At 43.9% G+C, this 142,089-nt stretch overlaps 5 protein-coding genes and 1 pseudogene across 10 annotated transcripts; 4 read left to right on the top strand and 2 right to left on the bottom strand.

The window, feature by feature from the left end:
- Positions 1 to 1,488: 1,488 nt before the first annotated feature.
- CILP (cartilage intermediate layer protein) lies at positions 1,489 to 17,032 on the top strand. 4 transcript variants are annotated; one of them, XM_061430095.1, is made up of 9 exons: positions 1,489 to 1,660; positions 3,275 to 3,441; positions 6,060 to 6,152; positions 7,112 to 7,381; positions 8,836 to 9,018; positions 9,393 to 9,707; positions 10,477 to 10,585; positions 11,611 to 11,768; positions 13,959 to 17,032. In XM_061430095.1, the coding sequence occupies exons 2-9, from the start codon at positions 3,381 to 3,383 to the stop codon at positions 16,316 to 16,318; spliced, it is 3,549 nt and encodes a 1,182-aa protein (XP_061286079.1). In that variant the 5' UTR covers positions 1,489 to 1,660; positions 3,275 to 3,380; the 3' UTR covers positions 16,319 to 17,032. The 4 variants fall into 4 exon arrangements, with proteins under 4 accessions (XP_061286079.1, XP_061286078.1, XP_061286081.1 ...); XM_061430094.1 differs by having other exon boundaries at positions 1,490 to 1,660; positions 3,275 to 6,152; XM_061430097.1 differs by lacking the exons at positions 6,060 to 6,152; positions 7,112 to 7,381 and having other exon boundaries at positions 1,490 to 1,660.
- Positions 17,033 to 37,829: 20,797 nt separating this feature from the next.
- CLPX (caseinolytic mitochondrial matrix peptidase chaperone subunit X) lies at positions 37,830 to 74,534 on the top strand. 3 transcript variants are annotated; one of them, XM_061430092.1, is made up of 15 exons: positions 37,837 to 38,120; positions 44,557 to 44,717; positions 46,070 to 46,187; positions 51,022 to 51,176; positions 53,906 to 54,065; positions 55,440 to 55,481; positions 58,577 to 58,753; positions 58,893 to 59,057; positions 59,879 to 59,967; positions 60,925 to 61,089; positions 67,462 to 67,761; positions 69,546 to 69,638; positions 71,474 to 71,580; positions 72,798 to 72,917; positions 74,312 to 74,534. In XM_061430092.1, the coding sequence occupies exons 1-14, from the start codon at positions 38,042 to 38,044 to the stop codon at positions 72,886 to 72,888; spliced, it is 1,902 nt and encodes a 633-aa protein (XP_061286076.1). In that variant the 5' UTR covers positions 37,837 to 38,041; the 3' UTR covers positions 72,889 to 72,917; positions 74,312 to 74,534. The 3 variants fall into 3 exon arrangements, with proteins under 3 accessions (XP_061286075.1, XP_061286077.1, XP_061286076.1); XM_061430091.1 differs by having other exon boundaries at positions 37,830 to 38,120; positions 72,798 to 74,534; XM_061430093.1 differs by lacking the exon at positions 55,440 to 55,481 and having other exon boundaries at positions 37,831 to 38,120; positions 72,798 to 74,534.
- A 3,423-nt stretch (positions 74,535 to 77,957) lies between these two features.
- On the bottom strand, positions 77,958 to 80,233 carry LOC133255637 (zinc finger CCCH domain-containing protein 14-like; annotated as a pseudogene).
- Positions 80,234 to 84,368: 4,135 nt separating this feature from the next.
- PDCD7 (programmed cell death 7) lies at positions 84,369 to 96,047 on the top strand. Its single transcript, XM_061430090.1, has 5 exons — positions 84,369 to 85,306; positions 87,220 to 87,358; positions 92,631 to 92,867; positions 93,129 to 93,216; positions 94,890 to 96,047. The coding sequence occupies exons 1-5, from the start codon at positions 84,431 to 84,433 to the stop codon at positions 95,011 to 95,013; spliced, it is 1,464 nt and encodes a 487-aa protein (XP_061286074.1). The 5' UTR covers positions 84,369 to 84,430; the 3' UTR covers positions 95,014 to 96,047.
- A 7,912-nt stretch (positions 96,048 to 103,959) lies between these two features.
- Positions 103,960 to 123,748, top strand: UBAP1L (ubiquitin associated protein 1 like). Its single transcript, XM_061430089.1, has 5 exons — positions 103,960 to 104,257; positions 110,846 to 111,508; positions 114,286 to 114,492; positions 121,211 to 121,312; positions 122,459 to 123,748. Exons 1-5 carry the CDS (start codon positions 104,138 to 104,140, stop codon positions 122,591 to 122,593), a joined length of 1,227 nt encoding a protein of 408 aa, XP_061286073.1. The 5' UTR covers positions 103,960 to 104,137; the 3' UTR covers positions 122,594 to 123,748.
- Positions 118,581 to 119,059, bottom strand: LOC133255454 (large ribosomal subunit protein uL29-like; the record flags this gene model as incomplete). Its single annotated transcript, XM_061429874.1, has 1 exon — positions 118,581 to 119,059. A coding segment is annotated over one exon (429 nt), but the record flags the coding sequence as incomplete, so codon positions are not given.
- Positions 123,749 to 142,089: the final 18,341 nt, after the last annotated feature.

Below are 142,089 nucleotides of genomic sequence, written 5' to 3'. Positions count from 1 at the left end.
CTCTGTCCATGGAATTCTCCAGGCAAGAATACTGGAGTGGCTTGCTATTCCCTTCTCCAGGGGACCTTCCTGACCCAGGGATCGAAACCCAGGTCTCCTCTACTGCAGGCAGATTCTGTACCATCTGAGCCACCAGGGAAGCCCATATATATATACATACATATCGCATTCACACAGGCACATACCTATAGAGAAAGGCACAAACACACAAGCACACACGCACAACTGAAGAAGTGTGCACTGCAGCACTGTGGGATCATTTCCATACAGGCCTTTTTCCTCTGAAATCATGGAGATGTCTTCTCCCTATGTGCTCCCAGTACTGATCCTAGAGCCTGCTCCAAACAGGTGCTCGTCGATAGTGTGTGGAAAGAGGGAGCTGACGCTGGTGTGGAGGGCCACATGGGCCAGGCCTCTATCTCCAGGCCCCGCATAAGGCAGAAAGCCCAGCCTAGGCCCAATGAGCCTGGGTTGTAAGGCAAACCTTGGCAACTCTTGCTGTCTCCCTGGTTCACCCCCTTCCCATCTGGTGCCTCCACCCGGGACTCTCTCTTTGGGTGGTCCATTAACCAGCCCATCAAAATCACCTGGGAGCTTGTCAGAAATGCAAAGTCTCAAAAAAAAAAAAAAAAGCAGCAAAGTCTCCGGCCTGACTTCAGATCTACTGAACCAGAAAGCCTGGGTGTGGGGTCCAGCATCTGTGCTTTCACAAGCTCTTCAGGGGTTTCTAATGCATGCTACAATTATAGAACTGCTGCCTGTGAGGAGAGGCAAGCTCATGCCGCGGGGGAGGCGGCTAAAGTCTGGAAACACTAGCAGCTGCTTACGCCACCTGTGGGTAAGGTGGCTGCTCATTGCTGGTGGGTGCCCATACCCAAAGTACTCTCACATGCACACACACACACTTGCACATATATGAGCATCTGGCACGATCTCAGAGAATCCATATGCAGGGATTCCTCTCAGATCCATTCGGTATAGGCAGGCACCCAAATGAAGGCAGGAAGGGGTAGGAAAGAACCGTTCTCCTCCTGGCCCCACAATCGCTTTGCCCCTTGTCCCTTTGGAGGGTCCCTGAGTGCTCCCTCAGAGCCACAGAAGCCGAGTAGTTGCCCAATCAGACAAGGCAGCCCTAGATGAGAGGTCAGGTGATCTGTGTGCCTAAGAGAACTCGGGGTATGTGCTAAGGGCAGCAAAGTTCTTTCTCTCCATAGGTGGGCCGGGGCCAGGGGAATGTTGGGGATCAGCAGGCAAAGCTTAGGCAAGAGCATACCACCCCCTGAGCCATGAAGCGCTGCCCACACGTAGAATTCCCCTTGGCCCCTCCCCAGGGCTGCTCCCCAAGCCCCTGCCTCCCCACCCATCCCTCTGCTCTGGCCTATGGAGCCCCGGGCAGCTGCCCACCTGGCCCATCCCCAGGCCCTGCGGCATCTCCCCCTGAGGATCTGGAAGTGAAATCAGGCCTCTGGAAGCTGCTGGGGATGTGGGGAGGGGAGGAGAAGGCTGAGCTTCCTCAGGCTCAGATCTGGTTTCGCGGCTGCTTCCCCTGGCGCAGTGCCACAGGCTGAGCCTCCAGCTGTGCTATATAAGGCCTGGTGGCTGGCCTGCTGGAGAGAGGAAAACTCGGACCCCCCAGCTGAGGAGTCCCGCTCAAGACACGGTGAGCCCCTCTCTGTTCTCCTTGGCCCATCCCTGCACCGCTCAGCCTGGCTCAGCTACCCCGGGGCACCCCCCACCAGCCGCCTCACCTCCCGCAGACAAGACTTGCCTTTCTTCTTTGGAACTAGCCCCAGGTCTTCTCCCTCCCCGACGTGAGGATAGGGGCCCTCAGAGGGCCCAGTCAGGGTCTCTTACCTCTGGGTACTCTCCCTTTTTCCTGCGGTCAGCCAGCCTTCTTTGTCTGAGCGCTCTGAGACCTGCGGACTGGGGAGCCTCACCAGCACAGCCTATGCTGAGGAAACTTCCATGGGCTGCCAGATGGGAAATGGTTTTTCCACAAGGTGCCTCAAGCCACTTTGGCTCCAGACAGTCCCAGAGCAGTCCCATGCTGAGGGCCGTGCAGGCCCTGGGGAGTGCTCAGCCCTTGGCTCAGAGCCTGGGAGCTGGGGGTGAGACCCACAAGAGCTGGGGACCCTGGAGACCCTGCACTCTGTTCAGGTGGCGGAGTTAGTGGCCTTAGAGCTGGATGGTCTGCAGTGTGGGCTTGGTCTGTTCTTCTTCTGGGACAACTAAGTGCTTTTGAATCTTTTTTTCCAGAAAGGAGGAATCTCCCTTTTCTCACCACACCCTGGACTTCGGAGGTTGAAGTGAATCCCTCTTGAATTTCCAGGCACTGGTCAGAATTGGGGTTGGCCAGAGGTCTGGGGAAAGAGAAAATTGAGCGGGAGCCTGGGTCCTGGCCCTATTACCAGGCCTCTTGGAGAACAGGGGAGCTTCTCTTCCTGTTCCTGCAGCCCCTAACCCCCACTTAGCAGTTACTGGGGGGCCCCAGCCTCTCCCTGTGGGTCTGCTCTGCTCTCCTTCAGCAGGCTTCTGGCTGTGTGACTCCCAAGCAGGCCAGAAATGTGTTCCCTCTGCAGCCTGTGCACATCTGGGAATGTGTTCATGGAGCTGGTGTGTCTGAAGCATCTGCACCCTCCAGCTTGCCTGTCCTGTGAGAGGCTGCTGTAGTCGGGGCAGGGGCTGCCCAGCCTTAATATGTAGCCCTGCTGTGTAGGAACGTGAGTCCCACCAAGGGCAGCAAGACAGGCCCCCAAGCCTGGGTCTTGGAAGTGATTTACGAGTCACCCAGAGGCTGCTCGGGGTGAGCACAGGCACCCCCTCGCTGGCAAGGAAACATCTCACCCCAACTGTCCCTTATGTCCCATCTCAAGGTGGGGTCCTAGCACCTGGACCCGGGGTTTGAATCCAGGCCTGCCTCATGTGAACTGAGATTCTGATTCTCTGCCTCTCCCAAGCTGCCCACATTTGCAATGTGGGCAGGTATCATCCTCACAAGACTTCATTCTGTCCGCCTTTCACTTTTGATAGGTTAAGAAATAGAATAGTTCTGGGGACTTCCCTGGCAGTCCAGTGGTGAAGACTCCACGCTTCCATTGCAGGGGGTGCGGGTTCAATCCCTGGTTGGGTTACTAACACCCCACGTGTGGTGAGGTGCAGCCAAAAAAATAAATGAATAAAAATTTTTTTTTAAAGAAAGAAAAGAAATAGTTCTGCTCAAAACCTCAGAGTCAACTCAGAGATATGGAACCTGATAAGCTTTGTTTCTTTGCAGGTCACTGATCTGAGAAACTTCTCAGGGATTGCATTCCAGGGACGCCAACTCTGTGAAGGAACCCTTACTCAGCTCCTGCCACGTTCCCCACAGGACCGGGGAAAAGATGGCAGGGGCGAAGGCCTGCACGTTCTTCTTCCTAGTTCTGCAGATCACCTCAGCGTTGGGTACAGGCTAAGTATCTCCTGTCTCTCTAAGCTGCTACTTGCCATAGGAAAGTCACATTTGGTCTGGGACCCAACTCTGCACCTGCCTTAAACTATAGCTGTGGCACTAAGACCCGAGGCTGGTTTATCTTTTTATTCATAGTTTATACCCTGCTTGTTTTCCTAAAGGGTTTGAGATAGGTCCCAATATAAAAACTCACAGGACAGAATCTTCTAAATGAGGAGAGGGATAAGATGTCACTCAGAAGGAGGCAGAGGGTTACCACTGCCCCCTCAGTGCTGAATTTAGCTCTGAGCTTCCTGACAGCCAAAGCAAAAGGAGTCCCTGAGTTCTCACATCCGGATTTAGGGTGAGATCTGATTTTAGCTTCATGAAAATTCATTTCGACCCTGTAGCCGAATTTCACAGAGACACTAGAACCCCTTCTGGTCTCCTTGTCCTCAGACCCCATTCTCTGGTGACTCTGAGTTCACCAGGGAACAGGTGGAGAGAATTTGCCACGTGGGCTCCCCGAGGCATCTGAGCATCAGAGCTCACAGCACCAGGCTGCATACTCTCTCCCACCTCCCTTTCTTTTCCTGATTTCTAGCTGCATACTCAGGTAAAGCAAAAAATGCTCAGAATTCTCTCTCAGAGCTATGAGCACTGCGGGCTTTGTGACTGCAGATGCGGGAACAGAGGCTGTCCGAGCAGCTTGCCAAACCCTCTATGGGCCCATCTCCTGCCTTGCTCTTTCTGCCTCTCAGCTCTTGTTGATGAAGATAATTAACATTCAGCAATCTGAAGGGAAATCATATTAGTTTGAATAAAAGAGCTACTATCACCCCCAGTTAAGCAGCAAAGAGAATACTAATTTGACTCTCTCATGTGAGAGTTAATTGCCTTTTGAAGCTTTTGCAGGCCTCTGCTCTCCTCTCACCTTTCTGTTTTGGAGCCTCCAACTCAGCCTCAGGTGGGTTGGGCCTCGAGGCTCGCTGCCTGTGGCTCAAAGATCCCTATACCCTTCCTCAGGGAGACTTCGCCAGCTGCGGTCAGAAAACTAAAGGACTGAGACTTCCCTGGTGGCCAGTGGTTAAGACTTCATACTTCCAGTGCAGAGGGCACTGACTCAATCCCTGACTGGGGAACTAAGCTCCCACAGCTTGCATGATGTGGCCAAAAAAAAAAAAAATTAAAGGACCACTCCTCTAGCCAGATCCTGAGGGTGAGGGTGGATTCTCAAAGTCAAACTTTGCCAGGAGAAGGGAAATGGACATCTATTGTCCAGGTCTTGAGCTAAATGGAGTTGTTAATGCTTTACTCAGCAAACATTCTGTGCTAGGCATTATTCTAAGTGGATTTTATGAAGCTTATTTAATCCCTATAATCCTCTGAGATGGGGACTATTATTATCCTTACTTTATGATGAGGGGTCAGATGAGTTAAGTACCTGGCCCAAGGTCACACAGTCAGGAAGTGGCAGTGTCTGGGGCTCACAGTCTCAATCACCGTGTACTTCAGAGACTTTGTGTTTCCTTATGGAATCCTCATGCCAGCTGGACCACCACATGTGCAGTGGGAACTAATATCTCCATTTTACAAGATGAGGAAAGTAAGGTTCCCTTCTGCCAAGAAGGATGGGCTCAGATCTTACAGGAGGAGCCCCCGCTACCTTGCAGCATCCCGTGGTCCATTTCTAGAACAAAAGGGAAAAGAGAACCACACTGGTTGAGCATATACTGCATGCCAGGTCCCTTTACCTTCACCATCACCCTGAAAAGGCACCATGACCCTGTGATGCGGTGATTGTTGGCACAGCTCTATTAAAAAAAAATTATTTCTTTTCATTGGAGGCTAATTATTTTACAATATTGTGGTGCTTTTTGCCATACATTGACGTGAATCAGCCATGGATGTACATGTGTCCCCTCATCGTGAACCCCATTCCCTCTTCCTTCCCACCCCACCCCACCCCATCCCTCTGGGTTGTCCCAGAGCACTGGCTTTGAGTGCCCTGCTTCATTTATCGAAAACTTGCACTGTTCATTTATTTTACACATGGTAATATACATGTTTCAATGCTGTTCTCTCAAATCATCCCACCCTTGCTTTCTCTCACATACACTTGAAGTCTGTTCTTTATATCTGTGTCTCTTTTGCTGTCTTGCATATATGGTCGGTCATTACTGTTTTCTAAATTTCATATATATGTGTTAATATACTGTATTGGTGTTTCTCTTTCTGACTTAGTTCACTCTGTATAATAGTTTCCAGTTTCATACATCTCATTAGAACTGGCTCAAATGTGTTCCTTTTTGTAGCTGAGTAATATTCCATTGTATATAGGTACCACAACTTCCTTATCCATTCATCTGCCGATGGACATCTAGGTTGCTTCCATTTCCTAGCTATTGTAAACAGGGTAAAGTTCTATTTTATGAGGAAACAAATTTAAAAGAACAAAGCTTTTGAGGTCATTCAGGCAGTCAATGTCAGAGTGAGACTCTGAACTCACGCCCAGCGCTCATGTTACATTCCCCACATCACCCTGCTTCCCTACGTCCCGAGAGGCTAGTAGCAGGACCCTGCTGGGCCCCTGTAACTGTCTTGGCTTCTCATTTCTCCTCCTGGCCCTCAGGGAGGCAGATGATGCTCACTCAGTCAATAAGGAGAGTCCAGCCTGGGAAGAGGACCTCAGGCATCTTTGCCAAGCCTGCTAACCTCCTGGACAGTGAGTTGTGGCTGGAGCAGGGACTGATGGGGGTGAGGGGCTTTGTCTTTATTGAGCTTGTTAAGAGAATCTCTGCAGTCAGGGGACAATGTCAGGGTTCCATAGACAAAATGCTTTGCTCAGTTGTGTCCAATTCTTTGCGATCCTTTGGACTGTAGCCCACCAGGCTCCTCTATCCATGGGATTTTTCAGGCAAGAATAGTGGAGTGGGTTGCCATTCCCTTCTCCAGCGGATCTTCTTGACCCAGAGATTGAACCCCCATCTTCTGCATTGCAGGCAGATTCTTTTACCCACTGAGCCATTTGGGAACTTCCATAGAAATCCACTTTTAAAAGGCATTTGAGGACTTCCCTGGCAGTCCAGTGGTTAAGACTTGGTGCTTCCCTTGCAGGGAGTCTGGGTTCAATTCCTGGTCAGGGAACTTAAAAAAAAAAGAATATTTGGCCGACGTCTCTGTCCAAGCAGAGGGACCAAGTGTATAGGACAGCTCAGAAGCATGAGGCTGCCTGATAGATCCCAGGAATGCTGTAGGGCTTGCTGGGGCCAGAGCACAGACTGGCAGGGAGAGAGAAGAGAGAGGAGAGTGGACATACTATGTCATCAGCACCTAAATAGCTGGCTAAGGGAGTTAAAGCTGGGAGTGGTGTGGCCCAGGCTGCATGGAGAAAGCTCACCCTGACTGTAGTATTGAAGAGGGGTGGGGATGGTTTGGGGAAGCTGGAGGTAGAGACACCAGGCAGGAAGTTATTGACATGGTATAGTCAGGCTGCTGAGAATCTTTGGCAGTAGGGTGTGCAGAAGGGTAAGAGATTCTAGAAATGCTGCAGAGGGATGTGATGGGGCCTGAGACCAGTGAGGGGTGGGTGAGGGGTAGCGGGGATGACTCCCAGGGGTTGAGCTCACCGGGGGCTCTGGGGCCCGGTTGGCTCCCACCTGGCTCTCTCTGGCTCTCTCTCAGGTCCTGGGGAGTGGACGATCTGGTTCAACATTGACCACCCGGGTGGGCAGGGTGACTACGAACGGCTGGATGCCATTCAGTTCTACTATGGGGACCGGGTGTGCGCCCGGCCCCTGCGGCTAGAGGCTCGAACCACCAACTGGAAACCCGCAGGCAGCACTGGCCAAGTGGTCCATGGCAGCCCCCTCGAGGGTTTCTGGTGCCTCAACAGGGAGCAGCGACCCGGGCAGAACTGCTCCAATTACACCGTGCGCTTCCTCTGCCCTCCAGGTGAGCCTGGCCAGCCCCCACACAGAGGGAGGCCAGGGCCTGCATCTGGCCATGGAAACTCTGGACATCGCACACATACACGTACTTCAACTCCATAATAACCCGTTAGTTTCATGAGAGCCATGTTTCCAACAGTATTCTGGGTTGATGGAGAGTTTCCCTTCAATCCATTTTACTGATGGGGAAGACCACATGCTCTGGAGCTGGACTGCTTTGAATCTGGGCCCACTGTCTCTACTGTGTTCCTTAGGCAGATTTTCTGAAACTCTCTGAACCTCAGGTTTCTCGCATGTGGAAGAAAGGTATGAATATACCTTCATGCGGGATTTTGGGCTTCCCTGGTGGCTCAGACAGTGAAGAATCTGCCTGTAATTCAGGAGACCTGTGCTCAATCCCTGGGTCAGGAAGATCCCCTGGAGAAGGGAATGGCCACCCACTCCAGTATTCTCGCCTGGAGAATTCCATGGATAGAGGAGCCTGGCTGGGCTACAGTTCATGGGGTTGCAAAGAGTTGGATGTGACTGAGCGACTAACCTTTTCACTTTATGGGGGTTTTTACGAGGATTAAATTAGATAATAAGTGCAGAGGGCTTAATGCAGGTGAAAAGTGCAGTGGGCACTAAGTTTTCATTTCTATTTTAGTTCCTCTGTGCCAGACGCTGCTAGTTCTCTCCATTACTCAACTTTCACAACTGACTGAGGAATCTCTATTTTGACAAGTTATTCCAGGTTCGGAGAGGTTAGGGAACTTCTTGGAACGACACAGCTGGTCAGTGGAATGCTGGGATTTAAACCCTGGCCTGTGTTCGCAGAGTCCAGGAGTTCATGCTCTTTCTGTCCTCTCTGCCCATACTGGGTAATTCAGAGGCAGCTGCAGGCCTGTCCATTATGACTGTGCATCCTCCCTTCCTGGGGTTCTGCCAGTGCACACGGCCTGGCCCTGCAGGCTCAGGTGGCAGTGGCAGTCACTAGATCAGGAACCCAGGCTGGGCAATGTCTCAAGGTGAGGTTCGAGGCCCCCGTTTCCTTGCACAGAGGCCTCAGATCAAGGATGAGGCAGAGGGGGCTTGATGTTGCTGAGGCCCCAGGTCTTGACTTCCCAGGGCCGCTTCTACAGGAGCAGGGGCTGTTTTCACACTGGGAGAGAGTAAAGATGGTGCTGTCCTCCACATCCAAGGACAGCATATCAAAGTCCCAGCGCTTGGCCAGTAAGTCCCTTTCAAGGGCACCTATAGCCCATTTGGTGGTGTCATTGTGAAAATTAAGAGATATCACTTCCTCAAGTCTCTTGGTGTCCATATGTTGGAAAAATCCTTGCAGGAAATATAAATATCAAAGACATCTAGGATGTAAATGGAGGCCTGGATCTCTGAGAAAAAGCAGCCTCAGGGTCAGGCATCCTGATGGAGTCCCCTTGGGAGGGAAGTCAGACCGCCTGCTGGTCTTCTTTGTAGGATCCTTGCGCCGAGACACAGAGCACAGCCTCTGGAGTCCATGGTCTCCCTGGAGCAAGTGTTCTGCTGCTTGTGGTCACCCTGGGGTCCAGACCCGAACACGCACCTGCTTGGCGGAGTCAGTGTCACTGTGCAGTGAGGCCACTGAGGAGGGCCGGCACTGCATGGAACAGGCCTGTTCAGGTACCACCCCTGCTCCTGGTACCAGGTAGGGCATGGGGCTGGGGCTGAATAGAGGATCAGACTGAGACAGGTTCATTCATTCATTCATCCACTCATCAAGTAATTATGTGCACTGATGGGGGACGTAGAGGATAATGTGGGAGCACAGAGCAGGGTCAATTATTGTCACTTAGGGGAATCAATTAAGTCTTCCTAGAGGAGGTGTCCTGAGCTAAGTCATGAAGGATGAGTAGGAATTCGTTACGCAGGCTGCTGAGGGAGGGTAACAAAGACCTAAGGATGAGAGGGAGCATATGGGACTCCACAGGTGGGACATGGCTGAAGGAGGGCCAGAATCCATACATGCCCTCCTGATGTGGCCTCTTTTTCCACAGCCTGTGACCTTACCTGCCCCATGGGCAAGGCGAATGCTGAGTGTGATGCATGCATGTGTCAGGACTTCGTGCTGTATGGGGCTGTCTCCCTCCCTGGGGGTGCCCCAGCCTCAGGGGCTGCTGTCTACCTCCTGAGCAAGACACCTAAGCTACTGACCCAGACGGACAGCAGTGGAAGGTTCCGAGTCCCTGGGTTGTGCCCCGATGGCAAAAGCATCCTGAAGATCACAAAGACCAAGTTTGCGCCTATCCACCTCACGGTGCCTAAGACTAGACTGAAGGCAGCCACCATCAGGGCGGAGTTCGTGAGAGCAGGTACTTAAGTTCTCTGGGGGTAGGGCTGCGGAGGAAGGCTGGACTTTTAAATAAAAGGATTCTAGTACTCAGAGCTGGCTTCCCAGCTTGACCAGAGTGAAACTAAAAAGTCCACAAGTTCCAACATCATCTGGTTCCCTACCCTCCACCCATTACTTACCTTCTCTCCTCTTCTCTCCACTCCTATTACAGTCCCCACCACCCCCACTGAGTCACTCTACTACAGTTACAAAGGCTTCCTATCTATTCCTCAACTACACAGGCACACTCCTGCCTCAGGGCCTTTGCACTTGCTATATACTCTGCTTGGACTATTCTTCCCCCAGATAGTGGCATGGCTTGCTCCCTCAGATGTATAAGTTCTTTTCCTGCCTCCTAGTGTAAGGCTTGGAGGTCACAGAGAGAGAGGCTGGGGAAATTCAGAAACAGTGCAGAATGGCCAGAAAATTCTGCTGGAATCAGAAGAGAAGGTACTGCCCTATTCGAAACAGCCAGCTCTGTCTCAGTGGCAATGCTTGGGAATCTTGCCTGGTACAGGGTCCCCTTGGCTCGCCACTACCTCACCCAGATACTGCCTAAGAGGCTATGGGAGCGGGTCCCATCTGAGTGGATGGAGGGAGTGGACTCCATTAGGACCATTAGAAGGGGTCTAGGATGTGTGTGTGAAATTGTACGATTTTAACACATGTCAAAATACCTGAGGGAGCAAGGCTCTGGAGAACCTGTCACAGTGAAAAACCCCAAACACCATTTCTCATCCCTGTCTCAGAAACGCCGTACATTGTGATGAGCCCTGAGACAAAAGCACGAAGAGCTGGGCAGAGCGTGTCCCTGTGCTGTAAGGCCACAGGGAAGCCCAAACCAGACAAGTATTTCTGGTGAGTATTCTGCCACCTATCTGGCCTGATTCTCCTCTTGGAAACCCAGAGCTTTCTTGTACTGGGTCTGGAGCTGTTAATCATGACAATAACCAGCAGAATAAAGTTACAAGTAAGGCTCTGGTGTGGCTTCCCAGGCGATGCAGTGGTGAAGAACCTGCTGTCAGTGCAGGAAATGCAAGAGATGTGGGTTCCATCCCTGGGTCAGGAAGATCCCCTGGAGTAGGAGATGGCAACATACTCCAGTATTCTTGCTTGGAAAATTCCATGGACAGAAGAGCCTGGAAGGCTACAGTCCATGAGGTCACAGAGTTGGACATGACTGAGTGCATACACGGAAACACACACACACACACACACAGCCCTGGTGCATCATCAGGGAATGGGGACTTCTCTGGTGGTCCAGTGGTTAAGACTGCAAGGGGTGTAGTTTTGATCCCCTGTCAGGGAACTAAGATTCTAACATGCAAAAATGAGAAAAAATTAAACAAAAATTTTTTTAAAGTGGGGGCCAACAGGGTTGAGGCCACTCAGCAAGCCCTGTTGTCCTGTTGAAGCTGGGGTCCCTACAGAGCAGCTGTGGTCTTAGGGTCCTGACTCTATATCCTTGGGACACAGAACCAGGTTTCCCGTCCTAATTTCCCCAAGGCGAACAAGGTTAGAGTCCCCAGTGGCTGTCCTTTACCCTTCACAAACATTTTACAGCCATTATCTTATTTGACCCTCTCAACAATTCTACGGATCAGCTAGGAATCATGGCATCTACTTCAGATGAATGGAACAGGAAGTTGAAGCTCAGAGGTGAAAGGATTCGTCCAAGGGTCCATAGGCAGTCAGCGGTGGGGCTGAGACTGAGAAGCAAGTCCCCTGACTCCCAGGCCAGTCAGTGATCTTGAATGAGCCGAGTCAGTTGTAGAGTTGGCATCTGCAGGACATGTCCGTCACCTGCCTGGCTCCTGACACTGTCCTTAAGGATAGCAGCCCTTCCACTGTCCCCTCAGGCTGTCCCTCTCCATCCCTTGCAGGTACCATAACAACACACTGTTGGACCCCTCCCTCTACAAGCACGACAGCAAGCTGGTGCTGAGGAATCTGCGGCGGGACCAGGCCGGGGAGTACTTCTGCAAGGCCCAGAGCGATGCTGGGGCTGCAAAGTCCCGCATTGCCCAGCTGACTGTCATAGGTAAGCCTGGCAGGGCCCCTGGAAAACCCCTGTCAGAGTGGGCATAACTGAACAAAACTTGGGCTGTCCTGGGCTGTGCCCAGGGCTGTGCTTTCTGGGACACAAAGATGGCACAGACCTTGATCCTACCCTCACAGATCTGCCACTCCAGGGGGTGTGGAGAAATAAGAGACAAGTCAGTAGAGATAGAAAAAAATGCAGCTGAAACAGGAGATAAGGAGTTGTGGATGTTACTTACAGATGAGAAACAGAGAACTGGAATTCCAGGTGGGAATGATTGTTGTGGGTTGCTGGAGGCGTAAACAGTGGTTTTTAGCTTTGGCCACCCACTGGGATCAACTGTTTCATTTTTTTTTTTAACTTTTAATTTTGTATTGGGGTACAGCCGATTAGGGCCTCCCTGGTGGCTCAGTGGTAAAGAATCTACCTGCAACGCAGGAGTTGCAGGAGATGCAGTTTCGATCCCTGGGTCGGGAAGAACCCCTGGAGGAGGGCATGGCAACCCACTCAGTATTCTTGCCTGGAGAATCTCATGGACAGAGGAGCCTGGCAGGCTACGGTCCACAGGGTTGCAAAGAGTCAGACACGACTGAAGTGACTTAGCACGTGTGCACAGATAGCTGATTAACAATGTTGTGGTAGTTTCAGGTGAACAGTGAAGGGACTCGGCCACATATCTACATTTATCCATTCTCCCTCAAACTCCCTTCCCATCCCGGCTGCCACATAACATGGAGCAGAGTTTCCTGTGTTACCGTAGGTCCAACTGATGAGTTTTTAAAAAATATTGATGCCTGTGTTTTACCTCCAGGAAGCTTGATTTTATTGGTTTGGAATGTGGCCTGGGAACACTCAGGTTAAAAGCTCTCCCCGGTAATGCTAATTCGTGGCCAGTATTGTGAACCCCTGACGTTAAACAATGGCCAGGGTCTGTGTGTATGGAGGTGGGGACATTCCAGATCAAGGGCCACCGTGAGCAAAGTTATAGAAGTGGGAAACTGAGGGGGCTTTACAAGAGTGACCTGATTAAAGCTGGCTTCTAGAAGTGAGCTGAAGGAGGGGAGATCGGAGGCTGAGACCGGTCAGGAACCTGTACTTGCAAAGTGAGGGGGAAGGAGGGTATCTTAGTAATTGGCCTAAACAAAACCAAACAAAAGTCAGGAGGAAATTTGTTGGGAGGATTCTGGAATATTTCACAGACTCCAAGAAAGTTGAGCAACACAGCTCAGGACAGACAGGACACAGGGCACTTGGACCTTGGCAGATGAGATGTGGAACCCTGTCAACTGTGGTTCCCAGCTCGTTATACCAGTGCTCCCTGCTTGTCACAGTTATTCTTAATACTTTATATGTTTAATATTTTAAATTAAAAAGTAATTTACTATTCAAGTTAAATTTATAGATAATAACTACATGTGATTTTAAGATATATATATATGGAACATGCTCCTAATGACATAAAACGGAAATATAAAAAAATAATTTTAATGCAAAATCATATGTATTTAAATATGTAAGTGTTAATGACACAAGAACACCCACCGAGAAGTCAGACACTTGCACTTGAATCCAGTCACCATGAATGTGACAACAACAAGTACTGACCTTGGGCAGTTGTAGGGAGGTGATTTTTCTGAGACAAGAAGCAGTTCTCGGTATTTGACCAAGCTAAACAAAGTACAATCTTAGCTTGATTTATATGGTAGTGCATTCTTCAAAAATTCAATGCAAGGTAAAACCATGTATAAAACACCAGGTTCTGATCATTTAAACATGCTTTCCATGTACGTGAATGTCTATAGAATATGTGAAAGCAGAATGCAGAAAAATTCTTTATGTCACACAGTGCCAGGCACTGCAGAAAACAGAGCTGCAAGCCCGCCCCACCCACAAAAAGCCAGTAGCAGTCCCAGTTTTGGTGGTAACTCAGAACACCCTCACAAATTTTCAAGATCCCTCCAATGAGAACCATTACTGTAGTGGTCTCCACAAGGAACTCTGTTTCTCCAAGGATAAAATGGAATTAGTAATGGCTACCCATTCTCCCTCAGAGGAGTTCTGTGAGAGTTGGGACCATGCCAGTGCTTTGAAAACCCGAAAGCACACAGAGACGTCAGAGGTGTGAGGTTGAGGTGCCCTTCGTGTAGGAAAAGGACTTGCATTTAATGTCTGAACTATTTCCCTCCATAGCCTCTGATGAGATTCCTTGCAACCCAAACCCTGAGAGCTACCTTATCCGGCTGCCCCATGACTGTTTCCAGAATGCCACCAGCTCCTTCTACTATGATGTGGGTCGTTGCCCTGTCAAGACCTGTGCAGGGAAGCAGGATAATGGGATCAGGTGCCGAGATGCTGTGGAGCACTGCTGTGGGATCTCCAAAACAGAGGACAAGGAGATCCAGTGCAGCGGGTACACGCTGCCCACCAAGGTGGCCACGGAGTGCAGCTGCCAGCGGTGTACGGAGACTCGGAGAATCGTGCGGGGCCGAGTCAGCGCAGCCGACAATGGGGAACCCCTGCGCTTCGGCCACGTGTACATGGGGAACACCCGTGTGAGCATGACCGGCTACAAGGGCACATTCACTCTGCATGTCCCTCAGGACACAGAGAGGCTGGTGCTCACGTTTGTGGACAGGATGCAGAAGTTCGTCAACACCACCAAAGTGCTACCCTTCAATAAGAAGGGGAGTGCCGTGTTCCATGAGATCAAGATGCTTCGGCGGAAAGAGCCCATCACCTTGGAGGCCATGGAGACCAACATTATCCCCTTGGGGGATATGGCTGGTGAAGACCCTGTGGCTGAGCTGGAGATCCCATCCAAGAGTTTCTACCGGCAGAACGGGGAGCCCTACATGGGAAAAGTAAAGGCCAGTGTGACCTTCCTGGATCCCCGGAATATTTCCACAGCTACTGCTGCCCAGAGTGACCTGAACTTCATCAATGATGAAGGAGACACTTTCCCTCTTCGGACATATGGCATGTTCTCTGTGGACTTCAGAGATGAAGCCACCTCAGAGTCCCTTAATGTTGGCAAGGTGAAGGTTCATCTTGACTCGACCCAGGTCAAGATGCCAGAGCATGTGCCCATGATGAAACTCTGGTCGCTCAACCCAGACACAGGGCTCTGGGAGGAGGAAGGTGACTTCAAACCTGAAAGCCAAAGGCGGAACAGAAGGGAAGACAGAACCTTCCTGGTGGGCAACATGGAGATCCGTGAGAGGAGGCTTTTTAACCTGGATGTCCCGGAAAGCAGGAGGTGCTTCATCAAGGTGAGGGCCTACAGGAGTGAGAGGTTCTTGCCCAGTGAGCAGATCCAGGGGGTTGTGGTCTCTGTGATCAACCTGGAGCCCAGGACTGGCTTCTCTTCCAACCCCAGGGCCTGGGGCCGCTTTGACAGTGTCCTCACGGGTCCCAATGGGGCCTGCCTGCCTGCCTTCTGTGATGACCAGTCCCCCGATGCTTACTCTGCCTATGTCTTGGCCAGCCTGGCTGGGGAAGAACTGGAAGCAGTGGAGTCTTCTCCTAAATTCAACCCAAATGCAATTGGTGTCCCTCAGCCTTACCTCAACAAGCTCAAGTACCGCCGGACAGACCATGAGGACCCACGGGTCAAGAAGACGGCTTTCCAGATCAGCATGGCCAAGCCACGGCCCAACTCACCTGAGGAGGGCAATGGACCCATCTATGCATTTGAGAACCTTCGGGAATGCGAGGACGCACCACCCAGTGCGGCCCATTTCCGGTTCTACCAAATTGAGGGGGATCGGTATGACTATAACACAGTCCCTTTCAACGATGATGACCCCATGGGCTGGACTGAAGACTACCTGGCATGGTGGCCCAAGCCAATGGAGTTCAGGGCTTGCTACATCAAGGTGAAGATTGTGGGGCCACTGGAGATAAATGTGCGATCCCGTAACATGGGGGGCACCCACCGGCGGACAGTGGGAAAGCTGTACGGAATCCGGGATGTGAAGAGCACACGGGACAGGGACCAGCCCAACATCTCCTCTGCCTGTTTGGAGTTCAAGTGCAGTGGGATGCTCTATGACCAGGACCGTGTGGACCGCACGCTGGTGAAGGTCATCCCCCAGGGCAGTTGCCAACGAGCCAGTGTAAACTCTATGCTGCATGAGTACCTGGTCAACCACCTACCACTGGCGGTCAACAACAACACCAGTGAGTACACCATGCTGGCGCCCTTGGACCCACTGGGCCACAACTATGGCATCTACACCGTCACTGACCAGGACCCTCGCACAGCCAAGGAGATTGCGCTCGGCCGGTGCTTTGATGGCACATCCGATGGCTCCTCCAGAGTCATGAAGGCCAATGTGGGAGTGGCCCTCACCTTTAACTGCGTAGAGAGGCAGGTGGGCCGTCAGAGTGCCTTCCAGTACCTCCAGAACACCCCGGCCCAGCCCTCCCCTGCAAGCACTGTCAGGGGAAGAGTGCCTTCAAGGAGGCAGCGGGCAAGTCAGGGTAGCCAGCGTGGAGGGGTGGCCTCTCTGAGGTTTCCTGGGGCTGCTCAGCAGCCTCTGAGCGACTGAGGCTTGTGGTACTTCTCTTCTCCTGCCATCTCACATGACAGCCTTGTGGGACTGACGCCCAAACTGTCACTCGGTTAATTTAAGCCCATCTGTTCTGGTGCAACTTGCGTGTTTGTTTCTTCATTCCTTTACTTACTTATTGTCTTTGTCCTGTGATACTGATTGGCATGAAGCCCCTAAGATGTCAAAATAAAGCCCCACTGTCCTGTTCTCTCTCTACAAGAAACAAGAAATTGGCCATGGGCAAACTCTGTGGCTTCAAGCATTCTTCCTTTAGTGCTGTACCTGGAAATGTCTTTCATTTTCTTTTTTGCGTGGTTTTGCCCACCTCAAATGATAATCTGATGTTGAAGATCTGATAACCAATATAAAGCGTAATTCTTGGCCTGGCTCCATAGAATGTAAGCAAGGCCTGCATCACAGTTCATACATATAAAAGGTGGTGAAATAAAGAAATAAACTATATTGTTACTTGAAATGTTACTAACATTTCTTTGCTGAATCTGGAACTCTAGTGCATGTTCAGTGTTCAACTGTTGAATATAAGGTAATCATATTTCCTCTGCCAAATCTGGAAAAGACATCACCTGGTATCCACAGCTGCACTCGGTTGCTAACTATATTAATGTGTTTCCTTTTATATTTGCTATTGTTCTTGCTAGAAGCCCAGTGTGGCCCAGAACAGATGTCAATAAATGCGCATTTTGTACTTGATTTTGAGGTCACTGACCTGTCTTTAAACCATTAAAGTGAGCTAACTGCTCAGAGGGACAGAGGGGTCTCTGGAAAATGGTCACAAGTTGCCTCGAGGCATAGCGCCACCTAACCCCAAGTTACAGGGCTGGGTGACTAGGCACATATTCCAGTGGTCAAGTTTGTTCTCATGGATCATATTTTCCATTTGCAGAGGAGAGCAGAGATTCCTGGAGTTAAAAGCATGTTCTGGGCCCCTGAACAAAGCTGAAAACATGTCCTGATTTTTTTTTTCATCCCTTCCAATACTGGGGAGCTTATACAATGGTTTGGCCCAGGGTCTGGCAAGCTGGCCCAGTGGTCCTTTGGCAACCCCCCTCAGTGTGCTGCCTTCTCCAGCTGGGTTGGCTGGCCTCACTCAGAAGGATGGGCTTTTTATTTTTTTCATTCCAAGCTCTTTTAAAGATGCCCAGCTTTTCCAGACACCAGACCTCTGTTGTGTATAATAGCCTCTGTCCCTTGAGTAAAATGACTGGTCCAAATGGACAGGTTTTTTTTTTTTGGAAAAGGTGTTTGGTTTAAAATAGTATATCAGAGGCCCTAGATGGTGCCAGAGTGATCCTGGAGGCATCAACAGCCAGGGATGAGTAAGATGTACTGATTGCTTCTTTCCTAAACTCTCCAGAATCTATTACAAAAGAGGCCAAGGGGTGAGGAGAGGGCATCACTTACAATCAGGACAAAATGCTCTCCCTGATCCCCTGGCAGGCCTGGTACAGCTCATTTTGGCCACCTCCGGTCTGGCCTGGATTTGTAATCTTGGATCAGCCTCTGCCCAGTTCCCAGGGGTTTGGTTCATAATTGACTAGAAATTTCTCTGGCTAAGCACCCCACTTCCATGACCTCTGAGAGTGAGTGTACGCAGGGCTAGGTCCTCGCAGCTTTGTGACTGCTCCTTAACCTACTTCCAGGCTATACTTCCCAGGGAGTGGCTCCCACTGAGTACATTGGGTGGGATAACAGGGGGAGCGGTTTTGACTGCCCCTGCCAAGGAGTCAGTGCTCAGCTCTCTAAAGCACAGCTGCCTCACTGCTTCAACCTGATCGTCCAGTTTCCTGCAAACTCATCAGAAGAGGTTGCTGGGGAAAGTGGGATGACTGGGCTCCCAACCCTTGACCTTCCCTTTCTGTTCTCCATTGAGGACCTGAATAAATGGACTCCAGCAAGTGGCAGCTGCTGGAGTCCATTTTTTTTTTCTTGCTCATCAAATATTTATCGAGTGCCTATTCTATGCAAAGCCATGTGTGCAAGTAGACAGGTCTTCATGAACATATAAAGTATACTACGTGGACTTTCCAGGTGGTCCAGTGGTTAAGAATCTGCCTTGCAATGCAGGGGACGTGGGGTTTGATCCCTGGCCTAGGAACTGAGATCCCACATGCCACAGGGCAACTAAGTCTGCTCACCACAACTAGAGAATCCCGCTTGCTGCAACTAAGTCTCAATGCAGCCAAAAAGAAAAGAGAAAACAAGCAAACCTACACACAGCTGCACCAGCTTTGGAGGGGGTGGTGGCCAGAGGCTTCTTAGAGGAGGTGATGTCTACTCTGAGGTCTGAGTGATAGGACCTGGCATGCTGAAAGTGTGGTTTGTCGGGAGCAAGGGCCACAAGCAGAAACCGTTTGTGCAAAACCAGGAAGGTGGAGGTTGGGAGGGGAGGGCAGATACCTCTCCTTCAGACAAGGAACATTGTTGAGTTCAGCTCATGACACCTACTTGTTAAGCATTTTGCTTCTGAAGGCAGATAGGCTCCTTGCTAGCTGTCTGACTTTGGTTAAGTCATTTTCCTCACCTGTAAATGAAGGGGTTGGAGGACTTCCCTGGTGGTCTAGTGGTTAAAACTCTGCTTCTACCACAGGGAGTTTGGGTTCGATCCCTTGTCAAGGAACCCACACGCTACTCTACACAGCCAAAATAAATAAATCAATAAATAAATGGGTTGGTTGTACACCTAAAACTAATATCTAAATTATAAGTAAATAGAAAAAAAATTAAATGGAGAATTTGTCTAGACTGACTCTAAACCATCTCCAAAGTCCTTTCCATGCTCTTCACTGAGGCTAAAGAGCACAGTTCCCGAGATGCCTTTGCCCTAACAAACAGCGGATGATTCACTGGGTGTTCCCTTCCCCTGCGGAGACTCTGCAGACTGGATGGACAAAACGTTCATTTCAGAAAAGCCCCGGGGTTTTGGGCTCAGCCTGCCGTACCCTGGCGGATAACCCAGTTACTGAGAGTGAACTGTAAGAAGACAGATGCCAGATGGCAGGGAGGAAGGGCACAGACAGGAAGATAGAGGGGCCGATCAGACAGTTTCTGCTCCCAACCAAGGAAGCTGCAGGCAGAAAACTTGCTACAGTTTGGAGAGTTCCAGCAGCTAGATTGGTAGAAAAAAATGTCACCAATATGTCAGGATAAGAACAGAGGCTTGAAAGACTGAGAGAACGTAGACAAGTTGGAGGCAGTGCAGGACAGGAGGAATTTCAGGCAAAGGGATATCAGCTAGAGCCAAGGAATAGTGCTGGGACTGCACACTGGAAGGCTTTTGGTTGGAAGTAACAGGGGTGCCAGCAGACAACTGGAAGGGCCAGAACCAGGGACTGCAAAGCCTTCAGAATCTAGGCCACCACTTTTTGGTTTTCCCCTCCAGTTAATTATGACTTACGGCAATTTGGTAAATTATACTTTTATAAATGGAAATGAAACATCTATCTGTTCTCTCTACCTGATCCCTCCAGAAACTGTAATTTCTTAGTTTGCCAGTAACTTTATCAGGCAAATAAAGAAAGTGAAAGTGGCTCAGTTGTGTCTGACTCTTTGAGACCTCATGGACTATATAGTCCATGGACTTCTCCAGGCCAGAATACTGGAGTGGGTAGCCTTTCCCTTCTCCAGGGGATCTTCCCAACCCAGGGATCGAACCCAGGTATCCCGCATCATGGCTGGATTCTTTACCAGCTGAGCCACAACGGAAGTCCAAGAATACTGGAGTGGGTAGACTATCCCTTCTCCAGCAGATCTTCCCGACCCAGGAGTTGATCCGGGGTCTTCTACATTGCAGGCAGATTCTTTACCAACTGAGCTATGAGGGAAGCCCAAGTAAGGAAGGCTACCTCCTAATAGGTACAGAAGTCTTAAGGTACTTGGGGGAAAATGAGAGGAATTCATCCAAATCTATAGATACCACAGGCAGAACCTGTGACAAGCCCTTGGCATGGCTTTCCTGCCTTTGAGAGGCCTTTTAAAAGCTTAATCTGAGATTCCTTATGAAAAGTTCCAGCACATCCAACTTAAAAAGAGCCTATGAGATCAGTAGCATGGGTGTGTGCTGAGTCACTTCAGTCGTGTCTGATTCTTTGTGACCCTATGGGCTGCAGGAGCCCACCAGGCTCCTTTGTCCATGGGATTCTCTAGATAAGAATACTGGAGTGGGTAGCTGTGCTCTCCTCCAGGGGATCTTCCTAACCCAGGGATCAAATCCAAGTCTTCTGCATCTCTTGCATTAACAGACAGGTTCTTTACCACTAGTGCCCCCTGGGAAGCCCATGTGATCAGTTCCACTTATGTAGATAATCAGGCCAAATTTATGAAAAGCAGATTTATTTCACAAACAAATTAGTCTTAATTTGGCCATATTTGGTAGAAATGGGTATTTAGAGAGAAAAATACATGTTTCAGTGGACATTTAATTCTAGTTTTGTTAATTGAGGTCTGTGCTTACTGCTAAAGACTCACTTCTCAGGTGGCTTGTTGTTGCTATATTATTGTAAAGTTTGGTTCTGAAGCTTATCACAGTTATCTATCTTTGAGTGAAGATATGTGCCATAACTTGCAACCAGCAGATTATGTATACTGGTAAAGACATCAAATAAAGGATTCTTTACAGCCACTTTCATTCTTCTGAATGAACTGCAACTCCTATTTCTGATACCCAACTTTGACTAGGATTAATACTACCAGACCAGGACAAGAAGAAGGTGACGTCTGAAGTAGATAGCTGACCCAAGATGCTGGACTAAGTCTGTATACTAATTACTTAGACAATTACTCATACTTTTACTTGTGAACCAAATATATATTTTTTTCCTTGGGCTCAATTATTTGCAAGTTTCAAAACTCAATCCATTTTCTGGGTTTGTGGTTAGTTACCTCTGTCCAGTACTCCTAGGTTACCGTGGTGGATTTCTCTTCTCTAAGCCTCTAAATAAATGGCCCCTAGCAATTTTCTTTTAGAAGGAAAAAGCTCTAGTACCATGCAAGCTAATTTTACTGCCAATATGATAAAGTGGGACCCTCTTAGCCAGTTAATGACAACTGTTCTGAATCTTGTCATAAGTAATAGTTTTAACTAGATATTAAATATTGGGTAGCTCCTAACAGGATCCCGGAGAAGGCAATGGCACCCCACTCCAGTACTCTTGCCTGGAAAATCCCATGGACGGAGGAGCCTGATAGGCTGCAGTCCATGGGGTCGCTAGGAGTTGGACACGACTGAACAACTTCCCTTTCACTTTTCACTTTCCTGCATTGGAGAAGGAAATGGCAACCCACTCCAGTGTTCTTGCCTGGAGAATCCCAGGGATAGGGGAGCCTGATGGGCTGCCGTCTATGGGGTCACACAGAGTTGGACACGACTGAAGCGACTTAGCAGCAGCAGCAGCAACAGGATCCAGTGTATTTATGGAACAAGTTTAAGGCCTTGACTCTCCTCAGGTTAGTTAGAAAGATGCACAGTTGCTTTCCGTTGGCTCAAGGTCACCTATGGGTAGTCTTGGAAACAACCCCTGCACTCTGCCTTTAATGTGAGCATATTGAGTTCTATTAATTTTCCAATGGTATGACCACGTGACTGAGATATTTGTTAACTCATCTTATGACATGATGAAGAATCAAATTTCCGCTTTGAATGATTCTCTTCCTAGTTTAGGAAAAATACTGTGAAAATGTTTTGGTTTAGGAGAATCTTGGCTTAAATCTTTACTAATGACATTGTTACTCTGTCAATTTTGATTACATCTATAGTTCTGTATAAATTATTGAGCATGCACAATGCACATGCAAGATAAAATAGGCATAAATTGCAATTCTGATTACATCTATAGTTCTGTATAAATTATTGAGCATGCACAATGCACATGCAAGATAAAATAGGCATACATTGCATTGGAAAACCTGGAATTGACCATTAATGTTTGCCAGACATCTTACCAGTACAACCCCCTTTTTTGGAAAGATAAAACAGAGATATGAAGACCTGACATGGACAGACATGATAGACCCAGGGCAGGTAAGAAATCCCCTTGACATTGAGGGACAAAATATTTGATCAACTAATGCTTTCTCACTAAAGATTAATGATCAAGGGACTTCCCTGGTGGTCCAGTGGTTAAGACTCCACACTCCTACTGCAGGGGGCACAGGTTCAATCCCTGGTCAGGGAACTAAGATCCTGCATGTTGCACAGCAAAAAATAAAAGAAAAAGGAATATTATCACATGAGGAGTTCTGGTTAATGCTGATGTACAATACACACTAAAAGGGAGGGAAGAGGCCCAAACAGGCAGAGAAAAAAATTTGCTTAATTTTTTTTGCCATAAAATATGAATTTTATTTCATCAACCTCAATTTAACTCAGTCTTGCTCTATATGCTCTATAAATACTGTCTGTTCTTTTTAAGTTCCTCTCTCTAATCAGTCTGTTTTTCAGTCTCTCCCTCTTACTGTGTGGTCTCTCCTTTATGTAGGAACCCCTAATTTCTTTGCAGCTCAGCTTTCTCTGCTCCCCAGGGCTTATAGAAGAGGTGGGCATCTCTCTTCAAGCTAATGAAGACTGGTGACCTAAGCCCAGATTCCTTGGAGAATCTGATTGGTTCATTTTGAATTAGGGCTCTACCTCTAGTCCAATCAACTGTGGCCATAGTGGGGAGTGGAGTTTAAAGGGCAGTCCTATTATACAGTTATGGTTGCTGGGGAAGTGGCAAGGAATCTTGGAGAGCTGGGGAGGCAACCTGAAAGGTGAATACTTCAGTGGAACAATGAGCAGATCACTGTGGGTGTATGGTCAGTCCGCTCAAGATGGCTGTTCTCTTGTTCTCTGTACAGCCTCTGCTAACCAGGCCCTGCTTCACTCACATGAATATCCAATCATCTTAATTATAGGGCTTAATTAGTAACTATGTGCTTGCCCCCTGCCCTGGCTGCTGGTTTTCCTGGTAACTGATGAGTCAACCTGACTTCAAATCCCTTCACCCCCAAGTAACAAAGATTGCTACCATGTACATGTCTGTTGTACACAGTGGGGCAGATCTCCAGGACCTTTTGGTGTAGATGTGTAAGAACCTCTGCCCGATAAACCATTAATATCTGTTACTGTCTCTTGGCTCTTTGGTCTTGAGGCTAGGCTACAAGGCTTACTAGGCCTGCAGGTTCAGCCCAACAGTGGGTTTACTGGGAGTTTAGAGTTTTCCATTTCCAAACATCAGGAGGTTTTAAATACAACAAATGAGATATGTGTGATACCAATTCTTTGAAATCTGTTGTGTATTACTTTGTGACCTAGTACTTGGTCAGTTTTTGTAGTTTCTATGTGTGATTAAAAACTTTTTTTTTAACTTTAAAAAAGTATTTATTTTTGACTGTGTTGGGGCTTGGTTTCAGCATATGGGATCTTCACTGTGGCATGTGGACTTCTCCCTAGTTGCAGAGCATGGGCTCTAGAGTGCATAGACTCTGTAGTTGTGGCACTGGTCTCTTTCACTTAGCATGTCTTCGAGGTTCATCTATATTGTAGCATGTATTGATATGTCATTACTTAAAAAAAATTTATTTTTAATTGAGGGATTTTTTCTTTATAATGTTGTCTTGGTTTCTGCCATACATTGACATGAACCAGCCATAGGATATGCCATTACTCTTTATGGCTGAATAGTATTTTATTCTATGGATATACCACAATTTATCTATTAATAAGTTGATGAACATTTGAGTTGTGTCCATTTTTTGCCTATTTTGAATAATGTTGCTATAAACACCCTGTAGAAGTCTTTGTATGATCGTATCTTTTCAATTCTCTTAGGTATATATCCAGGAGTAGAATTGCTAAGTCATGTAATATTTCTGGGTTTAATCTTTGAGGAACTGCTAAATTGTTTTCCATGGCAGCTGCATCATTTTACATTCCCAGCAGCACTGTTGGAGGGTTGTAATTTCTCTACATCCTTACCATCACCTGGGTGATTTCTGCTTTTTTGAGTTATAGCCATCTAGTGGGTGTGAAGTGGTATCTCACTGTGGTTTTGATTTGCATTTTCCTAATGGCTAACTCCGGGAGTTGGTGATGGACAGGGAGGCCTGGCGTGCTGCGATTCATGGGGTCGCAAAAGTCGGACACAACTGAGCGACTGAACTGAACTGAACTGAACTGAATGACTAGTGATGTTGAGCATCTTTTTCCATACTTATTGGCAGAGGACACCACCCTTATGGCAGAAAGCAAAGAGGAACTAAAGAGCCTCTTGATGAAAGTGAAAGAAGAGTGAAAAAGCTGGCTTAAAACTCAACATTCAAAAAACTAAGATCATGGCATCTGGTCCCATCACTCCATGGCAAATAGATGGGGAAACAATGGAAACAGTGACAGATTTTATTTTCTTAGGCTCGAAAATCACTGCAGATGGTGACTGCAGACGTGAAATTGAAAGATGCTTGCTCCTTGGAAGAAAAGCTATTACCAACCTAGACAGCATATTAAAAAGCAGAGACATTACTTTGCCAACAAAGTTGCGTACAGTCAAAGCTATGGTTTTTCCAGTAGTCATGTATGGATGTGAGAGTTGGACGATAAAGAAGGCTGAGTGCCAAAGGATTGATGCTTTTGAACTGTGGTGTTGGAGAAGACTCTTGAGAGTCCCTTGGACTGCAAGGAGATCCAACCAGTCAATCCTAAAGGAAACCAGTCCTGAATATTCATTGGAAGGACTGGTCCTGAAGCTGAAACTGCAATATTTTGGCCATCTGATGCGAAGAACTGACTCATTGTAAGAGACCCTGATGCTGGGAAAGATTGAAGGTAGGAGAAGGGGATGACAGAGGATGAGATGGTTGGATGGCATCACTGACTCAATGGACATGAGTTTGAGCAAACTCTGGGAGATGGTGATGGACAGGGAAGCTTGGCATGCTGCAGTGCACGGGGTCCCAAAGAATCGGACACAACTGAGTTACTGAATGACAACAAATTGGTCATTTGTATATCTTCTCTGGAGAAATGTCTATTCAAATTCTTTGCTCATTGTCTTAGTCTATTTGAGCTGCTATAACAAAAATATCAAAGACCATGTGATTTATAAACAATAGAAACACATTTTTTATAGTTCTGGAGGTTGGGAAGTCCGAGATCAAGGTCTGATATATTTGGTATCTGGTGAGGGTCCACTTCCTGGCTCATAAAGTGGGAAGGGCAAGAGTGCTCTCTGAGGCCTATTTTATAAGGGCACTGATCTCCTTAATGAGGGCTCTCATTACTTCCCAAATGCCCCAGCCCTTAATATCATCACACTGGGGATTAGGTTTCAACATATGAATTTTGTGAGGACACAGACATTCGTCCCCTTTTAAAATTGAGTTATCTTTTTACTGTTGAGTTGTTAAGAGTTCTTTGAGGACACAGACATTCACCCCCTTTTAAAATTGAGTTGTCTTTTTACTGTTGAGTTGTAAGAGTTCTTTATATATTCTGAATACTAGGCCCTTATCAATACTTGATTTGCAAATATTTTTCCCCATTGTATGGGTTGTATTTCACTTTAATGAGAGTGTCTTCTGAAGCACAAAAGTTTTTAATTTTGATAGAGTTCAATTTATTTGTTTTTGGTTGCTTATGTTTTTGGTGCCCTATCTAAGAAACTGTTGCCTAATTCAAAGTCATAAACTTATACCTTTATTCTCTTCTGACAGTTTTATAGTTTTAGCATTTGCACTTAGGTCTTTGACTCATTTTGAGTAAATGTATATATTGGATATGGGTAGAGATCCAACTTCATTTGTATGTGTACATCCAGTTGAACCAACATCTTTTTTTTTTTTTTTTTGGTGAAGATTCTTCTTTCTTATTGAATAGGCTTGGCACTCGTTGAAAATCAATTGACTGTAAAATTGAGGATTTGTTTCTGGACTCTCAGTTCTATTCTATTGCTCTGTTTGTCTATTCTTATGACAGTATTCTCTGTCCTTATTACTGTAGCTTTGTAGTAAGTTTTGACACCAAGAGAGAAGGCAATGGCACCCCACTCCAGTACTCTTGCCTGGAGAATCCCATGGACGGAGGAGCCTGGTGGGCTGCAGTCCATGGGGTCACTAAGAGTCGGACCCGACTGAGCGACTTCACTTTCACTTTTCACTTTCATGCATTGGAGAAGGAAATGGCAACCCACTCCAGTGTTCTTGCCTGGAGAATCCCAGGGAGGGCGGAGCCTGGTGGGCTGCTGTCTTTGGGGTCGCACAGAGTTGGACACGACTGAAGCGACTTAGCAGCAGGAGCAGCAGAAGTGCAAGTCTTATAAGTTTGTTCTATCAATTTTTATTATCTGAAAATGTCTTAACTTTGTCTCAGTGCTTGAAGACTGTTTTGCCACTACACAAATACTAATTCAATTTTATTCATATAATTTTAACAGTTATATATTCTTATTTATTTTTAAAAAGATTTATTGCTTACTTTCTGGCTGTGCTGGGTCTTTGTTGCTGCACGTGGGCTTTCTCTAGCTGTGGCGAGCCGGGGCTGCTCTCTAGTCGCGGTATGCAGGTTTCTCATTGCAGGGACTTCTCTTGTTGTGGAACACAGGCTCTTGGTGCACGGGCTTCAGTAGTTGTAGCACGTGGGCTCAGATTTGTGGCACATGGGCTTAGCTGCCTCACAGCACGTGGGATCTTCCCAGACCAGGGATCGAACTGGCATCCCTTGCTTTGCAAGGTGGATTCTTAACTGCTAGATCACCAGGGAAGCCCTACTTATTTTTTAATTTTTTAAATAAAAAAAATTGTTTTTGGCTGTGTCACGCATCGTATGGGATCTTAGTTGCCCTGTGTATGTGTGTATGTTAGTTGCTCAGTCGTGTCCGACTCTTTGCAACCCCACGGACTACAACCTGCCAGGCTCCTCTGTCCATGGGGATTCTCCAGGCAAGAATACTGGAGTGGGTTGCCATGCCCTCAGGGATCAAACCCATGCCTCCTGCAGTAGAAGCATGGGGTCTTAACCACTGGACCACCAGGGACCACCCTGCTCTTCCCTTCCTTTTTTTCCCCTTATTTGGTTATACCAGCTCTTAGTTGTGGCATGTGGGATCTAGTTCTGTGACCAGGGATTGAACCCAGGCACCCTGGATTGGGAGCATGGAGTCTTAACCATTAGTAGGAAGTCCCTACTCTGGTCACTTTTGATAGCCTCTAATTGCTTGCTCATTTTAAAAACAATTCCTGAGTTTACTTTAATTCTTTAAAACATTGCCTGACAATTTTCACCTTACATAGTAACATCAGAATTTGCATGCATGTTCTTGGAAAATTTTATTTTTTAAAAGCCTAACAGTGCAATAAAAAGTGTATTTCATCCAAGGCAATCTAATAATGCATCCTGTGGAATATAGTACAGTGTTTACATGCATGACTACCGAAGTAGAGTACCTGGATTCAATATTGTTTATTTTAACTTACTGGCAGTGTATTTTCGGACAAGTTGTCTAACCTCTGCATGCTTCAGTTTTCTCAACTATAAATTTGAGAAAATAATATGTATCTCATGGAACTGTTATAAAGATCACCTGAACAAATGTATGAATACAGTGTATATTAGTAATTGAAGGCTTGTACCTCTTAATCCCCTTCACCTATCTTCCCTACCCCCAACCCCCCTCGCTTCTGGTAGCCAGCCATTTATTCTCTGCATCTATGAGACAGTCTTCTTATGGTGTTCTGCTGCTGCTAAGTTGGTTCAGTCGTGTCCGACTCTGTGAGACCCCATGGACTGCAGCCCACCAGGCTCCCCCGTCCCTGGGATTCCCCAGGCAAGAACAGTGGAGTGGGGTGCCATCGCCTTCTCCAATGCATGAAAGTGAAAAGTGAAAGGGAAGTCGCTCAGTTGTGTCTGACTCTGTGAAAACCCATGGACTGCAGCCTACCAGGCTCCTCCGTCCATGGGATTTTCCAGGCAAGAGTACTGGAGTGGGGTCCCATCGCCTTCTCTGTTTTACGGAGTTCATGCATCCATTTTTCTGTTTCCTCCTTTTTTGTCAAGTTCTTGAGAACCCTTTGGCAGTGGTTAATATGACTGCTTTTAGCACTGCTCCCCTTTCTAATTTACTCACCCACTTATGGTCATAAGGCTCCATGTAATCAAATCAATATTTAAAATGAGTAAATAAGGACTTCCCTGGTGGTCCAGTGGCTAAGACTCTGCGCTTCCAATTCAGGGTGCCTAGGTTCAATCCCCGGTCAGGGAACTAGATGCCATAGGATGCAACTAAAAGATCTTGCGGTGCAACTAAGATCTGGTGCAGCCAAAGAAATAAATATTTTTTTTAAAAAAATGAGTAAATAGGCACAGAATGTGATTCTGAAGGCCTGAGTATGAGCAAAATACATGAACTTTGAATTGCCAACATTGCAACATATATTCTGTTGGCTAAGATGCTTTCTCGCATGTTCTCTTACTGACTTACCAACAGGTACATATTTTACACACACGGCCCAATGGGTGCTTGCAAGTAATTTGTTGTTGTTGTTCAGTCACCCGGTTGTGTCTGACTCTTTGCGATCTCATGAACTGCAGCACGCCAGGCCTTCCTGTCCCTCACAATCTCCCGGACTTTGCCCAAGTTCATGTTCACTGCATCAGTGATGCCGTCCAGCCATCTCATCCTCTGACACCCTCTTCTCCTTCTGCCCTCAATCTTTCCCTGCATCAGGGACTTTTCCAATGAGTCGTGTGTTTGCATCAGATGACCAAAATCTAAATGATAACAATTGTTACTGAAACATAAATATCTCTTATTATCTAATTATATGGCTAAGGCAAATTAACTGCAAATTGTAAAGGACTTGTAAACTAAGGATCTGTATCCTCTTCTCTTTCATCTTTTCTCTTCAATTTTGCATTTGAAATCAAGCGAGCTTCTTATACTGCTAAGGTATAGTGGAATAGGGTGGGATCATCAACAAGCTGAACCATAACTAAAAAGAAACTTTTTATAGGCATAAAAGGAAGACCTTGTACAGTAAAAAATTATTTATTAAGCACCTACTGTGTACTATGACTCAGAATCATTTATTCACATTAACCCTAGGGAGTCAGGAGCATCCCGATTTATAGTTGCAAAAAAACAGGCTTATGAAGTAACTTGCTGGAAGTCACACAGCTGGTAAATGACCCAGCTAGGAGCCACACATCATTCCTCCTATTCCTGACATCTGTGTTCTTTATAAAATACTAAACAAGCCTTCTAGCACTGTCTTCAAGATTTGGTATACCAAAAGTTCCAATGGATTAGCTTTAAAAGTCTTCCCTCCACTCTCTACCCCATGAATTCAGAGGGAAGCCATGGTGAGTTAGTGCCATCTGCTGACCATCTCCCTCAACATCAGGATGAAGGACAGTCCTTGGGGTGGGGGGAACATTGTGCTATCTTAGGTTGCCACCAGACTCCAAGGACAGGCACAGGAGGATGGTGAACATTTTCCTGTAGAATCCTTGGTCTCCCTACAATGCCAAGGCTGAACAGTGATTCACTGAGAGAGAAAGTGGTAGTAATGAGAGGGAGAAAGTGGTGGTAATTAGTGGTGGTAAATTAGAGGCCTTGAGAAATAAAGGCACAGGCTCCCACCACCACAGTGAAAACACACCTTATTCATTTTTGCAAATAAACCATAGCATTTCCTGATTCTAGTATTCTAGCAATAAAAATCGGAGAAGGCAATGGCACCCCACTCCAGTACTCTTGCCTGGAAAATCCCATGAATGCAGGAGCCTGGTAGGCTGCAGTCCATGGGGTCGCAAAGAGTCAGACACGACTGCGCGACTTCACGTTCACTTTTCACTTTCATGCATTAGAGAAGGAAATGGCAACCCACTCCAGTGTTCTTGCCTGGAGAATCCCAGGGACGGGGGAGCCTGGTGGGTTGCTGTCTATGAGGTTGCACAGATTCGGACACGACTGAAGCGACTTAGCAGCAGCAGCAGCAGTATTACTTTGAGTCTCATACAACTTATAGACATAAGCTTTTTTTTTTGGTCTTTGCCTTTTAAAATATACATTTTGAGCTCCTGTTATTGCCTGGCAGGATCAGTGTCTGCTGGTTTGAAGGATCAGTGTTCAGCTATGAAAAAGAAATGTCATTATTCAGAATAGACAGTGATTCTCAACTGAATGATGACTCTCTCAGAGGCTGTATGAAAATCTCTTGTAGAGGAGAAGATTTTTTTTCTGTTTATAAAAAGGAGCCTTGGGTTAAAAAAGAAAAGACTGAAAAACACAGTTTTAAAATCAGCAGACTTGGGCTCTATTTTTCTCTGTGCTTCTGACATAGTATGTGCCCTTTGTCAAATCCCTGCTTTTTCATAGGCCTGTTTCCTCATCTGAAAATCCAGTGCTAGATTGGATGACTCTGACTCTAACCTGTAAAATATTTTTTACTTAGCAAGTCACAGTGTTCACAATATTGTGAGGTAGAATCAAGTATAAAAGGAAAAAGTTAATGTAGAGACATAAAATATTTTGTGCCTTTTAGTCATGTAGTTCACAAAAGGTAAATAACTCAAGAAGTCAACTCAAGTGAAACTATTTGAGCTGGAAAATAGCATTTGACTTCTTTTTTTTTCAGCTTCGGCAAAATTTTAGTATTTCACTGCATACTTTAAGACTATTATTTGCAATCATTATAGTCCAAGATAAATAAATTTCCCTTTCCCAAATCTTCTACAGCTTTCCTATTCAAGTTTGTCCTTCACTGTCCTCTTTCACATTTTGGAACAATCTAGAAATGAATCTTCCAGGCTAAAATCAAAGTGTAGGCAGGGCAGGTCCCCTTAGAGACCATGGGAGAGAACCTGTGCCTCCTGTCCCAGGTTCTGTAAGCTGCTGGCCTTCCTCGGCTGGTGGCTGCGTCACTGCAATTGTTTCCATCAGCGCGTTGCCTTCCACTACTTCCATCTTCACATCCTCCTCTGCTTCAATCTTCTGAGGATACTTGGGGTTATTTTGGGCCCACCCAGATAATGAAGGATAATCTCCCCATCTCAGGGCCCATGACGTTAATCCCACCTGCAGTCCCTTCTACCACCTAAGCTAACAGTCACAGGTCCCCCGGATTGACATGGGCGTGTCTGGGGGCCGTCCCTCTGCCTAGCACAGGACTGATTCACCTCGTGGGATTGAGGGGGTTGAATGAGACTCGTCCCGTCTTAGCTCAGATGCTCCCTCCTAGGTGGCGTCTTCTAAGCTGTTTTCCCTGACCACCCAGTCTGAAGGGCCATCATCTGCCAGAGGGCTGTCGGGTATTTTCTGCACAGCACTTTTCTCTGCGTTAACTCTTGCCCACTTGTTTGTTGCCTCTTTATTGCCTGCCTCTCGACCCCTCCCAGAAGGAAACGGCAACCCACTCCAATACTCTTGCCTAGAAAATTCCATGGATGGAGGAGCCTGGTGGGCTACAGTCCATGGAGTCACAAAGAGTTGGACACGACTGAGTGACTTCACGACTTCACGAGATACTTTAAGTACAAAATGAATCTTTTCCCAGCTATTCATTACTTTGTATTTGACCGTCTTTATAAAACAACATGGGGCTTCCCTGGTGGCTCAGATGGTAAAGTGTCTGCCTGCAGTGCGGGACACCCGGGTTCAATCCCTGGGTTGGGAACATCCCCTGGAGAAGGAAATGGCAACCCATTCTAGTACTCTTGCTTGGAAAATTCTGTGGACTGGGGAGCCTGGTAGGCTACAGTCCATGAGGTCGCAAAGAGTCGGACACGACTGAGCAACTTCACTTTCACTTAAAGCTACATAAGCCTATCAGAAAAGTGCTGAAAGTTGATATGATATGAAAGTATTTTGTTCCAAAGAGCTGATAAGACCACAAGTACTTGCCATCACTTTCTTGACAGAATATCCGTATTACCACAGGGAAAATCTCAAATTACTCTGTGCCTCCAAATCCAGATTTGGGAGGGTGGCCTGATAGAAACTTAACCAGAGGATACCTGGAAAGTACCAAGTGAGACAGAGGGTCCTACTATGGATCTAGAGCCCCTGTGCTCTTTCTCATGGCTCTGCTCCATCTCATGGCTACCTAGTCACACCCTGGGGCAAAGATATTGTCCCAACCTGAAACTCACACAGGTTGGGACAATGTCTTTGCCCCAGGGTGTGACTAGGAACAGACTCTTGGAACACTTGGAACAGACTCCTTTAACTCTTGGAATACTGGGAACAGACTCCTTTATCATATAGTCAAGTGGTTCTTTTAGGTTTGAACCCTTTCTAGCACAGATGATACTTTGTTTAAACTCAACATTCCTCTGTGCTCAAGTACCAAATGGAAGTTTTGGAATATCCTCATGTATAAGTTTCCCAATTTGAATAATGGCTCAGATGGTAAAGTGCAGGAAACCTGGGTTCAAACCCTGGGCAGGGAAGATCCCCTGGAGAAGGGAACGGCTACCCACTCCAGTATTCTGGCCTGGAGAATTCCATGGATGGGGAAGCCTGGCAGCCAGGCCATAGTCCATGGGGGTCACAAAAAGTCAGATGGGACTGAATGACTTTCACTTCACTTCACTTCATAAGATTTATACCATCAAAGAACCTAACACAAAGTTCGTGTCCCAATCTAGGTAGTGGATTTGTTGAGGGCTGATCCTAAAAATCCTGGTACATTTTGACCCACAGAGCATAGTTTGGGGGTGATGTATCGAAACTACCAAATAAACGTGGCCTGTGTGATGAAACCATTACCAGTCTGATGCCAAAGCCACATGACCTTTGCTCACATTTGAGGAAAAGTTAAACTAAGTTGTATACAGCTCTGCTTGTTTTGTACTTTCTGGGACAAAGTCTACTCTATTAATTTCTAATAATTCCTTCTGGGATACTCAATCAGTTGGATCAACCATTGTATAAATTGTAGAATTTGTATCTATTAACATCTTTATTGTCAATTATAATTTGCTCTGATTTAATGTCTTATTTTCTGAAGACACCATCCCAGCTTTCTGCCAAGCTAAAGAAGTTGGAAGATAACTACTTAATCAAGTATTTATTGAATTTATACTGTATATTCAGCCCATGTATACAATGAAATACCTGCCTTTGAAGACTCATAGTACAGTTGGGAATACAGGCTAAGTACACAAAACATCAGCCCATAAATAAAATTAAATACTCAGTTGTTCTGAGAATGATAGAAGAATACATTACAAAACAGGATTTTATTTCTATGATGAAGAATGTCACCACATTCAGCTGAAGAAGCTGAAGTTGAATGGTTCTATGAAGATTCACAAGATCAATGAAGATCTTCTAGAACTAATACCCCAGAAAGATGTCCTTTTCATTATAAGGGACTGGAATGCAAAAGTAGGAAGTCAAGAGATACTTGGAGGAACAGGCAAATTTGGCTTCGGGGTACAAAACAAAGCAGGGCAAAGGCTAACAGAGTTTTGCCAAGAGAACACAGTGGTCATAGCAAACATCGTCTTCCAACAACAGAAGAGAAGACTACACATGGACATCACCAGATGGTCAATACTGAAATCAGACTGATTATATTCTTTGCAGCCAAAGATGGAGAAGCTCTATACAGTCAGCAAAAATAAGACCGGGAGCTGACTGTGGCTCAGATCATGAACTCCTTATTGCAAAATTCAGACTTAAATTGAAAGTAGGGAAAACCACTAAACCATTCAGAAATGACCCAAATCAAATCCCTTACGATTATACAGTGGAAGTGACAAATAGATTCCAGGGATTAGATCTGATAGACAGAGTCTCTGCCTGGAGAACTATAGACAGAGGTTTGTGACATTGTACAGGAGGCAGTGATCCAGACCATCCCCAAGAAAAAGAAATCCAAAAAGGCAAAATGGCTGTCTGAGGAGGCCTTACAAATAGCTGAGAAAAGAAGAGAAGTCAAAGGCAAAAGAGAAAAGGAAAGATATACCTATTTGAATGCAGAGTTCCAAAGAATAGCAAGGAGAGATAAGAAAGCCTTCCTCAGTGATCAATGCAAAGAAATAGAGGAAAACAATAGGATGGGAAAGACCAGAGATCTCTTCAAGAAAATTAGAGATACCAAGGGGCCATTTCATGCAAAGATGGACACAATAAAGGACAGAAATGGTATGGACTTAACAGAAACAGAAGATATTAAGAAGAGGTGGCAAGAATATACACAAGAACTATACAAAAAAGATCTTCATGACCCAGATAACCATGATGGTGTGATTACTCACCTAGAGCCAGACAACCTGGAATGTGAAGTCTAGTGAGCCTCAGGAAGCATCACTACGAACAAAGCTAGTGGAGGCGATAGAGTTCCAGTTGAGCTATTTCAAATCCTAAAAGATGATGCTGTGAAAGTGCTGCACTCATTACGCCAGCAAATTTAGAAAACTTAGCAGTGGCCACGGGACTGGAAAAGGCCAGTTTTCATTCCAATCCTAAAGAAAGGCAATGCCAAAGAGTGTTCAAACTACTGCACGATTGCACTTATCTCACACGCTAGCAAAGTAATGCTCAAAATTCTCCAAGCCAGGTTTCAACACTATATGAACCATGAACTTCCAGATGCTCAAGCTGGATTTAGAAAAGGCAGAGGAACTAGGGATCAAATTGTCAACATCTGCTGGATCATCAAAAAAGTGAGAGAGTTCCAGAAAAACATCTACTTCTGCTTTATTGACTATGCCAAAGCCTTTGACTGTGTGGATCACAACAAATTGTGGAAAATTCTTAAAGAGATGGGAATACTAGATCACCTGACCTGTCTCCTGAGAAATCTGTATGCAGGTCAACAAGCAACAGTTAGAACTGGACATGGAACAACAGACTGGTTCCAAATTGGGAAAGAAGTAGGTCAAGGCTGTATATTGTCACCCTGTTTATTTAACTTATATGCAGAGTACATCATGTGAAATGCCGGGCTGGCTGAAGCACAAGCTGGAATCAGAATTGCCGGGAGAAACCTCAGATACGCAGATGATACCACCCTTATGGGAGAAAGCGAAGAAGAACTAAAGAGCCTCTTGATGAAAGTGAAAGAAGAGTGAAAAAGTTGGCTTAAAAGTCAATGTTCAGAAAACTAAGATCATGGCATCCGGTCCCATCACTTCATGGAAAATAGATGGGGAAACAATGGAAACAGTGAGACCTTATTTTTTGGGGCTCCAAAATCACTGCAGATGGTGACTACAGACATGAATTTCAAAGATGCTCCTTGGAAGAAAGGCTATGAGCAACCTAGACAGCATATTAAAGAGCAGAGAATTACTTTGCCGACAAAAGTTCATCTAGTCAAAGCTATGGTTTTTCCTGTAGTCATGTATGGATATGAGAGTTGGACTATAAAGAAAGCTGAGTACCAAACAATTGATGCTTTTGAACTGTGGTGTTGGAAAAGACTCTTGAGAGTCCCTTGGACTGCAAGGAGACTCAAGCAGTCAATCCTAAGGGAAATCAGTCCTGAATATTCATTGAAGGACTGATGCTGAAGCTGAAACTGCAACACTTTGGCCACCTCATGCGAAGAACTGGCTCATTGGAAAAGACCCTGATGCTGGGGGAAAGATTGAAGGCAGGAGGAGAAGGGGATGATAGAGGATGAGATGGTTGGATGCCATCACCGAATTGATGGACGTGAGTTTGAGTAAGCTCCGGGAGTTGGTGATGGACAGGGAAGCCTGGGGTGCTGCAGTCAATGGGGTTGCTAAGAGTTGGACACAACTGAGTGACTGAACTGAACTGAACTATGTCATCATAGCAATGTCAGATATTTTTGTTTACTTACCATCTTATTTTTCCCCACTAGAAGCTTCATGAAACTTTTTTGTTTTGTGTCTCAGTGTCTGGCATGTAACTGGTGCTCAATAAATATTTGCTGACTGAATAAGTCAAGTCCTTAGAACAGATAGAGAAAGGGAAGCTTTCATAGGCTGCCCCCAGATGAGACCTGGCCTAACTAATGCTTTTATTCATCTTGCTTTATAGCAATCTATAAATTTTAGCAAACAACTTCTTTATATAATAATAAGAAAATGTGTATATAATTGAAATAGAAGGTAGAGTGGAATGAAAGGATTAAATTGGGTGTTAAAGATTCCAGGAGACTTACTTAGCTTACTGCTAAAAGAAGTTTGTCCCAGAATCAGTGGTTTTCAAACATTGTTTTAAAGCAGAACAACTGTATTTTCAAGCAAAACCTCAATAAATTAAAGTTTATTAAAGCAGAGCTGCTCTGATTGACTTCAGCAGTGGCTTGAAGGAAGGTTTGGGAGTTCCCCTCTTTTAGTCCCCTCACACCCACAAAGAGCTTTGGCTTCTGGGGGAATTCTAGAAACACAGTTTCAAAACACTGGGATGAAGGAACTTTAGAGTCTATACTCTCTGAAAATTCTATTCATGAAGGCAGCTGAGTTAAGACCTGGGCTCCCTTTTGGTCTCTGTCACTTTAAGCTGAAGGAGTACTAGGAGTTAGCACCCAGAAAGACAAAAACCACATGTGGCCTGGGCCAAGGCCAATGCCCCTTCTCATGGCCAGACTTGGGAAACTATGTCACATTTCTCTGACCCAAGACTGATGATGGTTAAATAACTCTGACTTTGGCTTGCTTGTCGCCCTCCCCCTACTCTCTCCTCCCCCAGCTCAGAACTGAAGATATCCAAGCTCACTTGGCAATTTCTCTGAGCTTCGGAGTTGATCAGAATCTTATATACAAAGTAATCTGGTGCCCACCCGGATGGGAAAAGATTCATTTGTCACCATCCGGCACCTTGTCAGCTAGCTGGGTGATTTGCTTTAGACATCCAGAGAGAAAGCAGCCATACACACGCAGGAGTGGAAGGGTAACAGAAGAGAGCTGAATGAAGTAACTATTTACCAAAGTGTGCTCAGCTTTAAGGGGACAGAGGATTGTAAAGAACCCCGGGACTAGCAACGGCTGGAAGTCGTCACCACTAGGCTTGAAAAAACAAGGAAAGAGAGCTGTCATCAACAAACAGTGGCTTGAGAACTTGGTAAAAAAATGCCACCAGTTCCATGTTCCTAAGGATAAAGATGTGGAACCCTCAGAAGAAGGAACTTATCGACTCTTACTGAATCGGCGGCTTTCAAGACTTCTCGAGACCGGTCAAGCCACCGGTCTCACTTTGACCTTTCCAGCCAAAAGTCCAAAATGACCAGTTTACTGCGACGATTTGGGACTACAACTCCCAGCATGCATCTCTCCGCTTCTATCGCAAACTTTTCAACTCTGGAGACCTCCGGAAGAATCGTTTGTCGGGACTTGTAGTTCCCCGGTTCGGGTCGGCCGTCTGCCGTAGGAGCCTGCTCATTGGAGCCCAGGTCACCGCCCCCTTCCCCTCGCCGTACATCGATGTCCCACGCACGCACGCGCGGCGCGTGCCCACGCCCCTCCCGAGACCTAGGACGCAGGCGCGCGCACGCTCCCGGGGCCCTGTGGGCGGGGAGGGGGGAGCGGGGGAAGGAGGAGGGGGAGGGCGGGGGGGGGTTAGGTGTCTATTGAGTAGACGGCAGTGGGGCACGAAGAGAGCGGAGGTTCTGGTGCCAAGCTGGTCAACGCTGCATTGGGCCTAGAGCGGGCAAGAGATTCCGAAGCTAAGGGAGCGAACTTTGCGAGTAAGAGTCGGCCGCTGAGACCCAGAGGGCCGCTGGGGGCGAAGCCCCGGCCTAGGCCCCGCGGAGATGTCGGGCTGCGGAGCTTGTACTTGCGGAGCGGCGGCCGCGCGAATCTTTAGCTCATCGCTCGTCTCCGCTCAAAGAGGTAACGAAGTAGTCCCTCACCTGAGCCCTTGATCCAGGAGTGTCCTGGCGGGCGGTGGAGACTCCGGGGAGGGCAAGAGACCGCCCCCACCACTCGGTGCTTCTCTTGGCACCCTCCCCCCCCAACCCCTTCCGTGGCATGGGACTCTGCCAACCTCTGGAGCAGCTGTTTCTCACATTTGAGGTGAACCCCTTGGGTTCCCCAACCCGCTGGCTTTCAGGCCTTTGGGGCTAGAATGTGGCCGCTTCGCAGAAACCCTGAAAGCGGGGGACAAATTGCTTCGTTTGTTAAAAAGTGTCCCCAGACCCCACTCAGAGCTCCTCCGGGGACTGCCGGCTGCTCTGACTGCGGCTCCTTTTCCGGAGCCCGGCCGGGTTTCCCTCGGGCCTGTCGCGGGCCGCGCGAAGGGCGCGGCTGGAGGGCTGCCACTGTTGGGGTCCCCTGGGGCCTCGGGGCGCCGACCCGGCCGTCCCGGGCGCAGGCCGCGCGAGGCCCGGGGTGTCAGAGTCATTGTGCGGTCGCTCACACCGGGACGTAAACCGGACTCCTGCTGTTTCTAGGCGGCCGCGGGAAAGCGTCTGAGGAGGTGCCGGTTATCTCAGCAGTTGTTTTTAAGTACTTGGGTGTCTCAGCAGTCGTTTGCCGGGTTTCCTAACTTGACGGTCGCAAATAGTTTTGAAGCGTGGCGCTTGTTTATTTTTCCTTTCTGTTTATCAGGAGCTGCGAAGGGATGGTACCCCAGCAAAGAGATTCCGGAAGGGAAACCATTTTTCTCTTCCCTAAATCTATGAATAGCTGACAACAGGCTAGATCCTGTTTTAATCACTAAGTTCTAGGCAAATTCGTTTTGTTTTGGATTATCAGCTTGTGATCTCGGGGCGGAGGGGGAAAGCCCCCTATTCCTAATATTTAGCATCATTGTAAAATCCTGTTTACTAAATGTTTATTTTCTGACAGTTTATTTCACACAGGGATTAAATGAGGTTGTGTGGGCAGAAGCGTTTCCTAAAATGGTATGTAAATATAAAGGAGTGAATTTAGTCCCCATACACTGTTAAACCTGAACAAGTAGACATCCATATTCTAGGAATTTTGAGTTGCAAACACTTGAAAGTGACAGGTAGTTGAATTCATTTATCAGACACACTTGTTGACAGCCTCCTGTGTGCCAGGCCCTGTTTTCGTGCTTGAATAAGTCCTCACCTTCAAGTTTAGAGAACTAGACAATAATATTGTTTCTGGGCCTGTATGAAATATGTGGGTGTTCTCCTTGGGTAGGGAAGGCTCCTTTTGACAAAGTCTTCATTTCTATCAATTGTCCCTGAAAACTGAATTGTAGGAAGTGTGCAGTTGTTTATTTTTCTTTTCAAAACAACAGCTCCTTTTAAAAATTAAATTTAGTAAAGAAACTATACTGCCCCAATAAAAATTAATTAAAAAAATTAAATCTATTCTTAGGTAAGTAAAAAATTAATGGCTTATTTAGGAATTATCTGTTTGTTTGTCAGTTAATACAAGTTTACTAGAGCTTTTTAATACCAAACCATAGCTTTTACTGTAAAGGAGTAAATTAAAATGTGAGATATTACCCAATATCATTATAGAATTTAATATTTTTATGTGACAATGAAACATCAAATGGCTTTCACATGGATTTGAGACTTTCCCAAGGCTTTATTACATACAATGTTTATTTTCCATGGTAGAAACTGTATATATACGTCTACAAAAATATAATTTTTTTTAAAGCCTGAAAAACCTCCAAGGTTATTTTTATTTAGAATTCCTGGAAAGAGGAAGAGAGTGAAAGAAAAATTAGAATTGAACTTTAGTGTGTTATTCTTACAATTAGAGTTAAGAATTTCAGCAACATAATTAAACAAATCTCATCAATATAGTCTTCTACAGGAAATTGTACAGTGATTTAAGAATAAAAGGAGATGTCATAACTCCTCTGAAGTACAGTGCTGTTCTCTGTTTCTGTTCCTTTATCTGTCATGTTATACTTTAAAAACTTTAAATGGTAGTTTGAAAAATTACTTAATTGTCGTACTAGACACTGGATCTGTTTTCTTTTCCTGTTGGGCTATATGTATCCAATTTAATATTTTCTTCACTGTTCTCTTTGAATATGAAATGTATATTAAAGTAAAAATTTTAAATATTTTTTTTGCTCAGATTGCTGGTGTTTTCATTATTGGTGTATGTGTTTTTAAAATGTACCTTGCATATATAACAGTCAGTTTGCGTTCTAAGTATGTGCATTCAAAAATGTTTGATTCCATTTAAAAAATCCTCAGTGACGATACTTGGTCTGAATTTGGCTGTGAGAGTTGTGTGATTCTGTATAACGTTCTTGATTTCTGGATGCTTTCTGTTCTTGTCCATTGAAAGGGTGTCACCTCATAAGGTAAATGAAGATTTGAAGATGCTCAAACTTGGTTGGCATCCATAATTCTCATGATAGTTACAAAATGTGCCTAACTTAATAGTTTTTAGCTAGATTTTAGTTCCCTCCCTATCTTGTGATTAAATCCAATACAAATTAAATAAGACAAAATGAATAAGTGATAGAACATCTTTATTTCCGGAATTACACACTATTTCCTAATCACTTCTCTTTTCTTGGGCGTGTTCACCTTCAGACCAGTAGATTAGTAACATTAGTGAAAACCTGTCAAATATTTTTAAATTTGAGGAAAGCTATTATAGGAGTCATGTTATTTTTCTTTATTAATAAGTATTCTATTAAAAAGTATTCAGAATTCCTGAAGTAATAACTTGGACATAAAGTAAAAAGTTGAGATTATTAAAAGCAGTAAGTATCTACCAAATTGTGAGCATCGTGAGTGTTTGTTGAATTTTGTTTCCAATTTGTGTTAGGGGTCAGGTGTTTAAGAGAGCATCTGACTTGATTTGCCATTTCATAAGTTGTTAAACACTTAAATATGTCACTACAAATAGCTAGTTTTAAATTTTCATTAGTTCTTTCGCTCTGTTTCTAAAATGCAAATTAAAGATCAGTTTATCTTTTAAGCTGAATCATTGGTGTTATTTTGGAGAATGCTTAGTTTAAGATTGAATATAGGAAGTATTTAGAAATTGAATAAAATATTCTCCTGTTCTTAAAAGCCCTAAAATTTTTATCCCTTATTCTAATATATAGTTTTTAAAAAACAGCTGCTCTGAAACTCAAAACTTTATCTTTATGACAGAAGTTTGTAAGTGGTTTAACTTTTAACTGTCTTCTGTCATTACTGCCAAGTAGTCTTTTGAAATATACTTCACATAAATACTTCCCCTTGTTTGGCTTTTAGATGTTCTTCACCTGGGTTCACAGGCTTCCAAAAGGCCCAGGGATAAAATTCAGAGGTTCTTTGAACTTTATTTTCAGTAGTCTCTGAGAGAAATGTAGCATTTCCTTCAGTTATAAATATAGGCAAGAAACTAGTAGTAGTATTAGCAATACCTGTGGAATTGTCACCATTCTAAATCACAGATGTTTTCGTTTCACATTACATTCCTGATAGCCCAAAATATTGTTTACACTTTCCACCACTTTGAAATCATGGTTATTTTAAAAGCTGTTAGATCTTGTTTAATTTTGTTAAGAACCATATTTTAACTACTTCATATTTTAACTACTACATATATTAACTACTTCAGGATGATTGGGTTCTTATATATTTTATTCTGTACATTTAAAAATGTTCTGAATAGGCTTCACCAGTGAGCCAGAGGACAAAAAAAAGGGTTAACAATTCCTGATTGGCTTGCTGCGGTGCTTTCTGTGAAGATGTTACATGATTGGTGAATGACTGGTCATTTACATTGTTTTGTACAGTGGTTTTAAAAAGTGTGGTCCTCAAACCAGCAGCATAGGCATCATCTGGGAACTTGTTAGAAATGCATTCTTGGGTCCCGCCTCACACTCTGTCAATCAGAACTAGGGAAGATCCCCTGCACTCTATGGTTTAACAAGCCCTCCAGGTGATTCTAATGCATGCCCAAGTTTGGGAACCAGTGGTTTAGTATTTATAACATCATGTTGGTGTAGCCCTTAGATTATAGAATGTTAAAACACCACTTCAGTACCATACTATCAGGGCCAGCAAAGAAGTTCTTAAATTTAGAGGTCTAAATGACATGAACATGTTTTTTAAATTGTATTGTCTGTGGTGACTGTGTAGTTTGGTTTCATATGTTACCTTATAAGTTATTTAAAGTGAAGGACTTATTTTTCTTTCTATTCAAGTAGATTTTAAAAGAATCATGTTCATTTTTATTTCTCTTAAATTCCCAAAGATAATTTCCTTTCAGCTTATTTTCTAATAGTATTAGATACTGTACATTGTTAAATGCTATTTTAAAAGATATAAGTGGAAAATATACACTGTATGTGAAACTTCAGGTATAAATTTTGTTCTAAACATCTGAGTACAAATATAACATCCAAATACAAATATAAAGGTTGTTATAATTGTAGTTTTCTTTGTGAATACATCATAAAAGTTCAGTTAAAAATTACACTTGTTGCATAGATTATAGTAAATTATTGTGTTATGCTGTCTTTCATTTAATGAATGTTCTCAAGCACACACAAAATAGAACACTGAACCCCCAGATACCCATCACCCAGCCCCAAGGTACATTCAGCTTTCTGCATTCTTGATTTCATCTATCCCTCTCCCCCACAACTTTGTCTAAACTTGCTTTTTAGAGGGACATAGTCTTCTTGCCTGGAGAAGGCAATGGCACCCCACTCAAGCACTCTTGCCTGGAAACTCCCATGGATGGAGGAGCCTGGTAGGCTGCAGTCCATGGGGTCTTTAAGAGTCAGACACGACTGAGCGACTTCACTTTGACTTTTCACTTTCATGCATTGGAGAAGGAAATGGCAACCCACTCCAGTGTTCCTGCCTGGAGAATCCCAGGGACGGGGGAGCCTGGTGGGCTGCCGTGTATGGGTTAGCACAGAGTCGGACACGACTGAAGCAACTTAGCAGCAGCAGCAGCAGTCTTTAAATCATACTATGTCCTTGAAAAAACATTAATGTTTAGCTTAAATTTCATAAACTGTATTTAACAAGAGTCAGTTCAGTTCAGTCACTCAGTCGTGTCTGATTCTTTGCAACCCCATGGGACTGCAGCACACCAGGCCTCCCTGTCCATCACCAACTCCTGGAGTTTACTCAAACTCATGTCTTTTGAGTCATCACTGACTCAATGGCATCACCAACGAGAGAGTAATGGCTAACATAGTTTACTGCAAAACATGGAAATGTTACACTTGAGAAAATTTGAAATGTCTTAAAAATGTTAATTATAAGGAATGCATCAAATTTTTTTTTTTCCTCAATATCCAAGCTTAATAGTGTTAAGCAAAAGTTTATACTTTTGGGGTTAGGGACTGGGGTGTCATAATCCTTTTTTAGTGTTCTTTGTGAATTTATATAGAAATAAAATTTTTTTCCTCTTTGTATCTTTGCTGAGTAATTTGGTGGGTTCATTTTTGTGCTTTGTGAAACTGGAGATGGCATGGTGATAAGTTATTCAGTATAAAAGGAGTTGGAAAATGGGAGAGAGTTGTTAATAAAACAGTTACATAACTAAGCAATTGTTTTGGAATTGTTTTAACTACATAATTTTAAACCAGTTTTTGCATTTGAATACAACATATACATGTGTATATCTTTAAAAAAGCCCTAACAGGTGTAGAAACTAAATCCTGAGTTGTGAATTGTGCAGGGAATAAAATGAGGGAGGCAAAATCAGTTTCTTAAGTTTAAGTGTTCACCACCACCACCGCCACCGGCCTCACCCCCAAAGTTTAATCACCTCCTAATAGCAGTCTGGGAAACTTGCTTCATGGCCAATGTACATTATTAGCTTTTGCAAGATTCTAAGTAGCTCTAGGGTATTGAGGTCTGTGGAATTTTGTTTAACTTATGACCATTAATTTTCTTGTGTAGGGAGCAGTCTTTTAAGGACCAACTTGGGAAATACTGCCTCACAATATGGAGTATGGCTCTTTTGCCAATGACTATAATTTATTTGGGAGTTTATTTTGTGTTTATATGCAGAGAAGCAGGAGTCAGCAAACAGTGATCCCAAAAAACAGATCCAGACACCTATTTATTTACATTTTGTTTGTTCTTGTTGGTAGATATAAGACATATAACAATATAGAACATAAATGCCCCTGTTCCCCTTTCACACTTTGAAAGGGCCATTAATTGTTGTCTCTGGTCTTTCCTCACTTCCAAAGCACAGGTCTGGCCAGTTTTTGAGGATGGTGTCACCAGTTTGTACTATTGCTGTGAAAACTAACTTTTTCAACTTTCTTAATGCTTTAGGGATTTTTGTTTCCAGAGGATTTATTGAAGGTGTGTTAATATTTGATGTGTAGACCAAACAAATTTCATTGTATTTTCAGGTATTTCTTGTAGTCGTATTCATATACCAGTTTTAGGAAGGCTTGGGACCTTTGAAACTCAGCTTCTACGAAGAGCTCCTTTTAGAGCTTTTACAGAAACACCAGCATACTTTGCCTCAAGAGATGGGATAAGTAAAGATGGCTCTGGAGATGGAAATAAGGTATTTTATCTTTATTGGCATTTATATACATATTTGAGTTCCCTCATTTAAACAAATATAATAGTACTCTGTATTTCATTGGTTATATGTTTTCATTGTTTGGTTGCTAAGTTGTATCCTACTCTTTGTGACCCAATGGACTGCAGCCCACCAGGTGACTCTGTCCTGTATTTCCCAGGCAAGAATACTGGAGTGAGTTGCCATTCTCTTCTCTAGGGGATCTGCCCTACCCAGGGATCAAACCTGTGTCTCCTGCATTGCAGGCAGATTCCTTACTGCTGAGTCAGCAGGGAAGCCCATGTTTTCTGTAGGAAATATAAAATGATGTGAAGAATTTTATGTATTTTTATTTTGTGTATCAGCCTGAACCTTAACATTATTTGATAAGCATTTCATTGGTAAGCAGTAATTAAAATTTCTAACACCCCAACACAGTAAAGAAGCTTCATTAAATAATTTATGTAGTCAGTCTGATGGTTGGTTGGATTAAGAATAGCCATCCTTTTCTGTTTCTACACAGCTCTTAAACTCATGATAATATAAACCTTACCTCATCCTCTACCTAAAAATCTTGGATATCTGTATGACTTATTGGTGGGCTACTCTGTAGCTCATTTGAAAAGACCCTGATGCTGGGCAAGATTGAAGGCAGGGGGAGAAGGGGACGACAGAGGATGAGATGGTTGGATGGCATTACCGATTCAATGGACATGACTTTGAGTAAGCTCCGGGAGTTGGTGATGGACAGGGAGGCCTGGCGTGCTGCAGTCCATGGGGTCGCAAAGAGTCAGACACGACTGAGTGACTGAACTGAACTGAACTCTGTAGCTAGGAAGTAGATGATTGGTAACTTTATTAAGTCAGTGAATAATCATGTTTTTTATTATGCAAATTTGGCTAACACTTGAGTTATTAATATGTATGAGACAAAATGCTAGGTGTTTTCATATACACACTTAATCCTAACAATGCCCCTCTAAAGTAGGTGAAATTATCCCTCCCCCTTTTTTTTAGAGATGACAGAAGTTAAGATTTAAGAAAGTTGAGTCACTACTTGTCATGGTAATAACTCTCAATTCAATTTCATAGTAAGTTTTTTAGTAAGTAGTTACTAATGCTTATTGGTATTTTTTTCCTCTAGTATTTACTGTCATTGAAAAAAAGCTAATTATTATACATGCTGGATCATACCATGTAAAGAAGGGAAACAGTAATTGTTTTTACTAGAACTGGTTTTTTTTATAAGATTAATTACAAACAATATAAACATAAATTTAAATACAAACTTAAGTTACATGGTGGTTGCCTGAAAGTAATAATTGACACTTTTTCTTTTCTTGCACAAACATTAGAAATCAGCAAGTGAGGGAAGCAGTAAGAAATCAGGCTCTGGGAATTCTGGGAAAGGTGGAAACCAGCTTCGTTGTCCTAAATGTGGCGACTTATGCACACACGTAGAGACCTTCGTGTGTAAGTATACTTCTTCTGTTCTTCTTTTTCCCTGCCTTTTCTGTAAATCATTAATTGCCCCGAAATATATACATTATACCTTACATCAGAATTATTGTTTTCCTGAACTTACAATAGTCTCTCTTATAGTCACCAGATACTAAAAATCTCCTGGACTAGTAATGCTTTGAATTATTATGGTATAAGATAATTTAAGAAAACTCTTTGCTTATTTGTTTTGCTTGTGTGTGTTAGTCGCTTAGTCGTGTCCAGCTCTTTGCGACCCTGTGGACTGTAGCCCACTAGGCTTCTCTGTCCATGAAATTCTCCAGGTAAGAATACTGGAGTGAGTTGGCATTCCCTTCTCCAGGGGATTGTCCTGACCCAGGGATCAAACCTGGGTCTCCTGCATTGCAGGTAATTCTTTACCGTCTGAGCCACCCGGCAATTTTAATTGATAAACAATTCTTAATGGTTAAGCTGTGTTGAGACGAGCCCCGAGAGGCAGGCTATATGCTTAGGAGTGGAATGGCTTGGTGAGGTGGTAACTGTTTAGCTTTTTAAGGGACTGCTGTAGATGTTGCTAACACGGTATAAGGGCTTCCCTGGTAGCTCAGCTGGTAAAGAATCTGCCTGCAATGTGGGAGACCCCAGTTCTATTCCTGGGTCAGGAAGATCCCCTGAGGAGGGGCTAGGGTACCCACTCCTGTATTCTTGGGCTTCCCTGGTCGTTCAGATGGAGAAGAATCGGCTTGGAACATGGGAGACGCAGGTTTTATCCCTGTGTTGAGACGATCCCCTGGAGATCGTTGCCCAGGGCAACCCGCTCCAGTATTCTTACCTGGAGAACCTCCATGGACAGAGGAGCCTGATGGGCTACAGTCTGTGTGGTCACAAAGAGTTGGACACGACTGAGCAACTAAGCACAGTGCAGCACATAGATGTTGTACCATTTACAGCCCCACTAACAAGGTAGGTATAAGGATTCTAATTTCTTTACATCCTCAACATTTGTGTCTTTTTTAAAATTATAGCCATCATAGGAATAGAAAGTGGGATTAATATCTCATCATGGTTGTGATCTGCATTTCCTTAATGACTAGATGTTAAATATCTTTTCATGTGCTTATTGACCATTTGTATGTCTTCTTTGGAGAAGACTAAAGTTTCTGTCCATTTTTAGCTTGCGTTATCTTTTTCTTTCTTTTTCTTTTTTTTGTGTGTGGGGGTTGTCTGTTTATTGTTGAGGTGGAAGAATTATTTATTCTTAATACTGGACCCTTATCTAGATTCGTGATTTGTAAATATTTTTCTTATCCTATGGGTAGTTCTTTATTTTTAAATGCTATATAGGAGTCAGTTAACTTTTACTATAAAGACCGAATAGTAAATATTTTAGACTTTATGGGCCATATGGTCTCTGTTGTGACTTTTCTCTTTTGTTGTTACTGTGAGAAAGCAGCCATAGACAGTGTAAAGGAGTGAAATCGGCTGTGTTCCAATGAAGTTCTGTGTATGACACTGAAATTTGAATTTCATTAACTTTCATTGTCATTTTTTTTTAATGTAAAAGCTGTTCTTAGCTCTTTGATCTTCCTGTACATATTTCATCTCACAAACATGTTTATAGTGATTTTTATGTTTTCTTATAGTGGTATTACTGTTGCTTGACTGACTTTGTTTAAATAAAATACCATTTCTGTCAGTCCCATTATGAGTATTTAGAAAATCATCAGAAATTAAAATAATATCTAAGATTGTTGATTATAAGTATATGTATTTTTTCTTTGCCCTTTTTTTCCCCTTTTAAAAAATAACTTTATGAATAGTGTCCCTAGTTTTATTTAAGGTAGAGCCTTTAGTTATGGGGTTTTTTATTTTGGGCTTTTCTTGGGATTTTTAAAAAATTTCTTTCTTATTTAACTTAAGGGGGAAATTGAGGGATAATTTATATACAGAAAAGGAAAGAAAATGCATGGATTCTGAATGTACAGTGTGATGGATATACATACCAGTATTTGCAGCACCCCAGAAGGCTCCCTCTGGAGAAGGCAATGGCACCCCACTCCAGTACTCTTGCCTGGAGAATCCCACGGATGGAGGGGCCTGTTAGGCTGTAGTCCATGGTGTCGCTAAGAGTTGGATACGACTGAGTGACTTCACTTTGACTTTTCACTTTCATGCATTGGAGAAGGAAATGGCAACCCACTCCAGTGTTCTTGTCTGGAGAATCCCGGGGACGGGGGAGCCTGGTGGGCTGCCGTGTATGGGTTCGCACAGAGTCGGACACGACTGAAGCGACTTAGCAGCAGCAGCAGCAGAAGGCTCCCTCATGTTCTTTCACAGTCGCTAACAAGAGATTGGTTTTGCCTGTTTTTGTATTTCATTTAAACAGAATCATACTGCATGTTCCCTTGCTCTTGGATGGAGCTTTTAGTTTTTATTTTTATGTATATAATACTTTTTGAAGGCTTACTGTAATTATGTGTCTCATAGAGTGAGGATAAACTTTTATGCAGTGGTTTGGAGATTTTATGTTTGACCCTGAAACTTTTTCAGAATTATGAAGAACTTTCATTTAAACAAATATCCTGAAAAAGTTTTTACTAAGGTAATCTTTCTTCTGTTGTTGATATACTATACAAGCATGTTTATTGGCATCAGTATTCTGTTTGTAAAGGAATATAGAATATCTGTAGTAATCATTTAAAGTAAGGAGGTTTATTTATCCCTTGAAAATTTAACAAAATCAGATTTTGCCCCTTGTTTTTAGGAATAAAAAATATGCATTGCAATGTTTGTTTACTTGTTTTTCTGAAATAGCGTTTTGATAAGTTGAACCTGGATATATGTTGAACGTGTTTCAGTGTGAAACAGTACTGCAAATATTCAGGTAGAATTTGAGCAACCCTTCAAAGAGGAATGAGGAGTAAGCAAAGAGGAATGTTTTTCTCACTTTTCTCTTTCCCTTTGACCTAATTTCTTCAGAGAAATATTTTGTTCTTGTGTTCTCAGGCCAGATTTTCCGGTGACACAGCCTGAACTAGATTAGAGGCTTCCCTGCCCTTTAATCCTTGCCCTGTTTACTACCATCAGTAACAATTATAAACTGGTGCCTGGTCATAACATAAAGCCACTGTCTTTTCCATTGATGGGAATTGGTGATAATGAATTTTGACTTGTGTTAATCAAAAGTACTTGAAATAGCTTGATCTTTTACTTTAGGGAAGCCTTATTAGGTGATTGATAAATGGAATACACAAGTGATCCCTTATCTACTTTAAAGTTTGTGGCTAGAATTTGTCCAGAATGTATATTTTTGATTGTCTTTTTGTTTAAGAGCAGATATGTAAAAATTAAATTGGTTGAATTAATAATTAAATTTATTTTTAAAATGTGGAATTGTCTATTTTTTTTAAACTTCGATTATTTTGTGAAGATTGAGGTGTGCTTGCCAGTCAGTGCAGTTTTTTTTTAATATGTGGATAAGTAGTTATAATATTCCCAAAGGCAGAGATTCCCGTAGTTTTAAAAATCATTTTTCTTTGCTTTTTTACCTGTTTAGTTAGGTTACACAAACATAACACAAAAATATATTACTAGACCTACCAACATGTAACTAATGCCTGTGTATATTTTGCTCTGAATCTGTTAATAGTCTGTATAGGATTCTCTACCATGCTGCTTTCTGAGGTTCTTGGTTACCATTAGTGGAATTAGGCTTGGAGAAGATTAAGAATATGTGCTTGTATCCTAAAAGAGAGAAAAGAGGAAATCACTTTTGTTTTAAACACAAGATACCTATAGCTGATGCCTTGGAATTGAGAAACCCGTTTCATCTTCACTTTAACTGCCCTGCGCTGTTTCCAAAAGCTGTATGATTATATTTTGTTAGTTTCTTAGGTTTTTTTTTTTAATATTTATTTATTTGACTGTGTTGGGTCTTAGTTGCAGCATATGGGATCTGTGTTGCATCATATGGGATCTTGCATTGTTCATGGACTCTCCAGTTGTGGTGCATGGGCTTAGTTTCTCCATGACTGTGGGATTTTACTTCCCTGACCAGGGATTGAGCCTGTGTCCCCTGCATTGCAAGGCAGATTCTTAGCCCCTGGACCACCAGGGAAGTCCCAGTTTCTTAGTGGTTTTTAGGTCAAAGAAATAGGAATTAGTGGAATAAAGATAATAAGAAAGGTATAAAATAATTTTATATATTTACCAAGTCAAGGTCTTAGAAATGCTCACAGGTTTGAAAAGAACCTTAAGTATATATATATTTTACATTTTTTAGGGATTAAAATGGATTTTTGTCTTTCAACTTTTGTGTGTTTGTAATTTTTTGTAGTAAAATGTTAATTTTATTACAGATTAATTTATTTATACTTTACTTTTTTCCCACAGTTTATTCATTCTCATATTTGAATAAAATAATTACTTAATATAGTGGTAGTTTTTAAAATTAACTTGAGGGCAAATTCCCTGGTAATGGTTAGATGACACCTCGCTTTCACTGCCAAGGGTTCGGGTTCAGTCCTTTGGGGAACTAAGATCTCGGGAACTGTGCAGTGTACCCCAGCCCACCCCCAAAAGAAAAATCCAAAACTTTAGTGAATGGAGAAATTGAAAGAATCTCAATCAATCTTTTCTCTAGATAAAATCTGTCACACCTAGCTGAAATGAATAGAATGTAGTTTACTGAACTCATATTTATCATCTATTTTAAGTACAAATTAGGCTGGCTTGTTGAGGCTAGTGGAGTGAACTACAAGATTTTCGTCAAGTACGTAGGTTTCAATTTTCAACAAGTCTTTAAAGTTAAATAGTATTTGAATTATTTTTCTGTGTCCTTTTACAGCATCCACCCGCTTTGTGAAGTGTGAAAAATGTCATCATTTTTTTGTTGTGTTATCAGAAGCAGACTCAAAGAAAAGCATAATTAAAGAACCTGAATCAGCAGCAGAAGCTGTAAAATTGGCATTCCAACAGAAACCACCTCCTCCCCCCAAGAAGGTATAAGTCCTCGCTCAGTGTTATAAACATTTTATCTTGAAAACATTTCACTGCTTCCCCTCTCTCCAGTTTATATTGAATCTTAATACTAGTATCTAAACAAGTTTTGTAAGTTCTTTATAATATAGACTGTGTCTGGCTGAATTGTTACTGATATTTGATACTTGAAATTTAGGTATGGGGTCCACAGCTGTTTTCCCATATCATGATTACTGTGTTCATAGCAATGAAATACAGCTGATGATTATTAGTGTTAATACTAAGTTAATCTAAAATGATATCCTTAAAATAGAACAGCTGGGGATTTGTTTTTGTTTGGATCCCTAAATAACAGCAGCCTGCAGTTTTTCCCTCTTAAATTAATCTACTTTATTAGAGGTGAAACAGCCTCAGGCTAACAATAGAAGCAAGTATTTTTTCATGACCAATGTGCCAGGGCACTTCTGTGCAACACTGTGACTTTTGTGGTGTCAGCTCTTTCTTGAAGCCTCAGGTGGATTGTGATTTAGCCATGTGAGACACAGCAGAGTATACCACCAGCTTCACTGGGTGCTTGGCGTGTGCTTTCTGAGAAGGAGGAGCCCTGCTTCTGGGCTGTGTTATTATCTCTGGCCATCTCAGGTGGTGTTTGCACACTTGTTATTTCTCACCCTCTGCTTTTTTTGACTGTTTAGATACCAGTGCATTTGTTTCTGCAAATGTGCTAAATCGTGGGTGTAATTCATGAAGAATGATGATTTTTAAAAACCATAACAACATATATATGGTCAACCATTACAGAATTTGTTATGTAAAAATAAATAAAGTAATAGAAACTACAGGTGTTAAGCTTTACGTTCCTCACTAATTTGTATAGACTTCAGAATCTGAGTTGGAGTTCTAGAGAATAAAGTTCTAGAAAATAACTCTTTTCAGGAGTTGGTGAATATTAGCAATTAACTTCTGTTAACTAAAAGCTGAAAGAATTTACCCTAGGTGCTAAGCCATTGGAAATAACCAAATTTCATATAGAGCTTTAGTTTCTACCAAGAATAAGAGTTTTAGATTGCCATTTAGATAAATGCATAGCTTTAAAGTTAATATCTGAGAAAAGGCTAAATGTTTGTGAGTATTAAAGCACATTGATACAGGTGGTATAATGATTTTTGAGTATATAATGCCTATTTTATTCTTAAAAAATTTTAAAGAGATAGGAATACCACACCACCTTACCTGCCTCCTGAGAAATCTGTATGCAGATCAAGAAGCAACAGTTAGAACTGGACATGGAACAACAGACTGGTTCCAAATTGGGAAAGGAGTACATCACGGCTGAATATTGTCACCCTGCTTATTTAACTTATATGCAGAGTATATCATGTGAAATGCCAAGCTGGATGAAACAAAAGCTGGAATCAAGATTGTGGGAGAAATATCAATAACCTCAGATATGCAGATGATACCACCCTTACGGCAGAAAGCGAAGAAGAACTAAAGAGCCTCTTGATGAAAGTGAAAGAGGAGAGTGAAAAAGCTGGCTTAAAATACAACATTCAGAAAACTAAGATCATGGCATCTGGTCCCATCACTTCATGGCAAATAGATGGAGAAACAATGGAAACAGTGACAGACTTTATTTTCCTGGGCTCCAAAATCACTGCGAATGGTGACTGCAGCCATGAAATTGAAAGATGCTTGCTCCTTGCAAGAAAAGCTATGAGCAACCTAGACAGCATATTAAAAAGCAGAGAATTACTTTGCGGACAAAAGTCTGTCTAGTCAGAGCTGTGGTTTTTCCAGTAGTCATGTATGGATGTGAGAGTTGGACTATAAAGAAAGCTGAGGACGGAAGAATTGATGCTTTTGAACTGTGGTGTTGGAGAAGACTCTTGAGAGTCCCTTGGACTGTAAGGAGATCCAACCAGTCCATCCTAAAGGAAATCAGTCCTGAATATTCATTGGAAGGACTGATGCTGAAGCTGAAGAACTGACTCATTGGAAAAGTCCCTGATGCTGGGAAAGATTGAGGGTAGGAGGAGAAGGGGACGACAGAGGATGAGATGATTAGATGGCATCACCCACTCAATGGACATGAGTTTGAGCAAGCTCCGGGAGCTGGTGACGGACAGGGAAACCTGGTGTGCTGTAGTCCATGGGGTTGCAAAGAGTCGGACATGACTGAGCGGCTGAACTGAACTGAATGCCTATTTTGAAAAAATTAGTTTTATAATGTAATCTTTGTGAAGAATATTATTCATATGATTGAAAGAGGTGTAAATTTTTTTTAATTGATTTCATTAATGATAACAGCTTTAGACCCATGGTAGCAAGTATAGGTATTGTAATTGACTTTAATATTAAACTTTCAAAAATTAGGATCATTGGCATTGTTTATAGAACAGAAACTGGCATAGCACTGGAAAAGTATAGGAATACTTTTTTAAGCTAGAGAACAAATGAATGGTGTGTTGTATCTTTAAGATTTGGGGCCTCTGAAATTATTGCTGCATAATGTGTCATGCCCTTGGCATTTTGTTTTGAATGAGAGTCTTTGTTCAAATTTAAAACTGTAAGCAAGTGAGTTCAGCATGGTTAACTCCACACTTCCACTGCAGGGGACACAGGTTCCATCCGTGGTAGGCAAAGTTCTTTGTGCATGTGGTGCAGCCAAAAAGTGCTTGGTATTTAACTCTAACGTGTGTATATTGTGATGACTCACAGTAAATTGTTCATTTCTAACCATTTTTCAGATTTATAACTACCTCGACAAGTACGTTGTTGGCCAATCGTTTGCCAAGAAGGTGCTTTCAGTTGCTGTATACAATCATTACAAGAGAATATATAATAATATCCCAGCTAATCTGAGACAGCAGGCAGAAGTTGAGAAGCAGACATCATTAACACCTAGAGGTTAGTGTTTTGATAATTGACCAAAATAGAGATTACTGTGCTTAGAGGTAATCCTTATTTGCAACTCTTTGCTTTTGTCTTAAAATACTTTTAGTACAGTACGGCATTTTTCAAAATACAGTTTGCTTCCCGTTAGTGGTTCATGAAGTCATTCCAGTTCATTTCCAGCATTTAAAAAAGAGTTAATAAGTGTGAGTAGAAAATACCAGTCTGTTAACTTATTAAGTATTATTTCTTAAAACTTTATTTTCAGGTATATGTGCTTAGGTTCTCGTGTACAAATTGAGACATCATTTTTGAGTTTTAGACTTCACCACAGGTAGTTCCTGTTGACTAGATCATTGCAGTGTTCTGTATACAACTCTTGAGTTCTTCTCTTTTGGGTTCAGGACACAGAATTTAATTTTTCTAAGTCAGAGATATATGGAAATGGTACCTCTTACAGAACATATTCAGCACTCTTTCCGTTTTGGCCTCCAATACACAGTGCAAGGTTCAGGGCAAATTTGTAAGTGATTCAAAGTATAATTCCTATTAATGATCGATTCTAATGACCAATATACTGTGTAATGTCAACTTACTATGGACAATGTATATGTTATATTAACAGAATGATTTTATTTAAAAAACTATGAATACAGTAAAATGTAAATAAGGGTTTCTTTTTTTTTGGCTAGGGAGCTGTAATTTTGGAGTTCTACAGATATCTATTGTTTACATTCTTTTAGCTATGTTATAATTTTATGGAGTTTTGCTAAGTACTTTCAGTATTAAATTACTTTTAGTAGGCACTAATATATAATTTATTGCCTTAATGAAGACACTTGTTCACTGTTTGAACTTACTGCAAAATATTTACATAGTAGGATCAATTACTTTTTTAGAAAGTATAAATCATACTAACTGATGAAGGACCTGGAACCTTTATGACTTATAAGGTCCAAATATTGTTGTTTGGTCATAGAGAAAAATAATTTTTTCTGATTCCTTCAGTCAACAAATTAATAGTTAAACTCTTCTAGGTGCTGGAAAAGCAAATGGTTATATGGTCTTTATAATGAGGGATTTAAATTCTTATTGAAGACCTAAATTACTACATTTCTTTTCTTAAAATAGATAGCAACTTTGTATTTGATAAATGTGAATATTAGCAACTATACAGCCATCATTAAGCATGTTTGGGTTTGTTTTTTTTTAATACAGAAAAGAGGTAGCATATAAATTCTTTCATAATTTATAGAAAGCCGAAAAAACATTAATGAACATATTCTTTATATTTGGAAGAGGGCAAGAAGTGGAATACTCCTTGTTTGTTCCCCTAAATTAAGCAAATATATAATATTTTCATGTTGCCATTTTCATCCTCTTTCTTAGAGTTAGAAATAAGAAGACGGGAGGATGAGTACAGATTTACAAGTAAGTGACCTCTCTTCAGGTCCTCCTCTGTAATCATTCTTCCTTTGTAGATTTACCTCAGTGAAGTTTGTCAGCACTAGTTGTGATAGATATGTACTTGTTTGTGTATTACTAAGAAAGGCATCGTATAGTATCTAAACCTGTTTGTTATACATGGCATATATAACTTTGAAACAGTTTTATAGCTAATTTGTGTAGTTAATAGATGTTGGGTTGTTTTAGATACTTGATTTTATCTTTTGTGATATTTCTTATAAAGAAATAAGTATTATATGTAGTTTTCCTCTATAAATCTAGATCTGCGTATTAACAGAAGTTGTATTTTTTAAAATTTGTACCTTGAATGTTGTATCCTTTTTTTTTTTCCTTAAAAAAAAGAATAAAAGTTGATCTGCCTGTAAGTGACAGATTTTAAGGGAGGTGTATTATCTTTCAGCTGCTCTTTGCCAGAAGCTACTTTATTTTTTGGTGTTTATGAAACTTAGTGTAGGCTTACAAATTATGCATAACCTCCAGCTCACTATTGAGAGCTCTAGACTGCCCCTAAAAGCATCAGGGGGTCTGATGGAGGGTATGGAATGACCTCATAAACCAATGATAGTGGCCATTCTGATGTCTTGCACTCATTTCTTTGGAGGTGGAGATAGCTGCTACACAAAGAAAGGGTGAAGGTTCCAAAGTTACCATAAGAAGATTCATGTTGTCACAAAAGACAAAAAATAATAGATAAACCAGTGTGAACATTTTTCACTTAAAAGTTTGATAAGTTTACATTTGCCTTTGAACCAAACAATATTATACATCTAATATTTGAACATCAGAATATTGTACTGTATATTCAGGATGAACCATGAGAACATAATGAGTTCAGCAACTCTGGCATAAAATGTATTACATGTAATAAAATATGCTGTCACTATATATTCATAATTTTGGGCAGATGGCTGGTGAAACTAGTATGAATTAGTAAAGTATCAGTGATTTAATACAAATGTTAACAAGTAATAGTATTTAAGGACGTAAGCAAAGTAATTTGTAATTACATATATTGATTGGCTTAGAAATTAATATTTTTAGAGCTTATGTAGAATTTACTTTCATGTATAATTTAGTCTTCTCCTAGGTGGGGTATTAGGTTCTAATGTTAGGACATTGGGCCAGAGTCATATATAATTAAAATATTCTTGGAAATTTCTTTGGAAATCAGATGTTAGAGATCAACATGTGTCTCTAACATTTTAAGACTGATGGTTTCTTCCCCTCATCATTGGAACATAAATTTTTCTGATGTTAAATACCAGGTGAACTAGTTGGCTTGCGTACGAGGGCTATGTTATACCCTATTGCTCCATACAACTAATTATTCTAGCCTGCTTACTCAATAGTCCTCATTGTAAAGGGCTGCTTAGGCAATAAGAGATGTGCACAGAGACTTAACTGAAAGAACAGAAGTGTTTTCTCCAGTTTACGCTGGGGCATATTTTCATAAATGTAATGACAAACATCATTTGTTCTGTACTATTTAAATGATTCCTCTTTTTTAAAAAACTTAAATCATAAAGTTGAATATATGTCATGTGATTCCACTGTAGGTAAAATGCTTCTTACAATTTTGTTCAAGTTACCTAAATCATCTTTTCCCCACTGGGCAGACCTGTTCTTCAGCCAAGCACCTCCTTATACTGTAACAATTCCTAACTAGATTTTGCTGAAATAAAAAAAAAAGTTTTTCTTTTTGTTTTTGTTTGGTAGGGGACAGCTAGCTAACTGAAGACTGCCTTTTTTTTAACCTAATGTGAATTGCAATGAGGCATATCATTGTGAATTATTCACTGACCATTAACTCTCAAATGGTACAGTTTAATTAAATTCAAATATTTACTTAATGCCTATTATTTTTGGTGAAGAGAATAACCCTTTACCAAAGGATGTGATGTAAAGATAGTTTGAAAATGACAGCCAGATGGAACAGGATTTAAGTAGTATGTTTGCTGAACATCTGTCTGTTGGTTTGCTTAAAATAATAAAGCATTGGAAAATACTGATATTCTTAGAAACAAGCTACAACTAAATCTAGAAAATATAGACATATGATATGAGCCCAGGTACCTTAAATGCTGAGAGCCAGGAGCAATGTGGATATTTACAAATCTAGCTAGTTCAAAAGAGTATTGGGATTCTTTCCTTCAGCTGAGAGGGTGAGAATAAGATTTTTTAAAAAAGGGATCCAGCTGATAAAGTCTTAGTTCACCAGCACTATAATTCCCATATAATTTTTGTATGTCTGCTAAAGGAAATGCAGTGATCCAATTGAGATCCTGTAAAATCAGAAATTCAGGTAGGGCCAGGGATAATGAGTCTTACCATGCTTGGTTTCTCTGGTAGACTCACAGCATCATTTTTAAGTGTGGGAGAGATTGTAGTGTAATTCCCTAAGGAAGCAGGCTCAGTAAAGCCAAGTGACTTGCTGTATTCCTGTGATAGAGCTGAGACTGGAACCCAAGCTTTCTATTCCTCAGTTCAGTGTTTTACCCTTTCTCTACAGCACTACAGCACTGTTTCTTTGCATTTGTACAAATACATGTACATATACCTTTGTCTTTCAGAGTGCCTCCAAATCAATTGCATTTTGTTCTTAAACCTCCAGTTATGTGTTTAACATTGATAGAAAAGGTGTTAGCCATTTTATAGATTAGGGCACAGAAACACAAAGTGTGTATGATGATATACCTCAGGATCATATAGTTCCTCAGAGGCAAAGAAAGGACCAAATTTCTGAAGCTTTCTGACTCCTGACACTGTTCTTCTTCTGTTATACTGCCTTCTTTTCAGTAAAAGGATATTCTTCATATAAGTTTATATAAATAAGGAAGGTAAAAAGAATACTTTCCTTTGCTTGAGGTTCTATGAATAATCATCATGTATTACATATTTGTCATTAGATAATTTGAGGCTTCCTTCCCTTTTAGGTAAGACAAAAAAATGTCAATATTATTTTTTTCTAAATAAGTAATTGGTTTTAGATGTAAGGTTTTATTGGGCATTTTTTTCAAGTGAAAGCAAATGAAGCTCTAATACCTTTGGCATTTTTTCAGAGTTGCTTCAGATTGCTGGAATTAGTCCACATGGGAATGCTTTAGGAGCATCAGTGCAGCAACAGGTAAATCAACAAATACCTCAGGAAAAACGAGGAGGTGAAGTATTGGATTCTTCCCACGATGACATCAAACTTGAAAAGAGTAATATTTTGCTGCTTGGACCAACTGGGTCAGGTAAAAAACTTACTTAAAAGTTTGCCACTCATTTAAGAAAATAGAATATAAATGACTCTGTAACCTGTGTCTTGTGACTGGGGGATTCTCACTCTTAAGAAGAAAACCTAAGGCCCGTTGTTACTGTTTCTGTTTATAGGTAAAACTCTTCTGGCACAAACTCTAGCTAAATGCCTTGATGTCCCTTTTGCTATCTGTGACTGTACCACTTTGACTCAGGCTGGATATGTAGGTGAAGATATTGAATCTGTGATTGCCAAGCTGCTCCAAGATGCCAATTATAATGTAGAAAAAGCACAACAAGGTATGTTTCAGCAAGTTTGTCTGTCCTCAGATACAGTCTGTTGAGGAAGCAGTCTAATAGCAAGAGATAATATATTTTTTGTTTTGAGTCAAAGAGTCAAATTCAATAACTATATAAAAGTAGCTATGTTTAAGTTTTCTAGCATACTGACTAAGGGCCACAAAGTTTGCTTTGTCTTATTGTCATAAGTTGGCAATATTACTAGAGTGAAAACAGGCCAAATTATTTATTCTATTCTGTTCTAACTTTCCTCCAGATTCCTGATGCTGAAATGAGTTGGGGGAGGGGAAAAAGACAAGTGCAAGAGAGTGCAAGATGTATATAGCAACATATTAACTTATCTACCTAGGGAGTGTTCTAGATGCTACATTTCTCCTTTCCTTCTGTATCCTCTCTCCTTGTTCACACGAAGAGCTTGACAGCTTCTTGTCTAAATTCTTTTAGGATAAGAATATAGATGGAAAAAATAAGCTGAAGTTTAGCTAGTACCAGCCTTTTGCTTTCACCCTGTACCTCTATCTCTGCTTCTTAGAATAAAGAACCTGAAAACATTAGTGGGGTAGCTAACTATAATAGTCATAGAGAATTGGTCATCTTACCCAAGTGTTATTTTTACCCAAATGATGTAAGAATAAATTATAAAATGTTTACACAAAATGATGTGTGGAAAAGTTGGCAGTATATTTTTATTATATTAAACTATTGCATATGTTGTGTTAAAGATTAAATACCTTGCTCTCTAGCTACCTAGCCTTTTAAAGCTTAGGTTGTCTTGTATATATCTTTTTCATATTATAAATAGAATCCTCCTTAAATTATAGGAATTGTCTTTCTGGATGAAGTAGATAAGATTGGCAGTGTGCCAGGCATTCATCAGTTACGGGATGTAGGTGGAGAAGGCGTTCAGCAAGTAAGCAGTTGAATATTTTGTTCAAGCCCACTAAAAGGAAGGGAATACATCAGCCTCCCAAATATTGTACGTTTGGTTTCACATTCAATTAGATTGTTTTATTTCTCCCACTCTGAACTCCCCAGACTATTTAGTTCAGATCCTAAGAGAAACCTGTTGGCGATTTTAAATACCTAAATTACCTTTGTTAGGAAATTAAAGATATTTTAAAGAAGTAAATGAAATTTAATTTTTGTTGGCGTATTCCACAAAGACCCAGTTAAACATTTGTAAAGGATGCTTGAAGAAAGTTCTAACTAGGCATAAATGAACTATGTACATGTATTTTATTTGTTTCACTTAGTTAGAAGATAAAATAATGCTCTATTCCTTGTAGAGTCATAATTAAAGTCATAATGATCTGTTGATTAACCTGACTTTTTTGGTAACTAATTATGACATAAACTACAGGGTAAGGAAAATTGCTTTTGTTTTTTGACCAGGACATAGAGAGGTCCAATCACACATATAAAATGTGCTGGATAATGTTTTTTTTGTAAAGACATTTCAAAATACAACTGTTCTCAAAGTTTAACACTAGAAGTAGAGTAGAATTTTAGTATAAAGACAAGGCTTCAAATATTTTCAAATTTTGAATGTTCCCATGTGGTTAAATAGCATTTTATAGAGTCCTATTTCTGTCTTTATGTTAGAATTATGTCTTTACCATCAGAAACAACCTCTGAAGTTGATTGTTTTCTAAATGCATCAGGAGTCCTATACTATTCCAAATAAATTTATGAATAATTAAATATGATAGTATGTTAGATTTTCATGTTAGTTTTAGGAATGTGGAGGTGTTCTTCAGTTATGTTCATTGACCATACCCACATATTATTTTTCCCATTGAATCCCATTATCTAAAGTATAATAATACACTTAAAAGATGATGCCATAAATCATTTTTTCTTTATTTAGGGCTTATTAAAACTATTGGAAGGCACGATAGTCAATGTTCCAGAAAAGAATTCCCGTAAGCTACGTGGAGAAACAGTACAAGTGGATACAACAAACATTCTGTTTGTTGCATCTGGTGCTTTCAATGGTTTGGACAGAATCATCAGCAGGAGGAAAAATGAAAAGGTAAGTTTTTCTGAATGGTTACTAGGAGAGCATTTGAAGTTAGAGGATAGACCCTCAGTTTCTAATCTTGTATCTGCTTTCTGCCAGTTAGGTGTTCTTAGAGTATACCAGAAATATATTCCTAGTTATTTTTTAAATTTCAGAGTAGTGATTTGGAAGATTTCTAAATATCATCTTTATATCGGCATTTTTAAAGTGTGACTTGATGATTTTGATTTTATATTCATCTGAGTTTTTTTATTATTTGAGGTAACTGCGAAATCAGTAAAATTTCTACTCATTTCTCTTTCCCAATAAAGAGCTTGTTTCCATTGCCTCTGCCCATAGAGTCTTCATAGATCACTGCTGACAATCACAAGTGGAGGAAAGGAGTTTGGAGGTTGAGGGAGGGTTGTGATCTCACCTAGTTTATAGATATTTCTTAAACATTCTTATAAGCCTTGATTTTAGCGGGAATTTATTTTTTCATAGCCTCAAGGTTCATGCCCAGTACCTACTTATGATAAAACATAATATCAGCATAGTGGCAAGAACCCCCAAAACATGCCTATTTTCCATGCTTTTGTGTTTTACATAATAGCCACAAATGATACCTTTTATATCATATGTTTAGGTTTCTATAATACCTAAATGAACGTATCATATTTCACCTCTCTTGTATATTGCCTGCTCTGCCTTCTTGGCCTTACATGTTTAGTAGCAGTTTACTTGAGTTTTTTAGTTTGGTATTAGTAGCTACTAAAGTAGCAGTTTAGTAGTAGTAAAAAAAAAATAGCTCTGCTAATGGAACAGTTGCCTGTGGTCATTCCTTTGCATAGCCTAGATGAGAAACCTCTTGTAAGGCTACCAGCTGAGCCATGTAGTGCTGTTACTTCTCAGCATCAGACCTTATTCAGCATGGATAAGGTTAGATTTTTATTTTAAATATTAATCAATTTGTATTTTTCTTGCTTTTGAAATTCTGCACAAATTAGCCTAAAAAAATTAGAAGAAATTATTTCTTCATGTGTGCATGCACATGTGTGGGTATGAAAGAGATGGGGGAGGGTGGGAGATAGAACTTTATATTCGAAATTCTGTAACCAAAAGCAAGGACCGTGTTCTTATATTTATTTATAATTTATACTTGGAAATAAAATTAAAACTAGAAACATGTAGAAAAGAACAGTTAAAAGTAACATTAGTAAAGAGATCAGAAATGGATAGAAGGTTTACATCATTTCAAGTTAGTGGAAATTAAGTCACTGTTTGTTTATCTTTGAACTTCTTAATGAAATTAGGGAGAAATCATGAGCTAGTTTTTATTCTCTGAAAGAGGAAGGGTATAATCTCTTCATGAAAGGCAAAGATTCTAAAAGATAGATTTTTATGAAAAGCAGACAGGGACATGAAAGTCTACAACAGTGATTTTATGAAGGATTAAACACTTCCATTTGGCTATTGTTTTTATCAAACCTCATTGAAAGCCAGGCTTACAGTATTAAATAATATACCTATATCCTGACCATATGAAACTGCTTGCAGTCCTAAGTTTTACTCCTATTGCCTTTGCTCATGTTTTCCCCTACCTCAGTTCAGTTGGCAGATATGTGTTCATTCTTTAAGATTCTGTTAAATGATGAGTCAATTCCTCTGTGAGGACTTTCTTGGTCACCTCCTACCCTCCCTCCCCAGATTGTGCCTCTTTTCTTCCTTTCCACTGCTGAGGTTTCCTGCACATGATGCTTTAATATCTTCATGTGTTCTCAGACTCAGAACGAACCGGAGGGGAAGATGGGGGTAAGGAATAGTTAGGGAGTTTGGGATGGACGTGTTCAGTTCAGTTGCTCAGTTGTGTCTGACTCTTTGTGACCCCATGGACTGAAGCATGCCAGACTTCCCTGTCCGTCATCAACTCCCGGAGCTTGCTCAAACTCATGTCCATCGAGCCAGTGATACCATCCAACCATGCCATCATCTGTCATCCCTGTCTCCTTTTGCCTTCAATCTTTCCCAGCATCAGGGTCTTTTCCAGTGAGTGAGTTCTTTGGATCAGGTGGCCAAAGTATTAGAGTTTCAGCTTCAGCATCAGTCCTTCCAATGAATATTCAGGACTGATTTCCTTTAGGATTGACTGGTTTGATCTCCTTATAGTCCAAGGGACTCTCAAGAGTCTTCTCCAACACCACAGTTCAAAAGCATCAATTCTTTAGCGCTCAGCTTTCTGTATAGTCCAACTCTCACATCCATACATGACTACTGGAAAAACCATAGCTTTGACTAGATGGACCTTTGTCGGCAAAGTAGTCTTTGCTTTTTAATGTGCTGTCTAGGTGGCTCATAGCTTTTCTTCCAAGGAGCAAGTGTCTTTTAGTGTCATGGCTGCAGTCACCATCTGCAGTGATTTAGAGACCAAGAAAAATAAAGTCTCTCACTGTTTGCATTGTTTCTCCATCTATTTGCCATGAAGTGATGGCACTGGTTGCCATGATCTTTGTTTTTGGATTGTTGAGTTTTAAGCTAGCTTTTTCACTCTCCTCTTTCACTTTCATCAAGAGGCTCTTTAGTTCTTCACTTTCTGCCATAAGGGTGGTGTCAATCTGCGGGTCATCTGGATGGACATGTACACACTGCTATGTTTAAAATGGATAACCAACAAGACCCTACTATAGAGCACACAGAACTCTGCTCAGTGTTATGTGCCAGCCTGGATGTGAGGGGAGCTTGGGGGAGAATGGATAGATGTATATGTATGGCCGACTCCCTTTGCTGTTGCCCTTAAACTATCACAACATTGAAAATTGGCTATACCCCAATACAAAATAAATTTTTTTTTAATATATATTTTTATGTGTTCTCATTATAAATAAACACCTTTAAGTTAGGATAAGGACTGTCTTCAGGTTTATTTCCCCAGTGTTTTATAATAATGCTTTATAATATATATAAACCTTACATATGGACATCACCAAATGGTCAATACCAAAATCAGATTGATTACATTCTCTGTTACTGAAGATGGAGAAGCTGTATACAGTTAGCAAAAACAAGACTTGGAGCTGACTGTGGCTCAGATTATTAGCTTCTCTGCAAAATTCAAGCTTAACCTAAAGAAAGAGGGGAAAACCAATAGGCCAGTCAGGTACAACTTAAATCTCCTATGAATAACAGTGGAGGTGACGCATAGATTCAAGGGATTAGATCTAGTAAACTAGAGTGGCTGCGGAACTGTGGACAGAGCTTGGTGATACTGTTCAGGAGACAGTGAACAAAACCATCCCAAAGAAAAAGAAAGCTAAGTGGTTGTCTAAGGAGGCTTTACAAATAGATGAAGAAAGAAGAGATGCAAAAAGCAAGGGAGAAAGGGAAAGGTACATCGAACTAAATGCAGAGTTCCAGAAAATACCAAGGAGAGACAGGAGGCCTTCTTCAAGGAACAATGCAAAGAAATAGAGGAAAAATAGCTGAAGGGGAAAGACTAGAGATAAGAAAATTTAAGAAATTTAAGAAAATTGGAAATATCAAAGGAACATTTCATCCAAAGATAGGCACAATAAAGGATAGAAACAGGTAAAGATCTAATAGAAGCAGAAGAGTTCAAGAAGAGATGGAAAGAATACACAGAAGAACTGTACAAAAAAGATCTTAATGACCCAGATAACCATGATGGTGTTGCTGTGGTCACTCACTCAGAGCCAGATATCCTGGAGTGTATAGTCAAGTGGGCCTTACAAAGCACTGCTGCCAGCAAAGCTAGTGGAGGTGATGAAATTCCAGCAGAGCTATTTAAAATCCTAAAAGATGGTACTCTCAAAGTTCTGCACTCAATATGTCAGCACATTTGGAAAACTCATCAGTGGCCACAGGACTGGAAAAGGTCCATCCTCATCCCAGTTCCCAAGAAAGGTAGTACTAAAGAATGTTAAACCACCAGACAATTGCACGCATCTCCCATGCTAGTAAGGTCATGCTCAAAATCCTGCATGCTGGGCTTCAGCATTATGTGAACTGAGAGCATATTTAGATCTTCAAGCTGGATTTAGAAAAGACAGAGAAACCAGAGGTCAAATTGCCAACATTCACTGGATCATAAAAGCAAGGGAATTCCAGAAAAGCATTTTACCTCTGTTTCATTGACTGCGCTAAAGCCTTTGACTGTGTGGATCATAAAAACTGGAAAACTCTTGAAGAGATGGGTATACCGAACCATCTTACCTGCCTTCTCAGAAACCTGTATGCAACAGTTAGAACCTTGTATGGAACAACTGACTGGTTCAGGATTGAGAAAGGAGTATGACAATGCTGTTTATTGTCACCCTGTTTATTTAACTTACACGAAGAGCATATCATGCGAAATGCCGGGCTGGATGAGTTAATAAGCTGGAATCAAGATATTAATAACCTCAGATATGTTGGATGATACTACTCTAATGGCAGAAAGTGAAGAGGAACTAAAGAGGAACTAAAGAACCTCTTGATGTGAGTGAAGGAGGAAAGTGAAAAAGCTGGCTTAAAACTCAGTATTAAAAAAACTAAGATCATGGTATCCGGTCTCATCACTTCATGGCAAATAGATGGGGAAACAGTGGCGACAAAGTTTATTTTCTCGGGCTCCAAAATCACTGCGAATGGTGACTGTAGCCATGAAATTAAAGGATGCTTGCTCCTTGGAAGAAAAGCTTGACCAACCTAGACAGCATATTAAAAAGCAGAAACATCACTTTGCCAACAAGTTCTGTGTAGTCAAAGCTATGATTTTTTCAGTAGTCATGTACCGATGTTGGAGTTGGGCCATAAAGAAGGCTGAGTGCCAATGAATTGATGCCTTCAAATTATGGTGCTGGAGAAGACTCTTGAGAGTCCTTTGGACTGTAAGGAGATCAAGCCAGTCAATCCTAAAGGAAATCAACCCTGAATATTTGTTGGAAGGACTAATGCTGAAGCTGAAGCTCCAGTATTTGGGCCGCCTGATGCGAACAGCAGACTCATTGGAAAAGACCCTGACATTGGGAAAGATGGAAGGTAGAAGGAGAAAAGAGTGACAGAGGATAAGATGAATCACTGACTCAGTGGACATGAACTTGGGCAAATTCCAGGAGATGGTGAAGGACAGGGAAGCCTGGCATGCTGTAGTCCACGGGGTTGTAAAGAGTTGGCCATGACGTGGCGCCTGAACAATGGCACGCCTGCAGAGCAGAAGTGGAGACACAAACGCTGAGGACAGGCGTATGGACACTGCTGCAGCGGGAGGAAGGAGAGGGTGGGCTGTATGCAGAGGGTGACATGCACACATATATTACCACTGGAAAATAGACGGCCAGTAGGAATTTGCTGTGCGATTCAGGGGCTCGTACTAGGGCTCGGTAAAAACCTGGTGGTGTGGGGAGGGAGGTGGGAAGGATGTTCAAGTGGGAGGGGACATGGGTAAACCTATGACTGATTCATGTTGATGTTTGGTAGAAACCAACAGAATCCTGTAAAGCAATTATCCTTCAATTAAAAATTTTTTAAAAAGAAAGGTACATCCTAAAGAAAATTTTTTAATGTTTATATTATTGAATGCAAAGCATTTTGCTTTCTGAGAGAGTCACTATCCACATACACAGAATATTTAGAATTAATTAACTTAGACTTTTCTCATATATCATGTACTTCTCTTGTACTTTTGACGAAAGTTGTATGACATGTCAAAACCAAACTGTGAAAGTTACCTGGAGTATAGTTCTTTATACTGAGTAAAGCAAGGTCCGTACATTGTAGATACACAACCTTTTGCAACAACGTTACCATTTTTGTTTGATGTCATCCTTACATGCTCTTTTATAAAATCTAACTCATACAGTGTTCTAACTCATCATATAATCTGATAGTATGCAACCTCAAATTATGATTTTAATAGAATGCTTAGCAATGACTTAAGACACTTGTGGATAATTTGCTTGTAAGGCTGCTTGTTCCATAGGCCCTACTCCTGTTAGTATTACAGAACTGACTTTGGTTACAAAATAATTACTATCTCTACTTTCTTGCACATTTTGGAAGTTATACTAGTCTAGAGGTCTGGGAAGTGTCCTGCAATATCGTAATCTGAGTTCTAAGGGACTTCCCTTCACAGTTCTTACCTATTTTTACTAGAATTCATTCTTCTGAGAGTTTGTTGGGTTCTCAGTTCTGAAGGCAGATAGACCTAAGTTTGAATCCTGGTTGTTAACCACTAGAAGAAATGAGCGCTTGGTCAAGATACTTAACCTCTTTAAGCCTTTTTTATTCATTGTAAAATATAAATGATAATACTTTCTTCTGTTGCAGAGATCATGTGAGAAATGCATGCAGAATGCTGAACACAATGCAGCTTCATTCTGTTATTTGTAATACCTGTGTTTTCTTTGGCAGTATCTTGGATTTGGAACACCATCTAATCTGGGAAAAGGTAGAAGGGCTGCAGCTGCTGCTGACCTTGCCAATCGAAGTGGAGAATCAAATACTCACCAAGACATTGAAGAAAAAGATCGTTTATTACGTCATGTGGAAGCCAGAGATCTCATTGAGTTTGGCATGATTCCTGAGTTTGTGGGACGGTTGCCTGTGGTAGTTCCTTTGCATAGCCTAGATGAGAAAACACTTGTACAAATACTAACCGAGCCACGTAATGCTGTTATTCCTCAGTACCAAGCCTTATTCAGCATGGATAAGGTTAGATCTTTATTTTTTATACTTACTTACGTGTATTTTTTGCTATGGAAAATCTGCGTATGTTAGCCTAACAAATTAAAAAGCAGTACTTCTCATCTGGAATACCAGTCTGTGTGTGTGCACGTCTGTACTCAGTTGGTCAGTCGTATCTGACTCTTTGCCACACCGTGGACTGTAGCCTGCCAGGCTCCTCTGTCCATGGAATTTTCCAGGCAAGAATACTGGAGTGGGTTGCCATTTCCTCTTCCAGGGGATCTTCGCAGCCTAAGGATTGAGCCTGTGTCTCCTGCACTGGCAGGCAGATTCTGTTGGCAGGAACAGTCCAGCCTATTACTCACTAAATATGGATCTAGGAATCAGGGAAGGCACGCTGTGTTGTGTTAGACACTTACGAGTTGGCTTAATTTTTTTTCTTAATTAAAGTCAGCATTGTAGCTTGAAGCCTAAGGATAGATATTGAGAGAAATTATGCTAGCAGCCTACGGCTAACCCCTCAAGCTAGGCACACAGAATTGTCTTTTCAGTCTTGATATTCTAAATCCTTTCATTATGACATACTAGGTATATTTTTTCCTAAAGTTAGCTCTCACATCTACTTCTCTGCAGTCAGACACTTGGAGCCATATATCCAATCAGATAGCAAATGTTTGGGTTTTATGAACTTAGTGTCACAAAACATTAGTCTCCATCTCTCCATTGCCACTCTTTCTACCTCAAGCAGTCTCCTTTATCATTCTTCACCTTGACGCATGCATTTGCTTCCTAGTTGGGTTTCCCTACCTAAAGTTTGTCTCTGACCACCACTGCCAAAATATCATCTCCCACTTTACATCCAGAATGGATCTTTTTAAAATTATTGAACATAGGGTTCAACCAATAGATATTAAGTGCTTAATAAATATTTATTGAATGAATAAACCCAAAGCTAATTATTTTAGTCCCCTCCTTAAAATGCTTCGGTGGTCCCCTAGCCTTATTTAGATGTCCCCACTTTTATTGTTCTCTTAGCACCATGTGCAAACACTGCTGTAAATGCTATTTTGCTCATTTGTCACCATCCAATACGCTTCAGTTTCTTGAGGGTAAAGGTGGTGTCTGGGTCATCATTCAGTTTCTAATATTTAAACACATCTGGTTTCAATAAATGTTGAATAAAGTCCTAGAAAATCCATGTTAATTTAGAAAACCTTTTCAGGAACTAAGGACAAACTTTGATTCATGCTGTTAACTGTCTCATAAGCTAATTCATAGAAACAAGTGCTTTTTGAAAGCAAGATTATAAAGCCTCATGAGAGATAATTACCTTGTATAAGTTTTACATTTTCTGGAGGTAGAAATTAATAACCAAAAGTGTTTTAGTACCAAGATCTTATTTTTTAGGGGGAGGTATATTAAATTCTCAGTAATTTTTTGTATTTGTGGTAATTTAGAGAGACTTGTCCTAAAATTGTACCTTTGTTCTATGGGATGAGAGGGTTAGTAACATTTTTTAAAATGAGTATTTTTTCAGAAGCTTAAGTTACAATCTGAAAATACTTGAGTCTGAAAGGAGATAGGATCAGTCAAGACACAAGATTCTGTGTTTTTAAGTATTAGTGAATCAGTGTACTTAACTCTATGGAACATTTCTTTACCTGTAAAGTCAGGGTATTCACCTCTTGTTATAAAAAGACCAATAATGGTGATAGGCAGTAATAGGTAATAGATCAAATACTGCATGATTTTATTGGGAAAATGTCATCATCAAATATTATCTGAATTATTTCTTTTGAATGTATTTGTAGTGTGAACTGAATGTTACTGAAGATGCTTTAAAAGCTATAGCCAGATTAGCACTAGAACGAAAAACAGGTGCACGAGGCCTCCGGTCCATTATGGTGAGTTGGCATAAATTTACAAAAACTAGATTATTTCTTGGTCTGAATTTTAATAATATTAAACCTCCCTGTTTTTCCTTTGGAAATATATCCAGAAATTTGGTCTAATATTTTTTGTGATGTTTTTTCTTGTATATTTTGGCCACACTGTGCAGCATGCAGAATCTTTGTTTCCCAACCAGTGTTTGAACCCTTCCAGTGGAAGCACTGGACTGCCAGGGAAGTCCCTTTTCTTCTTTCTAAAATGGAACTTCAAGGTGTTTGCAACAAAGGACATACACTTAATGTGATTAATGAAATAGAGGAAATCAGGATCATGGGAAGGAGGTTTTTAGAAAACCCTACACAGACCTTTTGACTAAGCTCCAGAGTGGCTCCTCAGAACCATTGAAATTCTCATTATTGTTTTATGTTTGAAATTAAATTGTAGATATTATAACATTTTATTTCTAAATTATTCAGTATAGTATGAACTCACTATTTTAATTTTGTTACAAGTCCTGGAGACCCAGTCTACTTTTCAGCCACCCTCTTTCTTAAAGGTCTTTCCCTTCCCTGGTGTGGCTGTACAGTGGGTTACTGTTTCCCTACATGCTGCAAAAGCAAGCACATGGTCTGTTCTCTGAGGATTTCACTGCTAAGTATTACTTCTCTTATCTAAGTAGGACTTTTTGAACAGAACTACATATCTGTCACAATTTGCGATAATACTTTAATAAAGGTGTCAACTTCAGGTGCTGTGACAGATTTATAAACATGTAAACTAGAAGAAGGCTGCAGTCCATGGGGTCGCTAAGAGTTGGACACGACTGAGCGACTTCACTTTCACTTTTCACTTTCATGCATTGGAGAAGGAAATGGCAACCCACTCCAGTGTTCTTGCCTGGAGAATCCCAGGGACGGGGAAGCCTGGTGGGATGCCGTCTGTGGGGTCGCACAGAGTTGGACACGACTGAAGTGACTTAGCAGCAGCAGCAGCAAACTAGAAGAAAAGGTAATATAGTTGACATTTTTAGAAAATTTGATGTATTCAACCAGTGTTTTCCTTAAGATGGAACATAATTCAGCTGCTGCTGCTGCTAAGTCGCTTCAGTCATGTCCGACTCTGTGTGACCCCATAGATGGCAGCCCACCAGGCTCCCCCGTCCCTGGGATTCTCCAGGCAAGAACACTGGAGTGGGGTGCCATTTCCTTCTCTAATGCATGAAAGTGAAAAGTGAAAGTGAAGTCACTCAGTCCTGTCTGACTCTTAGCAACCCCATAGACTGCAGCCCACCAGGCTCCTTTGTCCATGGGATTTTCCAGGCAAGAGTACTGGAGTGGGGTGCCATTGCCTTCTCCAATCCAGCTGCTACGCATAGGTAAAACTAGTTTTCTTTAGTAAATTACTTTAGATCCACTGCAGCAGTTGAGACAAAAGCATAGTTGAAGTCATAGCTTGGTATAGATGATTTAAGATTAAGTCATTTTAAAATTAAGGACTACCAGTTGACCTCCTTTGGTGATAAAGTATGTCAGAAATCTTCTTGAGTAACATCTGATCACATGCAAAGTGAAAGTACAATCTTTGTAGGTGCAAGGTGACCTAAGTAGGCAGAACTGCAGAAGAAGCTTTCCCTTATAGAATGACTTTTGTCCAAATTTAGTTAGAAGTTGTTTTAATATGAAGAATATGAAAGCTTTTACATTGACTTTTCAAAATTCAGTTCTTGATGCATCATAGGGACTCCATAATATTTCTTGAGTTGATGAATTTGATTGATAACCTATAGAATACAAGTATTTTGTATGTAACCTCAGTTTTCCATGTAATTCATTACTTTTTTACTCTTTAGGAAAAGCTGTTACTAGAACCAATGTTCGAAGTCCCTAATTCTGATATTGTATGCGTGGAGGTTGACAAAGAAGTAGTAGAAGGAAAGAAAGAACCAGGATACATCCGGTAAAGTGTATTGTCAAACTAAAACAGGTCTAAAACTTAAGATCATTCTTTATTGCTATGGTTTATTGGTCTGTCATACAGTTGTGTGAAAATCTTTATATTCATAAAGGAATCAGTTATCAAATATTCTGTAGAAGAATTTTCTAATTTTGGTTTATAAAATGATATTTTGAGTCTTCTTGGAAATTGATCTTCAAAACTAGCCTCCACTTTTTTCTCCTAAGAGAAGTATCAAAAAAGACATAAAGTAATCTAAATGAAAAGATTTAAGTAAACTTTGCTTCTAATTCTATAATTTATTTATTACTTGTTTCATGTCTTTCATAAGACCAAAACTTGGCTGACATAATTTTCCTCTTAGTTGTATCTTATCACTTGACAAATTTGACATATCTTTCACTGCTTGTATTTAACTATTCTAGGGGTCAGTGAACTGTCCAGTACAGGGCTATTTTTAACACTTGGGGCCGTACAGTTTGTATTGTAGCTACTCTACCCTTACAGCATGATAGTTCAGTCCATAAATGAATGATCCATGTCTGTGTTCAAATAAATATTTACAAAAACAAATGACAGACTTTATTTGGCCGGCAGGCTGTCATTTACTGACCCCAGTCTATTCAATAAATATTTATTAAGCAGTGCTTGACATGAATGTTACCTACACAAAAAATAGGCTTCTGTCACAGGTATGTTACATTTTATGCTTCTAAGGTAACTTATGAGGCAGTTGATTGGTTTTGAACAACCTTTACTTATTCAAAGAGGTATAATCTCTCATTTTGTTTACTATTAGTATACAAAAGAATTGTGGTCTAATCATAATTTTGGCTAATTTGATTCATATTGGTTTGATCAGAAGCTTTCAACTTCTTTCCATTGACATACTAAATGTCAAGTATTGTAGTTAAAATAATAGATTCTACTTCTTTTGCTGGAGAAAAGGCCTTCACTGTTGAAGCTTGGTTGTTGATTTGTTTCAGTTAAAAAAAATTGTTTGGGAAATTTCTTATAGTTTTTGGTTGTGTGCTCGAAATGTTTCTCATATTTTACCATTAAGCAATCTTTAGAGCAATATTAGAAGTGCTCTTAATATTTTCTTTCTTTGTGCAGCTTTTCTAGCTAGGTGGATTGATTTATTATTTATTTTTTGAGAAGTTGTATTTACCCCTAATTCTTACTAAAAACATAAAAACACTGATGACTTTTCATTATAGGGCTCCAACCAAAGAATCCTCGGAAGAGGAGTATGACTCTGGAGTTGAAGAAGAAGGATGGCCTCGTCAAGCAGATGCTGCAAACAGCTAAACTGTCAGACTTCCGTTGTGTATATAAAGGTGTCCTTCTTTTGTTTAGGATCATAACTGTCTCTGCAGTCTGACATTAAAAGCATTGGATCTATCTTGGATATCATATACATGGTCAGAAGCTTTTAGGATAAAAATCAGATCATGTATATTATGTAACATCACATTGATTTATACAGACTGACATTACATGGACTTTAATGACACAATGTTCCGAGAGAATATGTACATTATTTTGTTTCGGTTTTTAAAAAATATACTTAAAAAAAAAATCTTAGGAGTTCTTTTAAGCAATGCAGGTGTTGCAATAACTGTGGATTTTACAATAATGTTACTCTACAAATGGGAAAATAAATTCTTTAAAATTGAAGTTGGGATTCCATTCTTTAGCTTGACTTTGTCTACTCATGTTTGTTTCCTGAAAAATGTTAGAATTTTATCCATCTTAAAAATTGGAACGGAAGTTTCCAAGTAGTTAAAGATTTCATGGAAAAAGTACCCTGAAGAGCCATACTTTGATGATTTGTTTAGCTGTGTTCTTAGTCTTATCCACTGATGCATGACACTGACTTCCCGTTGGTACTATTAAGAAAAGACCATTCTCCTGCTAACTTGTCTGATTTATTTGCCGTCTTTGATCCATTTTAGTACCATGAGTGAGCAGATGAAATTAAAAGTCTGCCTTAAATCTTTAGAGAAAGACTACATCTAATTCTAAAAGTCGCATGCAGCATCAGTCATAACAGCCATATGCTGAACTAAATAAAATATCCTAATATTGTACACTTACCTAAAATACTAGTTTTTTGTTTTCTGGTGCTGAATATTTGTCTAATTCTTTGGCTTCATGGAACATTAAAGAAAATCTATGCTTTACTATCAGCAAAAGTGAATGTGTTCATACTAAAATATAAGTTATTAATTTTCATTATGTAGAAACAGTGGGGGAGGTTTGGGGGGCTTAATGAAAATTATTTCATTTGATGCCATAATATTAAAATACTTGGATACCTTTAAAATTTTTTTCTTTCCCTTTATATTGATACAAGTTTCTATATTCTTCCTTCACTTCAGCCTTATTGGAAATTGTTTAAATCAGAGTACCTTTAAACCTTTGTTTTCAATTTTTGGTTTATAAATGCTTGAGTTTTCCTTTTAACTACATCCTACCCCTTTTCTTAGGGAAAGAACCTTAAACTATTAGCAAATTCTAAATCTTGTTGATGGAGTTGGGTTTTCTGTGATGTAATAAGAGATACCTATTTATGGCTGGGGTAGGACCAGAAATGCACTTCTGCGAAGTGTTTAAGCCTGGTTGCAATAGTATGGAACAGAAACTGGTATCCTTGGTCTCCCTAGTAATGGTTAACGTTCTTCTCAGGAAGGGTTTCATATCATAACTGTTTATTATCTTTTTCTTACAGGCTCATCATTTTCCTTTTTGTAGAGTGAAAATTGGAGTAGCTATTAAATGTATTGAAGTTAGTCCTCCAGAAATGGACTGGGAGACGTTTTAGTCATAACAACTTACATTTGGTTTTGAAAGTTGTTAACAAAGCATATTGATGTTTTTAAATTAAACACAACTACGATTTGTATCTTGAAACTTGTTTTGGCATTTGAATAAAACAAAAGGATTAAATGAAAGCCCTTGTTGTGGTGTGTCCATAATGCAGTGCCATTTTAAGAAGGACACAGGTATCATGAGCTGGTTTATTCTAGAGACTGGTTAACCCTTCATACTTTGGTATTCCTTTAGTTCTCCTAGTTGTGGATTCTACCAACAAAAAGTCTGTTTATGTTAAACATTGATTAATGTTTACCATTAAACGTGATCCTGCATGGGCCCCACACTAGTAGTACATGCCAAGTTTTCAAAGAAGCTTAGTCTATTAGGGAAAGCAAATGCAAATGTCAGTGTATTATAATAATGGAAGTGAGGTAGGTACCAGCTGGGAATATACTATACAGTAATCTCAGACATACTTATTGCCTATTTCTCAACTCCTAAAGCTCCCTAGTTTCACATTTCAGAGATTTTAATTTTGATATTCCTTTCTGGAAAATCTGGAAAAACAAGTAGGAATTTGCCAGAAAGGAATCATGAAAATTAAAGTCTCAGAAATGTGAAACAACCAGGGAGCTTTAGGAGTTGAGAAATAGCCAACATGTATGACTACATGTTACTCCTCTGAGATGACTGTTTGATTTATTCTCTCCCCTCTCCATCTTTCTTGGCCTTTCATTGAGGAACCATCACAAGATGGAACTCATCTTCCCACCATCAAATCTATAAATCTATCTGCTTTAACACCCAACCTTTCTCTCCAGTTACAGCTGAAGAATCCCTTTTATCAAAACTCAGTTTCTCCACGTTATTATGAAGGGAGCCCATTACCTGCTGCAAACGTTTTTTAAAAATACAGAATATGCCAGGTCAAGTTGTAATTTTATGCAGAAAGTAATGGAGAGTTATTAAAAGGATTTTAAGCATGAGAATTGAACATCACTAGATACATGTTTCAGATTGTTGGGAAGGTTCTGTGGTAAATTGGAGGAGACATAACTAGAGATCTACTTGCAAACATTTCTCCAGCGCTTGCCCTGTATCTCCTACCTCATTGCTTTCCTTCCGTCTGATAAATTCTTTTTTTTTTTAATTGGAGTATAGTTGATTTACAGTGTAGTTTCAGGTGTACAGCAAGGTGAATCAGTTATACAGTAAGTCCTCAACATATGAACCTTCAAGTTGCAAACTTTCAAAAATGTAAACATGCGTTCACATGTCCAGTTACAAAAGTTAGTTCATGTGTCTGGCGTACCTTGTCATGTGTGTGCATCTTGTACAAGTGGTGCTTTTGTGTACTGTACAGCACTGTGTATAGTACAGTAGTATAGTATCTTTATTTCAAGCCCAGGATGTGCAGAAGCAGCCATAAAAGCGGTAAAAAGTAGCTGGTACTTCTGTGAAGCGCCAAACGATAATGATGGAAAGAAAGAAAAGTGAAAATCATCGGGAGAGCAGAGGGAGGCGAAAAGATGGTAGATGTCGCTCATTCTTATGATATAAACTGTTCAACCACTGGCACAATTCTAAAGAACAAGGATGAGATCATGAAACATGAAGTCTGTGCTGATAATATCAAAGAAATGTGGGAAAGTGATGGAGGAGATGGAGAAACAGGATCAGCATCAGCGTCAAGTCCTGCTCAGCTTAATGCTGATTCAAGAGAAAGCTAAAAGCCCTTATGAGGACTTGAAGAAGAAACAGAGAATTGGATTGTGTTTCCAGAATCAAGACTGGAGCCGACCTTCACAATGTAAAAGCAAGTGGTGAGGCAGCAACTACAGGTATGGTAGCTGCCTGGAAATTTCCTGAAACATTTTGGGAAGTTATGGCTGAAGGTGCACACTTACCCAAGCAGATTTTTAATGTGGATGAGACAGGACTGTACTGGAAGAGGGTGGCAGACCAAAGTTACATCAGTAAAGAGGGAAAGTTGCTGCCTGGCAATAAAGTAGGAAAGGATAGGCTAACTCTGGTGACAGTGCTTCCGGGCATATGAAACTGAAGTCTGCCTTAGTTTGTTATTCAGAGAACCCAAGAGCCGTTAAAACCGTAGCCAAGGGTCCTCTTCCTGTTACGTGGAAGAGTAATGTCAAAGCCTGGATCACACAGGCCATTTTCCAGGTGGCTTTAACACCATTTTATCCCAGACGTAGAGAAATGTTGCTTGGAGAAGGACATCTCACTCATTCTTTTGCTACTCACCAGTGCTTCAGGCCACCTCCCATTTGTGGGTGACTTTCACCCCAATGTCAAAGTTGTGCATCTGCTACCGAACACTACATTGCTCATCCAGTCTATGGGCCAGGGGGTTACAGCAACTTTGAAGAAATATTTATGTCACATTTGTCATCAGGCAGTGAATCAGGAACAACTTTGAGACAGTTTTGGAAGGACTGTCACTTCTACAAGACATAAAAAACTGACTGCTTGTTGTGAGGTTACAGCTATCACCATGAATGGTTTGAAAGTACCTTTGCTGGCTGTGTGTTCATGATTTCCATGGGTTTGAGAAGGTGGATGAGGAGTCCAAATATGTCTTCAGCAACTTAGTGGTCCCTCAGCAAGAAATTGGATCTAGATCTGCAAGGGGGCATCTTCATTGAACTTGCTGTGAAACACGCTTGCTAATGAAGACCCATCAGTAATTGGGGTCCAGAGAAAAGAAGTAACTGAAGAACCCAAGAGATTGATGATACGGGAAATGGCAAGGAGGTTTTCTTTATTTGAGGAGGTACTGTTTTTGAGGCATGGAACCTGAACGTAGAACGGTACACAAAGTTCGCAGCAGCCGTTCAGAAATTAATCCATGCTACCGTGTCATCTATGGCGAGAGAGAAAGAGCTACTACCCAGACATCACTGGATTGTTTTTCCAGAGGGTGGATAGAATTGAATCCATCAAGGAACCAGGACCTGTGCCATCAGAGTCAGGCATGAGTGCGATTGCAGCTCACCCTCTGACTCCAGTTGCTGACAATCCTTCAGCTCTACTATCTCCCACCTCCTCTCCCTCTACCAGTCAGTAACTCTTTTTGCCTGTCCACTGATGCCAGCCCCTGTGTGCCAGCGGTTGTATTTTCAAAGTACTGCACTGTAAGATTAAAAATGTTTTCTTTATTTTTTGTGTTTGTTTTTAATGTATTTGTGTGAAAAGTAACATAAACCTATTCAGTACAGTACTATATAGCTGATTTTGTTAGTTGGGTACTTACACTAGCTTGTTGGACTTATGAATGCATTCTCAGAATGGAACTCGTTCATATGTAGGGGACATACTATACATATATCCACTCTGTTTTAGATCCTTTTCTTATATAGGCTATTATAGCTCATTGAATAGAGTTCCCTGTCCTATGCGGTAGGTTCTTATTATCAATTTTATATACAGTAGGGTATATATGTCAATTGGATCGATTTTTTTTATAAACACGCCTCAAATGTTTTAATAGAATCCAGCTTTTCCTTAAATTGTCTTTCCATAGTCAAAACAACAAAAAAAGACCCAATGTTAAAATCACTTAATAAACTTACAAACTTGAAAAATTAGACACTTCAGATAGGCAATAAACTTCATATTATGAAAGCAATATATTCCAAGTTTCAAAGATTTGACAAATTCTGTACAATGTCTTTCATCAGTAGATGGAAACTTTCAAACTCCACAGTCTTCTGTCAGGTAGGACTGGGTGTCATTCACTGGTCTGAGGTCGAATCCATTTCAAGGCATGTCATGGTGGTACAGTAATGGTCGGATGATAAAACCTACAGTCAGGTCTGGTACACTGAGTGTTCAATCTACAGTGTTTCGGATGATAAAAGGGACATTCCATTTTCTTACAAGCTGGGAAGTAACAGTGGAGCTGACTACTGGAAGGTGGTGCTGGTGTTCTAACTGGTTTTGGAGGCAGTCCTGGGGTTACTTGGCTCATGTGAGTGAAGGGACTGTCTGGTTTAGTACATTTTGTATCATACTTACAATTTGGATGAACAGACACTTCTCAGCAAATTTACAATCAGGAAAGGCTTTGCAAGGTGACCCAGTGATGGTAAGCATGCTCGTCCCCATTTTTGCAGGCAGGCCAGTACTTGCAGTGCTCCAACAGCTTTTCTGGTTTCTCTGCCAGGCTCAGTTCACTCATCTCAACATTTGAAAAGCTACCATCTGGGTCCTCAAGCCTGCTCAGCAAGTATAACTGCTATGGGTGGAGGAGACCTGCGAGTCCCTTATACGAAGCTGCAGGGTGGTGTGTGGGTCTCATTCCTTAAAAGCACGTGTCATCCTCTTGATCTGACATGTATCCTGGGGTGGGGGGGTGGGTTAGGGTTAGGGTTGCTGGGAACACCATCCAGTGTCACTATAAACTCGGGACTTGAAGGTTTATCTGGTTGTGCAAGATCTCATGTTTGCATAAGGTGTCCATACCCAAAGAGTATCTGCAGTCTTCATCCCCAACTCCTGGTTTGGTGCCAATACTAGTTCCTCAGATAGCTCTGACTTCTTCAGAATAAATGGTCTTGCGTCTGCTTGTACCATGGATTCCATGTCATAGTAATCGACTGATGTGCAGAGTTTCTGCCATCATGGGCTTAATTTGCAATAGGGGTTACAACTGCCTCTGTTGAGTTCCTTGACTTTTGTATATATTACCTCCTTTTGCTTCCTCTTTAATGGGAGAGCTTATTCTGGGGACTCTGCCTTGTCCCTGGACCATTTCTGCTAGCAATTCTTCTTGAGTTCAAGTTCTGGGAGCAACTGAAAGTGTCCGTTTCTGCGAGACTGTAGAATAGTTAGTTGTTTTTGTTACAGATTCTTGAGCTTCGGATAGAGCCTTCAAAATTAGATTCTTGTTAGCTTGTTTAGAAGGTGGAAGTGAGGGTCTCCGTTCAGGTTTTGCTGGCACTGACACACTGCTGGAGATGCTTCCAGTAGGGGACCCACAATCCTCATCTTCCTCCTCCTCTTCTCCATCATGACTGAAATTTTTTACTTTAACAACTGAACTTACCCAGGCAACTTTCTCTTCTGAAAGTTTTCTTCCTCAATACTCATCTTTTCTGAGTTGTTCCTGAGGAAAGGACCATAGTCTCTTCTAAGCTGTTAAGCACTTCTGGTTCACACAAACGTCCTGTTTCATACACCTGGCTACTCTGAATATCAAGTTGCTTGGCAGCATGAATACTGTTTTTCTGCTGTTGAAATTGCAGCCTGTTTAAATGAGCACCACTGTCTGCTTTCGACTTGCAGGTGGTCGATAAATTTCAATAGAAGGGCAAGAAGAACCATATATAAGTGTCACTGTAGTTTTTTTCTGAGATAAGGGTTTCTCCTGCACAAAATTGAGGTCTTCATCAATGAGATCATCTGGTTCTGGCTTAATATCAATCACGTCTTTAGAGGGTGCTAGCTCCCTCAAAGGTTTCACTGTTGACATTGGTCAGGTTGCAGCTCCGTTATTATAAATCTGTCCGACATTAGTGGCTTTCTGCTCCTGTGAACTTGTAGAAACTCTAGATTCTCTTTTTTCAGGTCTAGTGCTAGAAACTGCAAGAGGTGGCACTGCAGCTTCGTGCCTTCTCTCATCTCCTCGACTGAAACTGCTCTTGTTTGAAAGTATGTTACCATCAAAGAGGTTGGTATCAGAAGACTTCAGACTAGAGGGGTCGGTTGTTACAGAACTAAGTTTATATAATACCCCATGAAGCCATACAGTGAGTCAAATTGTGTTGTTCCCTTAAACAGGGACAGGTCCTCTGTCATTTGGTCCTGACTTTTCTTGTTCGTCACTATCACCATAATGTAATCAGGAAGTTCTTCATCTTAAATATTCATAGTATTTCTATATAGGCATGAAGTTTCATTTCAGAAGTACTATCAGACATTTATTTCAAGTATAAAAAAATATTCTCAGTTCAAGAGAAGTACAAATATAAGGGGAAAATCAATCAATGTAAGCTCCTAATTCTTGCAATTTCCCCTTAACGGCACTTGGGATCGTACGGCTGATCTCTGTGCCGATCTCCATGATTCCAGGGAGAGTGGTGGGCACTGCGCGGTGTCCTGCTTACCAGGAGCCAGATGCCAGCTTCCAGCCCACAGCCAGACCACCACCACTGCTCCTGGCCTGGGTCAATTCTTATCAACATATAAAACACAACTCCCTTGAACCCACATCTCCTCCACAGTAAACTACAAGGTGATCCTCCTGTTTCCAGTTCCATTCCAGGTTTTGATTCTGAGTTTTAAAAGACCACTCTGGCTGTGGTATAAGAGACCAGACTGTAGAGCAGTGGTCTCCAACCTTTTTTTGCACCGAGGACCAGTTTCCTCAATATTTTCACAGACCAGGGAAAGGGGGATGGTTTGGGGGTGATTCAAGTGCATTAAATTTATTTATTATGCCACTGCTGATCTGACAGGAGGCAGCACTCAGGCGGTAATGTGAACAATGGGGAGTGGCTCTAAATACAGATGAAGCTTTGCTGGCTAGCCTGCCACTCACATGCTGTGTGGCCAGTTCCTAACAGGCCATAGACCAGTACTGGTCCATGGCCCAGGGGTCCCAAACCCTTGATCCCAAAAGGATCAGTGGTTAAATCAGGGTCACTCAGGGCTATTACTAGTTGATGATGGATTGGATTCAGATGATAGCAATGTAAGTGGAAGAGTGGATGGGTAGGTATTTTTGCAAATCTAATGAAAAGTGGAGAAGGAAATGGTAACCCACTCCAGTACTCTTGCCTGGAAAATCCCATGGAAAGGAGCCTGGTGGGCTATAGTCCATGGGGTCACAAGAGTTGGACATGACTTGGTGACTAAGCCACCACCAATGAAAAGTGGGATCCCCTGTTCTTCAATGGGAAAACTCAACATGAAAAGGGTGTCTGTCATCCCTATGCTAATTTATAAATTTAATATTCCAATAAAATGCCAATAAAATTTTAAATGCAATTAGGCAAATGGATTCTGAAGTTCATATGGAAAAATAAGCAAGAATGGTAAACAAGTAAAATGATAATGCACATAGTGCTTACTCTGTGTCACTCTGCATTTAATGCAACAACCCTGTGAAGTACGACTCTTATCAGCCCTTCTAGATGAAGAAACTTGAGCCCAGAGTACTTAGATAGCTTTACCAAGGTCACACAACTACTAAGTAACAGCCAGGATTAACCCCAGGCAGACTGATTCTGAAGCCTCTGGACCTAACCAACAAATGAAAGAAGAATGAGGAGGGATTGCACCTTCTATTTTAAAAATACTATAAACCTTTAAATATCTAAGTCTACCAGTGCATGAATGGACAGACCAGTGGAAAAGAAGGTAAAAGTACAGAAATAAGTCCTAAACATATATGGGAATTTAGTGTTGAAAAGGGCTTCCCTTGTAGCTCATTTGGTAAAGAATCTGCCTACAGTACAGGAGACCCGGGTTCGATTCCTAGTTGGGAAGATCCCCTGGAGAAGGAAATGGCAACCCACTCTAGTATCCTTGCCTGGAAAAACTCATGAACAGAGGAGCCTGGTGGGCTGCAGTCCATGGGGTCCCAAAGAGTCGGGCATGACTGAGCGACTAACTCTTACTTACTTAGTGTTGAAAAAGGTGATATTTCAAATTAGAAAAAGCAGATTCAATAAATGGTATTGACAACTGAGTTACCATTGGTGGCGAAGGATGAGTTAGTTAGCATCACAGACTCAAGGGCATGAATTTGAGCAACTCTGGTAGTGGAGGAAAGAGGAGCCTGGCCTGCTACACTCTGTGGGATTGTACAGTCAGACACGACTTAGCGACTGGACAACATCCATCTAGAAAATATAAAGGTATATCCATACTTTACCTAATAAATTTTAAGATGAAAAGTGAAGACTTCAAATATCATGTACAGTATTACATATTACTGAATACATAAGATACAAGTAAATATGTAGAATGTTACATTACAAAGTTTCTGAGAAATATTAGAGGTCCCTTGGGAAGTGAAGTCAGGTTCATATTGGTTCTTCTCATGGTACAGAGCTGGAGTCTTACCCAAGGGATCATCCATCACTTGACAACTGTGAAGTTCTAATCATGTGACACTGGAGCAATTGGATACCCAAAGGGGTGAGGTGAGGGGCCTCAAACTAAGTTTTGATATCTGACACAAAAATCAACCCCAAATGGATCACAGACTTAAATGTAAACCTAGAGAACTTTCAGAAAAAGCACAAGAGAGAAGATTTCAGCATCTAGGGCTATGAGTTCTTAGACTTGACTCCAAAAGCCTAAGAGGAAAAATGGGTAAGTTGGACTTCATCAAAATTAAGAATGTTTGCTCTGAAAAAACAAAACAAACATGTTAGGATGAAAGGGCAAGCTACAAACTGGGGAAAAAATATTTGCAAGCCACATATAAAGGAATAGTATCTAGAATATATAAAGAATTCTCAAATTTCACCAGTAAAAAATCCAATTAGGAATTGGGCAAAAGACACGACCAGACATTTCAATGAAGGTATACAGATGGCAAATGAGCATATGAAAAGATACTTGACATAAAGTAGCCATTAAAGGAGTGGAAATTAAAACCACAATGAAATATCTACCTATCAGGTTGTCTAAAATAAAAAAAATAGTAACTACACAAAATGCTGATGAGAGTGCAGAGAAACTGGATGATTCATGTATTGCTAGTGGGAATGTAAAATGGTGCAGCTACTCTGGAAAACAATGTGGCAATTTCTTTAAAAACAAAACATGTAACTGGCTTATGACCCTGCAATTACACTTCTAGACATTTTTTCCAGAGATATGATAGTTTGTGTTCACACAAAAACGTGTATAGATATGTGTATAGTAACTTTATTCATGGTAGTCCCCAAATGGAAACAACTCATATATCCTTTAGTAGGTAACTGACTACACAAAGTATGGTCTCATTTTATCCACAACTTTTTATTTTGCACAACTTTATTGAAATAAAAAGGAACATGGATACAAGAACTTGGATGTATCTCTAAAGGATTATGCTAAGCGAAAACAGTAAAAAGGTTAGGTACTGTATGATTCCATTTATACAACATTCTCAAAAGGAAAAAAAGTTACAGAAATGGAGGATTAGTAGTTGCCAAGGGAAGTGGGTGTAGCTATAAAAGGGCAAATGAGGGCTCCTGGAAGCATGGAAATGTTCTGTATCTTGACCATCAAGATCAACATTCCGGTTGTGATATTGTAATACAGTTCTACAAGATGTTACCACTGGAAGAAACTGGGTAAAGAGTACATAGGATTTTGCTGTACTATGTATTACAACGTACGAATCTACAGTTCATATGGGCTTCCCTGCCCCTCCTGCTTAACACCCTCCAGTGGTTTTCCACTGTTCTTAAAATATCAGATCCTGGATCCTATGATCTAGTCCGCCTCCCAGGATCACTAGGTTTCCTTCAGGCTTTCTGTGGTCCATCAACACTGGCATTCTTTCAGTTCCCACACCAGACCTACTCCTGTAATCCACTAGAGGGCTTTTGTAAACACTGTTCCCATCCGTACCGGGCGTCCCTCTCATTTTCTCTCCGATTTCCACTATTTAACTCATAATTACCCTTCAGACCTCAGATGAAGTCTCAGATCCTTAGGACGACCTTCCCCAACCTCTTTAAATCAAATTTTCCTGTAAGTTCTTGCCTTCTTTTCCTTCACATCCACGGCCGCACTTTTGCATTTGATTGAATGATTACTTGATTAAATAGTTCCTACAAGGAGAGGAACTGTATCTGTTCTCACTGCAAAGCTGCTAACTCCGCACCTAGAATGCTCAGTAAGGACAGTGGTTTTGAAGGATTGAATGAAAACGCCCAGCCTTGCGCGGAGGTCCCTGGGCCGCAGCGTCACTCTAGTGCCGCGCGTGGTATGCGTCACTTCCTCCCGGAAGACACTTTCTCCGGGAACCACTCAGATTCCTGTCACTTCTCAGAATCCCTCTGTGGTGGCCATGGCTCTGCCACCCTTCTTCACCCCGGGTCGCCCCGGCCCGCCGCCCCCGCAGCCGCCGCCTCCCGCTCCCTTCGGCTGTCCGCCACCGCCACTACCCTCCCCGGCCTTCCCGCCGCCTCTTCCCCAGCGGCCTGGCTCCTTTCCGGGGGCCTCCGCCCCCTTCCTCCAGCCTCCGCTGGCTCTGCAGCCCCGGGCCCCTGGGGAAGTCTCCCGCGGGGGCGGTGGAGGTGGCGGCGGCGGCTCCTTCTACCCGGTGCCGCCACCGCCGCTGCCTCCGCCGCCGCCCCAGTGCCGGCCCTTCCTAGGGAACGACGCCGGTGAGCGCCCGCGGCCGCCGCCTCCAGGCCCGGGGCCGCCCTGGAGCCCGCGCTGGCCTGAGGCACCGCCGCCGTCCGACGCGCTCGGGGACGCGGCCCTGCAGCGCCTGCGCGACCGGCAGTGGCTAGAGGCGGTGTTCGGAACCCCGCGGCGGGCCGGCGGCTCGGTGCCCTCGCGCGCGCCCGCCGGGCCCAGCCTGGGCGAGGTGCGCGCCCGGTTACGGGGGGCACTGCGCCTGTTGCGGCGGCTGCGCGACTTGGGCCAGGCCCTGCGCGAGGCCGAGGCCGACGGCGCGGCCTGGGCGCAGCTGCATGCGCAGGCACAGCCGCTGCGCGCCGAGCTGGCCGAGCGACTAGAGCTGTTGACCCAGGCCGCCTACGTGGGCGAGGCGCGGCGCAGGCTGGAGAGGGTCCGGCGCCGCCGGCTGCGGCTTCGCGAGAGGGTCCGGGAACGCGAGGCCGAGCGGGAGGCGGAGGCCGCGCGGGCAGCAGAGCGCGAGCAGGAGATTGACCGCTGGAGGGTCCAGTGCGTGCAGGAGGTGGAGGAGAAGAAGCGGGTAAGAGCAGCGGACGCTCGCGGGGGCCGGGGTAGTGGTGTTTGACACCTGAAAGAGCGTGAGGCTTTGCACTGTCATTTCCCAGCTTTAAGCCTCTTTTTCCTAATCCGTAAAATAAAAAGATAGTTTGCCTTTCCTACCACATATCTCCATTCTGGTTGCGTGTTAATGGTGTATAGTGTACACAGTACAAATGCTTTAGGTGCGCTGCAAAGTCTCATGAATACCAAGTATAGGATTACGCAATGATCGTACGCGGATGACAGATCTGTTTCTTGCTCCATCCTTCTGTCCACTTAGTAACATTCAAGACGAACAAGCGTCTGGGCCTTGCGTCTTGTATTGCTCTAGGTGATTTCAAAAATAACAAAATAAAAAGAACTTTGGGCCGTTTCTCCAGGAACATATATACCCTAATTGGCTGATGGGCCAATAGTGATGATTGCCCCAGATTCCTTTGTTTACAAGTTCAACTGTATTCTCAAGTTCAACAATGGTATTTTTGAGCACTTACTATATACTAGACACTATGCTGCCTACAGTCCTTACTTGCAAATGCCAGATCTTGTAACAACCCTGAGAGGTAGGCAGTATTACCATAATTTTGCAGATTGGGTAATTGAGGCATAGAGAGATTAACTTGCCAACGATCACACAACTGATTTGGGGGCAGTTTCACTCCAAAGCCTACTCACCTCAAGTTCTTAAGTAGAGGGCAAGGGTGAAACTGGAAATTGGTCAGATATTATAACTAAGGCATCCTCATTACTTTTGAGTCTTCAAGGGACTTCCCCTTTCCCTCCGCTCTCCACAACCAGCTAGTATTTCCTGCCTCCTCCTAGCTGCCACAGCCCTGAGTCTGATCCACCTCCCCTGTGAAGTGTACTGATGGCAAGCTTTGTCTTGACACCTCCAGGAACATATCAGTGCTTTAAAGGAGAGGCAGTGCCTTAATCTAAGGGAATTTGAGCCAGTTCAACAGACATTTAATGAGGACCTACTGGGGCTGCCCCACTACTCGGTACTGGAGATAGAGATGAATAGGACACAGAGCTTATCCTTGAGGGGCTTAGAAGACTATGGGGGATCGTGTCTGTATAGCATGGTGTGTGTTAGGATTTCAGCTGGAGGTTGGGGGAAAGTATCAAAGAAGGCGTCCCAGATGATCCAGTGACATCTCAGCTGAGTCTTGTAGGAAATGTTTAAGCTAAGTCAAAGCAACATGTACAGTTCCAGGAACACAAGAGTGAAACAGCATGGTGTATCTGTAATGGTGAAATTATAGTGCTCATTTGACAGATGGGAAAGAGAGCTTTAGTCAAAAGGATCCTCCCTACCACCCACTGCAAGGGTACTAGAGAGGGAGTCCTGTGAGTAGTGACTTGAGGAACCAGGGTTATTTAGTCTACATGTGAACCAGTTTAAGAAGAGTAAGAGTGGATTTTCAGATATTGGAAAGGCTGTCCTATCAAAGACTTTAGGGCAGTAGGGCACAGGCTGTGCTTAGATGAGAACACCATGGATCTGGGCCTTTCCAACCCCGTTCCTTATCCTCCTGCTAGTCTGAATCTTTGCATCTAGGAGTCTGCATTTTTAACCATCGAGCCTCAGCTTGACAAGGTAAGGTGGATGCACATGTTCCTTGAACCACACTTGAGAAACTCTGAGGAAGAAACAAAGACAAGGGCCCATGTGGACGCTTCGGAGAAGATAATCCCTGGGCTGGAGCAGTGTAGAGGGGAGTTGTGCTCGGCCCAGGAAACTGGGATGTCGATCCAGTGGAGTCTTTCTTAACCCTGGGACCGCCCAATCCTCTGAGATCTCAAGCCCAGGCAGCTTTCCTCTGTTGTAAGGTTGTTCCTCTTTAGGTTCCATACTAGGTCTCATGGCTTCTCTTTTTCTTTCTCCTTCAGGAGCAGGAACTTAAAGCTGCTGCTGATGGTGTCTTATCTGAAGTGAGGAAAAAACAAGCAGACACCAAAAGAATGGTGGATATTCTTCGGGCCTTGGAGAAACTGAGGAAGCTTAGGAAAGAGGCTGCGGCAAGGAAAGGTAAGCATGAAGTTGCATTTCTTCTTTTTCTTTACCTTGGCACCTCCCCCTCCCCAAAGCGTTTGATGGAAAAAAATGCTTGATACTTCATTATTTTCACCCACTAGGCTAACTTAAGCTTATCAACAGTACCTCAGAACTTTTGAAGCAGGAAGCCTCAGATGTTTAGCCCTGCTGCTGCTACTGCTAAGTCACTTCAGTCATGTCTGACTCCGTGTGACCCCATAGACGGCAGCCCACCAGGCTCCCATGTCCGTGGGATTCTCCAGGCAAGAACACTGGAGTAGGTTGCCATTTCCTTCTCCAATGCATGAAAGTGAAAAGTGAAAGTGAAATCGCTCAGTCGTGTCCGACTCTTAGAGACCCCATGGACTGCAGCCCACCAGGCTTCTCCATCCATGGGTTTCTCCAGGCAAGAGCACTGGAGTGGGGTGCCAGTGCCTGGGTATCCAAAATTGAAAAGGATGTGGAAACCCACTGCCGTATGTTCCTCTTGACTCATCACTCCCAGCCCAGGCATTCCTGGCCACACTTTTCTGACTGAGGTTGTCATGGCTGGTCAACTTTGCCCATATACCAAGGTGAAAGCTACTCTGTCTTTACTTGGTGTTTCAGAAGGTGTCAGAACTTATCATGCTCCTTCAAATACATTTCAAACCTGAAACATTGCTGTTTGAAAACATATGAATGGTTAGACGGGGCAGGGAGTGCATTGCAGATTGCATGGGTGTCCCTGACTCACCTGCAAGCCACTTTTGGACTTAGAAAACCTTAGTAGTCTCCTCTGGACTCTAGAGGGAGCATTGGTTTTCTAGAAGTTCTCCAGTTTGTTTTCCGTTTGCTTGCCTATATCTTTGCTCTTGCCAGTCTGCTTGTCTGGAGGGCCCTCAATTCCATCTTTCCCATTTAAGCTCTCACTGTCCTTCAGAAGTAAATACAGATGCAGCATCATCCATCCTTCCCTGATCTTTGCTGAGGCGATCTGCTGCTCCTTTTCATTTGCACCTGGCTGAGACAACACACTGCCTTGTTTAGTAGGCCATTGTCATTCACCAGGGATATTTGCACAAATTAGCAAGTACCACAGTAGCAAAAGATTTGTCCTGTGTGGTTAAAAATATGATTGAAAACTACAACTCAGACCCTTAATAAAATTTCTCCGGGACATGTGCATTCTGCCCACTCATTCACTAGTTAAGTGATAAGCTTCTGCATGCTGGCCTCCAGACTGGCTGATTCAGATTCAGGTCTCAGAATCAGATGACCCCATTCAAGAGTCAGAGTGGAGTTTGCATCTACTGTGTCTTCCTCTTTCTTTTCCTGACAAAAATGTCTTCCATGAGGTATGTTCAGTAAACTTTCATCAAGTGAATTCACCAGCATAATTTCTCACTGTTAGCCTTCCTCACTTTCCAAAAGAAGGGAGAAATTTTAGAAGAAATTATGATCTAAAATAAGCAGACTCTTTGGAATTAATTGCCTAGAGTATACGGAGAAGGCAATGGCACCCCACTCCAGTTACTTTTGCCTGGAAAATCCCATGGACGGAGGGAGCCTGGTAGGCTACAGTCCATGAGGTCAATAGGAGTCGGACACGACCGAGCGACTTCACTTTCACTTTTCACTTTCATGCATTGGAGAAGGAAATGGCAACCCACTCCAGTGTTCTTGCCTGGAGGATCCCAGGGACGGGGGAGCCTGGTGGGCTGCCAACTATAGGGTCGCACAGAGTCTGACACGACTGAAGTGACTTAGCAGCAGCAGCAGCCTTGAGTATAAAACAAGTTCAGTTCAGTTCAGTCGCTCAGTCCTGTTTGACTCTGCGACCCCGTGAATTGCAGCACGCCAGGCCTGCCATAAAACAAGTTAGTGTCTAGTAACTGGTTTTGTTGGATACTTTGAAAGAAGAAGTGCAACTTTCTAACTCCTCTCTTTAAGGCATGTGCTTCTCCAATTATGTACTGAGAAAACAAAGCTGGTTATGTAAGCAGGGGCAAGTTGTAAAGAGTCTTATGGACTAGGACTAGATATCGCACCTATGCTTAAAACTGAGTGGAACCACTGAAAGACTTTTACTAGAGAGTGAAATGATGACAAAGATTAGTGCTGGCAAAGTAGAGGGAGGTTTGGGGCTTCTAGGAGGGAGGAGAAAAGAGAGACTGATAGGCTACTGTTGTCTGGGCATGGATAATATGGGAGTGTGAAATAAGGGTCAGATGGTGAGTTGGAGAAAAATATATGGATTTAAGAGATGTGAGTAGTGTGCGTGAAGTACGTATATACACGTAAGTAAATAACTTGAGGAGCTCATGTGGGAGCTGAAGGAAAAAATGACTTTCAGGTTCTAGCTTGATCTCTTAAATGAATGATGGTACCATTCTAAATGACCAGGAAAACAGGAGCAGGAACAGGCTCAGGGCTGATGAGTTTGGTTTAAGACCTGTTGAGTTTGAGGTGCCCTTGGGGCATTCTGGATAAGAGTTTATCAGCATGTAGCCATAAATTGGAATGACCTTAAGCAGATTGTGTGGTATGAGATGAGAGACAAACACAAAATCCTAGGAAATGTCAAAATCAAGCTGGGTAAGGAGGAGACTACAAGAGAGATCAAGAGAGATAGGAGGAAAGTGTAGACCTCCTGGGGCTTCCCAGGTGGTACTAGTGGTAAAGAATCTGCCTGCCAAGGCAGGAGATGTAAGAGACACAGGTTCGATCCCTGGGTCAGGAAGACTCTCTGGAGGAGGGCATTCACTCCAGTATCCTTGCCTGGAGAATCCCTTGGACAGAGGAGCCTGGCTACAGTCCACAGGGTCGCAAAGAGTCAGACACAACTGAAGCGACTTGGCACGCGCCCATGTAGACTCCCTACTTTCTTCTGAAAAGCTGCAAATGCTGAAAGAGATTGTGTGATAATGGGTAGGTTACTTGAAGTTCTCTGTGCCTTGATTCTTCCTCACCTGTGCCAAGGAAATAGTGATAGTACCTATCCTTGGGGTGTTGCAATGATTAAATTGGTAAACATGCATAAAGTGTTTAAAACCATCCTGGCAAATGTTTAAGTGTTTCTTCCTATTGTTATTACCATCACCATCAAGTAATATGAAGATTAAGGACCATCCCTAACAGATCATTAGTGACCTGTGTGGGGTGCATTTCAGTGGGGTGGTATGAGTAGAAGACAGACTAGCCAAGATCAGAGAGGAAATAGGAAATCAAAAAAGCAAACAGTGACTCCAGCTCACTAAAAGTTTGCCTGTGAAGGGAAGCAGGAGGGATAGTTGATGGCTTGAGGTCCTATAGGAAGTAGGGAGATTCAGATCCCGGATGGAGGCATTCACATCAGTGGAGAAGGAGCCATTTTCCACTGGAATGAAAATGAAGAGGGCAAGGATGAGTAGTAAGGCAAATGAGCAAAGTCAGGGGAAAAAAATGTTAAGGAATTTCCTTCCTGATGGCCTCTTTTTCTCTAGGGAAAAGGCTAGATGGGTTGCTTAGAGTAGAGAAGGAAGGCTTTAGGAAAGCAGTTGCAGGTTTGAAATACTTGCTGTGAGGAACGAATGGGAGCCAACCAGAGATGCATGGGAATCTGGCTGCAGAGAGGTGCTGTTGTGGGCAGAGCTGACGAGCATGCACACTGGCACCAGGTCACACAGTCATGGGAGTGCATTTGGCAGGTGAGCACAGAGCACAGGGCTGTTGGCGCTTTGCTTTGTGGGTGACCACACATTTTGGAGAAATCTGATAGACTGGAGGGGTGTTTTTGTTTGTTTGGGTTTTGTTTTGTCTGTTTTTAATTTTTTTTGGCTGCACTGCATGGCACGCAGGATCTTAGTTCCCCAACCAGGGATTAAACCCATGTCCCCTGCAGTGGAAATGTAGAGTCTTAACCACTGGACCACCAAGGAATTCCCAGATTGGAGGTTTTAGTGAAACTGATGGAGTCTCAGGTAAAAAGCCAGAGAAGAGAATAATTGGATTTAAGACTTCAGGGGTGGAATCTTTTTTCTAATTATGCCAAGGTCCGAAGAGTGAGTGAGGCCCTGAGGCATGGGTGGCCTCAAGGGAAATAAAGGGGAATAAAGGAGAAGGCATTGGTATCTGGGAGCTGCCCGAACTAGAGAAGTAATGGTAGACAGTGGAAGGATCTCATCTAACCCAGATCATGTCAGTGCAGGGAGTCTGGAAGAGGGTTGGTAGGGAGTGCCGTTTCAGAGGGAACGTGTCTGGGTAGTGAGAAGTGATCCATGAAAGGCTGAGGAATGTGAGTGTGGGTGGTGTGGCCCAGCAAACTGAGATGGGAGCAGGCCACACCTTCTCATGGGTCTGGAGGCACTTTGGGGCTGATGGATTAGCTGTATATTTTTGCTGTACTGGCAGATTTTAGTTTTTGTAGCAGAGATTGTATGATCCACAAGCCTAAAATATTCAGTGTCTGGCCCTTTATAGAAAAAGTTTGTCAATCCTTGGTCTAGGTAAAGAAATGAGACAAAACCATAAACTCATTACAGAGCAACAAAATGACAGTTTAAATTTCTCAGTACATAAGAATTTTATGTGTATTTGGAAAATAATTATCAACTTAGTAGAAGATGGATTTGAGTTGTAGAGTTTCCGTAGGTGGGAGTGAGTGGATGAAATCCTAACAAAATGATCTGAAGAACCGTTAGCCTTGGAGATGAAGATAGGAGAGCAAATTCCACAGCCATTTAGTTGCAGTAGTTGAGGGAGAAAAGAATCAGACCTCCAAATCAGGGTGACCAGCCATCCCCAGGACACTGGGTTTCCAGTGCTAAAACTGGGCAAATGGAATAGTTGGTCATGCTGCTCTCATTAACAACTTGTGAGGTTATTGCAGTTGGTTAAGTGTATTTCTTTCTCACTGCTCAAGTGTGTACTCTCAGAAGTTCAGACTCAATCAGAGGGAGAATTATTTATTAATTGGGTCTAGGTGTCTGTGCTGTTTTTACTGTGAAGAAATAAAAGTTCCTCCCTTTAGTAAAGGAACTGTCCAGCTGAAGGGTCAAAAATGTTATAAATAAACAAAATCAAAGGTTAAGTGGTGTGATACAGAAAGAGGAGTTAGTGAAACTCAGGGTAGGCTCAAATTAATTGAAGACTCAGAAAGGTCAAATTGAGCCTCGAAGATTGGTTGGATTTTGTAAACTCTAACCAAACTCATACTGGAAGTAGGACTTTGAGTCTGCTCCTTAGAACATGGATTTGGGGATAAGAAGAGGTTGTATCTAAACACCATTTGGATCTCGTTGCCCAGGGGTCTGTCCTCCAGCCTCAGCAGATGAGACTTTTGAGCATCACCTTCAGCGACTGAGAAAACTCATTAAAAAGCGCTCTGAACTCTATGAAGCTGAAGAGAGAGCCCTCCAAGTTATGTTAGAAGGAGAACAAGAGGAAGAGAGAAAAAGAGAATTAGAAAAGAAACAAAGGAAAGAAAAAGAGAAGTTTTTACTTCAGAAGCATGAAATCGAGTCCAAGTTATTTGGGGATCCAGGTAAGTTCCTCTGTAGCCAGTAGAGAAAAGAAAAATACTAGATTGACAGCTTTTTGCTCATGGATGATCTCCACCTAAGCTAAGAGGTGTCGAGGACAAGTGACACCTTTAGGATTTGAATTCTAAACTATATCCTGGAAATCAGGGCTGAAGAGGAGACACACTTGATCACATTGTATAATCATAGACTAAGTCGGTTTGCCTTGGGAAATACGCTCTGCACAGTAAGCATGACGTGGCATGGTGCCTTTTCTTTTTCAGACGAGTTCCCGCTGGCCCATCTCTTGCAGCCTTTCCGGCAGTATTACCTCCAAGCTGAGCACTCCCTGCCAGCACTCATCCAGATAAGGTCAGAGGGGCATTGTCCACGTCTTCTTTCCCTTAGGTAGCCACAGGCAGTGCTTATGTTGTTGGCGTCTATTACTATGTCTTTTTTTTTTTTAGTTCTTATGAATTTATGTAATGTTTCCAAGTTTGAAGGATGCCCCTTACATCTTGTTTAGTCCTCATCAACTCTTGAGAAGTACATGTCCCTATTTGAACAGGTGAAGACACTGAAACTCAGGTTGTGACTTGCCCTCTGTGTTATCCCATGCTATAGCTGTTATGTTGATTTAAAACATTGACTTCCTTTTCCTAATTCTCTTCTGCGGCTACACAGGCCAAGGAAAAGAAACCCTCCCTGTGTACTTACTTACCTGTGGAGACTGTTTAAGACCCAGACTGACTTGTGAGTTCAAAGCCAAGAGAGCTAGGAACAAGGAGTCTCACCTTAATCTGCAGTTACTAATGAGCTGGGTAAAGTTTTAGCTCTGAGCCTCACTTTCGTTACCTGCCAGATGCAAATGGAGGCTTAGACTGTGGCCTTCAAACGTGAACAGCAGTACCCTCCCAGATGCAGTCTTTTGAGAACTCAGTTTGTATAACAGAATGAATGGATGGATGGGTTCCACAGGCAGCTTAAATCTGTTAGTGACTAGAAGCGCCTCGTTCTTTCTAGACTCCTCAAAGCATCTCCTTGGATCTAAGGGTCTTCAAAGCCCACTTTGAAAAACTGCCGAATCAAGTGATCTTTGAGGATCCTTCCAAAGATCCAACAGTGCTGTTCAGCAGTGTGCTGGGAAAAGTGTATTTCTGGCTAATATACAAGTTTTAGCCTTTACATATATTACAGTTGATTCTCATTATTCATAGGAGCTGTATTCTATAAAGCTGCAAATGCCGAGTTAGAGAATGTTGAACTCCTGCTCCCAGAGGAAAAATAGAATTAGATTCCTGTGAGCCTCTGGCCATAACATTTCATCAACCAATCACTATATAAATTTTTTCTTTTTTAAAAGACACCTTATTTAATATATATTTTTGATCCATTAACACTGAACTCATTAACATATAACTCATGCCTGAAGGTAGCTTATCTAACATACATATATTCTCCATAAGGCATATCGCGGCCTTCTCATGCTAGCTTTAGCACTCCAGCACTATACTTGGGAGTGATTTTAAACAACAAAATGCCAATAAAAGGCACAAAAATGTGAAGAATGTTGCACTAAATAGACTACAAAAAGGACACTTGTTTACGGCAGGGGAGCTGAAAACAAGAAGGCAGAGTGTCACCGTGTCCCACTGCAGTTGGGAACATGCCCTTTGGTGACTCAGGCTTTTCACTGCTCTGTGCGTGTCAGCAGGTAACCATGGAAGCACCACAAGTAATGATTTGGGAGGTTACACATAAATTTTAGCAAGTAGGCAAATTTGCAAATACAGAATCTGTAAATAGTGAGGATCGACGCTATATTCACTATTTGGTTATCCATAAAATACAAGTTCTTTGGAGTTTTTTTCCCCCATTTGTATGTACATTAAGAAGTAGTCTTTTGCATAATTTCTATAAATGAATTTCTTTAGTAGATTCATCAGTCATTTGAGAGCAGAGTCCTGAAATAGAATACTTAGTTGCTAGCATCTTGCTTGGAATAAAACAGAAATAAACAGTTGTTCTACAATGTTCTTATTAAGGCATGATTGGGATCAGTACCTGGTGCCATCTGATCATCCCAAAGGCAGCTCCATTCCTCAAGGATGGGTCCTTCCCCCGCTCCCCAGCAACGACATCTGGGCAACCGCTGTTAAGCTGCATTAGTAAAAGACGTTGCAGGAGTGTCATCCAGCCAAGGCTCCTTCCAGCTCTGAGTATCAGCGATGCTGCCGTCTTGTACAGTAGACCAAACTCCGTGTGGCATTGCCCTGCCCAGAGGGTACACTTTCCTTCCGTCCTCTGTCTCAGCCAGAGGTGCCTCTTGAATCAGGAGATGAATACAATTCTTCAAGAAAAGACCCAGGTGGACTGAGGTTATCATGACAGGCACTGGCCTTGGTTCACCGAATTTGCCTCTGTGTTGAGGGGCTTCGTCCAGAGTGACTCGCAAGTTTACTCGTACCTTTCTTGCGTGCTAATGGGTAAGTACACTATACACGCATATCCTCGACACAGGTGTCTCTGGGTAGGTTAGCAGTCCTTCCCCCAGTACTGCTTGGTAAGGCAAGCCTGATGCAAAATCTCCTTACCTTTCTTACCCAAAGACCCCCCTAACTTCCAGGAAGAAAAGTCAGCAAGGCTTTATCTTCAGTTTTGTGAATTCTACTTTTGGTGCAGCTGGAGAGGCTAGGCTGCCAGAAAAGCTGGTGGCCTCACTGCTAGTCATGTAGAGAACTTGGAAAGCCTGCAGAGTACTTGTATCCAAACTGGACTGTGTTTTAATGGAAGCTGGCTGCATGTCCCCCGTGTTAGAAGGATCCTAATGAAAGCACCTGCTTTTTAAGTTCCTAAAGGTCTGGTTGTTCAGAATCCCCAACAATAAAAATTAATTTCCTTATGGGATTGGGACCCTGATCAACTTCACTCAGTCACCCACCCTGTGGGAACCAGGATAGTGGAAATTGTGGAATTTTCTTAGGAACTTAAGCTTCCAAAAATATACATGTAGTTGAAGTGGGGGGCAGGGGGGATGTGGATTGAAATAATAAAATTTATTTTTTATATTCATTAATAAATGCTGTTGTGCCTGGAGATGATCAATCATATAACATTGTCCGGTTTTTTTCTTTGGTTTGGTTTTCCTTTTTTGTCATTGTGTTATTTCCAAAAAGCTAAATAAATAATATTTTTATTTTTTAGTTTGAGCCTTTGCCCTCAATTTGTTGCCTCCCAAATCACTGCACACTCTTTCTCACTGCTGTAACACACACACAGTATAAAGTTCACATTTAGTAACTAGGCATTTGCTCCAGGAAGGCAGACCTCAAGCACTAGACTTTGTATGTGGAATCCAGCTCTGGATAAGCAGGAAAGGACACCTCAGCTTTGGAAGTGATTTCATGTAATTGGAAGCACTTGGGTACAAGATACTAACTAACATATTGGTCCCTTTTTTGTTTCATTCGCACTGTTGAGTTTCTATATTATGCATTACAGAGTTAACAGATAGGGTGTGAGTGCCACCACTCCTCCAAAGTGTGTCTAAGCTCATAAACCTCAGAATCTGACATGGTCAGGCTCACATAACCCCACAGGCCTGTGTGCCCTTTTCTTATAAATCTCCACCATTTTCTGGTGAGCTGCAGGACAAGTAGAAATAAAAGATGAATTGTACCATATATATTTGGTTCCAGAGAGCCTTGCTTTGAAGATACCTGCATTGATGGGCTTAGGGAGTGTGGAGCAGGGACTCAGGAAAACTCAGGCAGTGGAACCCAGGGAAAAGAAGACACAGTCTCAGGTGGAAAAAACAATTCCCTCTTTCCTCTCATTCGGCTTCTGCGAAGTTTTAATAAAGTGAGCATTATTTTTGTTATTTGCTTGGTTTTTTGTTTTGTTAAGTTTTTCCTAGTTTATTGCCCTGTGTCGTGGTGGTGGCAGCAGCCACTGGTATGTCATGAGTTCAGAAAGAAGACTTACAGTAGTGTCTTTCACAAACTGTACTTCGGACAATATGGACAGTATCTCTGTAATCTTATCCCAGGTCTTCTTTTCTTTCTTTTTTTTTTCAATTGTGGAAAATTTAAAACATTGAAAGGTAGAATGGTATAATTTTTTTCATCATCTGGCTTCAAAAAATGGTCAACTCCTGGCCAATCTTGTTTTATCTGTACCCCTACCAATCACACTGGATTATTTTGAAGCAAATCTCAGGTGCCATATTACTTCATAAGTGTTTCAGTATATAGCTCTAAGACATTAAAAAAATTTAACCATAGTGCTATTATTGCACCTAAAGAAATAAATAACTCCTTAGTATCATCAAATATCCAGTCAGTGTTCAAATGATCTCAGAAATGTGTGTTTTACATTTTGTTCCAAATCAAGATCTGGATGCAATCTATGCATCAGTGTTAGCTGATGTGTCTCTTAAGTTTCTCACACCCCGTAGGTCTTCTTCCTATGTACTGTTACACTTTCACTCTTTCGCTCCCTTGCAACTTATTACTTGAGGAAATCAGATCATCTTTTTTTCTAAAGAGTTCCCAGTCTGGATTTAGCTAACTGCATCATTGTGATTACATATTCCTCTGTTCCTGTATTTCTTATAATTTAATGATTAGACAGAACTGTACCATAGCCATCTATGGCTGTTGGGCACTTGAAATTGAGTTTGAACTGAAACTGAGTTTGACTTGAGATGTACAATTACACATGTGGCTCATGTAGTTCTATTGGATCACGCTAGAGGTTTGATCACAGTAAGATCAGGATTTTCTGGCGCAAGTATGTCGTAGACCTGGTACTAAATACAGGAGGACTAATCGGTTGTCTCCTTTTGTGATTTTAGCAGCCATTGTTATTCAAGACTCACTTATTTGGATTTGCAAAAGACTTGACAGTTTAATTGTGCCCTTCTTTACTTCAGCTGGGATATTAAAAGGAGAAGCATCACCTCATCAACTATTTGATTACACAGGACCAGGATTTGTATAGGAAAGGCAAAAAATAAACACATGATTTTATTTACTAGTATTCAAAATAATGAGTTGCATCCTCTAAAAGTTACTAGTAAATTTTGTTTTTAAGTGTCATTATGAATTCGGATCTAAATGGGTTTTTCTTTCAACCCATTGTTACTATTTTTTATTGATCGCTTCTTGTTTGGCCAGTGGGAGCCTCTTTAACTCCGATCCTGAGTTCCCACTCTATCCCAGTATCCTGTTCCAAGTTTACCTCATAGGTGTAGCCTATACTGGGCTTCCCAGGTGGTGATAGTGGTGAAGAAGCTGCCTGCCAATGAAAGAGACATAAGAGATGTGGGTTTGATCCCTTGATTGGGAAGATCTGGAGGAGGAGTGGCAGCCCACTCCAGTGTTCTTGCCTGGAGAATCCCATGGACAGAGGAGCCTGGTGGGCTACAGTCCAGTCCATAGTGTTGCAAAGAGCCGGACATGACAAGCAACTTGCCACACAGCGCAATTTAGCATGCAGCATATAGCCTATATTCTCTATGTATTGAACATATATAAATGAAAATAGAGAATTAAAATCCTTCAAAGACTAACCAGAAATGTGTTAATTCATCATGTCCTATATACAAGAAATTTATCTCGACAAATTAACAGGAGACACTAGATTTGTGAGAAACTCTTAATAAGAGCATTTAAGAAATTAGATAAGTACAGGGAAGATTGGAAAATAAAAGAGATTAGTTGTATGTTAAATACTAAGAGTGTTCAGTGGGAGTGTCTGAGTTTATGACGTCAAAGAATTTGCTATAGCCAACCAATTTAATCACTCTAAAGCCATTCATGCTCCTATGTCCACGTGATTTTTGTGCAAGGATTATTGAGAAGCTTAGCTGGGATTATACCATCTGTTGTAGCAATTTACTTCCATAAATTTTGTCCTCAGAGACGCTATCTTGGGAATTACAAGGTAAGTGCAAAGTATGTCTTATTCCATTCAAATAAGAATAATATATAGAAAGAGTGTGAATGCTGTGAAGTATTAGCTGTGACATAATTTTGGGAGTAGAGATTACATGAAGCATTTCCAACTAAATTTTTTTTTAAAAATTACTTATAACCAGCTATTCCCACATAATTAACTGTTTACTTTTGGGTGTACCCATGAGTAGTTTCTGATTTGCCACACCTGACTGTCCATGAAGAATTTGTTTCCAATGAAGGTTCCATTTTCCTTTTGGAATAAGCTGGGTTTTTCTTAGTCTCTGAAGCAAAGATTGAAGTCTTGGAGGCAACTGGACTTAGAATGGATAACTATGAAGAGCAGCAGACACTTTTCAACTTCATTAACTTATTCTTTTCAGAAGCTGGTTACCAGGATTTGAATGGTGTTCTTGGGGAATTATTATTTACCATTTTCCAGGTACAGTGTTAAATGCTGGAGACATAAAAAGGGGGCAAACAGATAGGATTCCTGCCTTCCTGCAGTTAGTCTAGAGTAGTCAGTTTTAATTGTGATATGCACTACAAAGACACAGTATTAAGTCACAAATTTATATTTTTCATTGTTCAAATTTTTTTAAGTGCCTGTTGAGGCTCAGATAATTTGCTAAGTACAGGGGCTATAATGGTGAGCAAAATACCAAATACTCCCGAACGGGTACAGGCTTTAAAGGAGATAGATAATCATCCAACAATCAAAAAGTGGGCCGAGTGCTGTGAAGGAGAGCTATGGTTTCCCCCTCTTTCCACCCCCCCCCCCCCAACCAAACTGAGTGTTCTGTATTGCTTTTAGGTGAAATAAGTCAAAATATCTATGCGTCACATAGTAAATGTAAGAATTATCATTCAGTTTATATATGTATTTACCAGGTTACAAAGTCAAATATATTTCATTCCATGGGTCACAGTAGGTGAAAAACCTGGAAAGCCACTGTACTAGTGGGACCAATTCAAGTTTGGGGGTTAGGGAAAGCTTTTTGGGGACATGATGTTCCAGTAGAGCTCTGAAGAATTAACTAGTGGGAAAAGATAAAGAGGAACACTGCAGGTATCTGGAATAGTGTATGTAAAGACCCTTTGTGGGGCTGAGAGGGCAATGCAGACGGCAAGTGAGGGAGTAGGGACCAGACACCTGACAAGGAATTCCTTGTCAGGAGTCTGATTTTATTCTGAGAGTAGGGGGGAACTATTGGAGGCTTTTAAACATCAGAATGGCTTGAAATGATCAATTTCATCCCAGTTGTGTGTAACAGAATGATAAGGCATGAGAAGATACATGGACACCAGTTGTCCAAGTGAGAGACGAAGGGGGCTCGGATTCCAATGGCAGCAGTGGAGGTAGCATGAAATGGCTAGATTCCAGAGATTTAGGAGAGAAAATCTGGTGGGAATTTGAGATGGGTGGCAGTGAAGGGGAAGAAAGTGTTGGGGATGAGTCCCAAGCTTTTGTGTGTATCTTAGACATTCCTTGAGATAAGGAATCCTGGAGGAAGAGGAGCAGTTTGGGGGAGGGGAACGTCAGAGTTTACCTTGGTTATGTTGAGTTTGAGGCACCCTTGAGACATTATGGAGGAGAGGCCTTGTAGGCAGTTGCATTTATAAGTTTGATCTTGCTGCTGCTGCTGCTAAGTCGATTCAGTCGTGTCCAACTCTGTGTGACCCCATAGACGGCAGCCCACCAGGCCCCGCTGTCCCTGGGATTCTCCAGGCAAGAACACTGGAGTGGGGTGCCATTTCCTCCTCCAATGCATGAAAGTGAAAAGTGAAAGTGAAGTCGCTCAGTCATGTCCGACTCTTCGAGACGCCATGGACTGCAGCCTTCCAGGCTCCTCCGTCCATGGGATTTTCCAGGCAAGAGTACTGGAGTGGGGTGCCATTGCCTTTTCCAAAGTTTGATCTTAGAAGGGCCTAATTGGAGAATTTCATGTGTGAGTACTGGCACATAGATTATTGAAGCTGTGTGCAAGGGTGAAGTCATTTTGAGAGTATAGTGGAGACCTATACTACTAATATCATTGCTGGGGCTCCATGTAGATCAATTACTACAATCCCTATCACCCAGCCCCTAGCCCCAGGCTCAGAAACAGCCACGTGGGCACAGACCCATGAACTGATGTTAGAAAGGTCCTGGGTTATGCAGTTTGTCAGAGCATGCATAGATTGGCTTTCCTATTATCCCCCTTTCCCCACCCTCACTCCACCTCTTCAGATCTCTTCAGGGCTTTCTCCACTGCTTACTGAATGGTGTTAGTACTCAGTTCAAGTTCAGCACCCTCCCCGTCTCCACCTCAGTGCACCCCTTCAGTCTTACTGCAGACTGCTTCTCAACACAAACCATATACTTGACTCAAGCAGCTTGTCTCACTCTGCCCTGCCTCTGTTCCCTGGCTTAAGCTATTTACTCCCTGGAGTTATGTTCTCTCTCTACCTCACCTTCTCCCTGCTCCACAGGCTTTTCTCCCACCCTCTAGGGTCCAGATCAAGTCCTATCTTCCTGAAGTTTCCCCAATCCCCATAAGGACTGGAATACTCCCCTTCCTCTGAAGAATGTCATCACTTAATCATCTGTGCCTCTTATTTTGTATTTAGCAGAGTGACTGTCATTTTATAATATGGTCTAACTAGATCATGTCTTACACTACAGTCCCAGCTGCTCTTAAAATGTGCTTCCAGAATCCTCAAACTCTTAAAGAACTTCAGAAGCAGGTATAATGCTGAGAATATCATTACTATACAGATGTTGGAGTGGAGGGAAGGAAGCAGGAGGGGGGCTCTATATTTGCTCATTGGGTGCGCAGTTCACACTTGTGTCTCAACGAACTGTGGCCTTTCCCCATAGCTAAAAATTCTAATGATGGCCAAAAATGTAAACAACAAACCTGAGACTGCCAAAGCTTCCTCACTTTCATGTGTTCCCTACAACTCCTTATATCTCAAAGGTCCCCTGTAGGAAGGGTTGATGGGGTAGATTACTTAGTGATCACACTGGAAGCTGTCTGATCCTATAGTATGAAGACTCACTCCCAATATGCTGGGAGACTGTTTCCCAACATGGGCTGGAGAAGCCTTTGAGCCTTCTGTACAGTAAGACAATGACAAGAGAGGGCAGACAGCAGAAATGAGGGAATTAAAGGATTTGCCCATCTGGCCTCCTTTGACCTCTATGCCCTCAGATTATCCACTCTTCCTCTTCACGGGATGTTCTCCTATGTGTGTGGGGGTGACCCCAGTGACCCGGAACAGCAGGACTTCGAAACCATCCTGATAGGGATGATGTATTGAGCCAGAGGTACTCCCTGGTAAACCCTGATTGTAAAATTCCTGTGGTCAGGAGTCTAGATTTAAGTGTATATTATAGGCAGTCATGAAATTGAATTCTGTATGAATGAATTTTGCTTTTTTTTTTTTAATGCAACTGCATTTAATGTGGTCCATAATATGTAAAAAAGCAAATCCCTGGCTGTTGTATTAGTAAACTGATACTGCACTTGATCTTAACCAAATGGCTCAGTGGCTATGTGTGAATTTTTAATTTTTAGATTTCAGCTTAGCAGATATTGTTGACTAATATTAATCGACTATCTCATCAACAGTGCCTGAGAGTTCCAGATGTACCACAACATCATCAACACTTGATATTGTTAGGCTTTTTAAAATTTTAGCTCTTCCTCTGTGTGTGTGTGTAGTGATATCTCATTGTTTCATTTTGGAGTTCCCTGAGGGCTAATGAGGTTAAACAACGTCATGTTTATTGGCTATTTTGATGTCCTCTTTTGTGATGTACCTGTTAAAAATCTTGCCCACTTTGGGATCTTTTTCTTATTGATTTGTAGAAACTTTTTGCATATTTTGGATATGAGTCCTTTGTCAGATATGTGTACTACAAATATCTTCTTCCTCTATGTGATTTGCTTTTTCACTCTCTTAACAGAATGCTGTGATGAGTGGAAGTTCTTAACTTTAATGTAACCCAATTTATCAGTATTTCCTTTGTGGTTAGTCTTTTTTGTAACATTTTACAAAATGTTTGCCTTTTCTAAGGTCATAAATATATTCTCCTGTTTTATCTTCAAGTTTTTTTCTTAACCTTTCACATTTAGGTTTACAGCCTACCTGAAACTGATTTTTGTTTATGAGGTAGAGGTCAAGATTTTTTTTGGAGAATATCCAATTGATCCAGAACCATTTCTTAAAAAGACCTTCATTTTCCTACTGCTCTGCAGGGCCAATTTTGTCATAAATCACGGATCTGTATATGTGTGGATCTGCTTCTAAACTATCTTTTCTATTCTGTTGGTCTCTTTGTAAACTCTCAATATCACACTGTATTAATTGCTCTACAACATAACATACTCTTCCTTTGGATTTTCTACATATAAATATGTCATCTTGAAATAGTTTTCTATTTCTAGAAGTAGTTTTCTTTATTTCCAATCCTAATACTTCCCCCACCCCCCCTCTCTTTTTGCACAGGCTAGTACCTCCAGGGCAGTGTTGAGCAGAAGAGATGAAGGGGACATCTTTATTTCATTTCCAATATTGGGGAAATCTTTTACTATTTCACCATTAAGTGGGATGTTTGTTTTAGATGTTTTACAGACTGTCTTTGTTAAGTTAATGAAATTCCCTTCTATTCTTAAGTTGCCAAATAGAGTTTGTTTATTGTTTCTTAAAATCATGAATGGATATTGATTTTATCAAGTGCTTTTTCTGCATCATGATTATACACTTTAAAATTTTTATTCTATTGATATTTATCTTTATTTCCACTGAATAAGAGGTCTCTCATTCCTGAAATTAAACTCAACCTGGAAGTGTTGTATTTTTTCTATCCACAATTATTTTTGGTAAGATTATTGCATTTATGTTCATGAAATATCTGCCTCGCATTTTCTTGTCAGGTTTGGTTTTAAGACAATGCTGAAATCAAAACAAGTTAGGACATATTCCTTTTTTTCCCCTTCTTTTTCAGAAGAGTTTGTGTAATTTGAGAGCTCTTTTCTTCACCACTGGGGTGAATACTCTTGATGAAACCCTTTAGAATTAGTGTTGTAGACCACATTTTGGGAAACAGTGGTCTAGAGATCAAGACTTAAACATGAAAATATCAGTTGCTGTCAGTTTGAAGGCTCTTGGTTTTATTCATTTTTCCTCCCTTATGCAGCACAAGTCACTTCACCGTTCCCTTCCTGGCTGTGTGGGACTCGGCCAAGTCACCACACAGGAGAGCAGTGAGCCATCTGAGGCCTGGGCCTGGTCCTCAGGGACTTGTTCTTTCCAACCCTGCTCAGCCATCTCCACACTCCTCTGACAGAATGAATGCCCTGGATGATGTTCCCTTCAAGGTGCCCAAGGGCTTTGTGATAGACACAGAGCCCCTCCCTGGGCCAGATCTCAGTATTCCAGACTGCAGGGAACTTTTGCTGGGTTCTATGGTAAGTGCCTCTCTCTGTCTGTCTTCTCATCCTTTGGTCTGTGGGTCTGATGCTGAGCCTCATGAGGCCCCCTGTTCCTTGATTTTAAATGGCAGCCACTCCTGTTCTCATATATTCTAGGAAGTGTGAAAATAACCCAAGAGGAAAAGATATTCCATGAAGAAGTCTAGAGACTTGGACATGGGGCTATTTAGTGCATCTTACATTTAGAATAACCAGAAGGTTGCCTGTATGGAGTTACTGAGAGTCCTTGCAAGGATACTCCAATTCCAATTCCTCTCTTCTCTATCAGTCTACTGCCAAGTCTAAAATTCCACTGTTAGAATCCCTCCACTTGGCTAAGATGCTATCTTGAGATTACAATGCAGACAGCTACACAGGACACATCAGAATGGATTACTATTCCACAGACCCAAAGTACACCTATCCATGGGGCACCTATGAAGCACCCCTTGCCCCATGGCTCACACACTGGGGTATGCCCTCATGTATACAGTGAGATCACATACCCTCAGGATAAACATGATTATTTAACTTCCAAGTGAGTCAAATTTATTTGAAGATTTAGGAGGAAACCTATTGCATTTGTATTATAACACAGATATATAATGAGGTAGAAGGCAAAATCCACATGAATTTTAACAAATGAAAGAGAAGGATTGCAAACAGCTGTGGAGCTGGTGGTGGATCTCTTGGGACTGAGTCCTTGGGATCTTGTGTGTTCATTCAGCACTGTCTGTGGGCCACTTGGTAGGAAAATTTGAGGATCTAGTTCAGCTCTCACTCACTTTGCACATGAGGAACCTGAGGCTCAGAAAAGGGAAATGATCTGTCCAAAGATAGTGGCAATGATGGGACTAATTCCCAGGTCCTGGGCTTCCCTGGGGTCCAGTGGTTAAGAATCTGCCTTGCAATGCAAGGAAAACTGGTTGGATCCCTGGTCCAGGAAGATCCCATATGCCATGGGGCAACTAAGCCTGAGATCCACAATTACTGAACGCATGTGCAGCAACTACTGAAGTGTGTGCACCTGAGAGCCTGTGCTCCACAGCAAGAGAAGCCACCGCAGTGAGCAGCCTGCACACCACAACTAGAGAGTAGCCCCACTTGCTGCCACTAGAGAAACCCTGCTCATAGCAACGGAGACCCAGCATGGCCAAAAATAAATGTATTAATTTTAAAAATTATGTAAAAAATAAAACCTAGATCTTGATTGCAGATCATTTCATGATAGCTCAGAGAAGGATTGGAAAGTGAGAGACATCAGACGCATAATGTTCAAGGGCAAAAAAATACAGGGTTATGGGAAGTTAGGTGCAGAGAAACAAGTCCAGGAAGGAGAGGCCTGGAGAGGGTCAGGTAGAGAGGCTTGAGTAGCTTGGAAGCATAGGAGCAGGAGACTTCATCTGCAGCCCCTGCAGGTGCACTTAAGTTCCTCAGGACCCAGAAGTGAAATAAGCTTTGTAAAGCCCCAAGTACAGTGTTCAGGGGCCCCCTCTTGGTGCGGCAGGAGCTCTTGCTTTCCCCAGAGAACCTGTGCTGTGGGCCCTCACTCTAGCTCCAGATCTGCTCAGAGGCCCGATACTGCAGAGTCACGGCCGAGATGCTTCTCTGCGCTGGGTGAGCCTCTCCAAGACATTCCTAGCTTCTAGCATTCCTGCCCAGGCGGGAGCAGGCTGCGGGAGTGTGGGAGACCTGCCTGGCTCCTGCCTGGTCTCGCTCTTGCCTTCCCTTGAGGCCTAAGCCTACTTGCAGAGGGCTTAGGGTCTGGTGGTGTGCAAACTGCCAAGGCCTCCAGCAACGAGAGCTCTGTCAGAGGGCAGGGAAGAGCCACTGGATGGATTCCCAAGCTGTGGCTTGGCCACCCAGCCTCAGCGCCGCATGGAGAGAATCAGGCTCCCAGGGCCCCTGGGTTGGGGATGCAGCTCCACACCCAGAGTGTTCCTCGTGCGGGCCAAGAAAATGCCTGGCAGACTTAGGTTCCCTGGAGCTCTCCTCCAGAGCAGAGACGTGTGGACATGGTTCGGGCCTTCCCCTGTGTGTTTGGGCTTCCTCCCACAGCCTCAGTGCAGGGGAACCAGCCCCTGAGCAGAGAGCTCCAGGAAGCGCTTTTCGCCCAGGCCTGGAAGCCCAGTTCACAGCACACGGGCAAGCGAGCCTCCTTTGGGGAAGAAGAGGCAGCCCACCGGCGTGCGTTTGCAAGACTTTTTTTGGAAGGGCCGAGTGAGCTTCTCCAACTGGGAAAAGGAAATTGCTTAACTAAGCTCCAGTGGAGGTAGACAGACTAGCATAACTATTCCCTCTCTGCTAAGCTGGGAGGAGGCTATTCTGAAAGTTACTTCTCCTAGAAGCAGGAATAGGTACCCTTCTGCCGAGTCTATGTCTTGTGTCCCAGCCCACATGTTGGCCCTGGCCCTGCCTCCTGTTCTCAGGGTGGGCACTCCACACCCACTCATCTCCCTTGAGCCTATTTCCCATCCTGAGTCTCCATTTATTTTACTGCTGTGGCCAGCTATCAAATAGAGAAGCATGGGACTCCACGTATGATTTATAGCCTTTCCTGGTCAGTCTTCCAAGTTTACTGGGCTTTATTCCCAGTGTTTGGAACTTGAAACACATTTTCCCATAGCAACAATGTTATAGATAGTGGTTAGATTACCAGATGAATCTGTAGCAGCCTGAAAAAGAACAAAAAAATACCTTCCATTCATGGAGCACCTGCTATGTACCAGGGCCAGGCTACGTGCGCTTCATAGGTTCACTCTTCTCTCTCATTCTTATGACCCTTGTAGCAGGTGGGTGTTCCCTCTCCAAGGCACAGGAAATCAAAGTTCCCACCCATGTGACCAACAGGGCCGTGTGGCTGTGAGTGGCACAGCCAGGATTCCAACATGAGCATCAGTCCCTAAAGCCCACGTCCGCATCCTGCACCTACTGCTTTCCTGAGGAGCCTCAGCAAGTCTGTGTTTTGTTGTTTCATCATAGTTTTCCTTTAATTAGAGTTGATTTCCTTTTTGTCAGTTAAATTTTTTAGAAAGAATATATATATGTGTGTGTGTGTGTGTGTGTGTGTGTGTATAGAGCAAGGGTCAACAAACATTTTCTGTACAGGGCCAGATAGTGAAAAGTAGCAATCACTCCACACTATTATTGTAGGGAGAAAGGGCCATAGACATTACATAAAGGAGTGAGTGAGTACGGCTGTGTTCCAATAACACTTTATTTAAAAAACAAGGTTTGAGGTCAGTTTGACTCCCAGGCAGTTTGCCTGTCTTAAGAGAGTAAAAAGCCTTCCATTGACACTTCCTTATCTGTCCTGTCCCCACCTGCCCTGGTAACTTCTGTTACTTGTATTTTAAAATGTATTCTTCTATAGATTCTTATATGTGTACATACAAGCAAATACAGCTATTTCCTCCTTTTTCACACCAAAGGTAGCATTTTCTATACATTATTCTTCTGGATTTTTTTCACTTAACATATTTGAAGACTTTCCATATCAATACACAGAATGCTTCTTCAGTTTGTTTTTCACTGCATGGTATTGTATTATATGGATATATTGTACTTTACTGAATGAATCCCCTCTTGATGGACACTTAGGTTCTTCCCAGTCTTTTGCCATTACAAGCAATGCCGCAGGGAAAGACTATATGAATTAAATCATATTGCCAAATTGCTCTCCATAAGGGTTATACTGTTTAACATCCAACCAGCACCCTACAAGGGCTTCCCAGGTGGCACTGCTAGTGGTTAAGAACCCACCTGCCAATGCAGGAGACATAAGAGATGCAGGTTCGATCCCTGGGTCGGGAAGATCCCCTGGAGATCTTGCATGGCAACCTACTCCAGTGTTCTTGCCTGGAGGATCCCATCGACAGAGGAGCCTGGTGGGCTGTGGCCCAGAGGGTCAGAAAGAGTTGGACACAATTGAAGTGACTTTAGCATGCACAGCACTCTACAAATGGGCTTATACCTTAGCTGCAATTCTCAACAAAGGAGTCATCAGATGTTGCATCTTTGCTGAGGGATAGGCAAATGGTATCTCAGTATAGTTTTATTTTCCTTTCTCTTATTGTGAGTGAGACTGAGCAGCTTTTCATGTGTTTAAGAGCCATCTGTAGTTCCTTTTCTGTGGACTGTTCATATCTTTTCGCTTGTTTCCCTGTTGGGCTGTCGGTCCTTTCTTACCTATTTCTAGGCACTCCTGTGTCTGTGCTATCAGTGCTGTTTTCCTGCTGGTTTGTTATTTGCCTTTGGCCTTGCTTGTGGGGTGTATTTGCCATGCAGATTTTCACTTGTGCATGTGTGTACTTTCACGGCTTCTCAGTTTCAATTCAGAGTGAGCAATGTTTTCCCTACTTGAGATTATAAAGGATTTCTCTCCTCTTTTCTGCTAGTACTTTTATAAGTTTCATTTCGAATAACTGAATCTTTGATCCTTTTGGAATTTCCCCTTGTGTATGATGCGAGAATGGATCCAACTTTATTTTCTTCCCACTAACATCATTTATTGACCAGTCCCTCTTTTTTCCCATTGCTTGAGATGCCACCTTATTATCTACTAAAGTCCCACAGATAACGTCCATTTCTGGACCTTCTGTTCTTTACCTTTAGGCTCTCTGTGCAGTATCTTACTTCAATTATTGAGGTTTTATAATATATATTAGCAGCTGGTAGAGCCAGTCCCCTTTATTTCTCTTTTTGTCCCCAGAGGTTTTTAGGCTATTCTTTTTTTTTGGTGTGCATTGAGGGGGAGGGGGGCTGTACTGGGTCTTCGTTGCTGTACAGGTTTTTCTCTAGTTGCCGTGGCAGGCTTCTCATTGCAGCGGCTTCTCTTGTTGCAGAGCACAGGCTCTAGGGTGTGCAAGCTTCCGTAGCTTCGGCTTGTGGGCTCAGTAGTTTGTGGTGCACAGGCTTCGTTGCTCCATGGCACGTGGGATCTTCCTGGACCAGGAATCGAACCTGTGTCTCCTGCATTGGCAGTTGGATTCTTTACCACTGAGTCACCATGGAAGCCCTTGGCTATTATTTGTTTATTTTTCATATGAACTTTAGAATCATCTTGCTTAGGTTCCACAAATCGCAAGTGCTTGTATTTTTATTGGGTCTTTGGATCCTTTTATCCCCTAAGTTCCACTGTCTGTTTCATTATCTCTCAGTCTCTTTCCCTCCATGACGGTCTCCTCAGCTCTGAAGTGGTCTTTTTACCTCCTCTGTCCTTCCCAACCCACACATTTTGCTCCAGTCTCTTTTTCTAATCATTTATTCTGTACACTCTTACAAATATCCCCTTGGAGCCAGAACTGCCCTGGGCCCCAAGAACAGAGAGAAATAAGATACACTCCCTGACCTCAGTCGGGGAACCACACTTAGAACAGCTAAGTTCTGTTCCTCTCCCTAACTTAGGGTCATGTCAGGAGTTGGGTGAGGGGAAAGGCAGTTCCTGTCTGCCTTTCTGCCTCCCACATCCGCACCCCCACTCCCCTAGGCTTACCTGGCCATCACAGAGCACTGAAGTTGCCTTTTAAGAATATTTATATTTTTTAATGGAGTTTTATATTTCCAGTTCTTAATTTTAATAGTAGTTAATGGGAATATTTTATTTTTGCTTCACATAAACTCTTAATTTAAATTATTTATGCAGGCTCCACATTTAGTTTTTAGGTGGCTTGATCAGTCAGATGGACAGGAATCCCAGCTCATCTACTCACCACTGATCTGACCTCGAGCAAACTAAATTTCCTGAGCCTCCTTTTGATAATCTGGAATTGGGAATAACATTAGGACCAACTAAGTAGAGTTCAGGAAAAAAAAAAAAAAAAGAAGATTTTTACATTTCCTGGGCCCCCAAGTAAGCTCGAAGGCAGCACATAGGATGGGGCAAGTACTACTCCATGCAGAGGTTTGTGTGTCTGGGCCAGCCTCCAAGGCCAGCTGCTCAGTGGCAAATGGTGCTGAGCTCAAGTGAAAGCTTCTTGGTGAAGGAAAAGTTTTGTTGAAATTAAAAAAAAATTTTTTTTGGCAGCACTGGGTCTTTGTTGGGTCGTGTGTGGGCTCTCTGTTTGCTGCATGCATGGGCTCTCTAGTGGCGCAGGCTCTGCAGTCTGTGGGCTCAGTAGTTGTGGGTGCCCTGGCTTCTCGAGTTGTGGTGAAGAGGCTGAGTTGCCCCCACTGGCACGTGGGATCCTACTTCTCCCACCAGGGATCTAACCCTCATCCCCTGCATTGGAAGGCAGATTCTCAATCTCGACCGCCAGAGAAGTCCCCTGGAGAAATTGTTTAGGCCACTGTTGTTCAATTATATGCTGAGTGGCAAAGGGACTTAGACTTTCATTCTATTAACCTATTCCTCACGTTGTCCTGTCTACAGAGTTTGCTATTAAATTGTTATTGACAGCCATCCACTCCAATGCTAGCTAAAACCGAGGGTGAGGGTGGCCTGCGATGAATGCCTGGGGCTTAGAATCAGAAGCTGTCTAGGCCTGGAGAGTCTGGCTGAACAGGTTCCCCGGGGGCCAGGAGGTAGGAGTGTGCCCTTAGACCCTGGTTTGCCTGGCAGAGCCTCCCCTGGCCTTGTCTCCGCAGCACGACTTCAGCCTGGAGAGGAGGACACTCTTCTGGGTGGAGGCTGTCATCCGGGGACCCTGCCCAGTCCAATGCGATGCTCCGGGGGCAGCTTCCGCCCCTCCTGCCTGGCTCTTGCTGGCCAGCCCCGAGCAAGGGCTGGAACCCGTGCCTGCCGCAGTTGAACATCCGGAGGCCGGATCCCAGGAGCAACCTGAGGAGGAGGAGGAGGAAGAGGAGGACCAGGATGAGGAAGCAGCCTCGTCTGCCGCGGAGGAAGAGCCGGAGCCAAGCCCCCAGCCCAGCTCCGCGGCGAGCCCCCGCCTGGGCCAACAGCGGTGCTCGCTGGACGTGCTGCGCGGCGTGAGGTCGGAGCTGGCTGGAGCCAGGCGGCGGCTCTCCGAGGGCAGGCTCGCCTCCCACCCCCGCAGCCTCCTTCACCGCCTCCGCCACCGAGCTCTGAGCCTCTGCCCCGGCCCCGCGCCGCCCCTGGGCCCGGCGCCTCCACCCCTCAGTGCTCCCACGCAGAACCCGCCGTCCCCTGTCTCCGAGGCCTCTCTCCCTAGCACCCGCACGCCACCCTTGGGCCCCAAGCCGTCGCCCCCCAGCATCCTCAAGCTGCCCCCGCGGCCTTCCACGGCCGGCGCCATGCCCCCGCTGCGGAGCCACAAGCCCACAGTTGCGGTAAGGAACCTGTCCCCTCGGCCAAGGCCACAGCTTAGCAGCGAGGCCCCCACATCTGGGTCCCCTGCCTGGTTGGACACTCCTCCCTACCAGCTCTCACCTGGCCCTGTACCATGCTGTCCTTCCTGCAGCCCTGTGCCTAGAGTATTCCCTGCTTCGAGGTCCCCTTCCTTGTTTCTTGCTGTGTCTCCTTCTTTGCTTCTATTAGGGCACCTGTTAGGATAATTGTAATTACCCAGTATGCGTCTCTTCCAATGGAATATGACTTCTCTTAGGGCAGTGATTGGATTGCATTTGTTTCCAGAGCACCCAGAGCACACTTGGCCCCCAGGGGGAGCTCAGTGAATGTCTGTTGAATCAATGAATGTGGCTCAGATCTAGGGCTTCCCACTGTTCAAGGATTGGGTGAGTTCAATCAAGGAATATTCACAGCGTAGTTACTTCTTGCAAGAGACTGGATTGGAAGAGACAAAGTCAAAAGCATGAGACGAGGAGATTGGCAAGGAAGAGTGAGATACGGCAGCACTGCCCTGTGGGAGGGGTCAGGTCCTGAGGGGGAGGTGAGGGCTGCTGCAGGCTGGGGCGGCTTCAGGACAAAGGATGTGCACCAAGAACTGGGAGCAGATGTGAACGCACAGTGAAACCAGTAAAGCTGAAGCTTCTGGCTTAGCTCCTCCCAAGGCTTTGAGCAAGTGTGCTCAGTTGCTCAGTCGTCCTTCTTTGGGACCCCCCTGGACTGTAGCCCGGGGCCTCCCAGGTGGCGCTAGTGGTAAAGAAAACGCCTGAGATGTAAGAGACATGGGTTCTATCCCTGGTTCCGGACGATCCCCTGGAAGAAGGTATAGCAACCTGCTCCAGTATTCTTGCCTGGAGAATCCCATGGACAGAGGAGCCTGGCGGGCTACAGTTCATAGGGTTGCAAAGAGTTGGACACCTCTTAGCATGCATGCGTGCACGGACTGTAGCCTGCCAATCTCCTCTGTCCGTGGGTTTAATCCCGACAGGAATATTGGAGTGGGTTGCCATTTCCTCCTCCAGGGGCTCTTCCTGACCCAAGGATCAAACCTGAGTCTCCTGCGGCTCCTCAATTGGCAGGAGCATTCTTCACCACTGAGCCTGGAAGCCCTTCCAAGGATTTGTGCACAGTTTTACGCATATGTTTATGCTCCTGTGTCTTTTTCCTTTAAGTAGTCTACATTGTATAAGTGTCAGACTCCATACAATCTAGGTCTGGAACAGATGTGTTAGGTTAGATTAGTAGCAGGAAGTGACATTTAGGCACAGCTTTCTGCCCCTGAGCAACTCCACAGTCAGGCCAGGAGATGCAACAGAATAAGGCCAAGGTGAAAGTAAGTCCAAAAGACAGACTCAAAGTCTGGCTTTTCCCACTCAGTGCTGTGTGAACTTAGGCAAGTCACTGAACCTCTCTGAGCCATCCCTTCTCTACCTGTAAAGCAACCCTGCACACAGTTATTTACAGCAAACAGAGAAGAGGTTATATAAACAGTACAGGCCACAGCCACATCACGGGCTAGCTGCTGATGCTAGGAGGGCTCTTCCCTGATCCCAATTAAATTTAGCAACAACCCTGTAGCGGAGTGGGGGAGAGATGGGGGCAGATGGGACGCATATTCTGTAGAGGAGGAAACTGAGGCAGAGAGCACCTAAGAATCTTTTTCAAGGTCACAAGCATAGACTCAAATCCTAAGACTTGCATGGTTTTCACTCTAGGAGTAAAGAGTAGATCCTAAGGTGAGGCCATGGCAGGGAAACCGCTGAGAAGATGAGGACGTGTAGGGAATTCACATGTCACAAGCAGTCTGCTCCTGGAGCCAGGACAGCACCTAGGCTTTCCTGCTGGAGGAGGGGACAGGGTTAGCAGTTGGATGCTTCTTCATGGGGAACAGGCTAGGGATGATGCCAGCCAAACCTATTGAAATGCCTTCAAGCCACCCTCCTTAGTCCAGGGTCTCTGTGGGTTTCCCCAGCACCACAGCTGTACCCAGTTCCTATCCTGCGCCTTGCCTAACCAAGCCCTAGTCCAGCCAGACTCAAGAAGGAAGTTCTGGCTAGGAAGCTCAGTCCTGCTCCCGTGCTCCCTAAGCTATGGGGTCGAGAACCCTGCGTTGATTCTGAGTAGGGTACAGGTCCCCAAACTGTGTTGTTTGTCAGGTCATTTGCCAGCTTCTCTGAACCTTGACTTCAGTAGCTATAAAATATAGAATGAGCCTATTGTATTTCTCTCACAGGCTTGTTCTAAGCAATAAATATTATCATCTACTGGCAGTTTCTGTATGCCAAACCCTTTTGCTAGTCACTTTTCTCACCTCATCTTATTTAAGCCTTGTAACAACCCTGTGAGGTATCTGGTATGATTGCATCCATTTTACACATGAATAATCTGGCTTCCCTGGTGGCTTAGTGGTAAAGAATCCACCTGCAATGCAGGAGACTCAGGTTCAATCCCTGGGTTGGGAAGATCCCTTAGAGAAGTAAATGGCAACCCGCTCCAGTACTCTTGCCTGGGAAATCACATGGACAGAGGAGCCTGGTGGGCTACAGTCTATGGGGTCTCAAAGAGTTGGACACAACCAAGCGACTAAACAACAAACTGAGTAAACAGTAGAAAGCTGGGATTTGAACCCAGGTCTGCAGGGCTCCAAGATCCTCACAATATTAACCCCTGTGCTCTGTAGCGAAGGCACCTTTAAAAATGTCTTGCCCAGCCAGGTGTCACCTCCAGAGTAACTGACACTTGCAGCTTGCCTTTGTTTCAGTCCCTCAGCCCGTACACCTGCCTGCCACCTCCTGGACGGGTGCCCCAGCCTTGTGCTGCCCACAGATCGCACCCTGATTCTGCTGACTTGCTGTCTGCCCTGAGCCAGGAGGAGCAAGACCTTATTGGGCCGGTGGTTGCCCTGGGGTACCCTCTGCACAGGGCCATCGTGGCTCTGCAGAAGACGGGGCGGCAGAGCCTGAGCCAGGTGAGTGGGGGACCCAGAGCTGGGGGGCTGTGGAACTGGAGTCGGGTCAGTGGCCACATTGTTTTTATCTTCAACTTGAAGTTATTTTGTGTTTTTCTTCGGAGGCAGAATTTCAGCTTTGATTTAATTATTGGGGGTTGTGATCAAGTTTCTAGATCCTAAGGCTACCATCTCCATGAGAGTTTAGCAAGACCCTCCATGCCTACTTGGGGAGTCTCAATATTCTACTCCTGTCCAAATCTCTGCCCCGAAAGTAGGACTGAAGCTTTGGGCAGTCACAAATCTTTCCAGAGGTGCCCAATAGCACTTTCTGCAACAGGAGAGATGTTTTATTCTTGTGTTGTCCAATATAGTAAACACTAGCTATATGTGGTTACTTGAATGTGGCTAGTATGACTGAAAATTGTTATTAATGATAATGAAATGAAATTAAAAATTAAATAGCCACATACAGCTACCATATTGGATGGCACAGCTCTGACCACTTCCCTCAACAGTTAATCCACACCATATCCATCGCTCTCTCTTTCCATCTACCCATCCATCAATCTAGTCCTAAGTATTTGCCGGACGCTTCCTTGGTGTTTGGATGCAGCTAGGAGCTATGGGGAAACCAGTGTTGTGGGTTGGGTTTCCAGGAAGCAGACTCCAGTGGGGTTTGGCATATGGAGATTTATTAAGGAGACCCTTGGGAACAACTTCTAGGGAAGGGAAAGGACAGAAGCAGGGATGAGTAGAGGGAGAGGTTGAACTTTATAGACCCAGTGACAGCCAACCCCATAGCTCTGAAGCATATATGGCCCTTTGAGTTGTCCTAATTGGGGATGAGATGGTCAGGCCTTCATACCTCTGCCTCAATGAGTCACCAGAGGTAGAAAGAGGGTGACTTGAGAGAAGTGATCTCTGCAGCTAAGGCAGCTCCTGAAGGGACAGATAGCTGATGGTTTCTACCACCGCTACCACCATCTGCAATAAGACCTTCAAGGACGGTATATCTGGAAGGGGTATCTCAGAGTCTACCACACCAGGTTCCATTTTTAAGGACTCCACTCCTATTGGAAGAAGAGGGGACACCAGTAATAACAAGGGTAGGTAGCACCCCAAGCTGCTCTTGCTTTGGGAGCAAGTCTTGATGCCCCCCATTCAAGCTAAGAATATGAGAACACCTGCAGGAGAGTGAGAACCCTGAATTGCCAAAAGAGAGGTGTGGTGAGAAGATGCCTGGGAGCAGAAGGAACAGGAATGATTTGGGGGTGTTTCAGTTATCTATTGCCATGTGACAGTCACCCCAACAGTGGTTTAATACTGCAACCATGTGTTCGCTCATGAGTCTCTGGGTTGGCAGTGTGGGTGGAGTCAGCAAGGAAGTTCTTTTGCAGGTCTCACCTCCGGTCTCTCGTGTGGCTACAGTTTGGTGACCCAGCTAGAGCTGAATAGTCTAGGATGACCTTGATCACAATCCCGTGGTTGGTGAAACTTGTCAACTGGACCACAGGTCTCCAGCAAGCTAGCCTACTTGTTCCCAAGAGTACAGGAGTGGAAGATGCAAAGTCTCTTGAGGTTAAAATTATAGTCACTTCTGCCTTATACTGTTGGCCAAAGCATGTCATAGACCAGGTCAGATTAAAAGGGTAGAAAAATAGACTCTACCTCTTGATGGGAAAAGCTGCAAAGAGTATATGACTGTTCTTAATCTACCATGGGGAGGTTTCAGTAATTGAGAAAGGCTTCATGAAGGTATAAAGCCTTGAGCTGGACTTTAAGGATGGATAAGACCTGAATTTGAAGAAAAGAGAAGGATGATCTTCCAGGCAGGAGGAACAGTATCAGCTGAGAGGTAGTAGCAGGAAGGACTTGGGAGGCCCTGATCCAACAGTCTCACTGAATATATGACGTGGGCTGGTGGGAGATAGAGGGAAAGGGAATAGAGGGAAGATTAAAGGTGCCTTGAAGGCTGGCCTGAGAGTTTTCTCAAAGACCCCACAGCAGAAAGGAGGCATAAAAGGACTGTGAGCAGGGGCAAGAGGTGGGCATTGAATATCATCGTCTGAACCCCTTCCCCCAGCTGAATGTTGCATCCCATTTTGCATTGTTTTCTACACACCAGGGTTATTTGTGGTGGGAAAGCTGAGCCACAGGTATTGAATGGCACATATTTCTTTCTACTGTCTCTGTCCCACCATCATCAGAGGACTCGGAGACCCTCTCTGTAGACACTGATGGTGGCCATATGTTGAGTCCCTGAGGTCTGGAGCTGCCTGCTCCTGGGTGAGGGAGTGACAGAGGGAGAGTGGCTCAAACAGGAGCCAGATCAGGATGTGCTGCTGCAGGTTGAGGAGGTGGGAAGGCACTGGGTCCTCTTTCCCACCCACTCCTGCTCCCGCTCTACTCGGTTCATCAGTCCTAGAGGAAAGCTTTCAACGTGGTGAGCCCCACATATGGTGGCTAACATGATGGAGGAGATGGCAGGGGTGCTGCTGCTATTTACCGAGCAACTTTGTGCCAGTCCCTCAATCTGAGAGTATTCATTTAGGTCTTCTCATTTCTGCAAGGTTGCTTTTACTGTTCCCACTTTGCAGATGAGGAAACTGAGGTCAGGGAGGTTCACATAATTAGTCAGTGGTGGCAGCAGGGTGGATGCCAGGCTGGTGTGGTTCTGAATTTTGTTACACTGTGCTTTTCTCTCATTTTCTGTGTGAAAATCTTTCCGGGCAGCACCGTAGGTTGATCTGAGATTTAAGAGTAGATTTAAAGTTGCCTCCACATTCAGCTGCTGCTGAAAAGCCAGGACCTTGGCCAAGAAGCATCCAGAAGCGCCGTGAGGGGCCAGGCCCATGGTGGGGACTCTGACACGCCTCCCCAACCCCTCCAGACCCTGTGACAAGGCTGAGATCTCAGGTCATCACTGTGGGGATCTGAAGATTAGCTGGGGGCAGCACAGCGCATTGGCCTCCCTTTGGGTGGGCTGGAAGAATCTCACCGCATCAGGAACGCTGTGTTTCCAGACACAGATGGACCACCTGCCTGGTGGGCCTTCTCCCAGTGAGCAGTCAGGGGCCAGGCTCTAAGGTGTGGGCCCGAGGGCCACTGGATCTTCATCTCCCCGACCACGTTAGTGTTCCTCTCTGTTCTGTGAAGTTCCACCATTAACTGAACATCTTTTTTGGGTTCACAGCCCTTCTCCCATGAAAGACAAATACTACAGTAAATCGTCTTTAGTCAGAGATGAACAGCGGATGGTCTAGGAGGGTGGACATCAGGTGATGGAGACAGGGCACTTGGAAAAACCAGGGAGAGAGGAAGAAATACAAACCCTAAGCTTTGTCCATCACTCCTTCCTTCCTGCCCCAGGATCAACGTGCCCACTGACTGCCTGCAGGACAGGCATGGGTGGCACTTTCAAGGGTCCGTTGGCCAGACCCAGGCTTACCCTTAGACTCTAGACACATCATGGCCCCTCTCTGAGCCTCATTTTCCCCATTCACAGAATGGAGGAGAATATGTTTATGACCAGTGACTGCTGGGGGTCCCATCCTGGGGTCTGAAGATGACATCCTCACCCACCCTGGAGCCTGAGCTAGGCCTAGTTACTGACCAAGCAGCAGAATCCTTACAAATGCAGAGTCTCGGAACCTACTCTGCAGGATCAGTAGATCTGGAGTGGGCCCAGGGGCCTATCATTTTAAAAGATCTGCAGATGGTTCTGATACGCAGCCTGGCTTGGGTCTACTGGGTTGGGCTGAGTCAGAGACCCTTAACCTTGGCTGCATGCAAGAATCACCTGGAGAGCTGTAAAAATCCCAGTGCCGGGCTTCCCCCTACCAGTCATGTCAGGGCCTTTGGACATGACCATCATCAGCTGGGTGTGGGCAGTGATACTGAGACACCAGTGTTTTGTGGCTATTGTTTTGTTTTGTTAACTTTTTATTTTGTATTGGAGTATAGCTGATTATCAATGTTATGACAGTTTCAGGTGGGTAGCAAAGGGACTCAGTCGTACATATACATGTATCCATTCTCCCACCTAATCCCCGCCCATCCAGGCTGCCACCTAACATTGAGCAGAATTCCATGTGCTATACAGTAGGTTTTTTTTTTTTTTTTTAGTGGTCTGTCTGTTTTATTGACAGCTGGATGCTCAAGCCTTGACTGCGTACTTCCGGAGGGGGTACAGCCGCTCCTGCCGCTGCTGCTTCTTGGTCTTCAGGTTCTCTTCATGCTTGTTGAGTCGGCGGCGCATGGCACGTGTTTTCTTGGGCTGCAGATCCAGGGGCTTGTACTTCTTGCCCTTATAGAATTTCCTGAGGTTCTCTTTCTGAGTCTGGTTAATGACGGTCAGTACACGGGCGATGGATTTACGAACCACTCGGATCTTGGAGAGTTTGGAAGCCGCGCCGCCTGTCACTTTAGCCACGCACAGCTGGGACAGCTCCACCTTCAGGTCCTCCAGCTGTTTCAGCAGCTCCTCCTTCTTCTTGCCGCGAAGGTCTTGAGCCTTAATCTTGGCCGTGGCTGTATAGTCTGCCTCCGCTGTCTTCTCGGAGGGAAAGAGTATACAGTAGGTTTTTGTTGGTTATCCATTTAAAATATATCAGTATGACCATCCCCAAACTCCCTAACTTCCTCCATGCTTCTGCCCCTTTAGTAATCATAAGTTCATACTCTAAGACTGTGAGTCTGTTTTGTGAGTAAGTTCATTTGTTATCATCTTTTTTTTAGATTTCACATATAAGGGATGTCATAGGATGTTTTTCCTTCTCTCTCTAACTCACTTCACTGTATGACAATCTCTAGTTCCATCCATGGTGCTGCAAATGGCATTATTTCATTCTTTTTAATGGCTGAGTAATATTCTAGTGTATATATGTACCACATCTTTTTTTATCCATTCCTCTGTCAATGGACATTTAGGTTGCTTTCATGTCGGCTATTGTAAACAGTGCTGCAATGAACATTGGAGGGCATGTATCCTTTTGGACCACGTTTTTCTCTGGATATATGCCCAAGAATGGGATTGCAGTGTCATATGGTAGCTCTATTTTTAGTTTTTTAAGGAATCTCCATACTGTTCTCCATAGTGTCTCTACCAATTTACATTCCCACCAACAATGTAGGAGGGTTACCTTCTCCACACCCTCTCCAGAATTTATTGTTGAGGCACTGCAGTTTTAAAGCTCCCAGGTAGCTACAGTCGGCACTGAGGCTGAGAACTTTTGCTATAGATGAACAGACCTTCAGAAACTCTGTCTACTTGCAAGCCAGCTCAAAGTTCCTCCTCTAGCAGCGGGACCCATGGACAAGGCACTGGCCAAAAGACAGGTGATCTGGGCCCTAGTCCTGGGACCCTGGTCCACCCTGCCTGGACCTCAGTTCCCTCAACTATGCCAGGAGAGCTGAGTTGGTTGGTTTTCAGAATGTGCCCAGAGCAAGGTTCCTGGGATGAGGGCCCCTGCTCTGGGCTCCCTCTACCTCTTGCCCCCAGTTCTCCCAGAGTAACAGCAACCTACCCCTGTTACTGTTGAAGCCCCCTGGTGCTTGGGCAGTTCACAGGCTAGAACAGTCTGAAAGCCATTAGTCTATGTGGTCTGTTTTCTGCTCCATTCCGAAGGTCTGCAGAAATCCGACTTGCTTCTCCTCCACTCGTACCCGTCCTTTAATCATCTGGAGCCTTCATTTGGCACCAATTCCCTGTAAATCCTGCTTTGATTTGCCTGGCACTCGTGTTTCCCTGTATCTGGTTTATCTCCCCCAAGGAGCTGTGAGCTCCCGGAAGGTAGTTCTTAATTTAGTTTATAAACACAGCTTACATTTATTGAGCTCCTTCTGCCTGCCTGCCGTGCTGGAGGCTGGGACATAGTGATGTCCTCCTGTGGGACAGAGACTTGGTGGATGAGAAAGCTGAGGAAGATAGTAGGCAGTTACAGAGCTGTAGGTGCAGGAAGCCTTGGGTGCTGTGGAGACACCTGGTGGAGACGGAGGTGGGAATGGGGGTAGGGAGAGCCTGCCCAGGGCAGAGGAGTGAGGCTGGCCTTGGCCTTGGAGCTGGATGGGCAGGAGTCTGAGGGTGCCGAGGGAAGCAGCCAAGGCTGCTGACAGAGCGAGTAGGTCTTTGAATGTGGGGTTGGAAGGCAGAACTTTATCCTGAGGGCAAAAGCAGTCCCTGGTGAATAAGCAGGGAGTGGCTGGAAGAGGTGCACGGCCCTGTGGGCGCTTGGCTGTCCCCTCTCCTTCCAGCTTTGGTGCAACATTGCTCTGGGGTGGGGCCCATGGAGTCCTGGATCGCAAAGATATTATGTGTCTGGAGGCGGGGTGGGGGTGCACGGGGTGGGTGGAAAAGGAGGCACCCTCACACAGGTGGGTACTCACCAGGGAGGGTGAGCAGGCTGGGTGGATGGTGGGTAGACACCGTGTTTGAGGCCTGGCCTGTTCCCCACTTAGGTTCTGGGAACACCTTGACCCACCCCGGCAGCTCTCTTCCTGGACTCCAGCCCCCAGCTTGGACAGTTGGTGAGGCTTTGCTGTCCACCTGTCCCCAGGGAGGCCTCTGACCCTCTCTGCTGGCTCATGGATCTCTGGGGCCATGCTGTGTATGGCTGGTTGCCCAGTCAGCCTGGCCCTGAGCTCAGTCCTCCTGAGGCCCTTGGGTGCTTCCTCCACCACACCTGCTGTCCTGGGCATTGCTCTTACTGTCCTTCCCTCTGTGCCCCTTCCTGCCCAGTTTCTCAGCTACCTTAGCGCCTGTGACCGGCTGCTGCGACAGGGCTACGAGGAGGGGCTGGTGGATGAGGCCATGGAGATGTTCCAGTTCTCCGAGAGCCAGGTCAGCGGGGCTCCTGCCCGGGCCCCAGCGAAGGGTGGGTGGGGTGCCCATGCAGGCCTGGTGTGCAGGGGCCGACCAGCACCAGAGACAGCCTGGGGGCCTCAGGAGATAGCCTGCTTGCTGAGCCCCCGGGGAGAAGGAGACAGCCTAGGGAGCTGAGACATGGAGAAGGCAAGAGGACCCAAGGGGAAGGGGTGGGGAGGAAACAGGAAGTAGAGCTTTGGGCCAAGCCGCTTCAGTCGTGTCTGACTCTGTGTGACCCCATGGACTGCAGCCCGCCAGGCTCCTGTGTGCATGGGATTCTCCAGGCAAGAACACTAGAGTAGATTGCCATGCACTCCTCCAGGGGATCTTCCCAATCCAGGGATTGAACCTGCATGTCTTACATCTCTTGCATTGGCAAGGCGGGTTCTTTACCACTAACACCACCTGGGCAGAGCTTTATAGCTTGAATCAACACAGCAAATATTGACTGGCTCCTCTTTGTCGGACACCCAGACAGGAGCCAGGCAGGTAGCATGATAATGCTTGAACTCTCTTCAGGGAGTTTGCCACTTACCTGGAAACCCAGAAGGCTTGAGGCTGTGGCCCCAGTTAGGGGGACATCCTGAGCGCCCAGTGAATGTGACCTGTCCAGAGCAGAGCAGACTTCCCGGAGGCTGTGGGAGGGATGGTGGGGTGGGAGGGAAGCCAAGGGGTCGGGGGAGAGGCAGGGAAGTTTTGAGCAGTGGGGTCAGAGGAGGCAGGCAGAGGCTGTGCTGTGTGAGGGTTTGGGCCCTGGACAGAGATCCTGTGCTGTGCATCCTCTGGGCACCAGTGTGCAGCCTTCTCTTCCTGCCCCAGTGCGGGGCACGAGCACAGGGAGTCAGGAGGGAGTGGGAGAGGGGAAGTAAAGCCAAGACAGAGAGGGCCAGCAGCCAGGCTGGGGTCTCCTTCCTTGGCACAGGAAGTGAGGTTTGAGCCCATGTCACCTCATGTCATTGAGATAAAGGAGAACCATAGGTGCTGGCCAGGATCAGGCTCACCTGGCCTGTGGGGTCACGGCTTTCTGGGGGTATGTAGAGTGGGTACTTGGGAGGGGACTGCCCAGGCCAGAGGCCCAGCCTCCCAGAGCCCCCCATGCCCTCTCTGCCTCCTCTTCCTCAGGCAGGGGAGTTCCTGCGCCTCTCGGAGCAGTTCAGCGACATGGGCTTCCAGCAGGACCGCATCAAGGAAGTGCTACTGGTCCATGGCAACCGCCGCGAGCAAGCCCTGGAGGAGCTGGTGGCCTGTGCCCAGTGACCCCCAGGGCACCTAGCAGTGTCTGTGCATCCTGGTCCTGCCCCAGACCTGGCAATCCCTCCTGACTGTATCATGAAGACTACATGAAAATAACAAAGCAGTGCATGCTTATTGTAAAAATGCACATGATGCCAAGAGTGGGAGTAAATACTGTAGAGGAGGCAAAACTGTACCTCTGAGAACTTCATAGGGGCTCTTTAACAAAAAGACAGATTAACAACAGAAAAACCAAAATGTATTAATGCAGGTGGCATGCATCGTGCCCAAGAAACTTCAATGAAAAGTAACTCAAGATAGCAGTTTAGAACTCTGGCTGGGGAAGATCCCCTGGAGAAGGGAAAGGCTACCCACTCCAGTATTCTGGCCTGGAGAATTCCATGGACTGTATAGTCCATGGGGTTGCAAAGAGTTGGACACGATTAAGTGACTTTCACTTTATATAGCATTTTCAACAAATAATTTGTAGAGAATTGACATGACAAAGGAAAACAGTTCCAGGCTTCCAAGGACTGCAAACTGTAGGGAGGTAAATACATGAAGGGAACGAATGGAGTAAGATTTCTTTGCAGGTTCCCTGGTGCACTGCTGGGCTGACAAGAATCTGCCTCCAGAAAAGAATGTATATCCTGCCTCAAGGCAGAAAAGCGGGGAAGGGAAGAGAGAACTTTTCTTGCATCTTCTGCTTAATTGCCTTCAGCTCAGTTGTGTCAAGAGTTTCCCAGATGGCTCAGTGGTAAAGAATCCATCTGACAATGCAGGAGACGCAGGAGACACAGGTTCAATCCCTGGCTTGGGAAGACCCCCTGGAAAAGGAAATGGCAACCTGCTCCAGGATTCTTATCTGGAGAATTTCTGTGGACAGAGGAGACTGGTGGGCTACAGTCTGTGGGGCCACAAACAGTTGGATGCAACCGAGCAGAATTATGTCAAAGAGGCATATTTTGGGATGACATTCCAGTTTCCTTCAATATCAGAGGAAGCAGCTTGAAGAGGTGAAAGTGGTTCCTTGTGAGGACGGCCGGATGGGGTGCACAGGCAATGAACTGCGTGTTTTCATATAACCCTTGTAAAATGATCTACATTTGATTCTTTAAACTATGGGCATTAGTAACTTTAAGATAATTAAAACAAATAAATATTGTGTAGTTCTTTGGGTCCTGGTTTCTGGTCTTGGTGTGGAAAGGATATCTAACTGTGGGTGAGAGGACCTAATTCTGATTTTGGTTCTGCTGATGACTGGCTCAAGGCCTGTTTGGGCTTAAGTTTCCCCAGGGAAAGTGGAGTGACTGGACCTGACTGCTATCCATGAGAGTACCCTGGGAAATTTGTTAAAATGTCCAAAGCCCCACTCCTGGATAATCTGATTCAGAAAGTCCAGCTTGGCAGCCCGCAGAAATCTGTTTTGTTTTTCTAAGAAGCTCTCCGGAGATTCTTTCATTTTCCTTTCTATTTTTTAAATCTCTGTTTTGGTTATATTGTTGACCCTCTTCATTCATTTCCCCCTCTCCCATCCCCCACCTCTGGCAACCACTATCTGTTCCTTTTATCTGTGAGCTTGTTTTTGTTTAGTAGTCCACATATGAGAAAGATCATACAGTATTTGTCTTTCTGTGTCTAATTTATTCCACTTAGCATAATGCCCTCAAGGCCCATCCATGTTGTCACAAACGGCAAGATCTCATTCTTCCTTCGGAGAAGGCGATGGCACCCCACTCTAGTACTCTTGCCTGGAAAATCCCATGGACAGAGGAGCCTGGTAGGCTGCAGTCCATGGGGTCAATAAGAGTTGGACATGACTGAGCGACTTCACTTTCCCTTTTCACTTTCATGCATTGGAGAAGGAAATGGCACCCCACTCCAGTGTTCTTGCCTGGAGAATCCCAGGGACAGGGGAGCCTGGTGGGCTGCAGTCCATGGCGTCGCGAAGAGTCGGACATGACTGAGCGACTTCACTTTCACTTTTCACTTTCATGCATTGGAGAAGGAAATGGCAACCCACTCTAGTGTTCTTGCCCGGAGAATCCCAGGGATGGGGGAGCCTGGTGGGCTGCCGTCTATGGGGTCACACAGAGTCAGACACGACTCAAGTGACTTAGCAGCAGCAGCAGCGTTCTTCCTCATGACTGAATAATATTCCATTGTATACACACCAGAGTCTCTCTATCCATGCACCCGTCAATAGGCATTTAGGCTGTTGCCATTGTCTTGGTGGTTTCTAATAATATGGCAGTGAACCTTTGGGGTGCAGATACCTTTTCAAGTCAGTGCTTTCGTTTTCCTCAGATAATATCCAGCAGTGGGATTGCTGGCTCATATGGTAGCTCTATTTTTAATTTTTGGAGGAGCCTCCACACCGTCTTCCTGTTTTCCATCATGGCTGCACCAACTTCCATTCTCACAATGTGCGTGAGGGCTCCCTTTTCTCCATATGCTCACAAACACCTGTGATTTCTTGTCATTTTGATACTAGTCATTCTGATAGGTGTTTGATGGCATCTCATTGTGGTTTTGATTTACATTTGCCTAATAATTAATGATGTTTTCATGTGCATATTGGCCTTCTGTATGTCTTCTTTGGGAAAAACTCTATTTAGATCTTCCCATTTTAAAATCATATTGTGTGGGTTGTTTTTTTTTTTTTTTTTGCTGCTGACTTGTATGAGTTCTTTTTCTAAAAATTATTTTTAATTTTTTCTTATTTTTTGGCCATACCATGGAGCATGCAAGATCTTAACTCCCTAGTCAGGGATCCAACCGTACCCTCTGTGGTGGAAGCTCAGAATCTTAACCACTGGACCACAAGGGAAGTCCCTGAATGAATTCTTTATCTATTTTGGATATTAGCTCCTTATCAGATATATGATTTGCAAATATTTTCTCTCATTATGTAGGTTGCCTTTTCACTCTGTTGATGGTTTCCTTTGCTGTACAGAGCTTTTTATAATAGTTTGATGTAGTCCCACTTGCTTATTTTTGCTTTTGTTGCATTTGCTTTGGGTGTTAGATTTAAAAAATCCTCACCCAGACCGACGTCAAGGAGCTTACTGCCTATGTTTTCTTCTGGGAGTTTCATGGTTTCATATCCAACATTCAAGTCTTTAATTCCCTTGAGTTAATTTTTGTATGTGGTGTGAGGTAGTTGTGGGGTTTTATTCTTTTGCATACAGCTGCCCAGTTTTCACGGAGAAGGCGATGGCACCCCACTCCAGTACTCTTGCCTGGAAAATCCCATGGGCGGAGGAGCCTGGTGGCCTGCAGTCCATGGCGTCGAGAAGAGTTGGACATGACTGAGCGACTTCACTTTCACTTTTCACTTTCATGCACTGGAGAAGGAAATGGCAACCTACTCTAGTGTTCTTGCCTGGAGAATCCCAGGGATGGGGGAGCCTGTTGGGTTGCCGTCTAATGGGGTCACACTGAGTTGGACATGACTGAAGCAACTTAGCAGCAACAGCAGCAGCCCAGTTTTCACAGCACCATTCATTGAAGAGCTGTTGTTGTTCAGTCGCTCAGTCATGTCTGACTTTTTGCGACCCTATGGACTGAAGCACACCAGGCTTCCCTGTCTATCACCAACTCCTGGAACTTGCTCAAACTCATGTACATTGAGTAGGTGATGCCATCCAACCATCTTGTCCTCTGTTGTTCCCTTATCCTCCTGCCCTCAATCTTTCCCAGCATCAGGGTCTTTTCCAGTGAGTCAGTTCTTTGCATCAGGTGGCCAAAGTATTGGAGCTTCAGCTTCAGCATCAGTCCTTCCAATGAATATTCAGGACTGATTTCCTTTAGGATTGACTGGTTGGATCTCCTTGCAGTCCAAGGGACTTTCAAGAGTCTTTTCCAACACCACAGTTCAAAAGCATCAATTCTTCAGTGCTCAGCCTTCTTTATGGTCCAACTCTTACATCCTTACATGACTACTGGAAAAACCATAGCTTTGACTAGATGGACCTTTGTTGGCAAAGAAATGTCTCTGCTTTTTAATATGCTGTTTAGGTTTGTTATAGCTTTTCTTACAAGGAGCAAGCATCTTTTAATTTCATGGCTGCAGTCACCATCTGTAGTGATTTTGAAGCCCAAGAAAGTAAAGTTTGTCACTGTTTCCATTGTTTCCCCATCTGTTTGCCATGAAGGGAGGGGACCAGATGCCATGATCTTCATTTTTTGAATGTTCAATTTTAAGCCAGCTTTTCACTCTTCTCTTTCACCTACATCAACAGGCTCTTAGTTCCTTTTCGCTTTCTGCTATAAGAGTGGTATCATACGGGTGTCATTGAAGAAACTGACTGTCTTTTCCTCATTGTATATTCTTGGTTCCTTGATTGTAAATTAATTGACCATATATATGTGTGGGTTTATTTCCCGGCTCTCTAGTGTGTTCCACTGATCTGTGTGTCTGTTTTTATGCCAGTATCTTGGGGGATTTTTAGTCAATGTAATGGGCCCATGGCCAGTGTATCTGGCTTCTGCTTTCACAGTCTGTGACCCTATGTCAGTTTTCCCTGACATGGGGATTGGGACCAGAGTTGTCTTCAGTCATCCCAGGCCTAGCTTCTGGAGGTCCCCAGGAACTGAGGGGACAAATTGCTGGGGCTGCCCATGACAGGCAAGTAGAGGTCAGAGGACAGGACGCTGATGCCTCTGTCCTTCCCAGTTGCCCTGAGCACTGACCTGGAGCAATTAGTGCAGAACTCTCTCAGCCCCCTTCTCCCAACAAACAGGGCTGGACCTGGGGCTGAGGCCTGTGAAAAGACAAATAAAATCTTGTTTGAACGTGCAGTGAGGACCTTAGCAGGCCTACACAGGCCTAAACAGAACCCGGGTCTTCTGAGGTCCATCCAGTCCCTGAGTACTTTCCACTAAGCCTCAAGGACTGCCAACTTGAAATTACATTAAAAATATTCTTTGCCCTTAAAATTTTGCTTTAAATAACTTGCAGGCAATATAAAACTATTTGAGAAATCCGTGAGATGGCATAAAGTTAGTAAAAAAAAAATATAACTGCACTTGGAAAAGGCAGGAAAATTAAAATTCAATTCTAAGATGCAATGTTACATCCAAAGTTATTTCTGTTTTGATTAAGGTAATCTGGCCTTAGTCTGTTGCTTTATTCAGTCGCCTTGATTAGAGGCGACCAGTTGGCCAGCCCCTCCCCACATTGCAGTGCCTTCCCCTGTGTTACTCCCCCATCCTTCTCCCATCTGCCCCAAACCTTCCCATCCCTAAAAACTATGGTTTGATTACAAATGAAACGTCAATGGGCACATTGTTAGTTTACATTATGTTTTAGGAGGTAGAATAGTGTCATAGTTAAAGGCATGGGCTCTGAAGTCAAATTTGGGCTGAAACTGCAGCCTTGTCACTAACTAGCTGTGTGACCTTTTGAAAGTCTTAATCTCTCTGTGCCTCAGTTCCTTACCCATAAAATATGGATACTAAAACTTGCCAATTAGAACGATTAAACAGGAGAATGCACAGGAAGCTTGTGACATGGTATCTAGTAGCTATTTACTTATTTATTCATATTTATGCCCTACTTTGTTCTATAGTCACTACTACCTTTATTCTGTCATCCTTCCCATTATTGTTATGGTTAAAAAGTCTCCAGCATTTATAATCAAACTCAGAAAACCTGGGAGAACTTCTCCCCCAGTGACTTAGCCTCTTGGTCAGCAGGATTTAAGAGGTGGCCAGAGCAGAGGATTGTGGGAGAGAAACAATCTCTACAACTAATAGAAAGGGTCGTTGGTGGCCCCTTGAAACAAAAGCAGATGGCACATTCAGCCATCTTAAGCCAGAGTCTAGACAACATGACCCTTGGAGAGGAAGCTAGGCGATGGTGGAGTCCCCCGAGGGGACCATTCTGACCCAAAGATGCAGAATGAAGTAAGCTCTCCCTGCGGCTTTGCTTCTACTTCTGTCTCTCTGTCTCTTCTGTGTCCCCACCATGTTCCCTCAGAGACCCCGTGCCAGCAGTTTGAAGAACCTGACTGATGGGGAGGGTGTGGTGCGGGGTGGGGAGGCCCTCAGAAACTATTTCAGGCTGAAACCCCAAGTACTTTGTGTGTTCCTTTCCCAGGGAGACGTGTGCCCTCTAACTAGCTGACCCTTCCACCTCCTTCTCATAAGGACCTTTGTGATTATGTCAGGCCTACCTAGAAATCCAGGCTAATCTCCCACCTCAGAATCTGTAATCACATCTGCAAAGTCTCTTGCACCATGTAAGGTGGTTAACTCCAAGGATTAGAACATGGACACCTTTGGGGGACCATTATTCAGTCCCACACAGGGGGCAGTGATTAACCCCAAATAATAAGTGACTACTGGTGGAATTTCAGGCAGTCACATAAGGGGGTTTTGTTATGGTTTGCATTACACTTTACACAAAGAGCATTTCTATTTTGGAACAGAATGACAGTGAGGCAGGCCCTACCCAGGGGTCACGGTCTCAGGTGAGGCCAGGCCCTCAGCAGGCTCAGGTCCACACAGCTGGCTCTGCTGCCCTCTCACCTCTAACAGGAGCGTCTGGGGCTCTAGCTTCAACTTGAGTCCGCCTTCTACAGCTGACAATATTCTCCTGGTACCCGGAGCAGTGCCAGCTGAGAGGCTGCCAGAGGCTCCTCTTGGCCCTGACCCTTCCCCTCAGGGGCAGTGGAGGAGGACACGCCCTCTGGGCACAGGTGGCCTCTGGGGATCCCTGGAGGACTCAGGAGCGTCCTCTTCCCTGGGCCCCCCTCCCCTCTGGGCCCCTTCCTTCCCACTTCCTCCCTGCCTCTGCCCCCATCTGACCCCTCACTGCCCTGTTCTCCTGTCTTATCTAGTGATTAGACAGGTGATTGTCGGCCCCTGCAGAGAAATACTCTTTGCCTTTTATAAGAGGATTTAGAGCCAGAGCAGTGCTTCCCTCGTGAATAGTGGCTCATAAATGATAAGCTTTAGGCCAAGTAAGAGCCGGCTGAGGGATGGGGTGGCTCTCCCAGTTTTCACCTTATTTGACCATCCATTCTGTCTCTTTTAAGACTCACTTAGAGGAGGATTTGGGTCTTCTGAGGGTGCTGGAAAGAGTCTTTCCTAATGAGAACTGGGGGAGGCTTCCAGAGCCCCTTCCTCAGGACAGGGTCGCCTGGCACACACCTCCCCCACCTTCCCACACCAAGGGTGAGGGCTTTGTTCTCAGACATGTTGAGTTCAGACGAACACTTAGACAATCGGGAATCTCCTAGAAAGGCCTCCCTACCTCCCCCCACCCTCAACCCTCTCTCTTCCTCTCTACTTGTTTATTTTTAGTTGCACTGGGTCTTAGTTGTGGCATATGGAATCTAGTTCCCTAACGAGGGATCAAACCCAGGCCCTCTGCATTGAGAACACAGAGTCTTAACCACCAGGGAGTCTCTCTCTCTTATAGTTGCCCCACCTCACTGTCCTGGAGTTGGGGTGGGGGGCAGGGTGGGGGGTGGTGTTGGGAAATGAAGCCCCATCCTAGGCATTCTCTGGAACAGTTGTGGAGCACGTGTGCCTTCCTGCTTGGGACAAGGTAACCCTGAGTGAGGTAAGAACTGATGGCTCAGCTTGACTCAAAGGCAGGGGCCACCCAAGCACTGAGTTCTTTCGTAAGCACCCACTTAGCTGTGTGCTGGTCTTCCTAAGAGGGCCCTACCTGTATTCCAGGGGCTACAGCCTAGTTGATGAGCCCAAACTACCATTAAAAACCATTCACTTAACAGTTCTACCCGACAAAGCTTTACTTCATGCCAGCTAGGAGCCAGGACCTGCTGGCTCACGAGTGTGGGGAGTTGGGAAGGAAAATGAGCCATGGCCCATCCTGGGGTGGGAGGGTTCTGGGTGCCAGGCTGGTGGTGTGGGTCAGTGTGGCAGCTGGCTGTGAGTGGTCAATGTCTGTGCTGCTGCTGGTGGCAGGGCAGGAGGAAGGACAGGCAGGCTTTGGCCCAAGCAGGGCCTCTGGAGATGGTACGTGTCCAGCTCTTCCTGCCCAGCTGGGTCCTCGCCAGCACCCCTGCTGGCCCCACGCCTGGCCCAGCGATGGGGCACCCACCCCCACCCCCACCTCCCTGCCTCCTGGCGGGTCGCTCTGCCTCCTGCCCATTCTCCTCCTGAACCTGCCCTTATAAGGCCACCCACTCAGGAGACGTGTGTTCTGTGTCCTCTGGGAAGTTGCCCACACAACGTCATCTGCTGTTTTATTGCTAGAGACTGTTAACCTATGATTTTATTTATTTATTTATTTTTTGTCTTTAAGAAAATGTTTCCAGGCTGAATGGAGACATTAACTGGGTGAGGGTGGAAGGAGGGAAGCCAGGAGACCCAGGACAGGCCAGCCCCAGGGCAAGGCTTAATCACAGACTCTGAGAGCCTCAGCAGCCAGGCAATTTCACGAATCTCAGCCGCCCTCTCAGCCAGTACAGGGAGGACATGGGGGTTGTGGGGAGGGCGTCAGAGGCTGCCGAGGCTGGTGCAGCGAGGGCAGCCTCCGGGCAGAGGTGAGCCCCACCTGCAGGAGCTCCCGCCAGGCTGAGGGAGGAGCCTCAGGCTGGCAAGAGGCATCTTCCAGGAGGGGGCACAACTGAACTGGGTCTTGCAGGGTAGGTAGGAGTTCTTCATGTGGGGAAGGAGAGGAAGGGTGTTCCAGGCTGCTCTCACCCAAGCAGGAGACAACCTGGGGTGGGAAGGGAGAGGCGAGGGCCCCAGTGTGCCTGGAAGGTCGTGGCTGGGCCCTGAGGGGTTCCCACTTAACGCTGCAGCTAGGGAGCTGTGGAGTCGACACAGTGGTGCCAGCGAGTGGGGATAGAAGGGAGACTGGAGTGATCACTGCTGCTTTCAGGCCACCCAGCTGGCAGCCCTTTCCCCTTCTCCTTCTTCTTTTTTAAATAACGTACCTTTTAAAAATATTTATCTATTTGGCTGCAGCAGGTCTTCGTTGTAGCACACAGGATCCTCGATCTTCATTGCAGCATTCAGGATCTTTAGTTGCAGCACGTGGGATCTAGTTCCCTGGCCAGGGATCGAACCTGGGCACTCCCACAATGGGAACGTAGAGTCTTAGCCACTGAAACAGCAGAGAGGTCCTCCCCTACCCAACCCCACTGCCACTGCCGCCTTATTCTTAACTGACACCCAGTGATCTTGGAGGAATTACCTCCCCCAGCTGTGGGTCATCTTGTTGTCAAAGTGCCCTGTCCTTCCCTGACCAGGCAGATGGGCACATGTCACCCGCACTGGGCCTGGCTGACTCTGGCTGTGTCACCTTGGAACCTTGGGTGCACTCATTCTGTCCTTTCTCAGCCAGTGCTCTGACCTTCCCTGGGAGCCTGGAGCTACTCAATGTCCTTCCACTAGAAGCCTGCTGTCCTTAATTTAGCTAAAGGTGGGTTCTCTGTCAGAACCCAAGGCATCCTGCTGATGCAATGAGAGAACGTGAGTAAAGGCAGCCCCAAATAGGGCGGAGAAAGGCCTAGGAGTGTAAAGCAGGCTGAGGGAAACATGGGCCAAGGTGTGGGCTGTCTCCATCAGGCATGCCCTGCGGTCTTGTAACTGTGAACAGGTGCCCCCATCATGCCTTGTGAAGCCCTGGAGGGGGGCGGGCATGGACCGAACCTGCTTTGTCTCTCTGCCCCCATGCCTGACACAGCTTGTGATTAGAGGAGGTGCTCCAAGTATTTGCTGAATGAAGAAGGAGGAAGGAAGGGAAGGAGGGAAATGATGAAAATTAGCCCTCTAGGGAGGGTCTATGCAGCTGGCTTCAAGGAAGTGTCACCGATTTGCCAGATGAACACCTCACCAGAAGGTGTTAGGGAAGCTCTGGGTACTTGGGATGACACTCTTAGCACAGTGGTCTTGGGGGACAAAGGCAGCCAGCCCCCATTCCCTCATGCCCAGCCCCTCAGAGCCTGGAGGGACCATGTGGCTGGCACCAGAGTGAGTAACCCATCCCGGTGGCTGCTAGGAGGGTCCCATGGAAGGGACAGAGGCTCAAGCTGGCTCACGACCCCTGTGATGGGCTCCCATGGGGACTGCATGGCCCCTTTTGGATGGCAGCAGGGCTGGATAGAAACAAGAGAGGGTCAGTGTCCCTGAGCAGGCCAGAAGAAGTGACCACACTGTGGTGGATCACGCTGAGCTCTGAGGAGAGGGGTGGGCGCTGCTGGTCAAGGAGGTGACCAGCCCTGACTCTGTGATGAGGAGCTTTCTTCTGTCTACCCCAGTGCCAGGTGATGTGGGGGCAGGTGGCCAAGGAGATGGCTGAGCAATACTTGTCTCAGGGTTCAAGGTAGGTCACTGCTGCTGAAGCTAAATGTTTTGAGCTCCCCAGGGGAGCAGAGCTTTCAGTACAGGGGCTGAGGCCCTAGGATCATAGGGATGACACCACCTCAGCATCTGGTGAGAGAACTCATATGCCTGCCTTACCACCCCACCAGCTCTACGACCCTAAGATGCTGTAGGGTCCGGGGGTTACACTCTGGAGATAATGGCCAGCTGGGAGGACTGGTGGGAGAGGCTTTCAGGGTTCCCAGCCACACCATGTAGTCATTGCCTTCTCCATCAGAAGCCAGTCTGACTGCTACTGACCAGATAACCCCCTGCCCTTGCCTGAGGGTGGAAAGTTTTCTGGGGTTTACTGACACTTGCTGTGGGCCTGGTACTGACTTTGGCTCCTTCTGTGTACTATTTTGCTCACGTCCCAACAGTCTTTATTGACTCATACCACCTGAGGCTCAGAGAGGCTAAGAGCTGCCCAGGGTCCCCTGGTCAGAAAGTGTTAAAATTGAGTTAGAATTCAGAAAGTCTGAGTTAGAAGCTGGAGCACCAGGCTCCCCTCATCATGGGCCTGCACACTCCTCCCCTCACCTGACCATACAGCAAACATGTGCTCCAGACTGGGGCTATGTCTTCAGTGACGGATGCAAAGTGGGGCTCAGAGAGGTGGTCATTGGGCCCAAACGTCACACAGCACATGGGTGCAGGGCCGGGCCTGGAATGAAGGTCTCCGGCGCTCCTCTGGACCCCTTGGTTAAACCTGGTAAAAGTCAGGTCTGACCAGGACAGTGGAGAGCTAGGCCCTACCTAGAGGCCAGGGTTGCAGACTTGCCTGGTCCCTCACTTGGGAAGGGGTGGCAAAAGCTGTGCTCCCTGGAGCTCATGCTCTTGGTTCTGTTTTCATTCCCAGCCACTCCACTGAGAGCTTCTAAAGGTCACTTTTTTCCCCTCAAATTCAAGTGGTTTGGGAAGCAAGTCCCTAGCTTCCGGTCACTGAGGCACCACCCATTCTGGTAAGATGTTTCTCTGGTTCCCATCACTGTGTAATCAGACCAAGATAGTGAGATGGGCACTTTCCAGTCCAGGCGTATCTTGGAGATATTGCAGGTTCTGTTCCAGGGCACTACAATAAAGCAAATATCACACTAAAGGGAGTCACATGAATTTTTTGGTTCCCATTGTAAAAGTTATGTTTACGTTTATTCTATACTCTATAAAGGGCTTCCTGGGTGGCGCTAATGGTAAAAAATCCCCTGCAACGCAGGAGCCACAGGTTCAATCCCTAGGTCGGGAAGATCCCCTGGAGGAAGGCATGGCAACCCACTCCAGTATTCTTTTTTTTTTTTTTAATTAGTTACTTTATTTTATTTATTTCTAAATTGAAGGATAATTGCTTTACAGAATTTTGTTTTCTGTCAAACCTCAACATGTATCAGCCATATGTTCCTTCCCTCTTGAACCTCCCTCCCATCTCCCTCCCCATCCCACCCCTCCAGGTTGATACAGAGCCCCTGTTTGAGTTCCTTGAGACACACAGCAAATTCCCATTGGCTATCTATTTTACATATGGTAGTGTAAGCTTCCATGTTACTCTCTCCACACATATCACCCTCCCTTCCCCTCTCCCTGTGTGCCTAAGTCCGTTCTCCATGTCTGTTTCTCCATTGCTGCCCTGCAAATAACTTCTTCAGTACCATATTTCTAGATTCCATATATATGCTTTAGTATATGATATTTATCGTTCTCTTTCTGACTTACTTCACTCTGTATAATAGGCTCTAGGTTCATCCACCTCATTAGAACTGACTCAAAGACATTCCATTTTATGGCTGAGTTAAATTCCATTGTGCACAGGTACCACAACTTCTCTATCCATTCATCTGTCAATGGACATCTAGGTTGCTTCCGTGTTCTAGCTATTGTAAATAGTGCTGCAGTGAACATTGGGATACATGTGTCTTTTTCAATTTTTGTTTTCTCAGGGTATATGCCTAGGAGTGGGATTGCTGGGTCATATGGTGGTTTTATTCCTAGCTTTTTTTAAAGGAATCTCCATACCATCTTCCATAGTGGCTGTATCAATTTACATTCCCACCAACAGTGCAAGAGTGTTCCCTTTTCTCCACACCCTCTCTAGCATTTATTATTTGTAGACTCTTTGATGATGGTCATTCTGATGGTGTGAGGTGATATCTCATTGTAGTTTTGATTTGCATTTCTCTAACAATGAGCAATGTTGAGCATCTTTTCCTGTGTTTGTTAGCCATCTGTATGTCTTCTTTGGAGAAATGTCTGTTTAGATATTTTTCCCACTTTTTGATTGGGTGGTTTGTTTTTCTGGCATTGAGTTGTATGAGCTGCTTGTATGTTTTGGAAATTAATCCTTTGTCAGTTGTTTCATTTGCTATTATTTTCTCCCATTCTGAGGGTTGTCTTTTCATCTTGTTTATGGTTTTCTTTCCTGTGCAAAAGCTTTTAAGTTTAATTAGGTCCCGCTTGTTTACTTTTGTTTTTATTTCCATTACTCTAGGAGGTGGGTCATAGAGGATCTTGTTTTGATTTATGTCATTGAGCATTCTATGTTCTCCTCTTAGAACTTTTATAGTTTCTGGACTTACATTTAGGTCTTTAATCCATTTTGAGTTTATCTTTGTGTATAGTGTTAGGAAGTGTTCTAATTTCATTCTTTTACATGTAGCTGTCCAGTTTTCCCAACACCACTTATTGAAGAAGCTGTCTTTTCCCCATTGTATATTCTTGCCTCCTTTGTCAAAAATAAGATATGAATAGGTGTGTGGGTTTATCTGTGGACATTCTATCTTGTTCCATTGGTCTATATTTCTGTTTTTGTGCAGTACCATACTGTCTTGATGACTGTAGCTTTGTAGTATAATCTGAAGTCAGGAATGTTGATTCCTTCAGCTCCATTCTTCTTTCTCAAGACTCCTTTAGTTATTTAGGGTCTTTTGTTTTTCCATATGAATTGTGAAATTTTTTGTTCTAGTTCTATGAAAAATGCCATTGGTAATTTGATAGGGATCACATTGAATCTGTAGATTGCATTTGGAAGTATAGTCATTTTCACAATATTGATTCTTCCTACCCAGGAACATGTAATATCTCTCCATCTGTTTATGTCATCTTTGAGTTCTTTCATCAGTGTCTTATAATTTTCTGTATATTTCTTTTGTCTCCTTAGGTAGGCTTATTCCTATATATTTTATTCTTTTTTTTGCAGTGGTGAATGGGATTTATTCCTTAATTATCTTTCCTTATTTTTCATTGTTAGTATATAGGAATGCAAGTGATTTCTGTGTATTGATTTTGTATCATGTAATTTTGCTAAATTCACTGATTAGCTCTAGTAATTTTCTGATGGTATCTTTAGGGTTTTCTATACATATTATCCGGAGAAGGCAATGGCACCCCACTCCGGTACTCTTGCCTGGAAAATCCCATAGATGGAGGAGCCTGGTAGGCTGTAGTCCATGGGGTCGCTAAGAGTTGGACACGACTGAGTGACTTCCCTTTCACTTTTCACTTTCATGCATTGGGGAAGGAAATGGCAACCCACTCCAGTGTTCTTGCCTGGAAAATCCCAGGGACAGGGGAGCCTGGTGGGCTTCTGTCTATGGGGTCGCACAGAGTCGGACACGACTGAAGCAACTTAGCAGCAGTAGCAACAGCATACATATTATCATGTCATCTGCAAACAGTGAGAGCTTTTCTTCTTCTTTTCTGATCTGGATTCCTTTTATTTCTTTTTCTTCTCTGATTGCTGTAGCTAGGACTTCCAAAACTATGTTGAATAATAGTGATGAGCCCACTCCAGTATTCTTGTCTGGAAAATCCCATAGACAGAGGAGGCTGGTGGGCTACTATTGATAGGGTCACAGAGTTGGACATGATTGAGCGACTAAGCAAGCACACATACACTATAAAGTGTGCATTAGTGTAATATCTTAAAAACAGTATCAGTTCAGTTCAGTCTCTCAATCATGTCTGACCCTTTGCAACCCCATGGACTGTAGCACACCAGGCCTCCCTGTCCCTCACCAACTCCCAGAGCTTACTCAAACTCATATCTGTTGAGTCAGTGACGCCATCCAACCATCTCATCCTCTGTCGTCCCCTTCTCCTCCCGCCTTCAATCTTTCCCAATATCAGGGTCTTTTCTAGTGAGTCAGTTCTTTGCATCAGGTGGCCAAAGTATTGGAGTTTCAGCTTCAGCATCAGTTCCTTCCAATGAATATTCAGGACTGATCTCCTTTAGAATGGACTGGTTGGATCTCCTTGCAGTCCAAGGGACTCTCAAGAATCTTTTCCAACACCACAGTTCAAAAGCATCAGTTCTTCGGTGCTCAGCTTTCTTTATAGTCCAACTCTCACATTCATACATGACTATTGGAAGAACCATAGCTTTGACTAGATGGACCTTTGTTGGCAAAGTAATGTCTCTCCTTTTTAATATGCTGTCTAGGTGATCATAGCTTTCCTTCCAAGGAGCAAGTGTCTTTTAATTTCATGGCTACACTGACCATCTACAGTGATTTTGGAGCCCAGAAAAATAAAGTCTCTCACTATTTCCATTGTTTCTCATCTATTTGCCATGAAGTAATGGTAGACCAGATGCCATGATCTTCGTTTTTTGAATGTTGAGTTTTAAGACAGCTTTTTCACTCTCCTCTTTCACTTTCATCAAGAGGCTCTTTAGTTCTTCTTCACTTTCTGCCATAAGGGTGGTGTCATTTGCATATCTGAGGTTATTAATATTTCTCTCGGCAATCTTGATTCCAGCTGTGCTTTATCCAGCCCAGCATTTTGCATGATGTACTCTGCATATAAGTTAAATAAGCAGGGTGACAATATACAGCCTTGATGTACTCCTTTTCCTATTTGGAACCAGTCTGTTGTTCCCTGTCCAGTTCTAACTGTTGCTTCTTGACCTGCATATAGATTTCTCAGGAGGCAGGTCAGGTGGCCTGGTATTCCCATCTCTTGAAGAATTTTCCACAGTTTGTTGTGACCCATACAGTCAAAGGCTTTGGTATATTCAATAAAGCAGGAGTTTTAAATAAATAAATAAAGCAGAATAAAAGTAAAGGCAAAGGAGAAAAGGAAAGATATACCCATTTGAATGCAGAGTTCCAAAGAATAGCAAGGAGAAATAAGAAAGCCTTCCTCAGTGATCAATGCAAAGAAATAGAAGAAAACAATAGAATGGGAAAGACTAGAGATCTCTTCAAGAAAATTAGAGATACCAAGGGAACATTTCAGGCAAAGATGGGCACAATAAATGACAGAAATGGTATGGACCTAACAGAAGCAGAAGATATTAAGAAGAGGTGGCAAGACTATGCAGAAGATCTATACAAAACAGATCTTCACGACCCAGATAATCATGATGGTGTGATCACTCACCTAGAGCCAGACATTCTGAAATGCGAAGTCAAGTGGGCCTTAGGAAGCATCACTATGAGCAAAGCTAGTGGAGGTGATGGAATTCCACTTGAGCTTTTTCAAATCCTAAAAGATGATGCTGTGAAAGTGCTGCGCTCAATATGTCAGCAAATTTGGGAAGCTCAGCAGTGGCCACAGGACTGGAAAAGGTCAGTTTTCATCCCAATTCCAAAGAAAGGTAATGCCAAAGAATGTTCAAACTACTGCACAGTTGCACTCATCTGACACGCTAGTAAAGAGTGCTCAAAATTCTCCAAGGCAGGCTTCAACAGTACATGAGACATAAACTTCCAGATGTTCAAGCTGAATTTAGAAAAGGCAGAGGAACCAGAGACCAAATTGCCAACATCTGTTGGATCACTGAAAAAAAAAAAAGTATAGCGTCCTTAATTTTAAAAGATTTTGTTGCTGAAAAATGCTAACCATCTTCTAAGCCTTCGGCGAGTCATAATCTTTTTTTCTGGGGTGGTAGGGGCCTTGCCTCATGTTTATGGCTGCTGATTGATCAGGGCGGTGGTGGCTGAATGTTAGGGAGGCTGGGAAAATTTCTTAAAATAATGCAACAATGAAGTTTGCCACATTGGTTGACTTCCTTTTATGAATGATTTGCCTGCTGTATGCAGAGCTCTTTGACAGCATTTCACCCACAATAGAAGATCTTTCAAAACTGGAGTCAGTCTTCTCAAACCCTGCCATTGCTTTACCAACTAAGTTTATATAACAGTCTAAATATTTTCTTGTCATTTCAACAATTTATTAAGTTCACCGTCTTTTATGGGTGCAGCTCAAGGAGCCCCCAAATAATTACAACAGTAACATCTGATCACCATAACAAATAAAGTAACAATGAAAATGTTTGAAATACTCCAAGATTACCAAACAGACAAAGTGAGCAAGTGCTTGTTGGAAAAATTGTCCCAGGGCTTCCCTGGTGGTCCAGTGGTTGAGAATCTGCCTTGCAGTGCAGGGGACACTGGCTCGATCCCTGGTCCAGGCCTGGTCCCACATGCCTCTAAGCCCACGTACCACAGCTTCTGAGCCATTGCTCTAGAGCCTGCAAGCTGCAACTCCTGATTCTGAGTGCTGCGACTACTCACGCCTGTGCACCTAGAGCCTGTGCTCCGCAACAGAAGGAGCCACTGCAACCAGAAGCCGATGCACCGCAACTAGAAAGAGCCTGGGCGCAGCAACAAAGACCCACCGCAGCCAAAACAGAAGTCAGTAAACTCAATTAAAAAAAATAAAAATGGCAGCAACACTTGCTCAGTGCAGGGTTGCCACAGACCTTCAATTTGTAAAAAAATGCAACATTGGCAAAGCACGATAAAGCAAAGCCTTTATACGAGGATACGAGGTAAGCCTGTATCCTTTGCTTTTGCAAACCAAGGCACTTGATGACCAATGCCCAGAGAGACGAGTGCCAGAGGGGACAGGGCATGTATCTTGGCAGGAAAGAGATGGCAAGTCAAATCAGGTCACTAGAGGAGACTTGAGTGAAGAGGCTGTTTACCAAGGACAGAGGTTACTGCTATGGGGCTGGTGCAGGGCTAGCACCAGTGGGGCTCTCGCCATTCCCAGGCCTGCAGGGAGAGGGGAGAGGTGGCCACCACAGCCACGAGACTGACAGGGCTGCAAGGAACGGGCCAGCTGACAGGAGCTGTGACTCTGGTCAGTGGAGGAAAGAAGTAGGTGCAAGGCAGCTGGGCAGGGAGGGAGCCGGCAATGAAGTCCCCGGACTCCTGCTCCCCTCTGCCCCTCACCTTCTGCTGCTGTCCCCATTGGAGTCAGAGTCAAGGCAGCCAATAAAACAACACAAAGGGCACCCTCCCAGAGCAAGAGACAGGAGAGGGGAGAGTGGCTCTGAAGGGCAGGTGGGGCAGCTGAGGGGCTTGCTCTTGGAATTGGAGAAGCATGGCATCCATTTTCCATATTCATCACCCCAAACACCTGCTGTGGCTCCCTCTTCCTACAGAATGAGACCCACAATCTCAGCCTGGCGTTCAAGGCTCTTCGCACCCAGACTCCAACCTCCCTCCCTCCTGCGAGAGATACAGGTGCTTCACAGGATCTACTTGCGCAACAACTCTGGGTACAATGAGCCTCATTATCCTCGACATTTTATGGACAGATGGAGTTTGCACCGATGACACAGCTGGCAGCAGCGGAGCTGGAATGTGAAGCCAGGTCCACTGGTGCTGCAGCCGACGCTTACCCACGCTGCCACGCAGCCTCCTAGCCGAGGGGCACATGCCTGGGCCACAGGACTGTGTTCATCCCACCCCGGCCTGCCTCACAGAAGGGGTCTCAGTGGAGAAGGGGAGGGAGGAGAAAGAACACGGATGGTGAGCATAACCTGTGCTGGCTTCTAGGTCCTCATTCCACTCTCATAAGCACCCTTCAGGGAAGGAATTATCCTCCCTGTTTAGAGTTGAGACATCTTAATATCAGAAAGGTTAAGGAACTTTACCGTAGTCAGAAAGCGGAGCTGGGCCTTGACCTTGAAACCAGCTGCCTGCTCCAGGCAGAGCTGGCCCTCTGCAGAGCCTCAGCCTCTAGTCTCCACTCCAGGCCAATGCTCACTCCCTCTTTGAGCCCCTGAAGTTTCCTCTGCTAATCAGGACTATGGAGCTAGGACTATCCACAGAAGGCCCCAGTTAGAATGAAAATATGTTACTTGAGAGAAAAAGCATAGTGGGCCAGTGTCATAAGGCCACCCTTAGAGTTGTCAAAATCATGTGTGTGTGCGTATAATGTGAAGGGCTCAGGTGCTCAGATACCACCAGTACAGACCAAGCCCTTCGTCTCTATCTGCTATAGAGCTATCTGCTATAATAAAGCAGAGTGCTAAAATAATGTGACACAAGAGGGTTATATTTCCTGGAAAAGTGAGGATGGAGGTCTGGAATCAGGGAGGGCAGACCGGATGGGTCATTTTGGAGACCTCCCTCATGGGTGTCCTGGCAGGCAACACAAGAGATGCAGCATGGTGTGACGGGAAGAAGATTCTAGAGATGTGGGTCAGAGTGGCCCACTGCATTGCTGTGTGTCTCCATACAAGCTATGTGCCCTGCCTTTGCCAACTTCCCTTTCATCTCTGTTCTAAGACCCTGCGACCTGACAGAAAGACCTCTTTACCTTTTGCTAATCGCTAAGATGCCAGAGAGAGAATCCCCATTCCAGCCGGGGCAGAATCTTGAAGTTTGCAGGGACATTGCTGGGAAGAGATCCAGGAGAACCCCTCCAAGGGGGTCCTGCATCCCACGCCCACAATGAGCCTGCTCAGACATAGCCTATCTGCCCGCAGCTGTGTCTCCCACCAGCACAGTTAACTTGCCACTGTTCCTGGGAAGTGACAGCAACTTGAAACAAAGCAATTAGGATGAAAAAGAGGTCCAGCTGCTTGGGGCCAAAGGAAAATAAACAGACCAGCCCTGTGTGTATTCCACCGCCAAGAGGAGCAATTTTTCACGGGATGATGAGCACTTTAATTCCCGTCACCTGCCCTCCACGAGCCTCTGGGCTGCTGCCGTTTTCAGATCCCACTCTTCCACGGTGTACTGTGCACCCCACAGCACATCACCTCATCATGAAGGTCTCCCCTAGTCACCTGCCCACGCTACCCCCTGCCAGAAATGATACCCCTCTCCTCTGAAATCTGACAGCCTCTCTCTGTGGGGTTTCCTTTTGATTGATTGATCATGTGATGGATTCATTTATTCTTTTGATATCCATTGAGCACCATTCATTCATTCAATATCAATATT

Source organism: Bos javanicus, chromosome 10 (genome assembly GCF_032452875.1).
Source record: "Bos javanicus breed banteng chromosome 10, ARS-OSU_banteng_1.0, whole genome shotgun sequence".
NCBI classification, from domain to species: domain Eukaryota; kingdom Metazoa; phylum Chordata; class Mammalia; order Artiodactyla; family Bovidae; genus Bos; species Bos javanicus.
The sequence above is the reverse complement of the archived record's forward strand: the minus strand, read 5'-3'. Positions and strand labels throughout refer to the sequence as shown.

What these genes read in the sequence shown, in the direction of transcription:
- CILP (XM_061430094.1), top strand. Translation starts at nt 5,948, where the DNA reads ATGTTACATTCCCCACATCACCCTGCTTCCCTACGTCCCGAGAGGCTA. An exon ending in GCCTGCTAACCTCCTGGACA is followed by an intron (nt 6,153 to 7,111) that starts GTGAGTTGTGGC and finishes GCTCTCTCTCAG; the next exon opens with GTCCTGGGGAGTGGACGATC. An exon ending in AAACCAGACAAGTATTTCTG is followed by an intron (nt 10,586 to 11,610) that starts GTGAGTATTCTG and finishes CATCCCTTGCAG; the next exon opens with GTACCATAACAACACACTGT.
- CLPX (XM_061430091.1), top strand. Translation starts at nt 38,042, where the DNA reads ATGTCGGGCTGCGGAGCTTGTACTTGCGGAGCGGCGGCCGCGCGAATC. An exon ending in GCTTGGACCAACTGGGTCAG is followed by an intron (nt 58,754 to 58,892) that starts GTAAAAAACTTA and finishes TTCTGTTTATAG; the next exon opens with GTAAAACTCTTCTGGCACAA. An exon ending in GTGGAGAAGGCGTTCAGCAA is followed by an intron (nt 59,968 to 60,924) that starts GTAAGCAGTTGA and finishes TTCTTTATTTAG; the next exon opens with GGCTTATTAAAACTATTGGA.
- PDCD7 (XM_061430090.1), top strand. Translation starts at nt 84,431, where the DNA reads ATGGCTCTGCCACCCTTCTTCACCCCGGGTCGCCCCGGCCCGCCGCCC. An exon ending in AGGTGGAGGAGAAGAAGCGG is followed by an intron (nt 85,307 to 87,219) that starts GTAAGAGCAGCG and finishes TTTCTCCTTCAG; the next exon opens with GAGCAGGAACTTAAAGCTGC. An exon ending in CCAGCACTCATCCAGATAAG is followed by an intron (nt 93,217 to 94,889) that starts GTCAGAGGGGCA and finishes GTTCTTATTAAG; the next exon opens with GCATGATTGGGATCAGTACC.
- UBAP1L (XM_061430089.1), top strand. Translation starts at nt 104,138, where the DNA reads ATGAATGCCCTGGATGATGTTCCCTTCAAGGTGCCCAAGGGCTTTGTG. An exon ending in GCCACAAGCCCACAGTTGCG is followed by an intron (nt 111,509 to 114,285) that starts GTAAGGAACCTG and finishes CCTTTGTTTCAG; the next exon opens with TCCCTCAGCCCGTACACCTG. An exon ending in GGCGGCAGAGCCTGAGCCAG is followed by an intron (nt 114,493 to 121,210) that starts GTGAGTGGGGGA and finishes CTTCCTGCCCAG; the next exon opens with TTTCTCAGCTACCTTAGCGC.